The 144179-nt window shown below is 43.9% G+C and overlaps 1 protein-coding gene and 1 long non-coding RNA gene across 2 annotated transcripts; one reads left to right on the top strand and one right to left on the bottom strand.

The window, feature by feature from the left end:
* Positions 1-70500: 70500 nt before the first annotated feature.
* On the bottom strand, positions 70501-110696 carry ARRDC4 (arrestin domain containing 4). Its single transcript, XM_032123175.1, has 9 exons — positions 110609-110696; positions 79166-79537; positions 78022-78088; positions 77601-77748; positions 75718-75820; positions 74767-75023; positions 73941-74103; positions 73311-73465; positions 70501-73197 (listed from the first exon to the last, which is right to left on the bottom strand). Exons 1-9 carry the CDS (start codon positions 110694-110696, stop codon positions 73141-73143), a joined length of 1410 nt encoding a protein of 469 aa, XP_031979066.1. The 3' UTR covers positions 70501-73140.
* Positions 110697-121184: 10488 nt separating this feature from the next.
* LOC116450653 lies at positions 121185-142474 on the top strand. Its single transcript, XR_004242881.1, has 3 exons — positions 121185-123973; positions 124646-124814; positions 139308-142474. It is a non-coding gene; the product is annotated as an uncharacterized LOC116450653 (long non-coding RNA).
* Positions 142475-144179: the final 1705 nt, after the last annotated feature.

Here is a 144179-nt window from a genome sequence, read left to right as displayed (position 1 = left end):
AAATATGTCCCTGGAGCTGCATTGGACTTGTGCTGTTACAAATTAAAAGTAACGAAAGGGATTGTACATAACATGCTATCAAAGATCATATTCACCTGTGCTCTCCTTCCTCTGGCACCAAAATGAGGTTCATTCACTGCTAAAATCCCACTTAACCTTTGAAAATATAGCCTATACAGTGCAATCATCTCACTCGGTGGCTTGAAGACTCTGATGACTCCTGAGTCATTTAGACAAGACAGAAGTGATCTCTTATGGACACAAGAACCTGAAAAGGCCATAATCCAACAGAAATTTCCTTCTGCAAGGACATGACCCATAAAGCTAAAACTGTTCTTTCTTGAGTTCTCAGTGAATTTTTGTCTGCATCCAACACGGAATGCAAACTCTGCAGTAGTTTGGGTCATCACATGAGCATCTATCTCTGAGGAATGATTACAGATGATGAGTTATTACCTTTAAATAAGGGGTAATTAATGCTTCCCACTCTGACTTTAATGAAAGGATTTCCTGATGGAGGCAAGGGGGAAACACAAGGAATATATTGTATCAGTAATGCCCCTTTGGGAGTTGTTGGCACAGTCTATGGTTAATAATTTGGAGTAACAAATAAATGTGGGTAACTTGTGATATATGTATGGAAAAAGAGGTGTCAAATTATTCATTATGAATTATTCTGCCACTTCTAATAATAACCCAGCTGTTGAGAAGGAAACGAAAGCTCGATCTGTCAGTGTAGACAGACCCTTTTGCAGTAATTCTATCTCTTTCAAATGGAAAAATACAAACTTCCTCTGAGATCAGAAAATTAGATAAGACAAAAAGAATGGGATCCCTGCTCCAAATTAATTTTTTTTAGCCTAATGCACACTAATGGATAATAAAAATGGTTGATTAACGAACAACCGGCACACCAACCAGCTGAAAAAACACATTTTGGCAGTCAGCACTTGCAAAATCCATAGGTTAAAGACAAATTCAACCTCTGTCACTGCTCTCGATATGGGCAGGTACTCTTACCCAGGCAGCACTGTTTTCATGAAGAAAGGCCAGACTCTGTGTGAGCATGTAGTACATGTGTGTATGCGTGTAGATATTGCCAGCTATACCTTTGGGCAGATTTTGGGACACTGTTTACATGTAATACCTGAAGAAACCTGATTGTGTAGCAAACCAGTATCTGGCAACAAGGGAGAAAATCTGGGACTCGAGAGAGATCAGTTCCAAGGCACATCCACAAGTTGCTATATGACTTCAGATGGGTTCTTGTTCCCTCCTTGAGCTTTTTCTCTTCCCCTTCTCAAAGCAGGGGGTGAAACATCTCCCCTTAGTAGTTACAAGCTGCTTTCCTCCTTTCAGATAATGATAGGTATAGATTGTGCCTTTTAAAAGAGGATGGTGCAATTAATTCCTTTGTATCAACCCCAATGCCATTTGTGAGGAATGATGTGTTGGGCCACCAAAGGTGAAAGTGAGTGGAGTCTCTGGATTTGGCAAGTGAGTCTCTCTCCGAATTTGGTAATTTGGTCTCAAGGCACTAAAGGAGATTTTGCTCAGCTTTTCTAACTCTGAAGACACAGTTAGCACAGTCTGAGCCAAAGCCATCAATCTGAAACCATGTGAGTTGAAAGAAAATAATTAGAAGATTTTTGTGGGGCTTTGTTATATTTGAATATATTGCCTTTAAACATGTGGAGGAAAAAAAATCTCTGATATGTGATGCTTGGTCAGGTTTAACACTCTCATGCCAGAGGGTCAGAAAACGTTAATACTGCTTTACTGATGAACCCTTTTCTAAAATATTAATAAACTCACCTGGCAGCCTGTATGTCATCCCTGCTTTGCATCTTGCACACTGTGCTCACGTCTGATTAAAACATGAGCTGTCCAGGGCAGGACCCGTGTGTTCAGTGCTGGCTTGCTTACTGGTGCTATTATAAATAATTAAGATAATTATAGATTATGCTAGTGTTTATGGCAACTGACTGCTTTGGGTCGGCTTCTCTGAGGACTCCTGTCATCAATGAAAATTTTGCAAATGGAAGGGTTTGCAGACTCTGGCGCCAAAGATGGATTACCTGGAAGCTTTCAGAGCTATAAACAATGCACATTCCATTTGCCTCTCCATCCTATATGGAAATGATCAGAAACTGTAATTTTGTAGTGCAAGTAAATGGGTGAGAGGCATCAACAGTGAGTAAGACACAGGCATTGTCTTTTCTGATGCCAAATCCCCGAATATTAAGCGTTTGCCAAAGGCGTTTCAGAGATAGGTTTCCTATCCTCATCAATAATTTAAAACATTCCCAAGTCTCCTCTGCGTAGCTCAGAATAAGAGCTGAAGGCACGGATGTCAGAAGGCAGAGTGACTCCCAATTAGTCAGGTAGAGTGCTTTCTTGTTGACTCAGCCAGGCCAAGGGTAGCTATAAAATCCAGGCTTAAGTCCTCATAGATTCCTTAATAGTTTTTCTCCTTTAAATCTGGGGTAATTTGTGGGAGAGGAGTGGGCAGTCCACTGGGGTGCTCATTAGTGCCACGGAAAAAGCACTGGGGCGGGCGGGTAAGTTGGTGGATGAAACTGCTGACAGAAGATGGGTTGGGGAATCAGCACCATATTGTACCTGAGCAAGACCTAGAGAGTGGGGGCAGCTTTTAGAACCTGCTGGGAACCATGGCATGACTTGTGGGCATTACCAGCCAAGGAGAGTGTGCAGTGATGCCTTCTAAACTGGGACTTGGTGTTTGAAAGCATTGCCATTAGAATTGTTGTATCTATGGGGAGTTTTGAGGAAGTGATGGTGTTTTGTCCTTGCATACAAGGGTGGGTCCTGTTAGAATGTTTTGGTGTCATGCAGAAAATTGCTTGTGGGCCCCTAAAACTGGGCCGTGTGAAGGGGTTGCCCTGAATCAGCCAATTTGCAGCAGCTCTCCAGCTGTGTCTATCTGGATGTGTCTTAAAACTCTGGAGTGTCCTATCTGACCATGTTAAACGTGTTTATTTACTACACAGCTTATTGTGCACTAAACTCATCCACATGGCAGGCAATTTTCTAGTGCTTAGGCCACTATTTGACCCAGCTGCCATGGAGAAGGCTGTATTAAGTCCAGCTGATCAGGGCTGTCTCCACAGTGGAACAGGAAATTAGTCTCTATAGCTATGTGACTCTGTCAGCTTTTTTACGCATTTCACACAACTCATTTCCTACAATGTGCAGCTTTTTCTTACCATTTTTTTCCCCTGCTGTGAGTAACATTATTTTGATATTGCATTCCCCAATGTGGCATTCAAATCCTAAGCTGACACTAATTATGTATTATTGTTTTTTATTTTTTAAAAATTTTCTCCTCACATTACTGACTGCACCTGTTTATGCCTTAGAGTCTCTAACTGCATGTGATTCCATCCAAAACATGCTGGTTCCTTGCACTTGGTTTGGAATTGTGTTTTGCAGCACACTTCTACACTTAATTGCAGCTTTGCAGTGCTTGTCTGGCCCAGTGGCAGTGCTTGACTGAATCTTTCCTCCACTGAAAAAATGTGGATTTCTCAAAGCTGTACCTTTTACTGTTGAGATCAGATTTTTAAATAGCTGGCTACTAAGAAAAAAGTTACAGATGCCTTGAAGATAGACATTTTAGAGATTAGAGGAGCTCTGGAAAGCTGCAGGTAAAGAGAGAATGAAGAGTATGGGGTTGCAGGGAAGTGGGGATTTGTTTCTCTCTGTAGGCTCATGTTGCAGCACTGACTTCAGCCATCATGCAGGTATTATCGCCCAGGCCTTGAGTTCTTATTAAATCTTTATTATATCTTTATAAAACTGGGGTTCTCATTCCAGGAGGAAAAGATCTTCAGCTCTGCAACTTGGATTTTCAAGGAGTGGGGTGTTCTGAGTGATGCAAGAAGTGAAACAGTGTCCAACATGTGGATTGAGTTGTCTGTGTAGGCAAAGCCTACAAGCTCCAAGCTCATGGCAAAGGCAAGGTAGTTCAGTCATCTAAGATTAAAACTCCAAGTATTAGATGCTCCAGGTCTTGTCCCCTGTTTCTGTTAAGATGACAGAATTTCATCAGTGGCAAAATATGGTTTGATGTTCAATCCCTTTGTCCTGCATTTTAAACTCCTGTGAAGCTGTATGATCCTTGGCAGGGCCAAATTCTCACATAAATTGCACTGCTTTGGGTCTAAGACAACCCATCTACATTGCAAGGATTTTATCCCTGCTGTTCCCTGCTGTAGAATGCACACGTGCCTGTGCTTTATGCTTTGGATTTTACTGATCAGGTGGCTGGAGAGCTGGTAATATGCTACTGGGCCGGTGGCTTAATGCAGGAATTACTGGAAGCAGCAATCTTGGAGTGCTTTTTATGAGGATAACAAGGCTTTTGCAGACATAAAAAGCAGGAGAAATGCTTATTAGTTATGGGGAAGGTGAAAGGCTTAGAAAACTGATTAGTGTAGCAGTGTGGTCAGATTGAAATGAAAGCTCAGTGGCATAATCGTTAATTGGGTGCTTACTTACCTACTAATTTGAGCTTGGATGTCAGCAGTACTGCACTTCATCTCAAACCAGAGGTCAGGCTTTAATGCTACATCATAAATTACGTAAAGGCACAACACTAACAATTAGATAATTATGGAGACCCATGCTGTTGCAATTTAACTGGGCAAGTTCAGGGCAATCATGACAGGAATAGTGCTTAACCCTGAATCTGCTGCCTTTCTTTCAACCTGACAGCCAAATATATGTGGCTGAGGAGGTACCCAGCTGTCTGGCAGCCCACAGGTTAAAAGCATCTTCCCCTATTAGTCAGATTCATCAGATGGCCCGGGCGAACTCTGAGGCAATATTGCAAAAACATTAATTATGGTTCAGAAAAAAAAGCCTGTGTTTCAGTCTGCAGGAGATTCTGGGCTGGGCACAGCAGTCAGAACAGTTTTTGTGTTCAAGGCACTGTTGTGGTTTTTCATTTGTTTCTAAGCCAAGCCTGTGTATATGTTTGGTTTGTTTGCTTTGCTTAAATAAACCACCAAGCCAAAAATAAGTTTACCTGCAGGGACCTCTTTCCATACATCCATACTGCACAGGACAGACCCGCCAAACCGCCCATTTCCCGCACTGGAGCCATTCCACTGCCCACAGCTTGTGTCTGCCCAGTGCTGCTTTGTGGGGCAGAAGTAGCACTGTAGAGCAGAGATAAGGCCACTGCAGAAGGGTGGCTTTTTCCCAGCTGTTTTCCTGCTCCAACCCTGCTGGAAGGCACTTTTCCTACCTGCAGCCTCCGGTGACTCTTGCCTGTCATTCCCCAGAGCTTTTAGCATGGATCCTCTTGCTGCCCATGATGGCTTTAATGGGGAGAGAGTTCAATCAATGCTGGACATTTGAACATTCAATCCACAGGAAAGATATTGGAGATCAGGGGGGCAAACACCAGTAAGGTGGATTGAAAAGTGATTGACAACAGGATGAAATTAATAACGTGGGGATCTTGGGTTGCTTGGCCATTTGGCCATGTGGTTTTAGACATAAGCAATGTACCCTCATTGAGAAATATGTAATGAACAGTGGGGTCTTAGAAGACTACAGGCTTTAGTGGATTTAGGCCTGGGGCATTTTTTAGTGCTGTCCTTTTACTTTTGCTCCCGATCCTTCTAGTAATCAGGTAAATTTCTGACATCATGATATTTTATTACACCTGTAAACATTAGGTTTTTTTCTGTGCTTGGCCATGTCTGAGTAAAATCTGTGAATAAAAAAAATTAGAACTGCCCACTGCTGCTATTTTGGCACTGTTTTCCTTATTCAGGATATTTTTTATAATCAACAGAAAAAACGTCCTTTGAGGAAATATCTCCTATTAATAGGAATGGTGTCTTATGGTGTACTGTGCAATGTTGTATGCTGACATTTTCATTTTTGGGTTGAGGGACTGTGTGCTTTAGCTTTAGCCATGTTTTGCTTTAGCCTTGGTAGGTAAAATTCCTTCAGGTGCTAAGTGTGTTATAAAAGTGCTAGAAAACCCTTAGCAGTGGCACATTGCTTTGAAAAATAATGTTATAACCTTTATATATGTGCTGCAATATAGCATGGTCAAGTAATGACACATCTGGTTACCTATTATTAAGGGTTGAGTTATGGTATGCTTTTTGTTTTAATTAGTTTGCGATAAACAAAAACTCAGGGGCTGTTCTGCTCTGGTAATTCTCATTTTTCCTGCAGCCTTCCCTGCCCTTATGGGTTTATTAGTGTAGAAAAAAGTGGAATGTTGTACTTGCAATGTCTAGACTGCTATGGTAGACCAAGCAGGAGGCTTGGTCTGAACCAATTGTCCATCATGCAGTGCTGGGGGCTCTGGGTAGGTCAATGTTACATTTAATTTGGCAGCTAGAGGCTGTGTCCACACCCAAATTCCCTACCAGCCCTGCAGGATAGGCTTTGTGGGCCGGGTTATCCCCTTTTGGGGGGATATGGGAAGGGGAAATGGACTCATTTGCTCTTGCAAACTGCTCTTGAGAACTGGATTTTTAAAATTCTTTTTTCCCTATTGATACTTTTTAAAGGGGAAGACACAGCTGAATTCTATCATGGTTGGGCTACAGCTGGCTGTGTGAGTCTGAGAGCTGAATGTGGATGTTACTGGGCTCAGTCCTGCAGTGACCAGGAGGGATTTTCTGGCCTTTGGAAAGAGAAGTCTCTGTGTGGGGTTATCAGCCCTCCCTCCAAGCAGTAAAATCAATCCCATTCTTTGGCTGCCATCCTCCCAGCTCTGCCCAAGGGAGAGCCAGGCCAACGGGTGTTGGGAATGGCCATGTTACACAGGGTCACACTGGGTCTGAATCCAGGCTTTAAAAAGCCTTTAATGGGTTGGAAATGATCTTTAGTGCAGGGGACATGCAGGAGCAGCCTCGCAGGCATGTTGACAGTTTTTCCCTCCTAACAAACATGACACTGCTCTCCTGCAGTGTTAGAGGGTGTTTATTTCAGCCCATCTATTGCAGTGGCACGAGTCCTTCTCCAAAGGGGCCGATGCCTTGGGTCTGTAACAATCTGATCAGCCTTTCAGACCATGACATAAAAATACCAGCAGTTCCTCCTTGCAGGCTTTACTAGCAAAAACCTAGCAAAGAAAATATTTATTTTATAAATAAACCCTCTTTTGGGAGTTGCAAAGGAAAACTTTGTCCTTAAGATGGTGCAGATCCAGAGGAGCTGCTCTGTCTGCACGTGTATCTCCTGTGGGCAGCTCTTCACAGCTGGCTCCAGGACACAGCCTCCAGGTCAGAGCTTGCCCAGACAGCCAGGGACAAACCTCTGCCAACCCTAGAAACTTCACTGCAGTATTTGGTCTTTCTCTGGAAGCTGTAGCTGCTGGCTGGAAGAGAAGGAACTAGACTTGGAGCTCTCATTTTAAAAGCACAGGTTTCTGGAGCCAAGAAGGAAAGCTGAGCAGCATAAAGTGAGTGTGCCCTCAAGGTTCAGGAAGCAGAAGGTAAATGAAAGGCACCTGCAGTGATTTCTTTTAGAAGGATCACTTAATGTTTCACCTTTTCCTGTGGCTTCCTGACTCTAGTGTCAGGACTTTTGCATCCTTGGGACTGGTGCCAGCATTCACAGAGCAAAGAGCAGAGGCTGGTGCTGTGGTTCACTTATCTGGGCAAGATCCCAGGCAAATGTGACAGTGAAGTGCTGTGCCTGAAGCAAATCAAATGTTTGCACTGTGGATTAAAGGCACAGTGTTGATGAAGCACTTAATGCTCACTATCTTGGTGCACCACAGCAGTGCTGCCCATTCATGGGCTTGATTCTTTACCAGCCATTAAAAATCCTGGCCATGCTTTAGTTATATCCCTTCCCTCTCACAGAAAATATCCATAAAGATAACTTTCATCGGCCTGTTTGTCTTCAAAACCATGGGCCATTCCCACTGAACTGTCTTGATGCTGATTGCCATGGGATTTATTGCTAGTGGATTGGGAATTGGGTAGAGCTGAAGAACACCTGAACTGTACAGCTGGCCAGGCAAATTGTGTAATCTCTGCATACTGGGAATAAAACTACAGGTCCAGTTTACTCAGTATCTGCACAGACCTGAAAGCTGCACGTAAAAGAGCCTCCATAAGAGTGCAGTAACCCTGGCTAAACCCCTCCTGTGATACAGGGTCAGTTCCTGGGACTCTGCAAAGCCTCACCCAGTGTCTCAGAAGTACATTCAAGACCAGTGGACTGGTTTAACTTACACAAAATCTTGGTACTTTAGAGCAATTTCTTGCTTGATATAAAGCTCTGTTTTATGTGGACATCCTCTCTCTTATTGGATATTTGCTCACAATCAAATCTGAATCTCCAACTGCCTTTGCCTTCAAAAAGCTGAAAATAATGTTTTCTTGCAGAACGAAATTCTGTATCGTGCATAAAGCAGAGATGTACCACTGTACACCAGTGTGTGACTTAAATGTGCACTGGTTTTTCCAAGTGAGCTTCCAGTAAGTAAATCCCATCACTTACAGGTGCAATGCTGCATGCACTGAAATTGAAGTTACCTTTAAGGACCTTGGCACCATGAAGCTTTTCCATGGTTGCAATCAGTAACAGCAGTACTGTTGCTAACAGTGCTGCTGCTCCATCTGTGACAGAGGGAGCGGGGAATTTAAACTGGACTTTGGTGCCCAAATGCAGTAACTGCATGGCCTGGGAGAACAAATTCTGTGTTTTGGTGGTACACCTGCCTCTGAATCAAAAATCTCTTGACTGGTCTGGCCAGGCTGAGACTGGAAGTCAAGCAACATCATCATCTGGGGCTTGATTTCACTTCTTGGTGATAAAAAAATTAAGAATTCTAATTGCATTAATGCTTATTTTTGATACAAATGGCAAAACAGTTCAGCAAAGCAGAATCTTTACAGCTGAGAGATTGAGTAACAAGGGGAAGAAAATGTCAATGCAAGTTAAAGCAAATTTAATAAAGCAAATAAAAACAATATACTGACACTGAAATATAATCTTAACGCTCTGACTGCATCTAACTGAAGCCAGGAAATTCTCAGCTAAGTGTTCCCTCAGCCCTCTTAAATCAGCCCAGTTTGCTTAGGCATTGTTGCACATAAGCGCCTTTATGAGCCGGCCCCAAAACACTGGATGATAATAGGAGCACTAAGAAGATATTTATTTTGTCAGCTGTGTGTTTGGATATATCTCTGATGGATGTATCAGCCCTGATTCTGCAAACCATTGGAAAACCAGCTGCACTGTCAGTTTGTGCTCACAGGGTTTGCAGAATCAAGGTCACTGTGCTCCAGGAAAAGTGCAATCCATAAGGTGGGACTGAAGGCACCACAGTGTTACTGAGGTGCCTTTGTAGATCCTCTAATGCTGCTTTTCACAGATACTGGAGAATTGATCTTCACAAAATCTATACATTGAGGAACCTCCCTTTGCCAGATGAGAGGCTGAGCTCCTGAGAGGTTGTGATTTACCAGCAGAAAAAATAGTGTGGCAGTGCCAAGACTTGATTGTACACTCCCAGTGCTTCCACTGGGTGTTTTCTCTCTGAGATGCCCTACTCATGGACTGGAAAAGATTAAAAGGCTCAAAACTTGAGGCATCTGCACTGCCCTGCAGGTGTGGTGTAATTTGGTGGATTTTAGATAGAGCTGAAAGGGGGCTCACCATTTGGCTTTGGGAACTGAGGGCCTCCAGAGCCAGAATTGCCCGGAGTCCTACTTGAATTGGAGACTTAGGATGAGGGCTGGGTCAGGATGGAGCTGCTGCACACATGTGCTTTGGAGCTAGGAAAGGACACTGAGATGGGTGATGAGCATTTTAAGAAGCATGGCTTACTCCATAGCAATCTTTTTTTCCCTAAAAAAATTATCGAAGAAAATGCTGGCCTGGAAAAGGGCAATAAAGATTGCCACCTGCGTCTTTTCTCCATCTTTTACCAGAAATCTGGTAAAATCTGGCCCTTAAAATATATTTAGAGTTCTGGATCTTTGTTTTTTGTGCAAAATAAAAAGGTCCTTCTCCCACAAGTAATCCTGTGAAAGTCTTTAGAGTCTGCTTGAGTTGTTAGGTCTGCAGGTCTTCTGGGTGAGATAATATAAGCAATGGTTCATGCCAAGTGCTTGGGTTTTTGTTCCCCCACCTCTTAGGAGTCAGACCAGCCAAATTTGAACTTCCTGATACTGTTTGCAGTTGATTAAGAAAACACAGATATCAGCCAAATCTATGCCTTGTTTGTTCTTCTCACTTATGTTCAGAAAATGCATCTAATATTTCTCTTTTAGAAGCAGAAACAGATTTCTTGCCCAGATTTGCCTTGTTGCTGGATTTCGTGTCCAAGAAGCTTTGACCTGCCTCTGCCTCTCAAGTCCTCATTGCTAGTCCTGACCATCTCTTTATTGAAGGACCTTCACAGTCCGTATCCATCCTGCTTATCACTCTTACTCAGTACTGACAAATCTATGCCCACTTCTGACAGGCCACAACTAATTGATTTCCTACCAGCCAAGTTTTCTAGCAAACACTTCTGCAGTATCTGGCCTTACGAGTTCCCCCTGGGCTCAGGGAAAGGTGGGAAATATCTTCAAAAGTAGGTATTTTTGTAATATTTAAACACTGTCTCCTCTCTTGTTTTACCCCTAAAAGCCTGTGAAAGACAGAGTGGCAGTGACATGGTACCGATCTAAATTTCTTAATTGCTTTTCTTTTTTTCTATTTCTCACGCTCAGCCTGTGAGATCTGTGGGACTGGGGCTGACATGTTGTGCAGGCCCCAGAATACTGAGATCTTAATCTGTGCTTAGGGATCCCAGAATGTGTGGCAGTACATGTATTAAACAGTCTCCTCTGCTTGCGTGCAGGAAAATCCAGTAAACCCATCTGGACAGAGCTCAGCCCTGCTTTTTAATTCCTTGCTGGTGGCCCACACTGTCCATGATGGGCTGCTTTGGGAAGGTTCTGAGTGTTCCTCCTGCTTCCCAGTGATGTGGGGAGGGTACGGCTGCCGTGCTGAAAGGGTCAGATGCAAAAATAAATATCAGCACCTTTCTCACTCCTGTAGTCTCAGAATCAGAAGCTATTTTCTTTCCTAAAACCCCATTTATTCACTGTAGTAATCCAGGGCCTGACTATTCTTAGCTTTTACCTTTCTGTGTCTACAGGACCACAGGGCTGGGCCAAATCACAGCATAGCCCCAGCTGTCAGTCATTTTAATAATTATTATTAACCCCCTGCTGATGCTTTTCCACATGAAAGCATAAGGTTCTTTGGCACTTTTCTTACTTTTCTTTAAAAGATGGAAGGTGGAATAACAAAGTTCTTAATTAGCTGAGCTGATGTTGAAAAGCTCAGTGTCAGATTTCCAGGTCAGTGTTTGATGGAGGAATGATAGTGGGAAGTGATGCATCGACATTGATTAAAGAGCAGTGATGAAGCAAGATAAAATTGACATTTAATTCTTCCCAGCTAAAGAAATGTGACTGACAATACTTAAAGGTGAACAGTCTTATTTCTTGAATCAACAATGCAACCTGTAAAAACATCCGTCACAGCAGTCTTTTCTTAATTACTAACATCTAATTAGCCCCAAATCACTGTAGTGTGCTGATTACACTAAAAGGTGCCTGCCACTCTTTCTATTTTGGGTATAGCTGAGAAGGGCAAAGGATGCAAAATTAACTGGCACTTCCAATTGTTTCATCTGGAGACCTTGCAAAGAGTCCTCCCTCAGCTTTTCCCTCTGTTCTCCATTCTTTAGTCAAACAGAACAGTAATCCCAGATGAGTACTGGATGCTGACTGGGGACAGCTCACTGGAAGCACCAGGAACCCCCAAGAGGGGTGTGAGGACACTGCAAAAAGCCAAGTTGCTGCCTTCCCTGCTGTTAATAATGGGAAGGGATTAATATTTTATAGAACTAAACGTGTTATTGTTGGCTTTTCTTTTTTTTTTCATGTAGTGCACTTCGAAGCTTCTTTAAAGTAGCAATTTAATGTTTCCTCACTTTAGCATAAGACCAACCCAGCCTCCTTTCTTCAAGTTGACAAAGGGCTTTTGATGATCTTTTCCCATCCCTTAGCTTTTTTCCCTTGAAAGAAACAAGAGGAGTAACAAATACAAATCCCCCAATACCTTATTTTCTGCAAGGGCTCTGAAGTGCCGCTGATGCCTCCGTGAGCGTGTTCATGTTGCAGAAAACAGCGTTCAGGTGCTAAGGCTTGAGGCAGCAGTTAATGCTCATTTTCGAGCTCCGATTGAGTTGAAATACTGCTTGTTGCACCAAGGTGATGAGGACAGGAGGTAAAATCCCAGAGAAGTAGCATCCTTTTATCAGTAGATGGTAGTATAACAACGTGGAAGGAGTGTAGCTGCTCTAGGGTTGTCCCAAGATCCAAGCTGTTGTACTCGAATCTTAAGTGAAAAGCAAGACAAAGAGAGGCAGAGGATAAGTTCAGGCTCCTGTTATGTTCTACTTTTCACCAAATAGTAGTTTACAGCAGAAGGAATTAATGTGTGTTTTTATTCATGATTTATGCATGGTTTCTCTAGAGCAGTGTGAATAATTGATTATTTTTGTTCTCTGGCAGTGCAAAAAAATTAAAATAAATATTTTCTTTTTAAGCAAAATAAAAAAAAGTTAGGAAATCAAATAGTGAAAGGGAAGGAGCAGACTCTTTTGTGTCAAAATAAATATTTTATTTTTTCTCCAAAACAACTGTTTTGTTCTATAAATGCTGTGCTTTGAAGGATGGTTTGAATCATTTAACATAAAGGAAATTGCCAAGCGAAACAGTTGTAGTTCAGTTCTGGCTTGTACATATCAATATAACTGTTTCAAAACATTATTTGCTTTCCTGTCTCTAAGGCAAAGAATTTGGTGAAACTGGGACCAGCTTCCCAGAAGATGGTGCTGCCAAAACTGAAATTATCATGAGGATGTTTCAACCAAGGCCGTCACCATTCAGGCTCTTGGTTTGGCCATGAATTTTCTCCTATGAAAATACAAATAAACTAGAATAAACCTGCAGAGGGGCCTTCTCCCTCTGTAAGCTCACATTTGCAAAGCCTTTTAGTTTTTTTGGTTTTTAATTAAAAGCAGACTTTTCCTGTATGTGAGCTCAGGGATCCCAGGGGCCGGATTCACAATGCAAATGCACTTAGGCTAAAGAGATCCGTATTGATTTGTGCTAGCAGAGGATCTGGCCCAGTAGGAGCAAACTCTGCTTTTCAAGGTAGTATTGAATTTGTATGTGTTGAATTCTGTGCTTTGGAATTAAAATCAAGGATTTGATAGCAAAAAAAAAAAGAGAAAAGGAGGGATTTGTAGAGATATGGAATCCACTGTTTCCACTCTCCATGTCGTCTTATTAGCAAAAGAGCCGTGGTAGGGGTGATGTTGATGAAGATAAAGGGCTTTTTGGTTACAACTGGGTTCTAATCCAAACCCTAATCTATGTATGTGCTAATGGTTGACAAATGGCAGTTCTAAGGGGGAATAGAATCCATGAGAATTTTAGATTTCAAGCACATTCTGACTGGGTCTGTAGTTCATTGCGGAGCGATGCTGGTTTTTTTCATCAACATTTTTTTCTCCCTTTCTTTCTTAAATTCTTTACTGCTAAAAATACATTGGAAATATTATCTATTAACTATTTTAAGTCCACTCTAATAAACGGACCAGTGAATTAAAAGCAACAGTACAGTGCAAATGTATGAATACTCTGGCAGGCAGAATGTGACCTGTGGAGGGCTGAGAATTTGTCATTCTATTAAAGCTGCACTTTCTTAAAGTCTATGCAGTGGGGCCTGTAATTTCAGAGCAGGAGCCTCTTTCCATAGTGTCCAGGGCTGGGGATGCCGTGGCCAAAAAGAGAAAGGGGAGGTCTTGAGGGTTCTCTGGTGAGGAGGTGGCTTTTTGTGGTGAACCTGGACTTGCAGCCACAGGGCTGTTCCTGCGCTGCCACAGCAGCATTTTACTTTGTCTTGTATTACAGAGCAGTTTGTGTTGGAAGGACCTTAGAGATTTGGTGAACATAGCTGAAACGTGGCTAATTCTGCTGTGATAGGTTGGGATGTAACAACAAATGGTTCTTTCTCCTTGGTTACTTTGTGAGTTGAGGTTATTGTGTGTGTATGAGGTGTGTGTAAATATGTGTATGTAAATATGATCCCATATTTACATACTTAGTGTCACTGAAAGACACCCTGTGAGGAAAGCTCTGTACAAGCTCCCATTGCATTTATTTTGCCAAATCCTCCCTTGTGCTCTCCCCTCACTCACTCTGACTTCCCCCGGCCTGTGCCAAGGGTTTGCTGCCAGACCCATGATGGGACTGCAGGAGCTCTGGAGAGCTGGAGGGGGAGACAGGGCTGGTCTTTCCCCTGCATCTTTCTCCATGCCCAAGAGGAGCTGTTTAGTGTTTCACATAGAGCTGCTGGCCTTGGAAACAAATCCTGCAGAGCCATGGTGGAGCAGCGGCTCAGTGCTGGGAAGGGGCCTGGGAAACTGTGGCTGAGCAAGTTTAGCACTTTAGGCTGCATGTGACAGAATCTATTAAAGTGCAGCTCTACACAGAGCATGTGGGAAGGGAGAAGGACACAGGAAGTATTTCAGAATACTGGAGTGCATAAAAAATGTCATTGTCTGGTACATGCAGTACTTTGTGGGGACACACAGGCTGTGTACAGTAACTCATCTGCAAATGCATCCTGGCTGTGCCACACAAAAAGCTGTGACAGGAAACTTTCTCTTCATGTATTTCCATCTAAAGGCACAACACACAGGTGAAGGGTTTGCTGCAATATGTGAACAAGTGCTCTGGCAAGTATTATGTTAATAATTTGCTAAATCAATTGTTTTTATATCTTAAACAAAAAGTTAGTTAAAAACTATCCAGGTAAAACAAAAGCATACCAAACTTTCTGGTCACAGCCAAACTGTCCCAACTTACAGTAGACTGGATGTTAGCTTGTGTTATTGATACCCCAACCACAGCTTCATCTGGGTAGAGATGTGTGATGCACTTAAAAGGAGAACCCCAGGAGATGGATGAGGTTTATGTCTGGGTGGGACGGTTTATGTCTCTCTGAATGGAGAGATTAGCCTTGTGCAGGAAGAATGGTGCAACTGAAGAAAAAGACTCTGAGTAATTTTCAGTGGCTCTGATTAAGGTGACTGATGCTGCCACTCCTGAATACCTGTTGTTTGTATCTGGTGCTAGAAGGCCAACTGCAGGAACATGGAATGTCTTGTTCCAAGGATTAAATCAGCTCAGCAGGAACTTCCCTGTTCCTTTCCAAAGAGTGAACATGTGTGTGTGCACATCTGGGGTGTGTGTGTGCACATCTGGGACTGACAAACACAACCTGGCAAACCTGTGCTGGGAAACCACAGCCTGATGGCTGCTTGCAGGAGCTCAGGTGCAGGAGGTGCAATAAATCCTTCTTCTTGTTCAGGTAGGGAACCTTCAGATGACAGGATGCCTAAAACAATTCAGTTCTGATGTCTCCATCCTATTCCAGTAAAACCAACTGTCCAGTCCTATGTAAGATGAACTTTTCCCAGAGAAACTGGACAAAAGGTGTGTGTGCCTCTGGATATTCCAGACAGGAGAGCAACCAAACTTTGTGTCTGAGGCTGAGAAAGTGTTTTGTAATGGCATGTGAGAGCTTGGTCATCTCCAGGGAAGCTGGGTTTCGTGCACAAGGTGCCAGGGCATGAGCAGGGCAGCAGCACTGTGCTGGCAATATATAAAAATGCAGTTCCCAGCAGGGATGGATGGTTGTGGTGTGAATGGGACAGGTTGAGAGCAATGGGATCTCCTCAGCAGGGGGGCTCTGTGCTGAGCTATTTCAGCCTCAGCATGGGTTTGCCGGTTCATTTAACAGAAGTTGCTGTTGGAGTGCTTTGGAGCAGGTGAGAAGAAGTGCAGGCTTTTACAGCACAGAAGTCAGCAACGATAAAACTGATAAAACCGGACGCTGTGGAGGAGGGAGAGGAGATGAGAGACACGTGGACCTTCCACAGCCTGTGTGAGGGAGACAAGATTGCCCTGTTCTCAGCAGTCTCCCCTCAGCTCAGGTCTTGGGAAAATAACAGAAGGAAACACACCAGGAAGAAGTAAGTCTGAGGTGACCTGTAGTATTTGCTGAGCTGGATTCTTTTTGTCTTTGCTGGAGTAAAGAGAAGATGTCCACATCAGGAGACCCTGAATTCTCAGGCCTGATGGGCTCTGGCAGGATGTTTGCTGAGGGGAAGAAAGAAAGAGTGAGAGAGAGGGCTCCTGGTTTTTACTTGTGCAGGTGCAGAGCAGAGCTTTTCCAGAGATATGGATCTCCTTGCAAAGAGAAGGGGTACTGAAACTCAACAGGAGTTTGCATTTCCTTCACTCCTGAGCTCGTCCCACTCAAACTGCAGGAGTTTGTGCAGCTCTTTGCTGCACTCACTGGCTACAGTAATACAAAGAGATTGCTCAGGTGTATCCAAACCCAAGCTTCCATCTGCAACTGGCATCTTTGATACTGGGATCATTATGCACCTACACAGAGCGTAGGCAAAGCTGAGTGCCAGCTCAAATCCAGGGCAAAATTCCTGTCATGCAGGTGGGTGCTGAAAAACAGGACTGACTTGTGTGTAAGCTGCCTTCAGTAACAGAAAGTCTGGGATGAAAGTGTTTTACAGGCTTCCCTGTCTCACTGAAGTCTTGACTGAGAACATAAAACTGTGTAGACAGAAGTTGTTTAACATCACTTTTAAATACAGTCGAATTAGTAATTTTCTCTGTAATTTTTCCAGCTGTTTATGTGTAAGTCACGTCTGGAGAGCACTTTCTATGCTCTCCAAATCAGGAGTTAAGTTATACTGCTGAACTAGCTATATATAATGAAGTATTTTCATTTCCATCATAAGGACTACACATTTTCATTCTGATAATCACTAGAACATAAAAGTGTGGCATGTTTATGCAAAGTCTGATATTGGGTCTGATTTGCTATTGTTCTTGAGTATCTGATGGTGTGTGTGGTGTTTTAGCCCAGCAACCTGAGCAACTACTACTTGAGAGCTATTCATCAATAACCTGTAACTGATTGCATCAATAACAAGATCAGGTATCACAAGACTTACCTAAATTCTCCTCCTCCCTGCAGTCATCTCTTCCCCTTATGGAGGCAGTCCCTAACTCCAGGGGTAGGATTCTTTCCGTCTGGGGTGGGATTCCTCCTCTGGTGGAATTCCACAGCTTGAACAAGTCATGAGGAATCCTGTTCTAGTCTTCTGAGAGAAAAAGGCACTTCTAAGGTGTTATTAATCTCATCCAAAAATAGCCAAAGGACAGAGATGAATTGCAGTCTAGGAGCGCTTATTTTGGTCCTGCTGACTCCCTTAGATGTAGCATTCACAATATCTAAATACAGACGTGATGAATTTGATCCTTGGTGTCATTCTGTTAGATCTGATGTAAAGACTGTAGCAGTTGATGGAAATACTCTCATGGAGGTGTAGTTAGACATTGCATTGATCTTACTCCCGATCCCTTACTGTGCATTTTAATTTGAGCCAATGCTGCCTCCCCTTTCAAGAGATGGAGAGAAAACACAGTCAATTACACCATGAAAGCCACGGAACTCCTTCAGTGATCCAAACTGACTGGGAAGTTACGTTTGAAACCATTCACCCATTCCATTAAAAAAATACCAGGGAGCGTGCATCCCTCTGAAATAATGATGGTCAGAATAAACTGTCTGAAAGTATCTCGCCTACTCCACACCATTTAATCAGGAAGCAGTGAGTGGAACTGGCCTAACATTTACAAAGGGAGAACTGACACAATGCATATTTGAACACCATGAGAAATAGCATCACCGGGGACAGAGAGTAAGTTTAGTTAATAATGAATGGCACATCCTATAAAATACCATTACACAGTGTTCAAGGCCCAAGAATGATGACATAATTATTAGGAGACTGGGAGATTAAGATATAATTTAAAAAAACATGACAGGGGAGGGTGTAATTGGGGAGACAAAATACACAGGAAGTTTGTAATTTACATGTCAAAATACCTTTTTCATGTTTTGATTGGATTGGACGCCGCCTTTCCACTTCATTTATCTTGGCTTCAATTAGAGGCAGGAGGAATGACATCTCATGTTCATATTCTTGACACACACTGCTCATAGAGACTTTCTAATTCTAACAGACAGTGAGGGGAAAAGGGAAACTCGATTCTGCCTCCGTCATGGACTTCTTAGTTAACCTCTAATTTGTTTCTAAATGAGGCTGTCACTGTGGTTCAAATGAATATGTGCTTAGGAGTTGGGGTGTGTGTTTGGGTATTTGCTTCTAGGCTGGGCTTTGCACGTGGCATGGCTGGTTGGACCCAAAAGCTGCTTTTCTGGGGGAAAAAACCAGAAGCTAAGAACATTTTACCCCCCAAAGAAGAGCTTTCCTGTGTGAACGGTGCAGACTGTTTTTTATCGTAACAGCCATATTCACAGTGTGCTTGTAATCATACAGAGCCATCTCCAAAGCAGAGGATGTGAGTTGTGATTTTCCCCTTTGGCAGAATTTTTGCTCTTTTTATTTTCTGTCTGTCTCTTTTATCTGGTGTTGCCATGTGTTTCCCAATTGGCTCTGAAGTCTGCTTCCATTTTTTACAGGAACTGTGCTCTGTTTTACACCCATTCCCACCCAGACGCATACACTAGAAATGTCAAAGGTGTGTTTGAGATAAAGCCATATGTTTCATCAGTGCTGAAGTATCTGCTCACCTGAAGGCATGTACTGAAGTCTTTCCTCTCTTGGCAGCTGTAATTACCCTTTTAATTCTTCTTGTGCTTCATCTCAAAATCAGAGTTTTAGGTTTCTCCAAAGGCTGTTGATTTTGGTTTCTTTTCTTTGTAGAGACTTACACAATCTGAGGTGTGGAAAGAGGGCAAAAGTTTTCCCCTCTATAGGACTTCTGACCTCTAAAACTGCGGCCCTTTAAAGCATCTTGAAATGTCCAGCTGCAATCAGAGGTATTCAAAATTGTCAGTCACTTTTGAAATCATGGGAAGTAAGTTTCAGGTTTGTCAGTAAGTCTATTCATTGCATTTCCTTATAAAGCAAAATTGCTCCTGGAAATGCTAATCAGGAAATACCAGAGGAAGAGTAGTCCTTGAGAGATCTCCTCTGAGAGGGACTTTGACTCACCAGACAGAGACAGATATTAGAGCAGCTGTATATGAGGTCTCTGCATTTTCTATGTGTGTCCTGAGCTCTGTCAGAACCTCCAGGAGTGACATGAAACTGGCTGAAGTGGGCAGTGCTGCTGTTGCTAATGCTATTACGTTTTTGGTATTTAAGCCACCTGCAGCCATGCTGGGGTCATTCACCATAAGGCTCCCTCCAATTCTGGCAGGAGCTCACTACTGTCAAATACACTCAAGTCTGGCTTCAACTGCAAGGTTAAAAAAAAAAAAAAAAGAATTAAAATAGGCTATGAGATAAACAGCTGGCTTAGGAAACACAGGTTGGGTCAGAGCGATCACTCATCCAGCCTGAGTGTCTTAAACTGCCCCCAGAAGCTCTTGTCCAGAAGCAGTGTGTGACTCCAGCCTTTCTGCAGCCGTTTCCCTTCATACGCCTCCAGTATCTGTAATCATTGGATTAAGGATGTTAGAGGGTACATTCCTGCCTATGCCTTTGCTGGACCTGTTGTCCATGAGTTTCTCTAATCCCTTTAAACACTGCAGATACCCTCTGTGTTCACAACCTCCCGTGGCAGCAAGTTCCACAAGTTCACTGCCAGGATTGCTTCGCACAGTTTTGCAAACTGCTTTTGAGCAGAGTGGCCCAAGATGCATTACATGCTCTACTGACCACACCTAGAGAGGCTGCACTGAATGCCTTTGGAATAGAATACTTTGTGGCTTTTGAATCTGTAGTAATTTGAGTCAGAGAAATAGCTCATCCTCTGTAGTGTCAAGGATAACGCCGTCTGATTCCCTCAGTGTGCATTCTTCGTGATATTAAACATGCAGGTAGGCTGTAGGAAGTCAGTGGGACTGTGTGTAAAGTTACTAAGGTACACATTTGATACTTGAAGAATTGTCTAACTTTTTCTGTAAGAATTGTACCCCTAGCATTGACTCTGCTGTCCCAGTTCCCTAACAAGCAAAGTAAGCAAATAAGAAATATTATTACTAACCCCACCCTGAAATAGCTTTGGCTGTCAGGCCGAATGTTGGTATGGTACAGAAAGATGCTTCAGATGTTCCACAGTTCAACAGAAACTTTGGTAGGTTGTGGAATTTACATGAACAGGTTTCAGATCACTAATGAACACACGAGTGGGTAAACACCAGGTACAGCTGCAGAAATAACTCATGGAGTAGATAAAGCACCAAATCTGTTTTCAACTCACATTAGCTAAGTTGTCCGAACTCTGAACAACTTCACTCTGTCCTTTTAATAAAACTAAGGTTCTGGATTTATGGAATAGAATATTTTTAGCTGTGTCATGGGTTCAATCTCTATCCAGTGTACAGTGTGCCCATCTGAAGGTCTCTGGGCAGTAAACAGACTTTCAGTCTCTCTGCAGCTGCACAAATTTTACACATTGGCAACTCATGTTCTAATATGCAATATCTGGAATCACCAAAGCTAAAAATTACTGCTTCATGAGTTATTCACATGCACCCATCCCATTTCTGCTTAACACTGACATACACAGCAACGCTATTCAATGTGAGTACTTCTGTGGTTGATTTTGATTTTTCCTGTGTCTCTGATGGTGTTTGAGAGACCAGTATAGCCTTATGTTGACTGTTCTAATAAGAATTACACTAAAGAGGAGAAAGCTGGCAATAGACTATCCTTGGGGGATGCAGAGTTTACTATGAAGAGGCTTTTGGCAACAAAAATGTATTTGCCACAGTGTTGTGTGACCCACTTTGAGCAGAGATAGATTGATCATCCAGAAAAAGCCCTGGAATAGCTGAAAGAGGGAACGTGCAATAGAAATCGGTATGTCTTTATTTCAGTATTCATCATGACAAGGACAAAATGGAAAATACAGGCCAAGGGCCTGAACTGAACTCTGTGGTACCCCAAAGACTCAGGCTAGCACACACTGCATACATCATTAAGCCACTGGCAACAACACACTGAAGCCCTGCCCAAGTTTCAATTCTTACACTTGAAATAGTCTCAGCTCTCACCAGACAAATTAATATTTAATGCGTAAGTGCACGCTGTAATATTCCCAACTGTGCAGTCTAATATTAACAGCTATTTCATAAACCAACAAGGCCCATTCAATTGGTGACCATTTAAACTATAACACGCCATTAAACTGTAAAAGCAGCCATGAAAACATGATTGAGATACGTGTTTGTTGGTCCATTGCTAAAAATGGGATTGTAACCAGTACAAAAAGTCAGTGAATAGTTCTATCCAGAATAAAGGGAGCCATGAAGTATACTCCTTCTTGGAGCTGCAGTTTGGTTATTAGGGCAAAGTAGATCCTGTCCATAAGAATATATAGATTTTAATAACCTTAAATGAATCCATGAGAATGTGTGGCACTCTGTAGAGTCCCTTTGCTTCCCTATGGATGTGTCTGCAGAGTCCCTCTGCTGCTGTGCTAATTCCGCAAGGGCTACAGGAGTCATGGATATTTAATTCATGAGTGAAGTGGGAAGACAACTTCACCCCTGTCTTTAGAAAGCCAGTGGAGCTCTGCTTTATCTTGGTTCTTCTCATGCTTCCATTCTGAAAAATATACTGGTAAATTGGAGAGGAGGCAGGAAAGAGATGCCGGGGAAAATGCTTTGCCATGAGATACTCTCAATCTTTTTACTCATCAAAAATAAGATTGAGAGATGACTTGTCTTCAGTGTTAAGTGCCTCCACAGCAGGAAAAAACTATTTTGTAAGAGGTTCTTTAATCTATCTGTGAAGTTATAACAAGAATCAGTGTTTGGATGCTGAAGTGAAATGACTCAGGCATGTGTTTATCTCAACAAGGGTAAATAAGCAGTGACAAGTTAATGGTAATAGTGATGTTTTTCCCCTTGTCTCCATATCAAGACAAGAAGCTTTTCTGAAAAACATGCTTATTCTTTGGTGTTTTCCTGTTAGGGATGGAAGAGAGGAGCCCTGTGCATTGTACAAGCCTAAGTAGTCATTCTCCTTTCTCTTTTGTAGTCCAGGGTTTCAAGTGAGTTAAACCTGAGTTCACAAAAGAATGTGGAATTTGGTGTTGAAGGTATTGAAACACATTTGAAGACTTTAGCCTAAGCAATAAAAGTCTTTCAAAAATATCATTAAGCAAATGATGCCATATGAAGTGCCTTCAGATGGCTGATTTTTAATTTTAATAATGAGGGGAAAGTGGACTGAAATTGGGTAGAATGGCAGGGTGAGACCAAGAACCACAAGAAGTGTGATGTTAAAGGTGAAGTGTGACGTTAAAAGTGCAGAAGTGGAGAGATCTGGTGGTCACAGCCATGAAAAAAAAGGCAGGTCTGTTCCAGCATCATCACACTAACATTTTTGGGGCCTTATTAACATGGGAATGAATGAGTGCTGGGAAACCTGGACATTGCAGGCATCCTACTTCTGTATTGTCAATGTTTTCTGACTTCATCAGCTTCTAAACATTCTTTAACTGCATAAACCCACTATTGTGGTACTCTCAAATCTGTGACAGCTCATTGTGCATTTCATTCTGTGGACAGTCATTACATCTTTGCAAATCCCTACCTTTGCTGCTCTGGTGTTCTTGATTTCCCCATTTTGCACGGACTGAATGAGCTGAAGGCAAGACCTCGGGGTCTGTGTGTGCTAGCATTTGTAATGGAGAGCCATGTACCCTCCATCTCATAGGCAAGGGGACAAAAGGTCATCTGAGCTGCACTTCAGCATTTCATTACCATGTGGTTTTTTGCCTGACACTGAATTTTAGCATTTTCATATAGTTGCCTTTTGTTTATATTCTTTTTTTCCAAATCCACCCCTCTTCACAAATAAAACAAGTTTCTTGTGAAGTAGTAGACTAATTAAAAGGGCCCTAAAATCTTTCCTCAAATATTCTCCTTCATTTAAATATGTATTTTAAAGCCTACAGGAGCTCAGACTGTGGTTTACTACATGAATGATTGAACCTGCTGTTTTTGGAGGTAGGAACAACCTGTTGATAGATAACTTGCAAGTGACAGGTTGTAGTCAAATGTGACCCAGGCCAGAAGTGACCAAAACCTGGTGAAGTTTGATGTCTAATCTGAAATGACCTGTTTGTCTCATTGGAAGAGGGAGAAGTTATCCAAACCAGAAAAACCAGCACTGCAGATGGTACCAGCTGTCAGTCTGTGTTGGCAATCACATTAGAGAGAGCAAGAACCTGAGCAAAGCTTCTCAGGGAGAGAATTGCAGCTGTTTGTCTGGTTGCCTGCTTGTCTGGTGGAAAAAACAAAAATCAGTTTTGTGGGGAAAAAACAAAGTTCAAGAATGTTCAAAACTTATGCATTGCATACTTCAAAAAAAAGTTAATTTTTGTCTGGCCTGATTTTCAGTTCCTGTTTTTTCTCCCCTGTACACTGGGCCCCCTTTTTATTTTTTTAATTTTCTGCTCTATTTTAATTCTGAACTAAGGAAGGAGAGAGTAAAAGGAGGAAAATGACTTCTGTGGAACAAGGCTCTGTGTATTGTAACTACTTAGTGCAGCTACAGTAGGAAGAAAGTAAACTTTCTTCATGCTGTGAATTAATCTGTTCCCTTCTGGAAACTCCTCCTTAGAGGAATCCCATTGGCAGCTTTGTCACCCTTTGTGGAGAACACTGAACTGCCTTAGTGTACCTTGACACCAGCCACAGGGACAACTGAGAGTCAGCTCATAGAAATCAACTCATTTGACCTGAGATCTGAAACAGTCGAGGAGCCTCTGGGTGGACTGGAGTGTTGAAAATACAGTGATCACATTCCTCTTCATTCAGCCTCAGTCAAAGCAAATTACAATGATTCAGTAGAGGAAAAAGACCTATGGACCAGTCCTTGCTAGGATGAAGGAATGTTATTTCACTCCATGATGGAGCTGAAATGGTGGTGATATCACCAGCTGGAAACAGCCCAGATTTTCATATCACTATGACAAGTAGGAAGAGAGATGCCTCAGGTAAAGCAAACAGTGAGTCAGATGTCTCTTCAAATCGGAGACGGCAGCTCAGGGGATCTTTTGTTGGAGGATCATGTAGAGGAGCAGCTGAGAGGCATCATCCAGTCTGTGGAGAGATGGGAGCACCTCTGGGCTGCCAGACTTGTCTGTGCTCCCAGACTGGATGCAGAGGCCAAGAGGAGCCATGCATCACTCCCTTGGCCTTCCAGCCCTATCTGCACTTTGCTTTCCACTGAACTGAAGAAATGTGGGTACGTGAATATCAGAAGCTGTAACACATCCTGGCTAGGAGCCCTCAGCGGCTGAGTGGGGCCTGGAGCCCTACAACAAGCTGCAGAGTGCTCACTGCTCGCCTTGGAGATCACCAGAACACTTTGATCTGTCCCTGTTTTGCAGGTGGATGATCACAGGCAGTTCACTTCATCTCCCCTTGCTTTGACTTCCATACCTGTGAAGAGCAGGCAAGGATTTTCCCTCCTTGTAGAAAATACTGGATAATCTCCTTCCAAAAAGTGCAAAGTAATAAGTAGAATATTAGTAATATCCTGGTTATCCTACAAAATATTACAAAAAAGTATTTTCTGTTTCTTTTTGGCATTGCCTGGGTTAATTCCAAGCTGTCAGTCTGTTCCCTGGGAGATGCTCTTTTGTAGACTTCATAATATTGCTGCAATAAAAGTATTGTGTTTTCGTATGGGATTATTATTGGCTTGGAAAAAACCAACACGAAATGATTTCTCTGGGTTTTCTAGCAGGAATCTCAGTTATTCTCTTCTGCTGCATTACACAAATATGCAACATGTGATGCTACCCAGCGATGGGAGACAGTAGCCTTATAAATAAATGCAAATGATGAAGATGGGGGATGTTCTGCAGCACTAAAAGCTGTGCCTGTAGAGGCATTGGTATTAGTAGGAATGGCTGGCTTTATTTTCACCTGTATATGAGAGCGACACTGGAATTTTTAAAGTATCTAAGACAAAAGCAGGATGATTTTCAGGGAGTTTGTTATCTTTAGTAGTCACATGTGAAAATCTGGCTTTGAGTTTTAAACTTGCAGTTTTGGGGGACTGTGTTTTTTATGGGCTAAGGAGAATATTCCCTTTCCTTGGCAGTTGAAGCTTTTCCCTGTTCCTTGGTTACGTCACTGTGCTGAGCCAGACCCCGGTGTGCAGTCAATTATACACTCATGCTGCTTTCAGATTCACTTACCCAGCGATGATGACTGTGAGCAAAATCCATCAGAGAGTTATTATCTCCAAAGAAAAAGCTTCAAATGTTCAGGCATCTAATCTGCCCCTGAAAATCAGTACCTGTTCTCGAAAACACAAGACCTCAAATGACTTATTATTTTGGATGCCTGAAGGCTGGAAACACTTTTGAAACCTTTTCTGTGGCTTAACAATTCAAGGTTGTCTCGGGTCTGTTGGCCAGAATTAGGCAGTGCAAGAGGCACGATGTATTACCTGTGGTACAGAAGGTCACCTAGATCATGTTATAATTACATGAACCTCTTCATTGTGCGCCGTGAAACCCACAGTAACACTAGATAATGGTCTAGGCATCATGGTAATTGGCTGGATAAAATGAGTGTTTTAAGCAGTGAGTCTCCAGCTATCCCAGTATTTATGACATGCACACAATTAGCAAATGTGCTTCTTCATTCTTCTGGCGATTGCAGCCACAGTTTTAAATCTGGTCTTGTAATTTTTCTTATGCTTTCACAACTTGGGGTATCCAGGCTTAGGCTGCTTTTCTGTGCCTATTTTTCCTTCTTGCCTGAAGCATTTATTTGTTCATGTCACAGTTTAAAAGCAGTTAAATCTAGTCATGGTGTTCCATATTGCAGCACTAAATACACAGTGTGGCTGCTTTTGTAGCACCATGGCCAAACATTTGGTGTTTATTCCAAGGGTAACTTCTATCTTGGATTAGTCTGAGAAACTGTAACAAATGTAAAGCTCTTGATGAACTAATCAGTTTATCTTTGGTCCTGGTGCAGTATTTTTTAATCATAGGTGATAAGCTTAGAGGTGTTTCCTTGCCATAGTTCCCAAGGGTCTTGGAAGTTGCTGGGTCATTGAGTTCAGCTGCCATGCAAGAAAAATGTCTGAAAGCTTGCATCAGGTTGGAGCTACTCACCCAGGCTTCACTTATTGACAGAGGAGTGAGAGGGATGGGGCTGTCTGGAGGCGTGTTAAATTATTTGGGATGAATTGCCATGGACAGGCTGTTCAGCTGAGCTAAAATGAGAGGAATCCCATCTATTGTGGAGAAAGTTCAGGAGAGTATCTTCACTTGCCTCCCCACTCTGCAGGCCAGAATACATCTCCCAGCACCTTCTAACAAAATACTGAGCAGCAGGGAGTGTCTCTCCTGTGTGGCAGGAAAGATTGCTGGAGGAGCCAAGCTTTGTGGGTCCTGTATTCCTGCAAAGTTGGGGAGTTTTGAAAAGTACATTTTCAGATTGCTCAAGGAGTGGATTGTGTCCATATTTTATAAGAATCCAAACCCTCTCAACAGTACTTGCCAGATTAACCTGAGAAAAGAGCCTCTCTTGACCACCCCCCAAATAATCCAATTTCTCTTGATGCAATTTCCAAAGAGAAGACTCAGGAGCTTGACTAGCCTCAGATGGCCACCTTTCAGAACAACTGCTGCTTTGTTATGGTTTATGAAATGATTGGGAAAAAGCTTGCCCAGAAATATGGCTTCCCTTCTGTGATCCTGTTATGGTGTAACCTTTTAAGGCCAGAACATCTTAACCTGAGAATATTAGAGAAAGTCCTACAAATTAGAAAGATTTACTGCACAGGTAAGTTCTTTTTTTTTTTTTTTTTTTTTTTTTTTAAGTGACAGAGCAATTAATATCCTAATGAAATAAAGGCTCAGTCATTTATCATCCCCCTTAAAAAGGGTTGGCCTTTTGGGACACCTTCCTGTGGCCATTGTAGTGAAGGAGGATTCTGTACCTCCTGCATCATCTTTGTACCAGTGCAAATGACTGTGCAAGTCCAGCCTTACAGCAAAGCTAAAACAAGCCAAGCTGAATCTGTGCCACTTCCCATCAGCTCAGGATTTCTTGCTGCTGGGCTGCCCATGCTGACGTGCCTGTCCTCCTCCACACACTAATGCCCTCTGGAGCACTCCTTGGAAAGTGGCAGTCAATACAGTGAGCAGGGCTCTGACCATCCTTCCTTGCAGGACTCCACAGCACCTACTGGGACTCGATGACAATCCTTTTAGAAATCAGGACGAGATGGCACAAAACAGGGACATCTGGCAGGTTCAGCAGAATGGATCAACTGCAGATTCCCCTGTTGGTGAACTTGGCCAGCAAGCCATTTCAGCAGATGTTTGTCCTTAGGCATTGAATGCTTTCTGGATGCTTCTTCTCTCTGCCTCTCAGGAGCGAATGCCAGCACAATGGAAATTCACATAAGCTCACTGACCAACATTAGGAACTGTTGACCTGATGATGAGCTTCAGTATGTAAACTGGATTCCTTGAAAGAACAGAAGCTAATGCCTCCTCTGGGGAGTTATAATGAAGAAATGCAGAGTATAAGGAGCATTTGGGTGGTGTTTGTCAGGAGTGGTTAGGTACACTTCATCTTCCCTGATGCCTGTGATTTGAATGCTATATTGACTCTGCTCCATATACTTTCAAGCAGGTATATTAAAAATGCAAGAGGAACTGCATTTTGAGGGGGGGGGGGGGGGAAGAAAGAAAATAATTATTGTTACACATTGGAGCATATTAATGAATACATTAATAATTGATCCACTGTTATGTTTTCCCCTAATAGTCATCAAAATCTGTATAAACCTGCACTACAATACATAACATCTCATTACAACGTTTGCTCAAAAAATCAATGCATATCTAAGTTATTTGTGTCAAAACTCATTTATTTCCACAATAACATGGACTGTCAAACCTTGACATCCTGTTAATAACATCCAGTGCATTTGCATATTATTCAGATATTTCCTTTTATGAAATGGGGGACTTTTACTTACACCGTCCTACTTGCAGTGCTTTGTATATTTGCACATTAGCTCAATTCACACAGTTATAGAAGGGTTACCTGTGGCAACTAATTATACTGCACTTTATGCATATTAATGAGCCTGGTGAGCAGCCATCCTCTGTTCTATGTTGAGATGAGGGGGGGAAAAAAATAACCATGTAAGTGGGAGACCTATTACAGGCAAAATGCAGGCGAGTGGAAGACAGATATTTTATAATGTTTTCTCTTTGATGCCCACAGCCTTTTAGAGCAGACTAACCTGAGTGGGGAAAAATACCTCACAGCAGTCCCAGCAGCTTTGAGGTCAGATGTGAAAAATATTACTCTTTTTTGTTTCTTGATTTCTTTCCTGGTTTTTATTTCTTTCACTTTTCTTCTCTCCCTCTCTTCCCCCTCTGCTGCTGCCTTCAGTTTCTGGATTGTGTCTTTGAAAGGTGCTGAGCGCTGCTGTTACCCAGGACTGAGAGCAGCATCTCACTCGATCAGCCTTTTAAGGTGTAGCCTAAAGCCACCATCTGCCCTCTGATGAAGTCATCCTGGAAAAGGCCTTTTCCCCTGCACAGATGAGAGGGATACGTTTTATTTTGAAGGAGCGTTTCAGCAGCAGGAGCGGAGACCCAGCTGGAGGCTGCTCGAGCGATTCCTGTGACCAGGTGTCACAAGGACAATGGGAAGAGTTGGCAGCCCCACTGCAGTACGGGGAAGGGCCACATCCTGCGCATGCAAATGCAGACAGAGAGAGATAAAGCTTTGCCCCCGCTGTGAAAGTGGGCAGTCTGGCAGCCCGGGGGTCTGGCAGAGGGCAAAAACCATCACAGGGGTGTGTCCAAGCGTTCCTCAGCCAAAGTCTGGGCTGTGCTGCCTTCCTGGGGTGTTCCTTGGGATCATCTCCACCTCCTTGAAAAAAAGAGAAAAGCTCTGGCATTGTCACAATGGAAGACAGAAAGGGAAGATTTGATTTTATGCAGCAGCAGATGTCTCCTAAGCAGTAATCACAGTGTCAGATAGAAGAACTAATCATATTTCAGTAGCTTGTTCAGATCTCTGATTAAAATTCAGTGATACCATTCCTGGATCCTAAAATGCAACAGTCATCAGAAACAAAAAAGAATGTCTCATAATTAATGCAATTAAAAGAGCCCTTTCCTTTCTCTTTTTTCCCTCAGTAAGCTGTGCTGACCTTACCAGAGATTAAAACCACTCTCCGCAGGACTGAAACCTGACTCAGTGTGGCAGAAAGAAACCCCAGCTCCTTATACCCATCGCCAGGCTGGGAGTCCATGGGGTCTTGTGCACTTGGAAAATAAATAGTCTTGGTTGCTTGTGCCTTTCAGAAGGGGGGAGAAGGCAGATGGAGCTGTGCATCCAGCCTCCCTGATTTTCTGCTGCAGACAGTGCTGTCAGGGATATGGTTATTTACAGGACTGGCACTTAGCACCCCAATCTGCCCTTCCTAGGACGAGCCAAATCTCTGGATACTGAATTTTTTCACAGTCAGGCCCTGTGCCTCCTGCCATGCAAATCAGCCAGAATTTGCTGAGTAATCCTGTCGTGAGCCAGAGCAGGACCCGTAGTTTGGGTGTCAATGGAATGCTGGGGAGACCCATGGATGGTGCTGGGTATCCCTGGGGCAATTCCCTGGCCATCAGCTGGCCTGGGCAGGATTTGAATCAAGACACAAAGGGTGAGGAATGAAATCAGACAGTGCTATTTTATACTGATTGTGATTTCATGTCTGATAATGAGAGAGTTTTCACAGGGAAAATATTTTCAGTGAGGATTTATTTGGCTTTGGATATGAACTATCTTTGATGAAAATCAGAAGGAAAATTATTTAAATGATACACATTAAAAATAAATATAAAAGAGACAAACACTTTATCCCAGCTGAATGTAGGATAATATTTTTTGTAGAAAAACAGCTTTATCAATTTTGAGATTGAGGACTTGGGGAGAGGGCCCAGCAACAAAGAGGATGTTTGATCCTCCTTTCCCTATTTTTACCAGCTGTAATGACAATGCCCACTTCATTTAAATCAGGACTATAAAAATTCCTTTTTACTTCACAATGGCACTTGAGGACTTCTGTGGACTCTATATGGTTTAATTTAGCGTCTTGGGTAGGTGGAAAGCTCCATTTGGTTGTTGTTATGAGAGCTTTGCTCTAGTGGTTCTCAGAGTAATTATTTTGTGCCGTATCCCACACCAGCTCTGAGAAAAGGAGTATGAGTGAAAGGCTATTTAAGAGGTACAAGCATTTATTTTATTCCAGAGCTTCTGAACTCCGAATTGCTACTATTAGGTGTTAAAAAAAAATACTCTGGTACTTCACTAGAAAAGCTGACAACCTGCTGTCTTATTAACATAACTCTAACATGTCTGAGAGATCCAGTGCAGCAGATTGATTGTGTTCATGTCTCAGCCTCAGCACTGATGATGATACGCTGGTAAATATATCAATGCATCACCAGCTTCGGGCACAGAGTCTTTCTGTGACATTTTCTGAATGAGGCATGAGAATGGGAATGGTTCGTGCCTCTACTCTCCTCAAGCAGTGAAGTCGAGCAGGTTGCACTGTTTGGCAGAAGAGCACCTGGCAGTGATGATTAACTGTGGGGTCTCAGTAGTGTCTGTGTTGTAGAGGTGTCACTCAGACAAGCAACACAATGGGCTGATCTGCAGATCTCCAGAATCAGAAAATGTCAATTTGTGATGACTGTGTTCTTCCTGAAGGAACAGTAAGTGAATCATGCCGAAGCCTGGCTTCACTGGTTCTGTTCCTGGTGGAGTGGAGCGTGACAGGCCAGAAGAGGAAAGTGGGTAATTATTGCCTTGGTGAGGAGCATGGCTACAATCAAAAATACCTGTTTGATTCCTTTACTTTATAGATTTTCTACATGACTAGACAAGTCATGTAGGTTTTTTATGTGAACCTAGGTATAAAATGATAATAACAGTGCTTGCTTTCTTCTGTTCTTTATCTACTGAATCACATCTAGCACGAGGGAGCTCTGAGCACAACTGACCTCTCTATGTGCTAAAACAATGAACTGGATAGATACAGAAATGGCAGCACTATGGGCTATTCTGCATAGGCTATTACCAAAAAAGATAACTCAAGAATGAACATTTTGGTTGGCCAAGACTTTATAGAATCACAGAATGGTTTGGGTAAGAAGGGACTGTAGAGATCATCTAGTTCACCTCCCAACCATGGGCAGAGATGCCACCCACTAGATCAGGGTGCTCAGAGCCCCACCCCACCTGGCCTTGAACACTTCCAGGGATTGGGCATCAGTTCCATGGAAGTGACACAGGACTTGACTCTGAACTGTCAGGTTTGAAGTCCCAAGGGACTTCATAACCACGTACAAGGCAGGAAGTGGCAGGCAGTGGCCTGGAGAGCCCTAGAGCAGGGATCCCATTTCATTTTTTGTTTGAGACAGTTGAAATATTCCACTAAGGTCATCAATTCTTTGGATAGCCATGCTCAGGAAATGAATCATGGCTGTTCATACAGGTTAATCTAAGGCAGCTAAATAAATGCCAAATTTGTAAGGCCAGTGTCTTTAGCATCATGATATAACTGAAGTAGAAAGCTCCCCCATGGCACCAGGTTTTTCTTGTTTGTCTTCAAGAACAGCATTTTCCTCCACTGGCTCTCAGAGCACTGTGGGAGACCAGGCTTTTTCACCTTTGCATCAGTGCTAGCAGATGTGAACTCCTCAGAGATTTTGGGATGATGGGTAGCTGTGGTTGATGTCGTAGCAAATTCTTGGGGCAGGTTCACCCCAAGAGGCAGGCAGTGAAGTAGCAGGCATCCTCACCACTGTAGGAAGGCAGAGCTCAAATGAAATTTAAATATTATTTTAGCTTTGAATTTCTTTTTAAACAGCAGCTAATACCTCTCTGTGTCAATGACAGTGGGAGAGGAAGTAAACTCCCTGAGAAATGTGGTAATCCAGACAGGAAATTAAAGACAGACTAGACAGAGGGATCATTCGAGGAGTCCACGTGTGGTCTGGTCTGGCAACAGCTCATGTGTCCTTGAAGGAGCTCCCTCTCTGCTTAGGCCTGTGCTGCCAAGGACACATTGGTGCTGCAGACTTGATGAAATCCTTGGCTTCTTGGGGAGCCAAGGGCTTCTGCAAACAGCACCACTGCAAGCCTGACACTTACGGGATTTTATTGCCCTCCATAGCAATTCTTTCCTAATGTCAAACTGACCTGCTGTATCTTACAGGAAAGGACCTAAACAATGATGTATTCAGGCTGATGGGACTGGATTAACCCATTAATAAATAGGAGGTGAAGAGAGCAATCTTGTTGAACGTAATGTATGCTAATGATGTGACCTGGCTAATGGAGCCCTTTTCTATATTCTGTCATTGCACACATCAATTATGCAGCCTCAATTATCATCCTGTTTTTGTATCATGTGGCTGAGAAATGAGACTTAATAGAGATGTTTTACTCAGTAAAATGCCTGATTAGGTTATGAAAGCAGAAACTCAAGGAAGAGAAGGAAAAGAAAAAACCTTTGTTACATTATATCCTGATTTAATTAGCCAAAAGATATTATTCTTTGTAAGGGCTTTGAAGTTGTAGAAATATTGCTGCAGGCTCAGCAGCAGAGATGACTAACTGCCTTAATACCTACAGCAAATACCCTGACATAGCACTTGCAGACAGACAGATCTTAGCTAAACACTGCAAATCAGGCCAAGATCTCCATGTGGTTGAGATTCCCAATGAATGGGAAGAGAAGAGAGGGACTTCTGAGAGTCACAGCTCCAGTTACATCTGGGAGGGGAATGACAGCAAGCCCATGCTACTGGTGGCATCTCGATGCATGTGGTACATTTCAGGGTGTGTGGTAGCTTTTGGTAGCAGTTCTCAGATAAATGTTCCTGTCTCTTTGCTGGGTGGTCCTGTCCCTTGCTCTTTTTCTTTGTTTTTTAGATGTGGATTACACTGAGTTTCTGTAAGTTTTACTGTTTTGGGGATTTTGTGTTCCTACTGCAAGCCTGGTAATGGGGATTCATGGGGTTCATTGAATCTGTCAGGTTCTTCCTTGTTGCCTTAGGATGGTTTCAGGTATTTCTTGTGCTTCTGACACGGCTCAATGGATAGTCAGCCCTGCAGGACAGGAGCGGGCCTCGGAGACAACCCAGTGTGTGATGAGGAGTTACCAGAGGGCAAAAAAAAGGAAACCCTCACACTTTTTTTGCAGTAGCTGAATCCATGCAGGAAGTTGTGATCCTTGGCTTGTGCTTGCAAGACAAAACCTGTAGTTTTTGACAAGGTGGGAAAAAATGTAGTGGAGAAAGACCTAAGCTTAGGTGACTGAGTTAAGTAATCTCTGCAGTACTTAAGGCAGATCCAGACTCCATTGCCTTCAGCAGTGTGGTGACTTTGCACCAGGGAGAGATCTGTCCCTTTCAGACCTGTCTGAAGACAACTCTTTGAGTTTTCATCCACGACAGCAGAAGCATGACTGTAAACTCCACGTTTTATTTAATTTGAGGCATAACCAGCCAGCTAGATCCCTGATAAAAATCACAGGTCTGATTCACACAGGTTTTGACTGAAGTGCAGTGGCACAGAAAGCTGGTGCAAAGCAAGGGTGAATCAGGTCCTTGGCGTGTGTGAGCTGTTACTTCTTACCATCCCTCAGGGTTTTGCCTGCCATGGCAAGGAATGATGTCACGCTCATTGCAAACATGATTGGAATGACAAAACACCCAGGGTGCAACATTTACTCATCTGTTCTTGGCCAGTCCATCTTCTAGTCTCAGTAAATAATTTGGGAGACTTGGGGGAAATGAACACCTGGGCCCCTTGTTCCAGCTGTAGCTGTGCCTCCACTTTTGGGTGTGTGGCTGGAGAAGCACCTTCATGGCCTTACTCCAAGAACTGAGTTTGCAGCTGAAGCTGCTCTTCTTCACTGTGATGTTGGTTCTAAAAATGGTTGATATTGACCTAAGCTTTGAAATGCTGCCTCTGCAGCAGCCAAATAAAATAGTGATAATACTGTCACAGGTGCCAGCAGCTACAGAACTCAGCATTAAATTTCCTTTTATCATATGCTTTGTGGATGGTTTAGCCATCTTCTGATGCCCTGTTCATCCCCAGTGCTGTGCATCTAATGTGGTCTAATGTGCACAAGAGGTGGCTCCGGCGAGCAGGAGTCGAGTACATTACGTGGTTGAAATTGGTCAGGTCACTTGCTGTCTGTTAAAGGAATGGTGTTTAAAGATTAGGGATTATAGAAAAATGAATTTCGTTGATTTTTTTTTTTTTTTAAATATACCTTTGAACATTTCCAGCACTGGTGAGTTAACTTTGTGCAGAAAAGAGATGTGTGAATCTAAATAGGCTGTAAGAATTTCACATTTGAAAGCAAAATAAAAAAATCAAGGTTTTTGCATTAAGAAAGCTCTTGCTAGGAGCAGTGAGGTGGATCGATTTTTTTCTCCTACAGATTTTTGAGTGATGACATTTAAATAGTAGAAATTGGGTTTTAATTCCTATACCCCCTTCTTGCCCCCGTACAGTCCTCACAAGCTTTATGCAAACTTCAATTTAAATCTGTGTGCCTCTGTGGACAGGAATGGGGTTGTGCTTTTGAAGTGTGTGCTTCATTATTGCTTTGTGTACTTTCCTGTTAACTTCCATGCAGAATCCAGCTTATCCTTGCTTGATCCTTCGTGCATCTCAAATGCAACACAAACTGCTTGGCTGCATGTGTTTCCTGACCTCCTTTTCATTTCTGTACAATGTCCATATGATCTATCATAGCTTTGAAAATTCAACTGCAGGGTAGAGATTTCTTTGCCAGAATTGATCCTTCCCTTTTCCTCAGAAACCATCAGATAAAGGAATACTCGTGACAAATAAGCATGAGAAAGATCACCGCATTAGAAATCTTTTGCTTTGTGCTGTGCTAGCTGTGTGTAATTTGAATGGGTCCACAGTTACTTGTCTTTCACCTTTGGGGTAATTATTTGCTTGTGAGTGACGAAGATTCTTGATCCCATTTTGACCTGCAGAACTTGTGATAAGGAAAGATTTGCCTTTAGGCTTCAGTCCACAAAAGCCTGATATTCCTTTTTTTCCCCATCACATTATATTCGTTGCAGAAGCTGTGTGAGATGAGAAGCTCGTTATAGCTTTAGGGTCATCACTGAATGACTTCATCCAGTGGCCTTCCAGCACTTCCACAAGGGGATTCATATCATCCCTATTATAATATTCTTGTATACATTGTTTTAATTTCTATATTCTTTTCATCTAGCTACAGAAGGAAGAATGTTTTACAGCTCTTAATGTAATCTTAGCATTGAAGCTTGTGAGTTAGAAAAAACTTCATTATGCCCAGGGCAGGGGTGGGAGAATTGAGGAGTAAAAAAAGGAAAGTGTTTGCTAATTCTCACTCTGTGAGTGACTTAGTGATGAATAAAATCAGGGGTAATACGGCTGCAAGCAGTTCTTTCGTGCAGTGTTTTGCTGTGTGATGATATCATTTTTGTTTCACTAAGAGTTGTTCTGTGCCTCTTGGCTGGAAGAGGTTGGGTTTTGCTAAACTTGGACAATTTGGAATTTTCTGATAAAAATGAAAATTTACCAAATATTTAGAAGGAAATAAAAATGTTGTGGTACTTAAATGAAGTTCAGAAGAACTGCAATTCAGGCACAGTATTCTCCCATTCCCTTCCCTGTGGGGATCTGCTGCAATAACACACTGCAGTGAGAAATGCCTCCTAATTCTGAGGTGATGGTTAAAGCTGTGTGTTCACCAGACGGCATTGCTTACAGGCAGAGCCCCGGCGTCCAAACAAAACTGCCCCAAGTGTCACCATCAGTGCTTTGCCACAGCGCTGCCTCTGTCAGGAGGGGACGTTTAAAATTCAGCCCATGCACTTTCCATTCCAGAGAGTTTTGTGGGCTGCACAAGAAGGGTTATTGATAGTTTATCCAAATGTTTTTTGACAGACCCTTTCACACATCCCTCCTAGGTGGCACAGCGTGCAGGGCTGCCTTTTATCACTGTTGGTTGGATGTTACCCAAGGCGGCTGTTCTGCCCTTGTTCATCACAAAATGATCCATAAAGCAAATTGGGATATCTAAATGCACCAGGCTGTTCACAGATCCCACAGCAATTATTTTGGAGTGTTGCATGAAATGTTTGCCAGAGGTGGAAAGCAAGTTGTACTTGCTCTCTGCAAGTAGTGGCTGTCTCAGTCAACTCTTACTTGCTCAAGGAGAAGGATGGTGTTGGCAAGCCATCCAGCACTAAGTAGAAGACATATTTGGAGCTGAAATATTAAGTGCAGCCCAGCACAAATGGTCCAAATTTGAAGTTGAACTAAAGGACAAAATAATCTGTTTCAGCCTTGCTGTTTGCACATTCGTCAGCCTTTGTCAGCCGACATAAGGGCTGCTGGGCTGGAGCCCCTTTGGCCGCTGGTTATCATTCAGTGATGGGGATATGCTGAACCCCCTGTCACTGACTGATGATTCAGGGCTTGGATATCAAGCTGACATCTTCTTTTTTCTTCTTACACTGTGGAATTATCCCAGTGACCAGCCAGCTTTCTGCAGACCATAGCCAAGAAATACTCGTCCCACAGGGGATCTATAGGCTGCAGTCTGGGAACTGGGGATTAGGACTCTGAATGCCAAACCAGATGGATATATGTGCATACAACGTGTGCTCAGATATGTTTATAGCGTGTGTTTCCGTGTTTTTGTGCATGTGTTGCATGTAGAGATGGTGATTTGGTACGTCACTCCTGAGCAATGGGGGTGATGATGATCTCTGTGTCAGGGCCTGACACACGTGCACATGTGGGCACAGTGAATGCGCTCTCTTTGTACCTGTCTGTGTGAAATTTGGACCTCTGCTTTCCAGTGTGATTATCAGATCATTCCTTTGCTGAACTGGTTGCTCTGATTAGAGGTGGCTTAAAAAAGGAAAGTGAACTGAGCAGGTGGCAGGCATAAATACACAGCTGTGCATTATTGCTGATTTTATTGCTACTTTATAACGCTGTCCACGGTTATTTTACAACAATTTTCCCTATTGGTGACATTGCTGTAAATCTCACTGTAAAATGGCCCTAAATGTGCAATGAATTCTGTTAAGCAAAATGGAGAAACTTAGAGAATCACTCTTTTGTAATGAAAAGAGAGACAGGGAGAGAGATGCATCTGGGGGAAGAGCCGAAAGCCGTGGGGAAAGAATTAGGGGACCAAAAGGCTTGTTACATAAGGAGGTTAAATCTCGTCGTGTGGTGCTTTAAGAGCATCGTGGATAAAGCAATGGCTCGTCAGACCCACTAGATGGAGATGGCAAGAAGCGTTTCCTCCATGATGATATTCCTGTAGCTGCCTGCTTGTACTTTGCTGGCATATTGCATGGCTTTTACTTACAGTATCTTAAGCCTGTCCTTAAAGCAATTAAAAGATTTCTCCAGAGTCATATTTGGCATGTGCGGGCTATATCCAGGCTTTTAGCACTGGCTAATTTGCCTGGCCTAGTTTTGTATATGTTGCCATTTATATTCATGGTCAGTATCTATTGTAGTTACAGGCTTTTTCATATAAAAGCCACCTCATTCTTTTCTTAATTTTATTGAGAATTAATACAGCTTCTTGTATGTCAGCAGGATGAGGCTAGAGAATTGGAAATATTTTTCCTTCTGAAAATCAATCTCTCATTGGCTTTATCAATCATTAACTTGCAAACTTTTTTTCTTCAGTGCCTACAAAGTCTTTTGGGGTTGAATCCTCTGCCTAGGACTGTCTGAAATAGAAAGTCCTTCTCCTTTTAGAAGTCCAGCACCAGTGCTTGCCCCTAAGTCCAAGGGAAATCTTAAAAATATCCCGTCATGAAAAATGTCAGAGTGTTTGGAATGTTTTTCTTGGTGATACATTCACCTGCTTCTTCTGAAAGTTGATTGTTACCAGAAGGTGAAGCCAAAAGTTGAGAAATGTATCAAACCTAGAAATGTTGGGATTGAGGGAAAAACAAAGAGTATTTCTGGAACATAATATCTCTCAAGGAAAAGGCCATGGGATGCCCAGGGATGCTCTGTGCCACATGGCTCCACTATGGTCACAGCTGGAGGCTCTCAGCTCCTGTGAGCTACTGCTGTTTCAGATGCTCAGCCTTCCCACAGAGGTCCTGGAAGCCCAGCTTTGCTAGCAAAGCCTGAAGAAAACAAGGATTCCCATCTCATAGTGCCATTGGAATCCATGCTCATGGACCCACTGCAATGTGTTGGAAGTTTACAAGAAATTTCTGACAAAATGTTGGGGCTCAGCCGAGGAGGATCTTCACTGACATGGTGTGTTGCCTGACAATTTCTGACCAATTGCTTTGGGCAACAATTTAATGAATACCAGAAAGTCAAGAAGCATCTTCTGTGTTGGGAGCTGACTGTCCTCATTGTGCTCAGGAGGTAGAACACCCTTTGCTGTTTTTTCTGAGAATCTCTTTATTGAGGTTTAGCTAACAGAGCTCCCTGTGTGACCAGGACAGGCTGAGAGCCCACAGCTCAGCAGCTGTGGCCAGCTGTGTGATGGATGGAGAAGCACAGAGCTGCTGCAGTTCATTCGCCCTTGAGTCCATGACCGTCTCTTGAGCACTGGGCTGGATCACAGTCCCCTTCAGCTGGGCAATAATGTGTATTCCTGTGCTGTACCTGCTCTGGTGCTTGTAAACACTTGATAGTTGAGCAGAGAAAGCATGTTTGGACATGGCCATGAGTATTGCACAGGTCATGCAATAGCACCCCACAGGGCTGTACTCGAGCCACTGAAGTTGTGAATCTCCATGCACTTTTTGCACCTGAAACATTTACTCCAGCCTCTTGCAACCCCCAAAGGTTGCTGCTCCAGAGCAGCACTTTTTCTTTCGTTCTTTGCTTTTCTTTCATCCCAGTTGTCTCTCACTGTGTGGGGCAGAGATATGCACGCAGGTTTCTGCACCCTCCATTTGGGAATGTGTCTCCCAAGGCTCGATGTGCTCCACACCTGCAGCTCCCAGGCTTTGCAGGGAAGAACCTAAGACACTTGTTAAGCTGTTTATTTAGTGTTGCTGTCACTGTTCATTCTTCAAAGGAGTGAGATCAGAACCCACTTCAGCAGACCCTTCTCTCTCCACAACCACCTGCATGAATCACTTCCGAGCCTGTCAAATGTCAGCAGTGTGAATGGGAGTTGTAACATTTGGTGGGGCTGCTCTTGTAGAGGAGCTTTTCCATGTACAGGCTTTGGCTCCCAAACAAGATTAATGAGATTTTTTAGGAGGTGATGATATACAGGATGCCAGAGCAAATGCTCTAATGGTCTGCTGTGGGCTTCAACACTTGAACTGCACAGGGGAGAGAAGCAGTGCAAGTGTCACTCTACTAGTAGGGACTATTGTCGCTGTTGGGTGGGAGATTTGTCCTGCCGATGAATAGGAAACATCCATTAGAAGAAAATGGGTCTTGATTAGGTGGAGTTGCCTGTGGGCTTGAATTGATTCTGTGCTGTGGTGAAGGCAGGTACCACTCCTGAGTGACCAGCACTTTGTCAGGCTGTCTCATTGGCTACGGCTCTGGGCAATTGCCCTGGTCACTTGTCCCTAAAACTGCCTCGGGAGGCTCTCTGCAGTTAGCAATCTGTTTTAATCCCCAGAGAGATTATTTACTCTCATACTTCTGCTCTTGCAGCTGAGGCTGTGCCTGGCCTTCATTCCAGAGCTGCCCAAGGGCTCTCTGTAACAGCTGCCTTGTTGGAGGTGAATTTTCAGCTGTGCCAGAGGAGACTTGCAAAGAAGTTTGTGTTGCACTTAGTTGTGCTGCTTGGTTCCAGCAGTGCTATTTGTCCCACAAGACCACAAATGCACAAATCACTTACAAATGTATAAAAGCCCCCAAACCACTGAGCACCAGGTAAAAACATTCTTTTACAAGCCACTGATTGCTCCAAGGGTCTCTCTGGTATTGAAAACCCACCATTTGTTGGCCTGTTGTAAGCAAATTCACAAACTACCTCTCTCAGGTGGCAAGGGGAGTTTGATTCCAAATCTAAGTGTTGTCGCCAAGTGCATGTTAGAGCAGTGGAAAATAAGAATTTGTTTAAAAGAGGATTACACTTTCCAACTCAAAAACATGTAGTGTTTTTCAAACTGATTGCGGGTCTGTTTCTTCCTCTGGAGAGGACAAATGTGTTTTCTGGCTATAAACTGAAGTGGAAGGAAATTGGATTAAGGGTTTTTTGATGGCATTTGAATAATATCTTTAGAAAGCCCCCAGATAGGTGGCAGATATGTCCTTGCAAGGGATGATCAGGGCTGACTGGCTCTGCAAAATCCTGCTTTCCCACTGGGAACCTCAGCCCACTGTCTGGCATGGAGAACAGGCCAGGGGCTCCACACAGCAGCTGATTTTTCTGTGATAAGTGTGGGTACTCATAATTACAGAAATTAAGTTTGTATAAGAGGTGCAGGGTAGCAAAAGGTGGATTGCTCAGCTTATTTTATCTGTGTGAAGTCATGTACCAAATATGAATCTAATCCTTCAGAATGCCATATTCTTGTTTACTAATATTTTATGCCTTTTATTTCTCTAGTAGAAATGATTTCTCACTGTGAGCATCCTTGCTCCCATGGTGAAGCTGTGGTCAGTTCCCAGCTCAGCAAAGCAGTGAGGGTGGAGAGGGAAAGGAATGATCAGACAGGATTAGGATGAGGAGTTGCCATGTGATGAGAGCAGACTAGAGAATTTCTCCTGTGTTTAAATAAGTGGAAGTACTCCAATGGAAAGAGTTTGGGATGGCTGGTGTTATGTACAGCAGAAAGTTGGAGGGTGGAAAATATCTTACTGAGGGCATGGAGAGCATCTCTCCTCTGTAAGGAAAGTGACAGGGAACTTGTGTTTGGTGGCCTCTGCCAGAGGAAAGGCTTTGAAATGGAAATCTGCAGATCAGCCTGACCTCCCAAAGTGGCACAAACAAACAGCATTTTGGTCCCTTTCATATGTGGTGGCAGCTTTCTGTGCTGGGGGAACACAACCCTGGCCATCTCCAGCATCCCCACGTGTGATAGACATGTGTAAGGTGTTCATTGAAGGATCTGTCTTTTGCATGTTGTACACCCATGTATCTATTTCAGGGTAGAGCAGCTTCATTTAAACTGCCTGGAAAGATTAAATTATATTATTCTCTTAACATGACAAGAGGGTGACAGACTCCTGTTTCACTGCAGAATGGTACACAGCGAAGCGGAACTGGGAACATGTTCCTCTCCCGGCCGGGGAGGAGCAAATCGATCGGAGAGCCCTGTAGTGCATTAGAAGGATGAGAAAGCAGGGATTAATTTCAACAGCCTGATGTAAAACACGAGCATCCCCTCCTTGAGCTAAATCACAAAGAGGGGTTCTGGGCCTGTCAGGTGTCACAGTGCAGGCAGTGCAGGGGACTCTGCGGTGCTGAGGGGGATGGAAGAGCGGCAGAGGAACAGCTTTAGGTGTTTTAATCTTCGTTTTGTTGTCAGCTTCTGACCTCTCAGCAAATAAGCGCAACTTTGCGTAGACAGAACTAAATAATCCATCTTATTTTCTGGATGGGAGCAATAACAGTCCCTTGTTTCAGGACTAGCTGAGGGAACTAACAGAATTTTGCTTCTTGCTGTCTTTTGGCAGACCTGCATTGGTAAATTTTGATTTTGATGAAAGTCTTGCAATGATCATTTCTGTGCCTCCTTTTCTTGTTAGCAAACCATCATTTCCCTACCTTACAAGAATGTTTGACAGTTCATGCATTAAAGGCGGTGGGATGCTCAAATTTTGAGGTAATTCGTACAGGTGACTTAGACACATCTTTAAAATCACTCCAGGAATTGTCATTCCAACACTGCCCTGGACAGTGTTCCAGTGCTTGACAACCCTTTTTGTGGAGAAATTTTTCCTAATATCCAATCTAAACCTCCCCTGGCACAACTTGAGGCCACTTCCTTTTCTTCCATCCTTCTTTATCTGGAAGAAGAGGCCAATCCCCACCAGGCTACAATTTTCTTTCAGGGAGTTGCAAAGGGTGATAAGGTCTGCCCTGAGCCTCTTTTTCTCAAGGCTAAACAAACCCTTCCCCGTCTCTGTTGCTCTTCTCTGGACAACCTCCAGCACCCCCATGTCTTTCTTGCAGTGAGGGCCCCAAAACTGAGCACAGGATTCCTGGGCTCTTTCCTCTCTGCTGTGCTGTATTTTCAACAGGTACCTGCTAAGTTAGTGAGAAGTCTCCAGCTCCTCCTGTTTGCTGCCCACACTGCCTGCACTGGTATAGATGCACTTCAACTGGGCTATTGATCTCATCACCTTTTTTGTGGGGGGAGAAAGGCTTAACTCCTATGGGACCATTCTCAGGCAGGTCTGTGGTTTCTAACATATCAATAACCCTTGTGTCCTTGCTGCCACTGTTACCAAAGCTCTGGGAGAAATTAATATTTGGCTTGAAAATCTGTTCTCCTCAGTTTTAGCAGGACCTTTAAGCCTTTCAAGCTTTGCTCTAACAACATAACAAAGTCCTTCCAGTGCAAGTTTTCACATGTGCTGAGGAAATATTTATTCTACTGTGAAGAAACTGTGGAGCTGTGCTGATGGCTTAAGCTCCTGAAGGCATCCATACAGTGGGAAAATCAGGCCCTAAGTTATCTCTGACAGTAAATCCTGCAGATTCTCACAGCTTATATCAGAGGTTCTGTAGATCTTCTTATATCCCCTGTTGCTCACTGCTTACAGTTCTTTAAGGAACAGGAACACCAGTGGCTGGCTCAAACACAGTGACTTTGATGTTGGAATAAGCTCTTGCTCAACACTGAAGGGAGCCAGTTGCTCCGGGATGCTCTCTCAATTAGATGTTTGATTTGCTCTCAGGAGGAGGAGGAAGAGGGATTTTTCCTTGCTGCTTCTTTCATACCCAGCTTTAAACAGTTTCCTGGGAACACCAGCCCTCTGTATGCTTCCTCCCAGGTGAACGCATCGGGGTCTGACTGTTTGGGACAACAACTGCAAGCTTGCAGAGCTTGGAGCATGAAGTATTTAGGAATAATGAGACCTCTTTCTGTATTTCCTTACTCAAGGTCCCTTCATGACATCAGGGGAATTCTCCTTTAAAACCTGACATCCCAACATTGCTTAGCCACTGCTGGCTTGACTAAGCAGCTACCATGGGTACATGTGAAAGCCAGTTTGTTTCGGGAGGTTGAATTCCTAAATACTCGAATCACACACCCAAGTGCTTACACAAAGCATTAGTTATGCTTAGTTCACTAACAAGATTTACGTGTGCACTGTGCTAAAGGCAGGGAGACCAAACTCTGCCACCAGTGCCACTCTGACAGCAGTGGTGTGCGCTCAAGGTCAGGTACCGGGGATTTGTCACAAAGACTTGACAAATTTAACAATACATCAGGTAGATTTACTCTCACTCTGAGCTTAATGTTCCTCATTCTCTTATGTTCTAGAAATGCTCCTCTGGCGAGGTCTGGAGGCTGGGAAGCTGCCTTAGAGGTGTAATGGGACTCACTTGTGGCCATCATCAAATTGAAAATTGTTCCTTTGAATATTGTCTGCAGCCTTTAGGATTCAGACTGCAAGACTAATGCTGCCAAGGTGTTCTTCTTGGTAGAGAAAAATGTCCCTCTTGATATTCAGCAGTTTCTTTATGGGGTTGTTTGGTCTCTAGACATGAGAGAATCCCGGCAATTTTGATCATTTGAAGAGAATGAGTAATGCGTGGTGCTTAGTACAGTGTGTCGCTCTTCACATCACTGATTATGCTTTATTTTCTATTGTGTTGAATGGAGTGATTCTATTATGGACTATCATTTTCTCTTTTTACTGTGGTTTATTTCAAGGATTCCTGCTGGAGCCCTATCTACAGAACATTTCTAGATTACAATTGACTATCTAAGACTGTTTCAGGAATACTTAATGGGCCAGCTCAAATTAGCCAATCTGAAGAAGTGAATGTTGGCCTTGAGAGCTCTCCGAACACGTGCCATTATGCAAGCAAAGGGAAAAGGGAAAAGGCTGTCTGTCAAAGTTTCAGTAGGTGTCAGTGTGGATTTTAAGCTGAATGCTCAGCCTGACTATTTAAGTTCTTTTCTTTGTGAATTTACCATGGTCCTGTTCCCGGTTACCAGCCCTTGGTTCAATTTAACCTCCTCTTTCCACACCCCTTTCTTGATCAAAGATTACTGGTGATAGGTGATCACTAACTTAGATAACAGAGCCAGGACTCAGACGGTGACTGGTCATAAGTCTCCACAAACCCATGACCCAAATATCCTGCTGGTGTAGCTGGGGGCTGTAAGAGACACACATCTGGGTGAGGCACAGGCTTCACATCCATCCTGGTTCGACCTTCAAAGTCCTTATCTGGCAGGAATTGCTAACCCTGCATGAGAAGATCAAAAGAGCTCATCTCATTCAGCCCATCAGCATTTGGGCCTGACTCTGGCTGCTGTCAGGAGCACATCAAAGATAAACATGAGAACAAAAAGGCAAATAATGGCCAAGAAGAAGGGTGGGCTGCCAGTAAGAAGCCATCTAATCCTTCAGGAATGATATTTTGTAACAACCTTCAGAGAGAACATTGGGATGGGTTAGAGCAAACACTGACCAAGGTAAAAGGCAGCAAGTGGTCAGTTTATGGCAGATTATTCCACATGCTGGGCAGTGTTTCAGCATGTTTTTCCTCTGATCATTATAAAAATATTGAGGAATAATTTTGTTTTTCCTCCACATGGTTTTATTTTTTCATCTGAGACATAATTGTTTGTAAGTCACAGCTGAAAGTGCACTGAGCATTCAGGGTCTGGGAGAGAAAATGTCAAAGCCTTTCTCAGCTACTTTTTAGGTGGTCTTATTTGAGTGGCATTTATCAAGTACAGAGCACTAGAAAACCAATATCCCTTCCGGTGCAATGCAGAAGTGCTCAAGAAAATAGGACAGCAAGTTCAGAAAGTGAAGTGCATCCTGGCCAAGGCTCTTGATATTAAAGTTTCTGAGCCCTGCAGAAGAGTGTGGGTGGGGCTGGGGGACCAACAAAGTCCAACAAGGTCCTGCCCACCATGAGAGTGAATCCAACCCACAGCCTGGGGATGTGTTTCCCTCTCCTCTCTGCTGCCCAGAGCTGTTGTGCCTTTCACTGGTGCCTCTTGCTCCATAGATGGTGGATTTCAGCATTGGTTTTGGCACTGGATCCCCTCTTTGGGGAAGAGCATAACTAGCTATTTCAGTAATGGTGTGAAGCAAAGCTTTTTTGTTTATTTGTTTGCTTGCTTAAATGAAGAAGGAGTTAAGTGCATGCTTAAGTGATTTCCTGGTGGAGGATCCAAGTTGCAGTTTTGTGATAGTAATTAAGAGGCCATTAGCAACAGAAAATTAAAAAGGGAAAGGGTAGGCCATATTTTACAGCAGCCTAGAGAAGAATGTGAGTGCCCCTCTTACTGTTAAAATACTCCAGTGCTTTCCCTGGTCATGCTTTCTTTAGGAAACAGCACTTCACAGCGAGGCCTCAGTGTGTGTACCTGTAAAATCTCTGGTGAGTTTGATGTTGGCACTTCTCTGAAGATGTGTTCCTCCAACACAAGCCTGAGTCACTAACAGACAGCTCAGAGGAAAAGCTGGGCTCCAGGAACAAACAGAGCTTTCGTCTCCTCTCTTTCAGGGCTTTGGATGGCAAAAAGGAGTGTAACCTGGCTGTTCAGTGTGTTTCTGTGCCGTGTTCAAAAGTCTGATGTGGAGAAGGCCAGGAGCTGTAATCGGTATTGAGTTAATTCCTGCCTTCATCCTCGCTGCCTTGCAAACTTCAAAGCAGCAAAGCTCCTCTCTTTACACCTACGAGCATAATTTCCAGAGCTGAGCAGGGTAATTTTCACATGCAAATTCAAGAGGCGAGCCGGCCTTATCTGAGAAGGTGGACACGCTGCTTAATGGGACAACAGCACCTCCTTGTCTTCCCTGAAGGAGAGCAAGGCAGCAGAAATAAGACTTCCTTTTGCTGTTGTTTTAGGGGAAAATACCACCTTGTGCTTTGTTTTTATGCTTTGAATTGTGTTGAATGCTGGAAAAATAGAATGCAGTTTGCCATCTAGAGCTTTAATATTACATATTTCATAAGCTATCGGAAGCATAAAGCAGGAATTGGAAAAGATACAGGTCAGCTTTACAATTCCCCTCATTCTCAGGCATTTGAAATACACAGATTTGTGGATATTAATCTTAACATTATTGATGTACTGGGAAAACAGGGAGCAAATTTATGGTATGTACAGTCCTCACTGTTGGTTTTTGTCATATTCTCTTTGGGACAGTAATTTCTGTCATTTGTTATTTCAAAAGCTGCCTCCTTGGTCTTGAATTTTGGAGGGTTTTTTTTCATTGACTCTAACAGCAGAATTATTGGGAAGTTATTCAAACTAGAGAGGAGTGAGTGTCAGGGGACCAGGCAGGACAATAACTGATGTGATGATTTAGGCAGGTCACTTTCCTATTGCTGCCAACACATCTAAGAAATTGATCTCAGGGTTTGTGTCGCTCAGCTTCTGAAAACACCTGTAGCTTGTGGGTTTTTGGTTTGGTTTTTTTTTTTTTTGGAGCAGTTCCACAAAGCCTGCTGTGGTTTTTCAGTGCAGAAATGTGACTCTCATACTTCCTTTTCTTGATTCTGTCTCTAGCTGAGCTGTCTGTTGGTGGCACATTGAACAGGTGTCCATTGACTCTGCAGAATAAGCCTGGGTGCAGGATGCTGTGCATAAACATACAAACAGCTAAAGCTCACAAGGACTTGGGCAGTTTGATTTTCGCTGCAGAGATTCTCCACATCAGTTTCCTGTGTGGGTTGTCAGGTGTGTGTGCTCAGGAAAACACCCCAGTGCAGGATGTTTTTGGGTGAGTGCAGCACTTTTCACTGAATTGACCATTTCTGAGGCTCACTGTCCTCAAACAGGATGCAGGGAGGGGTGTTCCCTGATTCAGGCACACAGGCCAGTGTGGGTTGCCTGCCACCTCTCTGCACCCCACCATGTCTCACCCAGCTGTCTGTGAGAGACACCCCTGATTGACCTCTGCAGAAACCGAGGACTTAATTGTTAATTGCTATGAACTCTATGTCTGATTGAAATCAGCCTTTATTAAATTAAATAAGCTCCATCTGTCAATAGAGTGTGTGCCCTTCCACTGGAGACAGAGAAAGCAATTCAAAGGAGCATCTTTCAGATGATATTCCTGTTTCAATTAAGGTGCAGAATAGAGAAATGGCTCAGTCCTTAAAGTCTAAGCCAGGTCTCCTCTCTCTAATGAATCAAACCCAGCTCTACCAGCTGTGTGAAATGGGAATAAAAATCCATTCAGTGGAGTGAACCTCGATGGTCTGGGTCTCACTCTTCAGTGTTGATAATAAATGAGAGCCAGGAACTGGCCTGGAATCATACTATGGGTGCAATAGACTTGCAGTTTCATTCTCATTCTTCTTTTTAAGATTTAAGTTGGGATGACATTTTTCCTGGTGTTTTCAGGTTTTCTTGTGGGAATCTTAGTTTGAAGACAGACATGATCTGGCTGGATGCTTTACTCCCATGGTTTTGTTCAGCTTTTTCATGCCCCTCAGATCCCAAAGTCAATGAGGTACAGAGGATTTGACATTTGTTTTTGCACGTATGCACCTCCCTTCCCACTTGATGAAGCTTTTGACTCACCCTTTGATATGCAACAACCAAAATGATGCAGAATTGAGGTCTAAGTATGGAGAAACCTTGGTAAAATAAAACCTAAGAAAGGAAGCTTAGCAGAATTACAACAGAGCTGATAAGATAATGATGCCTGTGCTCCAAATCTCTTTTCCCTTCCTCAAAGAGCCTCTTGGGGTATTTGGACTCTGGGTCTGAAAGGGTTGTTTGTCATCATTTATAAATCAGCCCAGATGACTTGCTGATATGAGTGACCCCTGGGCAGCTTTCTGATAGACCTGATATGCTAAAAACCTTTGGACAGTAAAAAGAGAGCTCTGGAGAAGAAGAGGCATCTCTGGGTAGTGATCTGTCACCTACATTCAATCACCTGCCTTTCTGTGGCAGTGGGAAAGCAACGTGGAAACTTTGTAATGCAATATCCACAAAAGTGCGATGTGGTACCTGGGGCAGTCCATGGTCATGAGAGACCCTGTGGCCTTTGGTGGACCTCTGTGGAGGAAGAAGACAAAAATCCCAACCATGCACAAATACCTCTTTTAATTGTTTGTCTTGGTTGTCAGGTCTATATTCCAACTTAGTGGATTCAAAGCTTCAATTATGTGTGTAAAATATCCTGCCTAAGATGTCCATCTCTGTTTTAAATTTTTCTCAGCCTCACCGAAATTTTGCTGATCGGGATAATTCAGCAGTTTCCCAGGGCTCTGAGGGAAGGCTTGGGTGTAGGGAGAGTGATCGCCCAGAGAAGCTGTGGCTGCCCCATCCCTGAAGTGTCCAAGACCAGGTTGGACGGGGCTTGGAGCAACCTGGGATAGTGGAAGGGGTCACTGCCCATGGGAGGGGGTGGAACAAGATGGTCTGTAAGCTCCCTTCCAACCCAACCCAATCTATGATTCTATAAGGAACCAAAAGCAGTGAGGTTTAGGGAGAAAATGGGGAACGAAGCTTAGTTTTCTTTGAGCCAGGCTTGACCAGCAGCTGGATAGATGGGAAAACCATATTTCTGAAGAGTTTGGAAAGGTACTTTATCCCAAGGAGGCTTTTGGATGTTTGCTTGCGATTACAGTTGTTTTAGCAAAGTGAACAGAATTTATTCTTTGGATTTTCATTTCCATGCTCAGAGTTTAGAGTTGCAGGTACCACCTGTTAACACTATGCAAACAAAATATAATTGACTCCCGCAGGAATCCCTCTGAAAGGCAGCACCTTGGGATTAAAGTTGCAGAGCCATCTATCTAAAATGATGTGGCAGATTTAATTAACGTGTCTAAAAATACACAGGCTGCAATCAAGCCTTTGCTTCTGCCTGTGTCTGTTCCCTGAAGGGGAATGCACATAATTTTCAAAATCTTGGGTTCTGTCAGCCACCTGTGAGTTGAATTTATTGATGCATGAGATTATCATAAAATTAATTTGGACACTGCTGAATTATGAGGTTGAAAACAGGTTGAGAAGTAGCTGCTCACCCAGTTTAAGCAATATGCTGTCAATAATGTTCTTTCAAGCCCATATGTAGAGCATTACCAGACAGCTCTAGTTACACACTGTAAATGTGTAGAGATTGGATGCATACAGCCCCTCGTGGCAGGGAAAGAGCTCTGTAGTGTGGTTCTGGGAATCATTTGGAATGACTTGAATCTGAGTGGCAGATAGCTACAGACATCAAATGCATTTTGCTTCTTGCTGCTCAGGAGACAGATCTTTGCTACAGAGTCAGAGAGTGGCACAGCACCGAAGCTGAGGAGCCTTCAGTCAGATTGTCTGTCTGTCTGACTGACTGTCCATCACTTGGGGTTTCAGGCTTTGTAGCCACTTTTTAACTAAAATAATTTGTTTTTGTTGAAGCTGTAGTGGGCAGTGAGGAAATGCAGTCTGCTAAGACTGCAGTGAAGATGTTAAGGGAAAGAACAAACAATATTTGTTACAGTGCTAATGCGGTCTGCTTAGGAGTTGTTCCCCTCTCGTGCTGTCAGGTTTTGGCATAGCTTTTTGTCAGCCCTTTACAGAGGTCCCTTTAGCTTTTAGGGTGCAACAGAGGGCCTGGAGTTAGATGCCCATGGTTTGGCTGAATTAATGGCTTCGCTCACAAGCCAAGATGGGTGATTTCAGGTGAGATTTCTCTCTGGTAGATCTCAAGTGAGTTCAGTGACACTCTGTCTAACCTAACCAGTGGTAATACTCCTGGGAACTGAAATAATACTCTTAATCCAGAAACTGTTGAAACATGTGCATGGAAATGGAGTGGGGAAAAAGAGTGCAAACAGTGGGCGCTGACATCCTTGGTCAAATTTTAAAGATCCTCTGTGGTGCTGCCTACACAGTCCCATGGGACAGGATGTAGTGCTGCTGAGAAGGAGCTTACAGGAGTTCAGGGTGTGGAGCTTCTAACTCAGGCTCTTTGCAGAGCCAAGGAGGTATTTCCTGACATGTTTAATTCATATTTCAAGGTTATGTGACAGTCGAGAGATTGAAAAAAACATTTTAGAGTAGCTGAAAATTGGGGATCTGCTGGAGCCCAGTGGCTGTGACTCTTGGAAGCAGGGCTGTAGTGCACAGACCTTACATTTCAGCCTGGTTGTGATGGCTGCCTCACTGCCTGCTGATTATCTGCCCTCGTTAGCACAGCAATGTCACAGGCTGTCAAGTGTCCTGGTAGCTCGAGTGGCCTCCCCAGCCATTTTTATAACTACACTTCAGGTAACAGAGGTGGGTGCCAAGGTGACTGTTCAGCTTTAAAGCCCAGTAAGATAAGGTGCTTGAGAAAGCTTTAAATAAAAGCTAGCCTGTGACAATCCCTTGACAAATCACCCATTTGTGAACTTTTACTTCCTTAATCTCCTCATCAGACAGGCTAAAGAAAGTCCAAGGGTAAAAGAGAACTAGTCTAATTTAGACCATCAATGTCATCCCCATTAACTGCTGGGGCTGTTTGGAAAGGCCTTCTGCATGTGGGATAGCATGTGTCAGAGGGCTGGAACTCCTTCAAAATGGAGTTAAAATCAAAATTAAAAACTTTAAAATATTTCCTTCTGATAAAGGGGTGATCAGAGAACTGTTGTGTGATGAAAATGTAAATTCATGTCTCTGCCACTGGATTCTTTGCCATCAGCAGAGGCCTGTGCTAAATTTTGAAAGTACATTTACACCTCTGTCATTGCCAACAATTGTTTTGTTCTGTGTTTGGGATCTCAGTGGGATTTCACAAGTATTTTAGGGTGCCTGCAATTATGTGAATTAATCTAATGAAGTCTGGTGAGGAGCTGCCATCCCCATTACAAGAGCAGGGCTGTGCAGTCGGTGTTGTGAGGCTTAATGACTTTGCACAATGTTAAATTGTGCATCCTCTTGGAGAGAGGGTTTTGGCTCTTTTTCAAGATCTATAAATACTCTGGAAGTTGGCCTGGTTTCTTGGGGAGGACTGTGGCCACGGTGCAGGCTGGGCGTGTGCACACGTGTGCTCTGCAGGGAGCTCCTCCCCGGTACAGAGCCTGCAGTCAGCCAGGCACTGCGAACCGCCACGGCGAGAAACATCCCCGGGCAGGATGGTTTTATTTACTTTTTCACCTTTCAGATTGCCTTACAAAAATGTCAGGTGGCCATTACATAGCTCATCTGTCCCCTAGCAGGTGTCCTTCCCTCAGGTGGGGAGGAAAATGTTCAGACCGGGGTTGGATGTAAGCAAGCTGTGTCTTTCAGAGAAGGACTGGGGATGTAAAGATGAGGAAAACAGCCAGGATTGTGACTAACAGGGTGAGCTGTGAGATGTAACAGCCCTGTGTCACTGAATCTGCCTGGGGGCATGCACAAAGGACACATGGAAGGGGACTGTGACTCTCTGCAGGGTGATGTGATAAGACAGAAAAAACCCTTGTGTGCAGGATTTACCTACTGCAGTTCTGAGGGAAAGAAAATATTACTGCAGCTTCCAGGAAATGCACTTTATTAATTTATTTTGCTGCTTTTTCCCCAAGAGCAGGGGACTGAGAGCAAGCACACAGCTGATGGCTGGGTACCACCAGCCGGGCACCCATCCATGGCTGTGGGTCAGTCTGCAGCAGCAGGAGGCACTGGGAAGCACACGAGGGCAATCACCAGCTCCCATAAATAAGTTCTGAAAATTATTTTTACAGCAGACTCTGAACAAGTCTTTTGGACTCCAAAGTAAATGCTGCTTCTGGAACTTCCCAGTGGATTTTTATTAGAGCTGGCTGAGGCTGGAGGAAACAGCCCCTCTGACGTCAGAGGTTTTATATCAGGCTGTTTCCATTTTTATACTGTGCTCCTCTGGGCATTTAAGGCATTTCCGCTACAAAGCAGATCCGCCTGGAACTGCTTCATTCCTTTTTGCTCCGATTTACAGCAGATAAAAGTTCTTGCCTGTTGCAAATTACTAGAATGCATTTCAGTCTAATTTCAGGTATTGTTGGGGGTTTATGTCAGTGGATATTTAGCTCTTTGGAGCACAAACCTTGGGCAGAGCAGGTTGCTGAGTTGCTGAGCCTGGTCTGTTGCTGGGGATGCATGACCACGCTCCCTGTCCCTGTGTGTCGTAAAACGTGTGGTGCTGCATCTGCTGGCTCCCAGCCAGGGGGTTGAGGCTGTTTAGCTGTGGCCAGACTTGTTGCATGTGTTCTCCGTTCATCACAAGCCATGCCTGGGCTTGGCAAGGGCTGCCTTGGCCACGGGCAGCAGCTCTGCCAGGTGAGCCATTAGCGGCTGGGCTCGGCTGGAGTTTCCTTCCCGCAGGCCTGGAGCATGGTTCAGCCACGCTGAGCGGCAAAGGCGCAGCAGTGGGGACGGTCTGACACGCAAATCAGAAGTGTCACCTCATTTAGCCAACGACTCTTGGCTGAGAAAGAGCCTGGACTTGTGCTCGAACCTGCAGGAGACCAGATGGCTAATGTGGTCATCAGCCATTGTGCTGTAATCCCACATCCAAACTTGGCTTTCCACGGGAGCAGGAGTGAAATGTAGAGTGTTAAATACAAAGCAAAGCAGAACCACTCCAGTATAACCTGCAGTGATGGGAATTCAGGGCTGCTTTTAAGCAGCAGGGTTCTTAATTCCAGGCATTTTCTATCTGGTTTTATTTCCCAAACCCTGCATTATCTTGTGTTGTGGTTTAATCCAGAACATCTTGTTAGGAGAAACATTATTTCCCTTCGGCAATTTCTCTTCTCTTCCTCAACTCTCCCACATTTTTTAAGCTCGCAGTGCAGAGGTTAAAATTTATACTTGTTGGACCTCTGTCTGCCTTTATTTCCCCCCCTTTCCTAATGCTTTAACTCATCATGTTCAAATAGCACTAATTAAATTTGTTCTCGCTTAAAATGCAGTCCTGCCTTCAGCAGGCAAAATTACACCTGGACTTTTCTGAACTGGTCTGACCTTGGCAGTATTTCAGCAGAAATCAGGGCACTGCTGAGTGGCTGGGATAGGGTTGGTGTCCATAGCTCAGAGTCAGGCCCCTGATTATTTGAGTTACAGTCAGTGCTCCTGTCTGTCAGGGTTTGCTGGCTCACATGGGTGAGGTTATGTGAGCACAACTACATCTCTGGTCTGGCTCAGCTCAGGCTCAACATCAGCTCAGTCAGCCAGGACAGTGAATTGCTGGGAGCATTTGAATCCTCTGCACTGCTCTGCTGGTTTGGAAAAGGTGCATTAGCCCAGGAGTAGTGTCCAGCCCACATGAGAAAGTCTATGGAAGTGACTGAGGGAGGACATGGTCACAGCTGGCAGCCAGGGTCCCTGTACCATGCTTTTTGGTGTCAGGCTTGTCCCACCCTTTCAGTACCCACACCATGCGAAATTGCAGGCAGGTTCCTGTGCAAGCCTTTGCCTGATGTGTACAGGACAGTGGGGGTCACTTCTTGGATCAGTGTCTCGTGTGGATGTCTGCTTGGGAGGAGGTGCTTTCCCAGCCACCTGAATTCAACATGTGATTCCAGCTGGCTGGGGCACTTTTTCTCATGAGCTGTCCTGGACTCCTGAGCTTCTGTGCACAGCTGTCTTTCAGAAGTGGCTGGATTTAATGATATGGGATTTCTTTTTTCCTCCTGCCAGAGGTTTTGGTATCAACCATTGCATTCCTTTCCAGAGAAGAACCAGAGACTCTGCAAACTCCCCATGAGACTTTGCTGTTGCAATCGCCCCATGATGGAGAAGCAATCTCAAATGCTGAGATAGATATGGAGATAATAAATAGTTTTGAAAATTCCTTGGAATAAAAGATACATATCCTATATAAAAGTAATAGAACTAATTATTTTTATTGCTAGGACTGTGCTATTCTACTTCTCTTGGGATAGGAGACTTGCTAAGACCCAGGAAAAACTGCTACTGCCTCTGTGCCTGCCTCAGATTCCTGCTGCACAGATAAATACCATGGGAAAGCACTTGTAATACAAACACTTGTTTATAGGCAGACATTTAATTATCATATTACAGAATTCTGGAGACCAGCTGCCACATGAGATTTCTGGCTGGGACACTGAACATAAAATTAAAACAGTGTCACATGCCCATGGAGCTGAAAACCTCGGCATAGTATTTGCACATTCCCGTTCTCTGTAAAGAGCTTCCTGGATGATATTTCTGTGCAGATTGTTCACGAGGAGTTGGAGTGCTGTAAGCTTGATGACGTCTTTGTGACTAGATCAGAGAGCAAATATTGTGATCTTTTCAGCATCGGCTCCCCGTGAGTGATTAAATTTCTTCTCTGAGGAATCTAGGTCATTTGCCAGGACCAGGGCACTGGGCATCTATGGAAAGGAAAGCTAAAGTGGATTGTTTTTGTGCTTTTGAATCCAAAGTTTTATTGATAGTACTGAATCCTTTGGGAAAAAGCATGATAGTCTCAGTGCAATATGGAAAATAGTGCTACATGTAAATCCTCTGTGTAAAGGAAAGCGTGGAAGCTCCTTCTAATCCTCATACAGTTTGCAAGATTGAATCATTTTCTCAGGCGGCAAGTAAGGATTGTATTTGTGAGTAAAAGTGTTCAGGGCTGTGTTTTCTCTCCTCATCCCTCTCTACTTTTTCCTGCACCCACCATGACTGCCTGCTGAGTCGCGTTGCTGTCTCCAGTACTCCGTGTGCTCCAAGCACTTGTTCCCTTCTTTTCCTGCCAGTTCAGTTTAGTCCCAGTGTGCAGGTTGAGATGTGCTTCCAGCAAGGGCTCACTAATCGTGGGGAAACTCACCAAGAGTGACTTGGGAACTTCCAAATGTGCCAGATTTCTGAAGCAGTCAGTCATTATTTGTCCTCTTTTGGTGTTCACATGTGACAGTGGCTACAGCAGCAAGATGCTCGGGTTTCTAAAATAGTGGCACTGGAAAACACAGTGATGGCAGCAAAGAAATTCTTTCCCTACAGGTAGAACCAGAAGGAGAAATCTGCTGGTTTCCTGGTCTGTTTCAGTGTGAGTTGTCAGGAAATCAGCCTACGACAACTTCCTACTCCAATAACAGGAGATGAATTGGCAGAAGTGTTTCACTAATGTATTTTTGGAACACAAAATCCCATTTATCCTGTAGCGAAAGTGTTTTAAATGCCATCTGAAAATTTCAAAGTGGCACTGCCTTGCCACCGTGTTGTGCTATAGGATGGGTAAGAGTCAGTAGCTCCAAGTCAGCACATGTGCCTCCCTCAGGATCTGCCATCCTTTTTTACTCCTCACCTCTGTCCTGTCACTGGGTCTGGTCTTTGCCTACGAAGCCATAAACAAACTGGAATGCTGTTCTGTTCCACGTGATAAACCCATAGCTGTGGGGCTCCCAGGAGCAGATATGGAGGTTTATAACATGGCAGGTTTTTGGGGCTGCGGCTTACGAGCCAGTGCTGCTGAGTGAAACCTGGAGCTATCTGGGCTTGTGCACTGCTGCTCAAAAGTCATGCAAGACATAAAATGTGCTGTAACCTTCCAGCACTGGCTCAGGGCTTCTCAGCAGTGTTGGTGAAATGTGGTCACAGCCACGCAGCCTGGATGAGAGCCCCAGAGAGCTGCTCGGCTGAGAAGCTTCTGCTTCTGCTAAGCAGTGTCTCCTCTCTGAAAACAAGTCCTGTTTTAGTATGCCTCTGTTTTGTCTGGTGCCAGGAAGCAGGAAGAGGAATGTTGCTTTTGACTTTGTTGATACCTTGTGGTAGTAGAACTGGTCTCCTTTTTAAATTCAGCATGTGTAAAGCAGTCCATTACCAGGGTCAGTGGCCATCCTGGGCAGTGGTCTTCATGTCCACTGAGGGCTGGATCAGTATTTAGGCTGAAAATGAGGCTTTAGCAAGCTGCTTGCCTCGTACTGCAATGCCTGAGCTTACCAGAGACCTGAGCACATCCAAGTGCAAATACTGAAAGTGGAAAAAGAACGGGGGAAGGAGGGTCCCAAAGCATAGGGGAGGGGCTGTGTTGTTTGTTGATTGTAGTTTTTGTAACATTCTCCCCCTTTTATCCTGAGGTCATGAAATGTTTTTATTCCAGCAGTGTCATAGTGTGAAGAAACACAAAACCACAGAGTCCTGTTGCAATATAATCTGTTGGTGGAAATCATGTGAATGTTTTGAAAGACCGTAAGTTTCTTCACAGATCCTACTGATTAGTGTGTCTGAACTGTAACTCAGAGCTCTGGGCATCTGCCCTGTGTTGCCACACTGGATATGATGAAAAATGACCCATCATCCACCAGAACACAGTTCATTCTGTGACGCACTGGGAAAGTGTCTTGGGATTTTCAGGAAAATACTTTAGAGATGGGGGAGAGGGAAGAAGATAAATAAAAGTAGAAAATACCCTGTTTATCAGTTGCAGGACTGGTGACAGGCTTCCAGCTTGGAAAAAGTAGTCCAGGGACAGTTTTCACAGCTGCTCTTTGGTGACCTTAGAGTTGCAGTAACCCTGACACACACCTTGGCACAGCAGAAAACTCTGCATTAGAAGCAGAAACCTCATTTCCACTGTGCTGCCCAGGGAAGCTTGAAGGCTCTGTGAGTGTCTTACACAGATGGGGTGAAGAGAAGGGACAAGAGATGTGGCTTCACAGACTGTATCAGGAGGATGATGTGCAGTCTGTGGAGGAGTGTTGCCATTGCCATTCCTGCTGGAAGCAGGAGCTCCAGAAAGAGCTGAGTGTCCCTGGGGCAGCTGGTGAGATTGGACCTGCAGGTTTCCCAGGGACAGTCCCTCCTGTGTCTTTGATCTGCTTTATTTGAGAAGAGAAAGAGCCAGTGTTGGTGTTTCTGGGATGCTGTCTGAGCTCAGGTGGCTGTGTCTCAGTGGGCTTGGAAAGGAGGGGATTCACACTGTGCTGCTGTGGATGTCTTACATGTCCTAGCTCTTTCCAGGAGTGAAAACTTCAGATTTTCCAGAAGTCAGGCTTTTACTTGCACTGACTTAGATATTTGTCTTGCTGGGGCTGGCCAAGATACTGCCCAGAAAATAATTTCTGGGAAGTGACATCATAGATGGGCCTTGTGAGAAGGAAATGCCTTTTTTCCAAGAATCATACCTGGTTCCCGTTTTGCTTTGTCACTGCTGTGGGCACTGTATGAGCTTGTGTGAAATCCCTGAAGTCCCCGGGCTTGCAGGAACCACGAGGGCTGGTGGCCACCGGAGCTACCGGCCACGTGTCCAAGAGCACGGCCGGGACCAGCCACACACAGGCACTGTGAATGAATGGGCATCCTCAACATGTGAGGTTGACGTAAGCACTTGTGGCTTTCTACATCTGTGAGTCTCACTGTGGGGTATGGTGCAATTCTTCTTCCATTTTTTAATGTTTTTATTTTTTAAAAATTTTTTTTTCATGAAGTCTTGAGTTGCTGCAGCCTCACAAATGGGATCATTAAGGAGAACTATTTGATACCACTACCAAGTGGCATAGGACTGGGGCTTCAAATTTTTCTTCCAGGAGAATTTCATAAAATTGCTCAAAGTCAAAGGCTCATTTTTAATTTAACACTTTATTTAACAGAGAAGTTGTTATGTTTTCTCTCTTTTAACAGATATACAGAATAATTAAAACTGCTAAGGAGAATTTAAGACATAATTAAGGATTTCTTTAGGGTTATATTTGATAAATTTATACTATTCAGAAATATTCTACAAAAGATTATATTGTTAAATTATATCTAAATTCCTAACAACTTTTGCACTAAGCAAAAGTATTATTTCAACATTTCACGTATTTTCAAAAAATATCATCTCAGTATTTTCAGCCAGTCGGAAAAGGCTCTGCACTGAACCCCATCAAAGCTGGGAGTCTTGCAGTTCCTTATGCTGCTCTGTCAGGTCCTTATGATTTCATCTGACTGCATTTAATAATGATAATATTCAGTGTTAATGACTTGGGAAGTGTTTCTTGTTTTCCAAAGGTGTATTTGGCACTTGGGGGGATTAATCCTGCCGGGATCACTCTCTAAACTCTGTGAGACCAAACCAGACTCCTGGACCTCTTTGCTTTGCGCAGAGCTGTGAAATTTCAGCCTGTGGAATATTCGTGTCTTCTCAGCTGGCCTGTGTGACTCTGAAACCATTAACACGGCAGTTAAGGGATATTTAAACTACCTGAGGGTTCAGGTGGCTGCAGAAGTGAAACCCCTGTGGGTCACCCCTCCCTGCGCTCCCCCACGCTGGCAGCACACAGCCCATCGCGATGGAAATGCAAACAAGGGCTGTCAGGATATTTCTGCTCAAAGGTCACTGGTAAATGACAGACACTTAAATGTTGTTTTGTCTCTGTTCCACAGGCTGGAAAATAATAGGATTGAATTTTGATCAAGAGCTCTGTTTTATTCCCTCCAGTTATCAGCTTCGTGGTGTTCCAGGCACTAAGATGAAGCGTAACTGATGGTACAGGGAGGAGAGCTTTGATGGTCCATTCGTTTTTTGGATTATTTTGGAGTTCAGCTGTTTATATACAGTGAGCACTGCTGTCTTTGGGACTTGGTCTGTTTTTTTTCTGATGCTTTCCAACCTGAGGCTGCTGCCCCCAGGCTGGCTGGTTGCTGTGTCGCCCCAGTGACACCCCAGCTCCCTGGGGGCCCCAGTGCTGGCAGCTGGGGCAGAACAACACGCAGCCAGTGAACATCTGGGTTCTCTGATCATTTGATACAAGGGCCCAGCAAAGCCCTTCTGCAGGGAGGCAGTGTCCGTTCCAACAGAGAGCCATGGGAGATCATCGCCCCTCTGGGATGGGGAGAGGAGTCTCCTGGCCAGCAGGATTGGGAGCAGAATCATGTTAGCTGTGGGTTGAACATGTGGGAATGTGATCTTGACATGCAGAATTGCAAGGTCCTTACTATTATGTTTTAAATATTTAAAATTAGTATTTTCTGAACACTTATGCAGCACAGTGTCCAGCTCCAGAAGCTGAAGAGAGCAATGGAGTGCCATGTCTGGGGGTAATTAAAGGCTGCTGCTCTCAATCCTCGTTCAGCCGTGTGCCCTTTGCTCAATGTGCCTCAGTGGATGGAGACTTCACCCTGTGTTTGAGCATTGTTTGGTCATTTCATTTCATTTCTAATAGTCTTTCCGCTTCCATTATATCCCCATAATAATTCCTGTTTGGAGGACAGTGCAGTAAGTGACTTCTCCCTAATCTGATTTCTGATTCTTAGTGGCCTGGATAGACCAGCATTAGTTTGCTATTTCAATCTGATCCATCAGAGTCCTCTGCTGCACAGGGTTGCTCTTCTATATCACGTAGGTGGCAAAACCACAGTTTGATGCAGCTGGTCTCCAATGCAGAGCCAAGCAGGTCATGTGTGTGAGGAGCAGAGAGGATTATCAGCCTCCTGCTGTGCCAAACCCAGAGCAGGGGCTGAGCACAGAGGTCTGGTGTTGGCCAGAGCTGCTGGGGAGAGAAGGGGCCTCTGTAGGCTGAGAACAGGGTGTGTGATGCAATGCAATGGTAACTTTATATATCACATTAATACTTTGTTTTTGGGATGCTGGAGAGGTTCATTTGACCCCTTTGTCACCCCAGTTCTGCAAATAATGGATTGTTTCGGAGTGTAACTGGAAATAAGAAATCCCCCTGAAATTATTGGTTTAATGTGTCTGATGGAAGCTGCAGTTCAGTCAGTCACCAATCATAGCTGAACAAGGTGATCAGTGTCAAGGTGGGGATTGGCATGGGCTTTGGGATGGAAGGTCATTCCACACTCCTTTATGAAGTGCCAGACTACTCCTTGCTGCCCAAACCCTTACTGATGGATTCTACACTGCAAAGAGAAAAAGCAGAAAGGAGGGAGGTACAGTGGTCTTTTCCTGAATTAAGGGACCTGAGTGTGGTGGAAAGAAGCCGCATCTGCCATTGCACTGGAAAATCCTTTCTGGGAATTGGGCGAGGTTGGTAATGCCTTGGGGATATGCCAGACTTGTGGGCTCCCTGGAAAGATGCAGTCAGACATAGTCATGACCACCCACCCACCTTTGCTCCAGAGCACCTGGCTCAGGAAAAGCACAACAGGGAAAATCACTGGCAGGGTAATGAGGAGAGGGTCAGGGTGGGAAGAGCTCCGGGACCAGTGATTGCTGAATTCTGGAAAAGGACTGCATAAGTCTTATGGAGTTTGAATGTGTTCCTGACTATTTTGGGGTTTCTCTTTCTCACGGCACCCTGTCAGACATGTTCATAGCTCAAACCCAATGAGATTTCTTTACTTGGCATTGTGAGGCTGCATGTCCAAACCCAATCTGAAATTCCACCATCCTCCCTCGCTCTGTCCACCAGCCCCAACCTGCAGGAGAGCACAGGATCCTCCTCCCACCTCTCAGACTGTGGTTAGCAGGGCAGGAAGATGAAGAAAACAGCCTGATTTTTCCCACAGGTCAGCATGTGACCAAGGTGATGTTTTGGTTTTTTGCCAGCAAGTAACAGGGACATGGTTGAGCTGATTTTTCAAGGGCTGCAATTCTCAAAGGCCTCTTGCTGCTTTGCAAACTCTTTTGCAAAATCCCAAAGCTTTGGAAACTGCTGGATATGATTGCACAAATCTCGGAGCAGCATGTGCCAAAGTCAGTCATTCTGCTGCCTGTTTAGATAAACTGAACAGCAACTGTGCCTGCCCCCCAGGCAGAGGTGTCAGTGCGAAAAGGTGCACACTGGGCAGGGTGGATTTTCCCATGAACTGTTGACTGTCTCTGTCATGCACCACCATCTCTGGTGCATGTCTGCTGTGACTTTTTGTCATGGCTTAGCCCCAGCTGACAATGCAACTGCTTGCTCATGCTCTTCCCAGTGGGGAGGAGCATCAGAAAGAAAAGTGAAACTTGTGGGTTGAGATAAGAACTGTTTATTAATTGAAATAAAATGTAATATGTATTAATACTAATTAGAATAATAGTAAGGAAAAGGAGAGAGAGAGGAGTAAAACCCAAGAGAAACAAGTGATGCCCAATACAACTGATCACCATGTGCTGAGCGATGCCCAGCCTGCCCTCATGTAACCCCCAGCCCACTCCCCCCAGCTTATATGGTGAACATGACATTCTCTGGTAGGGAATATCCCTTTGGCCAGTTCAGGTCAGTCCTCCTGTGTGCTTCCTCCCTGGTTTTTGTGTACCTGCTTGCTGGCAGAGCATGGGAAACTGAATGTCCTTGATTTGGAGTAAGCATGTGTAAGTAACAACTAAAACATCAGGGTGTTAAAAACATTATTCTCATGCTAAATCCAAAACACAGCACTGTACAGCTAATAATAGGAAAATAACTCTATCCCAGCTGAAACTAGGACACCTTTGAGGTTGACTGAGCTTAGCATGGGGCTAAAACTACCAATGTGAAAAATATTCCTATGAACTGCATCCTGTTGCTCTGGTGGGAGCCTGACTTAGGTCTGATTGTGCTGAGGGGTCTTTCCAGCAGAGTCAGGACTAAGTTGGTTTAAGTCACAAGCTTTCTGAGTACCTCCTTTACTGAGGTTTTCTCCAGCTTGGCAGCTCCCAGTGTTCCTGAAATGTGCCTGATGTAGGCACAGGGTGAAATGGTTCCTTGACTACACAGAAACTATTGCAGCTCCTGGTCTGTCCCCTGTCACCTCTGGTGTTAGAGAGCAAGGCAGGGATTTAGGAGTCCACTGACTCCTGAATCCCCCAGGAAAACTGCTCTGATATGTACAGATTGTAGGCTGACTGTAGGACTGATGGATATGTATTATGGGGATTACCGAGGTGCTTATCGAGTGTTTGGAGATTTTGGTATAAAGGCTTAAATTTTTTATTCTTATAAAGGGATTGAGTGTTTGAAGCTAAAAGCGGAAGTATCTGCTATCTGAAATAAACAACTGTGAGGTTGGTAAAAGTGGTAGCAGGTTTGTGTGCTCAGTGAATTCAGCACAAAAAGCAGGATGTAGCAAAGACTGATTGGTCAGTAGTGTTTAGAGAGTTTTCCAGGACAGGCTTATTGGAAGTACAGAGTGATTGGTAACTACAACTTTGACTCTGCCTGGTGGGAAATGTTTTCACATGCTGATTGTGGAAACAGAGGTGGGTTACCCTCTGTTCTTTCCAGATCACATTGAATCCAGCCCCAGTGACACCAGGCCTGGTTCTGGACCCATGAGGCTGAATTCCAGACAGATGTTAAAATCTTTGTCCCCTTTTTGTGCCTGTCCTTGACACCAAAAGTTTTGGAGTAGAGTGAAAATGTGCATGAATCTTGTGGTGCTCACTAGGTCTAGAGCCAAGGTCTAAGCAGGAGGCATTCCCCCATCCTATCCTGCTTTTCTTCCCCAAAACTCCTGTATCTGTTGCCTCCAGTCAGAGGTAATAAGAAGAGTATCCAGTATCCTACAAAGCAGCTTGGTCTTACATCTGTTCTCCATTTCCAAACCTTTGCCTCTGTTGTTCTACTTATGGGTGGAGCACAAAAATAATTACCTAAATGAACCAGGCACCAAAACACCGTAAGTGATCATGTACTCCAACGGATAACAATGATTAGGTCACCCTCCTTGCTTATCTCAGGTTCCCACCCTTAAAATAAGGGCAGCAATATTTTTGCTTTTAAAAGAGCAGGATTAACTTGTTCATGTCTGAAGTATTAATTGCTGTTATTATTATTACTCACATGGATGGGAGGGAAGCACCTAATGAATTCTCGTAATGCTACAATAGGCCGTGGCTGCTATTGGCATGACTAACCTGGGATAAATTTACTGGGCTGCCTGTTTACCCTAAAGCAAACTGCACCACGTACTTGTGGTCCCTCACCAACAGATCACCGTGGCCACACGGTCCTTATGGTGCTGATGGTTTTGTGCTGCACCTCCATCCTTTCCAAAGACAGCAGCCTGGCTCAATCAGTACAGTATCCCAGATATGCCTCTTCAAACAGGAGCTGCCCAGGGTGTTTCCTTGCTGCTCAGTGGTGGCAGGGTCTCTCCAGAGCCATTCCTTCCCTTCTGCTTTAAAAGACAGAGAGAAGCAGCTCAGACTTTCAGCTGTGGATTTTGGATGCTTTCCATAGAGCGAGTCCTTTGGCTATCTGAGAATAGATGTGGAAAAGTAAATTCCTTCCAAGTGTGTCCTTGATTGAGACTAAATGTTTTTCACCCTTTTTTCTTCATAGTGTTTCTAATTACATTCCTTAATAATCTGCCAGAAATGACCTGGGCTGTGTGGGGTGATAGAATGGGATGCCACATGTGTGTATTTGGGTTGGTAGGAGTGGGAGTTGTCTCTGCTGTTGGCTCTTGGGCAGGTGTGACACCATTTACCCCCTTCACAGCGATCACTTGGGGAAGGAGCAGAATTCCAAGTGAGCTGTCCTGCCCAGGAGCTCTGCCCAATACTCCACAGGGCTGTGCAAGCCACACACCCCTTTCTGGTTAGGGCTACCTCTTCCCGGCTGCTGCTGGCCCAGGGCCCACAACATCACCACAGATGTTTCTGGTGCTCACCTCTCCCTTCTCCCAGTGAATTTTCAGCCAAAGGCCAACTCTGGAAGTTGACTGTGGGGTGTGTTGTGTCACTCCCTGCACAGCTCATGACTCAGCAGTTGTACAAGTTTCGTACCTGTCAAGGACATGCCAGAAACCACAAATGTTCCTAAGCCAGCAACACCAAAAGCATCTGGGAGTTTCCACTCAGCTGAAGACAACAATGTCTGCAGTAGATTTTCTTGCAAATTGGTTTCATTTCATTGCCAAGAGATGAGAGCAGGAAAAGGAAGGCAAGGGATGAGGGCAGGAAAGCCAGCATCTGGATTTCCAGAGCCTGGAAAGCCCGAGATCATCAAAAAAACAAGTGACACATTACTGTGCACTGCAGTCTGTTGGAAGGGAACAAAAACACTCCTGGAAGCAAGGCCATGAAACCATTAAGTATTTTAGGAAAATCTCAGGCTGTGAGATCAATTAAAAGAAAACACTGCTGAGGTGCAAGAGAGCAAAATGCAAACATCTCTGCAGGTGTCAGCCTGAAAATATCATTATTCAAACAAGCACTGGCACTGGAGCAGCCCTGTAGCATGCAAGCCATGTCCTGGTGTCAGACACTGGGCAGGAGGGCTGCCCTGCTGCCCATGCAATGGTGGGTCGCCCAAGAAGGGGAACCTCCTGGCATCCCACAATGCCTCCCACAGCCCTGCCAGAGAGTCAGGAACAGGTGCCAGCCATGCCAGGATTTCTTCCCACTCAGCACAGCAGAGGCTGGGGCACAGCCTTGATGGTTTCATTCTGTTGGCTCACAGGAGCCGAGCTGGCAAGGAGAGCTGTGACAGCAAGAGCACAGCAAGCCCTGTTCCCTGCCTTCCTCTGCCACCCCCTACCCTGTGCAGGGATTTTAAGGTCCATGTGGTTTAGGTGTGAGGGGGAAGGGAAGGGTTGAACAGTTGAGGTCTGGCAGTAGAATAGCCTGTCTTTGCTCAGGGATTGGAGTTGTGATGCAGCCAAGATAACAGTGATTGGCATGCCCTTGTCTGGGAAGAAGGGAGTAGTTAGGGTGCAGTTGAAGGAGTGGGAGGAATCGCTACCTGCTTAGGCCTGTGGGTGATGGCTTATGTCTGGGAAAAGTGGCACCACTGTAAATGGATGGAGAGCGTGGGTGGGGGGGAGAAAGAGGGGATGGTAAACAACCGAGCCTGGTCCATCCTGGATTTCCATCTTGCATTAAATTAAAGCATGCCAAGGCTGATGTTGTTGAACTTCATGTCAGGCTGTTCTCTCTTCTGGTTTTCCCTTCCCAAAGGAAAATTTCCCAGCAGCATGTGTTTAACAGTGAGTGTTGCAGGCAGAGATGGGGATCCCCTTGAACTGTGCAGTGTTGTAGGCATGGGAATCCTCTCTCAACAGCCTTGAAGTCGTTTTCTCAACGTACCTGCATCCCAAGTGTGTGCCAGATCTCCATAACGGCAGTCTGGCTGGGATCAAACAGGCGGCTTAAAGACAGGAGATGCAAGTGATTGTCATGATTGCTGGGTGAAGCCTCTCTGAGCAGAAGTGGGAGGCTGGATTCTCATGGAAATTCTCTGCTTTGGACAGGCATGAGGTGGGGGTTGGAGTGGGGCTGAAGGAGGATTCAGCCTGTGATGTGCCAAATGTATCGGGGGTGACAGAACAGCTCAGCTGAGCATGGGGGCAAAATATCTGGGCATGGCTTGAGCAGGACTGAGCTCTGCCAGTGCTTGGTGTGGATTGCAGAAAGCTGCATTTGATAAATGACTTTAAACATAAATTGAGTGCAAGAGGGAAGGATGGTGCTCTTAGCACTGCTGGGGCTTTCCAACCACAAGATGTACAACCAGCAGATCCCCTCCCTCTGCCCGTGTCCCCATCCCGGTGTGCTGTGTTTGATAGTCAAGTGTTTCACTGCTTGGTTTGAGCTTCTGCCTGGAAAAAATACATCCGTGGCACCTAAGAGCTATTTATAGCAGGAGTTCTCAGAAGACAGTGTGACAACTTCAGGAAACAAGGAATTGCCAAATCATCCTGCAGAGGGAAGCAAATTAACCCCTCGCCACACACACACCTGTGGGAGGCACGCATGCCCAGAGCCCCAAATCATGGTAAGAATTGGTACCAAGTGACATCATGAAGGAAATGCTGCTAAGAATCAACAAAGACAGCTTAAGATTCCTGTAAAAATGCTGTATGGGCAAGAGTCCATGAGCTTTTTGTCCTTCTGTCAAGTCCCATGGAAACAAACCCTGAGGACATGATGAGTTGGTTCTCCAGTGCCATGGCAGACACGGTGTCTGGGAAGATGCCTCCACTACAGAAATAGTGATCCCTGCTAGTCCTCAAACTGCTCTTGGCTTTGCTGCACACCTTAAAAAAAAGATGTACTGAAGAAGGCAACATCTCTCTAGTGTGAGCAGTGACAGATACCTGCACAGCTTGTTCCAATCAGGTAGATGCAATTTTGCATCAAATGTTGTTTCCCCTTTCGTAACTCCCCGACAGCAGATGATTCACCCCTGTCAGGTGCAGGTGGGCAGAGGTCTGCAGGAAAACCCAGGCTTTTCCTCCCTCTGCCTGGTTGGCCATTGCAACAGGGTGACCTTGACCCTTTCTGGGTGAAGGGAGTTCAGTGTATAATTGAGCACTGAACACAAATCCATGGAAAACAACAACAATAACAACAAAACCCCAAGGCAGACATTACCTAACTTCAGTGTGGAGCAGTGTCCTGTCCAGTGTGTCATCCTGCCTCCTTCCTTGTACTTCTCTGTAAACACCATTTACGTGTGTGTTTATACAATCCATATGTTCCCTGCAGTTCTGGGATCCCTTCACTTGTTCCACCCACTGGACTAGTTGTAACAGGCACTAAATTATGGAGGTTTTGTTGCTTGCTTAGTTTATACACCTGCAATTTCCTGGTTTATATGTCCAGAGGTTTCAGTCTTTAATTTAATATTATTCATAGATTTTATTGAGTGTTAGTTCACTTTGTAAAGCACCTTAATGGGCAGTGTCTGTTTAATTATATATGGCAAAGCCTACAGGAACAAAGGAAAATTGACACAATTTGTTACAGCTGGTTTACAAAGATTCCCTGAGGTGACTGAGCATCACTTTTCCTTTTTACTGTACTTCACACATTTCCCAACTCATGTCAGTTCAGTTCTCATCTAACCTCTCCCTCTGCAGCAGCCTCAGTGTGGCTGCCCCTTCTCCTTGCAGCCCTGAGCCCAAACCCAGCATCTTGTCAGCTGTTTGAGGCAGGAGGAAGGACACTGACATAGTCCTGTGGGTTGTTTTCTTCCAGTTGCTACTGGAAATGTGCAAAATGCTGATCACATCTATTGTGGAAATGACCAAGAAGCATTTTTCTACAAGTAAATGATGGTTGAATGAATTGGTTGAAGTATCTCCTTTATGCAGCAAAAGCTGCCACAGGCACTGAGATGGTCTCTGCCCCTGTGGAGGTCCCTATCACAGGCTGTCTGGATGGCGTGTGAGGCGCAGCTCTGGTTTGTATTGCTGGAATATGTTTGAGCATCAGCTCCACCGTCTCCTGGATGCAGCATTAATTAAACAGAATGGCCCTGCTCCAGGCCCCAGTGGACAAGCATCCACATGGCAGCTGCGAGCCTTGTCAGCAGCAAGAGATTAAGGAATTAATTGGCAGGGTTAATCTTCATGTCAGGGTTGGAAATGAATTGTTAATTTGTTTGGATGAGTGTAAAGTCCTCTCGCAGCGATGGCAGGTGGGATCACATGAGGGAAAGCCTGTGAAGCTGCCCTTCCTGGGGACCTTTCTATTTAACACCTCTGCAAACAGACATCTCCAGTTCTTTGCCCCGAAGTGTGAGACTCCCGGGTGGGGTCGGAGGAGCTGGTTGTGTCACTCATGTCCTCGCAGGTGACAGCACAGCTGCTCCAGGCTGTGACATGGGAGAAGGTCTGGCTGCAGCTTGGGAGGGTCCCTTTGAATTCCAGCCTTTCTGATCTTGCTCCCTTGTGTGAAGCAGGTCTGACTGTTGCATGGCAGGTACTGGGTGAGGCCAACCTGCTCTGAGGGAGGGAGAGATGTGCTCACACCGAAATGCCACTTTTGGGGCACACCATACAAAACTTGATTGGTCTGTGTGGACACTAAATTCTCTCAGACACTTCCTTGCTCCTCCAGGACACTATAGTAGGAGAATCTGTCAGGTCAGTTAATGCTTTTCCCTTTCTGCTCTCATTTTGCACTAAGGACAGAAGAATATTTTTTCTTAGTATCTTTCTAATTTATTAAGGCTAATGCATTGGTCACATCACATTAAAACATAGGAGAAAAGCACTTCAGGCCTTAAATTATTTAAACGAAATTGTAACTTTTGCCACTTGTGCTCCCTTTTGTGCATTGATTAGTCTAATTAGTTCAGCAATAAGAATCACTTTCTCCTCATGCTGGGGTCTGATATGTTGTGACCAACGCAACCTGATTATACACATGACATCAAATAGGACTGGCCTATGCAGAGACCTGGAATCTTTCTGAGTGTGCAACAATCCTGTTGAAGATCTTGCAGTCAAAATCCTACCCTTTTGCCCATGCTTCTGTTCTCACCTCTGTCACTGCCTCATTTATGGGGAGGCTGATGCTGTTCCAAGGTGCTGTGAAACAATGAGAGTTTTCATTGCCAAAAATTGGCTGGGTTTAGCCTACTTGTTCCAACTTTCACCTTGTCTTTCATTTTCTCCTCACCCTATGGGGCAGCCAGGTGGCTGAATGTAAGCCAGACTAAGGATTTCCTCTTTCCTTTTGAAGGGATGGGTGTTTGGAGATTAATCAGTAGTACAGCTGAATCTCCTCTGTGTAACTAAGAAGGCCCACAGCACATTGCTGGCATGAGCAGCTGCTCCCGTGAAGTCCCATTTGAGTTGCCATTTTCCATTCCACATAAAGCCACTCTTCACAGTTTTTTGACTTAGAATTGTTATTAGTCACTTGTCCTAAAATGTCAATAATGCAGTGATATTCTAGCAGAGCTTTTCTGTACTGTCATTTCCTATTAATTGCTTAGAAATAATGACAATGTAATTTGGAACAAGACTGTCACCTTGTCTATGCCATATATAAAATTTTAATACTAAAAGTGGACTGGGTTCATCCTAGACCTAATTAGTTCTTTGGAGAATTTACTTTGTGCAGCAGCCTGTACTGTCCATATTGATGTTAACATATTATGTAATCAGCTTTAGAAAAGGCAGCAGTCTGAAGGCTGGGTTCTGTGTCCCTATGCTAAGTCACTACCCTGAGGAGAGCACTGAAAATCAGCAGAATTTAACTAGAAAATGAAGCACAAATGGCTGGGTTTTGTAAAGGGTTGTAGAACAACTGATTATCTTCAAATCACCATTGTTTGCAAACTGTGCTTTCCAAACATGTTTTTACTGCTATATATATAGCAGAGATTTTACAAAATGAGTTAAGATGTTCCCTTTTGCTGTCCAAATTGGGTGGTGAAGTCATGGAACATGCTATTTTGATAATTTGGACCATGCCCCAGGAGTTGATTAAATGATCTCTCTTGCTCTGTACATAAACTGTGCGTTTCCATGCAAGCATCAGAAGGGTCAGAGCTGCAAACACGAGCCTGCAGGATCTGCTCTATCTCTGCCTGGCTTTTTACTACCTGTTTAAACACTAAACATATTTTAATAGACAATTACAGCATGTTCACAGAAATACTCCCCTATAAAACCAAACAGTGGATGAAGTAGAATTGCTACTGTGAACTTTGTGGTAAGATATTTAAGTATCATTTAGTGAGAGAGATTTTTTAAAATCTAAGACCAGTATGAGGTTTTACATTTTCCTTTTAATCAATCATGACCACTCTGCATGTTCTGGTGCTTGAATAGGCTATCAAGGTACAAGGAAGAAATTCCTTCCTGGCACAGGTTGCCCGGAGCAGCTGTGGCTGCCTCATCCCTGGAAGTGTCCAAGGCCAGGTTGGACAGGGCGTGGAGCAACCTGGAATAGTGGAAGGTGTCCCTGCCCATGGCAGGGGGTGGAATGAGCTGAGCTTTAAGGTCCCTCCCCACCCAAACCACTCTGTGATTCCACGATCCTGAACAGCATCTTCACCTCGACTTTCCAAGGAGAAATTTCCCATCTTCCCTCAAAAGTGGAAACAGGAAGAAGAAATCAACCATTTGTTTTTCCTCAAATCCTTGGGAGGCAGGACCTTGATGGAGATTTATCATCTCACGCCTGGCACAGGTGAGCAGGGTCGGTACAGTTTGTCACCTCTTTCCCCATGCTAGCAGGGTCTCTGCTTAAGTCATTCTGCACTCTGGTTATAAGGTTGTTCTGATGTATTTATCTTTAGTTTGTTGCTCTGATCTTGTCTAAAGGAAACAATGAAATATCCTCTAAGATTAATATATGAGATGAGAAATCCAATTAGAACTCACATCCTTCCATCTTTATGGGTAAGAGCCCCTATTACATAATAACTACAGGTGGGAGTAGGCCCTTTTTGATCAATTTGTTCCAGCTCTTGGTTATGAACAGTTCAGGGAACTAAAACAGTGACAGATGAAGGCCTAATTCCCAGATCAGAGAGGAATTAGAGATCTGTAGGGTAGAATTCAGGTATTTCCTGACATAGCACCAAACCAGAGATGATCAGCACACTGTAGATTTGACATTTTTATTAACAAAGAGCCCATGGGGCTCATTCATTAGTACAAAATACAATCATGTTCCTGTATGTTAAACAGCTTTTTTTATTTTGTCTCTTTTAAACTGTTTCACAGTTATCAAAACAAAGCCCCTGCATATTGAACTTATTATTGTGCAAACAGTAATTATTTTTAAGGATCAATTTCTGCACTAAGCCAAGTGCCAGAGAGCAGAACTTAATCTTGTTTTCACCCCTCCTTTGAAGGGCCATGTGTGCTTCCTAAGAAACACGTAATAGTTGACTTTTTTTTGCAGCAAACAATCTAAGGCCACAGTTTATCTGCGAAGAATAAAAAACAACTGAAAGATTTTTGGGGAGGGGAGGGGGGAAAGCACATCTTTACCCTTCATACTGTTGTTTGCTTGACCATGATTACACCAGGTAGCACACATCACCTATCAGGTATTACAGTCCAGAAAAGCACCTAACATTCTTTAAGCTAAGATTTTAAATTATTAACATGCAAGTTAATACACAACCACATTACTTTTCAAGTAACTGTAATGGTATCTGTTTAAGGAAAAGATGCTTGTTCCCTTTCCAGATGATGTGAATGAAAATCCTGCATCGATTGTATGGGCAGGCCCTCACTCAAATAAAAAGGCATGAGAGCTACATCTTGAGACTTAAATACTCATTTTTAGAATGTCCTTTCTAAATCATGCACTCAAATTTTGGTTTAAGCTGCATTTGCTATAGAAAACTAAATACTAAATGTTGCAAATGAAAGGAGTAACTGCAGTTTGGAAACGTGAATCTCCACTAGTCTGTCTTTCACACTGATGCCAAAGTGATTTGAGGTGAAGTGCTAGAAATTAGACAATGTAAGGGAGTCATACTAAAAGAAGACTAAAAATATATATCTGTGTATGCCTGTAGAAAAATCCCTGCTTCTTAAGTGAAGACAGATTTGGTAAAAAACCATTTAGACTTTCTTTAAACTGCAGTTATTGATGAAATGAAGGAAACTCAAATCACTATTTTTGTAGGTATCAGAAAGTACACTGTTTTACCACATAAAGCACCGGGTTTTAACCCCAAACCCTTCTGTAAGACATAGGGAGTATTTCTAGTAGTCCGAAATCCCCTGTAGTTCAAAGACAGGACTGTAAACGTGCATGTTGAAATGCTGTTTTCTGCTCCTGTAAGTGATCTGTTGGTGATTGTTTACTTATCCCATTGATGGCTGGCAGGAAGCAAACATTCTACTTTAAATGAAGGCAGCACAAGGGCAAGTAAATGCTGTGCCTTCAGTCTTAGCAGCAACGAACTCTCACTATTCTAAATGACCTGAGGAAGAAAACATTAAAATATTGCACCAAAACAAAATTAAACAACAAAAACAAACAAGGAAACACACCAACAAATATAGTATGGATAGCAAATGACTAGTGCAGCCCCTGACAATAGATCTTTAGACAAAAATGCAGGAGTAATGAAAAGCTTTGTGCCATTACCAGAGGACTTTGTTCCCCTGGTATCTGCTTTCACTTCAGTTATAAGCTATGTCTATTCTGGGTATATATACACCTCTCCCTACACCTCTTATCTCATTCACTAACCACAGAAACCATTTAGGGTCCCTTTTAGAACCTTGAAGTATACTGGAGCTTTAACAAGACTTTTTTTGGTCTCAAATCTGACCGTAAGTAAATATCCAAAACAGAGGTAGGCTTATAAAGGCTTTTGAATAAATAAATATTGTCCATTTTGCTAAGTATACCTGCTGCTGGCAAAAGGTTTTTCCCTTGCCATGCTTCCCCTTATCATGCTATCCATAGGCTTAAGATGCAGAAGAAGAACTCACAGTAGAAGAGGTTAGAATAATTCCCTTAAGAAATCCCTTGAAAGAAAGCATAGTGCATAAGCTTGTCTCAAAGTTCACTGTTCTGTTTCATACTTGCGTCTTGCATTCATGAAATGGTTGCCTTCATAATATTGTGTAATGGCCATCCTGTCATCCAGGGTGTCTTCAGGATCATGATGAATGAGGAAATAGTACCACTTGGCAGTCGTGAGAAGGGCAGGTTCCCATCAAATATGAAGTTAAGACTTCACTCCATGTTTCAGTAGTGTTCCTTTTTTGAATGCAGACAGTGCAAAGCTGAAGCCCCTTGAACACTGGAATCTTTTGGAAATGTTTTCTTACCCCACATTCTGTTCTACTACGCAAGTTCTACTACAGAAGTTCTGAACAACACTATGTACATTCTTCCAGAGTGTTGCAAACAAAATAGAAATTCTTTTCTCTTCAGAAGATCCACACATCTCCTCCTCGTACTTCGTGTAGTGTATCCACTTTTTGGAAAACATTCAGTATTTCATGGATTTATTTTCATTTCAGTATATTCAGGTACTTCTCAAGTATCCCAAGCTTGGCTGCTCCCGTTATCCTCTGTGCAGACTAATCCAGCAGGTTCTCTTTTATCACCAAACGTGCTCATACCTCCTTCTCCATTTTCCTTTGCCTTTCTTGTACACAGAATGAGGTTTTGATAAAGAAAACTGTTTCCTTTTTAGCTGCACTACCAGCTTAAGCAGCAGAAAGATTAAGACATTCATCACAATGATGCTCTTGTTACAAATCCTCTTCAGAGCATGAATGTAACGGGCTGCATTTCTTCTACATCAGTTGGATGTGGATCAATCTAAGGAGAGAAGACAACAATTACTGCCTGCAATTCCTGCATTTAGGTTTGTGTTTGGGGTTTTTTTTTTGCCATCTGACAATAAAAACACCACCTGCTATTTGTTTTCTTACCTCTGAATAAAGAGGTGGAGGCTGAAACCGGAACTCTTGTATGTAAGCAAAGACAGGACAACACAACTGTTCCTCACAATCAATGGGTGGTGGGTAAGCAGGAACATGTCTGGAAAACTCTTCCTCAGACACTACATCAGCATAATTTGGTGGTGCTGAAACACAAGAGATGGTACTGTCAAATTTCAAACTATTCACAGCAAGACAACAGCTGTATTACAGTACATCCAGGACCATGAAAACTGTATTGGAAGTGCACTGTAGTCATAAATATTGTAACTGAAATTATGTTTTCAGTAAGCTTAGGTGATTCAGCAGGAATACAGAAAGTGCTGTGCTTTTAGGACAACCCCAGCAGCAAACCAGTGTTGTATCAAGATGTATTCAGTAATGAGAAGAATATTCCCACTATCAGAAGTTAGCTATTTCACTCAGGTGGGGTAAAGAGAGACTTCAGGAAGGCTGGAGTTAGGGTAACCTCACCAATCCTTTTGGATCTCGATTTAAGACTTCTCACGAATCATACTTCCGTGGCCTACATCCCTGGCAGTGCCCTTAAACTGGCACTGCACCCATCTGCTGCAGACAGTACTGTGCTGGATTAGAGAGAGTTCAATATATATTTGTTACCTTCAGGGTGTTCAGGCATGGTCAATGCCAGCCAACTCATATCCATACTAAACTGGCTGGTAATGCTGGAGTTTCTGCTTGAAAATCCAATACATGGAATAGTGCCAATCACCAGAGGCATTTCAATCATCAATTTCTTAGCACCAGGAATATGGATATACACCTATGTGACAACCCCCAAACAAAAGAAAAAAACATCATGAGACCCCATTGAATGCTGCTCTTAAAAGCCGCCCTACTCCCTACACTGCAAATTATTTAAAAATTAAGAGCCTTGTCATCCCAGATATGCTTAGCTAATACCGTGGCAGCTTTCCTTAATTTTCAGCAGCTTCCTTCTGGCTGTAACTTGTCTCTAGGTGACATTAAACAATAAAGCCATCTTGACAAACTGATTATGCACTTGACTTTCAGCCTTATCTTCCCATTTCTGGAAAGAATCACTTGAGGAACCCATTCAGCTTGAAATGCTTTCCCAAAATAATCTCTGCATGTCTGAAACTAAGCTGCATCTTCCTCAGTACCATTTTTCCCTTTTCCACATTATTCCTGTCTTTCCATCTCAGAATCTCTTTGTGACCTTCATTCTCTCATGTATATAGTTTATGATATTTATTTTTCATACAGTCACAGAATGGGTTTGGGTTAGAAGGGACCCCAAAGATCATCTAGTTCCAATCCCCTTGCCAATGGCTGGGACACCTTTCCCTAGATTTGTATTTATTGTTGTTCCCAAGTCAAAAACCTAAAAGCTACTCAGTAAATTCTTCTGTTCCCAACTGAATGCAGTATCCAAAGCTTGCATATTTGAAAACCCAATACTTACAGCTAATGAATATTCTACTCTAATAATGCAGCAGTCAAGTATAGATGGGGATACAGGTGGGATTTTCAGAGTTTTCCCATTCCAGGTATCTGTACTCCCAGAGGCAATGTGGTTTCCTCGGACATTGGCAACCATCTGACGGAAGGTTTTTGTCTTCCCACTGGCCAGGTACGTTTGTGTTTGGAAAATGGCAGCTTTTGGAACAATCAAACGAGAAGAGCAGTTCTCAATTTCTGCATAGATTGGGATGGCTTCCCCTTAGAGACAGAAAAAGTCCAATGAATAATTTGTATTTACCAACTTTCCTCTGGGAGTATCAAAGCATGTTACACAGCACGTACATCATCTGCAGTGTTATGAGAACAATACTTGGTAAGTTTCCTCAAGCCAGTTTATTTTTTTCAGAGTGGTATCCAGGCAGAATTATAGCCACCTACTATGTTTTACACATAAACAGTGATTCATTTTGAAACATTAAGAATAGTATGAACAAGCTATAAAAGCTTTATTTGCAAATTATGCCCCAATCTTTCTCTTATATATTACTAAATTAATTTCAAGATGTTTTATTTCTTCAATGTATCTAATGTTATCAAGATGAAAGAGAAGCTGCTAAAGCGTATGAAAGTGTGAACCTACACAAGTATGATGTAAAAACCTAATTACATCCCCAATTAGGTATTTTATCCCAAATAAAAACATTTTGTTGTTCTTTACACTCACATGTACATGGACTTTCCATAAGATTATTAACAGGACTTCCTTTCACTCTATATTCCCAAGGGGAAAGACATGATGATTTTTTAAAAATTAAATTCATATAGATTTTAATTTACTTCTATTAAACAGAACTATTCTTTGAACTGCAAAGTGTTGGCTTCACTGAGATTAAAAGAAAAAACAAACCTATTAGATGCTTAATATATACATTTTTAAGGTAACTACTCTTACCATTACAGTATCCCTTCCTCTCAATTTTGGCACTGAGAGACACTGGCCCAGAGGTGAAAAACCAACAGCCAACCATCTTCTCCTGACTTCTTAGAACAGGTGTCTATAAAATACAGAGTATTTTTCATTTTATGGGATGAAGCTCTTAATCACTTGCAGTTTAGTGTTATGTATATCAGTCATTGCAATCCAGCTCTAAAACCCACTTCATCTGAATCCCTGAACTGCTCAGTGCAACTGTAGTTTTGCCACCATGTGAAATGGAACCAAGGTTTGACAATCTGGACATTTCTGCTTTGAAATCCCAGTCTGCATTTAGACTGTACTGACTAAGTAACACAGACCAGTGTGTCTTTGCATGTGCTTTGTCTTCAACGTTAGCTTTTTAAAGATCTCATGGAGTACTGTGGTGTTTATCCCCATGTTCCTCAGTGCAGAAGAATGCAGAATTATTTCATCTGCGAACAACTAACAGTTAAGGTAGGTAAATTGTTTTTATCTTTGTATCCTTAACAAAGGATAAATGTATGTATACACTGGGCTAAGGGGATGCACCTTCATTATTTACAAGCCACACAACCCCCCAGAAGTTTAGGGGCAAGAAAAAAACCATCTTATTTATTCAAGGACTGTCACATTAGATGACACTTACACTGCCTGAACATTTTCATTAGAAGAAACTCACAAGCACACATCAAGGGTCCAAGCCCAGGATCAAAGTTACTCAAAATGATTTACTGGGCAGTAGCACCCAGTCAATACCATAATGAAAACTGGTTTTGTATTTTATTATAATGAAAAAACTTTGCTGTTTTGCACTTTTGGTGGTAGCCTTGGAATCCATTAGGACTAGCACTGCCTTCCTGATGTGCCCCACAGGCCTCTCCTGCGCAGTACCCTATGGTCTGCTCTGTCCTTACACAATGTGGGTATGATGCCTTCAGACTCCTAACTGCTGAATATAAAGGCTATTCTGCTTACAGATGTCACTGCCAAAATACCCTAAGTTCTCTCTAGAATGGATTAAAATGTAAGCATGTAATGAAGGAGAAAAAAAAAAGCCTGCTCAAAACATCTCTTAGTTACGTTCACGTCATGATGTTAAAATTATCCCACCATTTTAAATAAAACAGAAATTACTCATTCATATTTAAATGAATAACCATTTAGATCCAGTTGCTATCATGAAAGTGCAAGGTATAATTTTATATTATTTTCGTAATATGGGTTGAGATAAAAGAATCCAGCTCATTAGCTTCCATCTTGCCTATTTTCTCATTACTTAATGCCTGATCTTTCTTATTACTCTACAGTATTTCCAGTGATTATTAAAAACTCAATGCTTTAATGTGGCCAAATCTGTCATAGGGAAATAACTGAAAGGATCTCTGGAGCAGCTGCGTGCACACACTTCATGTTAGAAAACGACATGCAAAATGCAGGGATACGTAACATAATGGCCAGAGCCTAAATGACAGGCTGAGCATGATTAATACTCTTCTCTAATTACTGTTCCTCAACCTACTATTATTGTAGAGTTTAGGACACTGCAGCCCTGTGAATGTAGTTGCTCTGGTAAGAGTAGCTACTCTGCGCTCATGCATTACTATTATTAAGCCTTATTATGAAGCCTGCCTAACTTTTTGGCAGGAACATCTCTGCCAGCAGGGATATAATCAATGGTATTAAAAAAACCACTCTGCTTGCTATTCACACAACCTAAGATCATCTATTTATAGAGAAAAGCTTAGGGAGCTTATATGCTTCCAGAAGTCAGGAAATGACACTCTGGAATTACATGGGAAGGGTTATGGCTGCTTGGAAATGGTTTATTTGCAGCTGGTTTTACAGGGGAGGAGAGGAAGAGTGGGGGACCCTCTTACCAAGAGAGCTGGTGAGCTGACATCAATATGGCTGATGACCTGGAGCTCTGTCTGCACACTCTGGTCAGGTACTGCAGGCCTCTCCAGAACCGCTTTCACAAAGTACTGAATGCTGCCATACTTCCCAGTAAAAGAGGTCACCAGAGGTCTGAAACAAGCAGTCATAAAATCATTACCCTCAATTAATAATTCAGCTCTAAACATTAACACTTCCTGCATACACAAACATTTCCCAATTTACAGTTTGTACTTTTAGGGCCTTGGGGAAGTTAAAGGAAACAAGGCCTCTCTGTGCAGCACTTGATTAAGACAAGTATATAAAGCTGATACTAAAAAAACCACAAGTCAAATTACATTAAGGTAATGTTCCACTACAAGCAGCATCCAGCACAATCCCTTCAGGTTGGATTATTTAACTTACTCTTGAGGGAGCTGAAAGCTGAATGGAAATTCGTGTCTTCCATCCAGAAGAACTAAGTTTTCCTCACCTGTAGGATAAGAATGAATAGTATGTTTTAGTTATTCCAGAAATAGAACAAAGGAGACACTTTTACAAGTTATTTATGTGTTAAAACACCCAGATGCACAAAGTTTTTATTGATCCCAGTGGGTTCTGGACTGCAGCCCATGCTTTATTTATGCTGTGATTTCAATGAAAAACAAGAATCAAGGAAACATGGGAGACCTTGAGATTCAGTTCAGGACTCAGGCCAATTTCTAATCCAAAATGGCTTCTCCAAAGCATAAAGTGAGTTTCTTTTCAGCAGGACAGCAAGTAATCTACTTTTCCAATTAACAATTAACCTAACTTCTGTGCTGAAAAAACTGCAATTTAAGGTCAGTATGAAGAAATACTATAAATATACGAGCTCCCCATTTATTCATATGTAGGGCCTACTGTTACACAATTCTCAAGGCCTGAATCTACTTTCCCTACAGATCAGGCTGAGCTGCATGTCACCCTTACAGAACAAAATGTCGTTGTTCTGTCTTTAATTTTTCAATGGTGCCATAGTGCTGCACTGTCTGGGTGACAAAGCTCGGCAACAGCGAGCTTCCTCTGCTTCCTTAATCCATCGGATGAGCCTGACTGCTTCCAGGGTCTTCCACGGCAGCTTCCCAGCAGCTGCTTGTACAGCACAACCAGCGCGGAAGGGACCCACGGAATCCACAGAAGGGCCGAACCTCTGCAGGAAACCCAGACAACGCAGGGAATCGTGCTGCGGATTTTATTCCGGCTCCGTTCCGCGTTTTTCAGCCACCGTACCAGGAATCGCGCGGCCACTGATGAGGCAGTGGCAGCTTCCCCGGGCACACGGCTGAGCGCGGTGCCAGCGCTGTCCTGTCGGTGCCCCGGCACCCACGGTCGCCGCGCATTTCTTTGGGCCCCGATGCCCATTTCCACCCGGAGCGTTCCCCCTCCGCCTCCCCCCCGCTGCCGACCGTGGGCGCCTTTCCGCAGCCCCGCCACCCTTCCCCGCTCCCGCAGCGCCGCTCCTCCGGTCCCACCTCCGCCGCGGCTGCGGGAGCGACCGGGCCCGCGCCCGCCTCCCGTCCCTCCTCACCTTCGGGCGGGTCTCGCAGGAGGCTCTGCCGGATGTCCAGGTACCGCACCTCGGCCTCCCGCCGCGGCCCCGGCCCCGGCGCCCGCACCGCCACCCCCCACGTGCCCGCCCCGGACACCGCGCCGGGGCTCTCGCTCCAAGCGACGCGCGCCCGTCCCGCGGCCTCCAGGCGTAGCCCACGGAGCGGCAGCGGCCCCGCCAGCTCCAGCAGCACCTGCCCCGACACCGTGTCCCCGCTGCAGTAGCCACCGCCTCCGCCGCGCCGGGCCTCGTCCTCCAGCACCAGGGCCAGCGTCTTCACCGCGCCGCCGGCCCCCAGGCCCGGCCCGGCCGCCGCCATCGCTCCCCGGCCGCGGGGGAACCGCGCCCGCCCTCGCCGAGCGCTTTAAACCCGCCCGTCTCCGCCAGCGCCCGCGGCGCCGCGTCCCGCCCCCGCGCGCTGCTCATTGGCCGCCCCGCAGCCCCGCGCGCCGCCATTCGCCGCGGGCTGCCCCTGCGCCCCCGCCTCATTGGTCGTCCGGCGGGCGCACGCCCTGAGTGCGTCACGCTGCGTGATCGCCGCGGTGCAGCCAATCGCGCGCGGGCAGGCGCGCGTGGACAGCGCGCCGATTGGCGGGGCGGCGGCAGGGCCCCGGTGCGCGGGCCAATGGTGCGGCGCGGCCACCACGTGCACAGCCGGTGGGTAAACAGGGGCGGGGCGGGGCCAGGGGCGGGGCCAGAGCGGAGGGGCGGGGCCGGGGCCGTCACCCCTCACCGCCCGCACACCCCTCAGCCCTGGCCCGCTGTGAGGTGTCCAAGGGAGGCAGCTGGGCGGTCGTGTCGCTCGCTGTGCCACTTCCTCTGGTCACTGCCTGCCAGCGCTGTGCGCAAGCCATGTGCCCTTGGTGACCCCGCGCTGAGGGGAAACCTTGTCTCTCGGTGTCCCTCGGGGAGGGAGAGGCAGTGCTGTGCTGGGTCGGTCTCAGCCTCTCCCGCTGACAGCTGGGCTGGCTGGGGCTTTTAAATACGGAAAAACGACGTGGTACTGCTGTTCCCCCCATGCTTTGCCTGGAGGTTACCTCGGGTTGCCTGCCTATGTGAAGCCCTTTCTCTCCCCACGGAGGAGCGGGAGGTGAAGGGGTTCTGCTGTAAATGAGCAGTCCTGGACAGCGTGGAAACCTCGTGTCCCCACAAATACTGTGCGTTTCTGCGCCGTGTAAAGCACGAAACGGCCTCGTTCAAGAACTTGCTCCTAAAACCCTGCTTTGTCCCCGGGCAGGGAAGTGGGTGCACCCCCGCTGCGTGTTGTCACACCTAGGCACACCATCCATAGGTAACACTTCGAAGATTGATCCACAAGAATAAATGCAAAGTGTTGCTGTTATGTTTAGAAATAGAAGCTTAGGAAACCCCAGCAAACAGTGAAAGAGTGGTGAATATACCTGAGTTGAATGGGCGGGCGCGGCCAGAATCATCATTCCGATAGTGGTGAGGCTGCGACAGCTCCGCGCCCACCTCCAGCCAGTCCAAGACGTGCTGCAAACCGAAATGTTTTGATTCTACTAGATACACACTGCAAATAATGCTGCTCTTGGCCTTGTTGTGTTTTATGATGGCCCGAGCTGGCAGCAATGCATCTTCCTGGAGGTGTGTGCGGTGGATGATGTGCCGGGAGTTCCACGGGTGACGAAGGAGTCATTTCCCGGTCTGAGTCACCTGCCTGCCTTGAAGCTTCTGACAGCTGCATCTTCCTGCATTCCCCCATCCCTCTGGGGCGCTGCAAAACACCGGCCTGGTGCTTCCCAGCTGACTCAGTTAATTACTGAAATTAGCAAAACTTGTCTTCCACACTGAGAGCCTTGGCTTTTAAATAACCCATGAGATAACTCTAGGCTTTCTCAGAACCCCTGTGTGTCCTGTGAAATGTAGCCTCGTATTTAGAGTTCCTTCAGTAAGGAAGCAGCTGTCCTTGCCAAGAGCCAGGTAGGCCTTTGGAACACCTTTTGTTGGCTACAGGTTCACGCACACATCCGTGTTAATCGATAGTGACCCGGGGAAAAGGAACGTGGTTACAGATAGGGTGAATTCATGGGCTTTATTTCAACCTTTGGCCATGCGTTCCCCAAATCGTGATGAAAATTATGTAGAGAAAATAATTGTGTTTTGATAATGGCTGATTGAATATTTAAAGAATTGTTGGCTATTCACACCCCTTTGTGCTTTTGAAATAATTCTTTGTAGAAACTGCAAATGTTGCATTGTAGCTGGGAATTGTGGTGTATAAAATTGTGCTATTTTGGTACTTTTTTTAGTTTAATTAAACTCAGACTTGACTAGTTTTGCATAAATCTTTTCCTTATATGACGTTTTTCATACTGACAAGTATCAGGCTAGTTTTGTAGTCAGCCAAGAGACCGTGCTTGGATGTGCAGCCTGAATATTTGCTTATTTGATGAATTTCATTAGGTACAATGTGTGTGTGTGCAGACTGATTTTGAGAGTATGATGCAAAGGGAAAAAAAATCCAAATCCCACAACTCCCTTTTTTCCTACATGAATTAGATCCAGTATAAAAGTAATTAATTCTCTTATGGGTTTATGAGACCATTCAAATGTTGCCTCCCTTTTATTCTTTGCAAGTGGAAATGAGTGAGATAGGGAAATGAATAAACATGGCAAATTGCTTATGAAACAAAACATTACCCAGAATCAGAGAGAGCTGGGAGGCTTCAGTAACTCGAGCAATTAGCCTGTAGAGGACACAGTTAATAGGCACATTCTGTCACAGTCAGGTGACACTTGTTCCAGATGTTTGTTTGCCGTTTAATATATCTTTTTTTTCAAGCAAGATTTAAAAGCCAGAACTTGTTGTAATTATTACGGAGCAATTAGTTTTGTCATCTACCCATCTTTTTGGTGTTTGAGGCATTTTAACTGACCCACACAATGACGTTCTAGCATGAATGGTGGAAACCACCACATGACTATTTTAGTCTCTGACAAGCCAGAAGGAAGAAAGAGGAGATGAACACTCACAGTGTGGGTGTTTATGTGTGACTGGTTATCTGACTGTGGGCGTTGCTGTGGAAGAGCAAGAGATACATTAACGTGCTTGATTATATATTCATTCCACTTATTTTGCCACTTTATTCAGGATTCTGTAAGAAAGAGCTGCCTGAACAAGTTAAAATAATGCAAAAATTAGCCTGTAAGAGTAAGGAATACACAAAGAAAGGTCTTTTTGGAGAGTATCCACAAAGCTGTGAACAGCTCTAGCAATAATCACAGGCTCATCATGAAGGGAAAGGAACTAGGAGAACATCTTCCTACAGTAGCTGGTAATATCCTGGCTCTGCTGGTTAATTTAGAAATGACTGCTGTGGTCAGGTCACTGAATTTAGATGGATAGTTTCTACATGCAGTAATTATATTTTAACTCATTTCAGTGCACATGTTGAAAATAAGGCTATGAGGGCTTGAACCTGCCAGAAGAGTTTTGGAAAGTACGGAATCGATTCCAACTTTCCACAACGGGAAGGACATGTGATATGTAAATAAACTCTTTTTTTAGGTGGAAGATATAAGATAAGAAATGGTCTCAGTAACAGCTTCTTCTGCCAAGAAGGTTTCTGTTTTTCAAGAATCCAAGCTGTAATTGGGAAGGAAGTGAGAAACTTGATGAGTATTTGCTGTGCTCTTCCTGCTCGAAGGGAGCTGAGACACAGCTCTTCATCATGAGTCAGGCACCAGGAGTTTGCCAACTAAGCCTTTCTGTTCTTAATCAATAGCCTGGCAGTTTAGAGAGTGAAGAGCTATTTCTGCTACTGGAGGAGGACTTGGGAAAGTGTTTATGAGAGCTGCTAACAGCTAATTTACAAATTGGAGTTCTTATTCGAGATTGTTGTGCTGTAACACCCATCCAAGCATCTTTCTTAGCCAGTACCAAACACAACGGGCAAAAACCCAGTGTCTGAGCTGCAGCTGAGTTCAGTGGAAGAGCCATGAGACAGGATGTGTGTGAGTGAACAGTATGCAAACCCCATCCTGACTTTTCTGCATGGAAGGGGGGATTTGTCCATTTACCTCGTCCTTTATCTGCAAAGAATTTCAGCTATCTCAGTGGCTTTAACAGATGTTAGGAAGCAGTTGGCTGAGAGCAATGTTTACCCCTGAAAGCAGATATTACAGGCTCTGGAGTTCCACAAAACCCCTCAGATTATAAGGCCTTTTTGCCCCAGATACCCAGAAATCCTTTCTGGAGTTGTTTATGGAGTCAGGACAGGGAGGGATGAGAGACAATTCCTTTATTTCCTTAGTCCCTGGACTTTTACCAGCAAGTTCCTTTATCAGCACTGTGCCAGAAATGCAGCCCTGAGTGGAGCATGAATTCTCTCTGGCCTCCCAATCAGCACAAGAAGGCAACGAATGGGTGCTGGTGACACTTGCTGTTGTGGAGAGTCTTTTATTGCTTTTATTTTATTACCAGTAATTGAAAGGTCAGCCAAATTTTTCTTAGACAATTAAGTGGCATTTACAGAGAAGAGATTGAGAGCAGCCAGAGATGCTTTTCCAAGTGCTGCTGCCCAGCTAGTCTGATATGTCACTACAGCCAGTGTGTAAAACACCAGGAAGGATATTTTTAAGGATTGTTCTGTATGTGGTGCATTGAGAAAAGCAAATACTGAGATACTGACCCAGGAACCTGAGAGCTTAATCTGGGCAGGTGTTAGTTCACACAGCCCAGTCTGACAAAGCAAAATTGCCTTGAAGGCCAAAAGACCAATCTTCATTCAAGGTTATGTCTGGAAAATGGAAAATCTTAAATGAGAATAGGGCAGCCCATGTAGAAGTCTGAGGCAGAGAAAGGACAGAGTAGGTTGCATGGGGTTGCTGTCAGAGACCCAAACCATCAGGACTCATGCACTGAGTCACTGGCTCACACAAGTGCCACATGTCCCATCCTTACCTTCCGAGGGCTCAGAGAGGTCGGTCTCATCCCTGCCTCCAGAGGCTGGGGCCAAGGGAAGGGTGGTGGTGCAAACTGCAGGGGATCCTTTCTACTTCAGTGGCAGTGCAGAGCCAGGACCTTCTCTGTCACCTCATGAGGTGGCAGCACCAAGCAGGCCCACAGGACAGAGGTCCCCAGTGCACCAGTTCCGTGCACTAGGATTGCATCCCAGCACGTGATGGACCATCGTGTTGCTTCATGCACTGGTAAAGAAAACACTTGAGCGACTTGTTGTTTACTTAAATATTTATATAGTGATTCAGAGTGCAGAATCTGTTACAGCTGGTTCCTGCACCTAAAAGTGATCTAAATCCAGCACTCAGCTGGGCAGCAGAGGACTGCTCCAGGGTGGTTTTCGATGTTTACAGATGCTACAGGCTTTGCAAGGAGTGTGAATAGAGAAGAATAATGGATGTGGTTAGAACTTCTCTTCATCCTGCTGTCCCCTGAGGACAGAAAGATTTATTGGGGTTGTGGCTCCTGCACAATTAGAGTGGCCTTCTGGAAGTGCTCCTCTGGAGGAAGAGCTTCCTACAATTGTATCATGTACCCCTCTGCATTTCAGTGACATCAAAGCAAGGTGGTCAGGAACATTCCTATAAATATCTGACACGGAGAGAGGTTACAAATTTCTGTTGTTGAATCAACTCTTAAACAGCAGCTGCATTATTCATGTGTGGATCGTGGCTTGGTGTTCTAGCTCAAGGGAATGAAGCCAGAAAGGGAAAGGGGAATTAACAAACTCATTCGTGTTCTTAGTTATGTGCTGCTTTAGCTGGTTCCTACTATGGGCTGTAATTTGAGGGTTTGAGGTCTTTGTGAAGTGCTTTTTTGAAAAAATTTAAACTGAAAAAATTTGAACCCAGGATGAACCTGAATCTCATACCAGAAAACCTCACACTGAAGGGAAATGCATGCCTGGATCTGAACTCACCTTTTGGCAGAGCATTCCTGTAAACAGGAATGTGAGCCTTGTGGTGCCACTTCAGCCTTACGAGTTCACACCAAGCAATGACATGGATCATAACTCTGAGAAAACACAGGTGGCATATTCAGAATCTTTGTAAAGATTGTTCCAAGTCAGAGATTTACTGGAAGCATCTGGGTGAAGCCATCAGCTTTGTGATATGGTTCAGCAACACAGTAATTGCAGATGCAGAGGTGCTCCATGTGAAGCCTTTTTTTCACAACCTGGGCTGTTGTTGTTGCCCAGGATTAGGAAAGGTATTACCTCAGCAGGAAATGGAGATAATGGAATGCTTTATGTCAAAAGGGAATGTAGAGTAAGAGCTACAATGGATGGAAAGTGGAGTCAGCAGCCTGAGGTAACACGAGTGATGGGCAGGACAGGGCCTGGGATCACAGTGGAGCTTTGCTAATGGGAATGTGTGCTTTTACTTGGAACAGGGTTATTTGGCCTTTGCTGCTATTTCAGCATGGTTTGAGGTGTATACACAGTGTGATTCTGTCCTTAAGATGTGTGCGTTGTCAGATGCTTCTGCCTGATGTCAGATTGTGGGATATTAAGAGAGAAAGGGTGATGTTAGGAAAGTTGTACAAATGCATTTAGATACTGGACCTCCTATGCCTGGAGTAGCCAAGGTTTCTCCAGGATGTGGAACCTTTTTCCTCATAGGACTGTGGGAGGGTTTGGAGTTTCATAATAACTGCTCAGAGTTAAGTCCATCTAGTCAAGATAACCCAGGATAACAAGCTGCTACAGCTGCTACAGGATTTCCTCGCATGCTTTTTCTCAAACTTAAAGCCCAAGACAGTATTTTAGCCATTATAAGCAGTGCTTAGCACAGGAGACGAACAAGTGAAAGCAGGGCACTGTCACTGATGAGGGGTGTGGAGAGGGAAATTAACCCTGGATGGCAGCAGAAGGCAGAAAAGAGTGGCTACCCCAAAACAATCCAACTTTTTAGCAACCTTTCCCTAAAATTTAGTGACCAGAATAACCTTGGACCCATAAGCAAGGCATGTCCTTGGATGAACCAAGGATATTCTCAGTGTCCAAGAGAGGACATGGAGCTCCTGGCTCCAGTGCTTTGGAGGGAGGTAGAACACCCCCAGTGATGGAAGCTGACTGACATATCGGTGGGAGAAAAGTCCTCTTACAGTTATGGCCAAGGCATGAAATCTGATTCGAAGGATTGTCTTAGGGTAGAGCTGTACCTTCCGTGAGCGTGTCCTGTGGTGGAAGTGAAACTGAATCTCTCTCAAATCGTTTCATTGGCTCTGTGGAGACCAGGACCTTTTCAGTCACATCTTGCTCCCCCTTCATGTACTTACAAGCAAAGACTCTTACAAACACTGGAGTAGAGCATTCTAGAAAGATGTGGAATCTTGCCATAAAGGTGCCAAGACGTGAAAACAGGTTCTCTCTAGTCCCTACTGTTGTTTTTCATCTTACTTCAAGGCAATTCTTAATTCAAGGTAGAAATTACTGTTTTCTAAATAGTAAATTTTTTTTTTTTTTTGGCTACTTTGCATGAGGTTGAATCATTCCCATTACAGAATTTTTCTAGATGCTTGTCAAGAGTTATCACTCTCTCAACCTTTCCTTGAATTCCAGCTGAAGAACTGGAATCTTTTATGCCTTATATCATGAGGCCCATTTCCCAAAACCCAGGAGTCTGTGCTTAAACTGGTGGCTTTTTAAAACAGCTAGTGGTTTAACCACATTTAAAAATATTTCAACATTTCTTGGAGAAGTTTGTCAGTAACCAGTTCAAGCTGTGATTAAAACAGACATGAAAAAGCTGAACTTGTCATGGCTCATTAGGCGAGTATTTCCCTTTAAAGTAAAGTACACAACATATCCTTTGATGTAAGAAAAGGTTAGGACTTTATAATTTCAGTTACAGCCATGCATCTGTGTGTTACAGCCATGCAGCTATACATATATATATAAATATAAAAGAAAAAGAGAACACATCAAACTCACTTGCCATGGTAACTGTTGTTGTGGAAGCCACCAATGGTCAGCTGGCTGTGAAAAGCCTGAGAGATGAGAAGACACCATTAATACTGTTCATTTTAGACATGCACACAATGAAGAAACTATTTTTACAGTTTCTTCTGAAATATGAAATATTAGGCATTGTCAGAGCCAGGATACAGGGCTAGGTGGACTTTTAACTGCCTGCTGTTGTGATTCTTATCTTCCTCCACAGGGTGAATTAGAATTCTTTGGATCAATGAATGTACACAGGCTTTTCTTGTATCAGAATAACATTACACATCCTCTTGTCATTATAGCACACCAGAAGATTATTTTCAATGATAATGACAAGATCATGTCAATCACAGGACTTTTGTAGTAAGAATTTACTTCTTATTACATCTTTCATGTGGCAGATTTTCCCCTTTCTTCATCATGAATTACTACTCAGAAGTTGGTAGCAAAAATGTTCCAAATTTTAAAAAGAAAAGAAAATGTCTAACTTGTGCTGCCACCAGTGCTCTAAGTTATACAGGCATTAACTTCTGCTGTGCATCCATGATTATAAAAATGGCATAGGCAGAGCCTACATTTTGTTCTGCTTAAGTATCTGCAGAGATCACAGCTTTTCTCTGATAGACACTATTGTTGGAAAACATTAGTATGCTTTACCTGTATTTTTCCGTGTTCAAAGGATGCAATCACAGAGCACTTCATTTATTTTACTAAGAGCTCAGTAAATGCTGCTCTGCTGCCATTCTGTAAAGAATGTATTTTTATGTAGAGGCATTAACAGATTCTTTTCAAATTCCAGAAAGAGTGTGATCGTTTTATTTGGCATAATGAAGTCTGGGCACTTATAAAATTTGATTGTTTTAAGGCCTTTAATTTCCCTCCACACTTCATTTTTTTAAACTTAAATAGGTTCACTGGAAATTTCTTCTGTTTATACAAGTTCTTTCAGGCCCAATGGAACTTGGGCTGGATGTGTAATTCATGGAGACACTGACTGTTGGTGTCCACAGGATCTGAAAAATGGATGACAGGAGATGCCAACTGTAAAACAACTGCACCAGGAAGTTAATTACAAAGAGCAAAGATTTAGTTCAAATGCTGATGGAGAAACTGACTTGAAGAGACTGAAGTTAGGCAATCTGGATCCTCTTAGTGTCTCTGGAAAAAAAAGGAGCATTTTTAGATACCTTTGAGACACTGCCATGGATTTAGAAATCAATCTTGCCCTAAAATTTTTAGGAAGTTAATTCACATTTTTGACTTTGAGGGATAAATGTCTGCCTGAAAGTCAGTAGGACTTTGGTGCTGGGTTGCTAAGATGCTTTAGAAATGGGGCTGGTTATCACCTCCATCACGTTTTCATTCTTTGTTTTAGTCATTCTGTATATTTTGCTAGACGCTATTTGTCCTTCAAATGGAGAACCTATTTGAAATTAATGATAATTGATTAGTTGCTTCTAAGCCTTCAGTTGTCATACTTTGCTGATGTGTAAAACTTCCCAAGAAAAATGGTGTCATAATGGCAACACTGTGCACCTTGACATTAAGCATGTATTTCACTCATGGCCAATTTAAAAATCAAAATAGAAAATTTGTAATAATCTCCCTTTACAGTTTGGGTTATGAGAAGCTGAGAATTCCCTTAGGCTTGATTGATAAAACATGGCATTTATCCTATTCCTAGGATGATGTTCAGCAAACTTTATGACGGAAGGAAACAGCTGGTAAAGTGGGTTCATGGAAAGGTGAAGGTAATAGAGACATAAAAAACAAGAGGATAATGATTTTAAAAGGGATAATAGTTGTAATAACACCATTAACCTTTTGCTTCAAATTATTGAATGTGTGGTCTCTTCAGCAGGCTAATCAAAGGTTTGCATTAACCACGATGCAAGAGGAAGTGGCAATATACAACCCGAGGTGATTTTTTTCCCTCTTCCAATTATTCACTATCAAACCCTTCCTGAAAAAAAAGGAGAGAAAAAGAACCCTTTGGCCGTTGAAGACCCCTTCTGATTTTGAGCTGAAGCTGACTTGCTTTCAGAAGGAACAAACTTCAGCTACCCTCCTGCTTTGTAAGAGATGGATTTTGCCCGGGGAAAAAAAAAAGAAAAATAAATATAAGTTGTTAAAGATATGTAGAAATTATAGCCAGAGTTGTGAACAGGTAGCCAAGTGTTACAGGGCAGATTGTTGGCAAGAGTGAGACCTGACCTGTTGGGGGAATCACAGGCAAGGGATCAGCAGCAGGAGCCCCCCCTTGAAGCAGACACATCTCTTCCTCAGCAGCATAGGCAGGTCACTGCAGAAGTCTGATGTCATCTTGTCTGGGCCAATTCTGCTGTCTAAAGAGCAAATTCAGCCTGGAACAGAGCAAAATTGCCCTTTTTATTTCCCTGTTTGTGCACATGGCATTGACTACCAGGGGCACACTGTGCTTTGACAGTTTACCCACATGTAAAAAGCCAAATGCGTGGATGGTGGAAAACTGCTACAGATGATGGAAAAGCTCATGGTGACTTGATGGAATTGTTCAGGAATTTGTCCAGGTGGACAAATCTGCTCCATCTTACAGTTTCACAGGTGGTGATCCTCATTGTTCGCTTAAGGCATCTGAACAGCTTGCACAGAGAATCTGTGGCTGCCTCATCCCTGGAAGTGTCCAAGGCCAGGCATGGATGGGGCTTGGAGCAACCTGGTCTAGTGCAAGGAGTCCCTGCCCCTGTCAGGGAGGTTGGAGCAAGATGCTCTCTAAGGTCCCTGGAGCCCAAACCATTCTATGGTTCTATGATTCTATGGGCAGTCAGTGGAGGGAGAACCCCCTGACAGAGACACCCAACACAAGATTGTCTGGCTGGCCCATGATGTGTCGTGTCTATCTAATATGAAAGGAAGAAGTGTAAAAGGAAGTTTGCACCATTCCTGGCTGACAAAACCCTGTAGCATTAACAGTGCTGTTCTGTGCAATCAGAAACGGTGAAAGACTTCAGGAGCAACGTGCCCTGAATTTGAATTAACCAGATTGAATTTAAAATCAACAAGCTGAAAGGGTTTGAGATAAGAAGTCAGAACATTCAGAGGAAATGAGAACTGTTCTGGGAACTAAAGGTGAGAGAAACACTAAGTCACATAAAAATTATTCAGCAAGAACAGAGACACCTTTTGTTTTTCTGGACACCTCTTCTTAGAAGCTGTCTATAACCAGTAACCTTTCCCGGGCATTTTCCCAGGCTGTTTTGAGTAGCTGAATCCTTTGTTTCAAAACCACCCATTGATTCAGTGCCCTAAGTGAGAAGTAATTAAGGTGGACAGAAATCTTGTCTGCTGTATGGATGTATGATGTGTAGGAGATAGAGACAGAGAAGGAGTGAATGAATTTTTCAAGGTATCTCTGACAACACGTGAATCTGTGTAGAGTATCGTGAAATACACGTGTGTGATGTGCAGCTCTTGATCAAATTTCTGTCTATTGAACTCTTTTTTTTTCCATACACACATGCTGATGTACATATGTGTGAGTTCCTGAAACATAATGAACTCTTTAGGCAGTACTTTGTCAGAATATCATTTAAAGAGTTACATCCTTTTAATGCACAGTAGTTTAAGCAAACTCCAAGGTTCTTACTCAGCAATAAACCCATTAAATCATCTTAAATACCATGTCATAATGACAATTTGATGCCACCAGATGTGGCACTAGGGATTTTTTTTTCCTTTAAATGCTTTCCTGGAGATACAGCTTCCTGAATTTTAAATTCTCTAGCCTGTTTGCACAGCTGTTAGATCCCAGAGCTCTGCCATCTTTTTGCCTTGCATCAGTTATTCACTAAATCATGTGTGGCATGACTACAAACTCACTGCATCTAAAACGTTTAGGCTCATAACCACTTCACCCTCGTAAAGGCTGAATGGGAGAGGGTTTGGGCATTAAATTCTGAGAGCAGTAGCCACTCCAGCTGTGGAGCTCCCTTATGGGGAGATTTCAGAGGCAGGCACAAGAATACCCTTCACACACTGCTTTTCACTGGCAACTTATCCTCTTGGATCTGTGGAAAATAGAGATGTCTGGCCTCTTTCCTGTCTTTTCTCACCTTGTTAGCCAAAAGGTGACCAGATTGATAGTCCAACACCACTTCTACCTGAGGGAGACTTGGGAAAGGGACACGTTAGCAGGGTACAGAGGAGTCCAAAAAACCCTCTTACAAATAAATGTTATTTCATACCATGTGTGTTTAAACAGTGGAGCAAGTCATGGGAGGCTGTGGAAAAACTGAGGCAAACAAAAGAAATATGTTAAATGAGGAGCAGAGGGAGGGGAGGGAAAATGATCTCCTGACCATAAAACGTGGTTGTCCAGAAGCAGCTCGTAGTCCAAGAAGTCCGTGATTTCTGATTGGCAGAAAGCAGGAGACCATCTCATGAGCTGGCTTTTGATTTAGCTGTCAGTGGCACTGGAGCCATCAAAGACGGGTCACGGGGTGTTTGCTCCAACCTGTGTGGGGGGACCATGTTGGTTTTTTGTTGTGCTGTGAGTTTGTGTGGATGAGTGCTGCATGATCTGAGGTGGCCTCGCCCCTCTGAGACCTTGTGTTAGACATGAATTTTCCTCTAAAAAAGGCAGTGGGAGAGATCCACCGAGGCACCCTGAGAGTGTTGGCAAAGATTTAAAGTGAGGCTGTGAATTTTGCACAGTTAAATCATACTAATAAGTGTGACCACATCTGAGGTGCAAGTGTTCATGGTGAGATTTGGAGCTTCTCTCATGTGGGTCAAAATCATGACCTGTGACCCCAGGGGATCGCTGGGGCATTTCCTGAGGGTCAGGAAGATGACACAAGACAAGAAAGTCTGGAGGTCACAAACACCTACTCAGCCAGAGTGTGATTAGGTGTCATTGCAATCCCAATCTTTTACCAGTGCTGAAGGATTATTAGTGTGAACTAGAAATACTTTTGAAAAGGCTTCAGAAGGATTACCCTTGCCTTGCATGGAATCTTGGTTTGATTTGCTGTTTGGCTTCATGGCTGGCACATGAGTGTTTGAGCAGCTCAGTATTGAAGAGGGCATACAATCTTCTCTAGCTTACCCTCCAGTGAAGTGTAATATTTGATGATATCAGTACATACAAAACAGAACAAAATGACAACAGCATTCAAGCATCTTGTGATAGCAAATGAGGTAGAGAAGTTAAATGGATATAGAAGAGGATCCTCAGAGATTGGATCTCAGTATGATGCTGGTAGGAGCCCAGTTGTTACTGTGCTGATATCAACATGTGGAGCTCTAAATCTTTTTGGATCGTGGCTGAACAGAAAGATTTACTCCTAGCTGCCTTTTCTCTTGCTCAGATTGTATAGGCTTCTCTCCTACCAGCAAACAAATAAAATCTGTGCCAGCTATAGTGGCAGTTTACATGGAAAAGCAACGAAGCAATTTCAGGAAAGTATTAGATGTAATTTTGGCTTTTTTTTTGCTGTCACTTAGCTGCTAGAAAGAGGAGATGCACTGATGTGCAGAGCTGGGCATGTATTATGCAAACTTCTATCACAATGCCATTGACTGCTCGTGGACTCCCGTATCTCTCTGTTTCCATCTGTTGTTTCAAGACTAAGTTGTTTGGAGGATGTCCAAATTCCTTTCCCTTTTCCAACTTTGGTGAAGTACCTGCCTGCCTTAGGCTCCCTACATAGATAACAGAGAGAGAGGGAGGCTTCTCCAAGGAATGTGATGTGCCAGGGGATGCTCCTTTCTCTCCTTCTCCCCCTTCCCTTCTTCCATCCTTTTCCTGACTGCAGAGGGATTTTAGAGAGTGCTTGAATACATCACCCCAGCCATGCACAAGAAAGGAATGGGGTGAATTTGGGCTATGCTGCTGTCTGCAGCTGGCCCTGGATCAGGATTAAGATATCACAGGCTGTAAGGAGTAGGAATGTGGTTGTCTGTGGCCCGTGAGTGGGCAACGGCAGGAGCTGCTCTGTCTCAGTCTAGGCAGTAGCTCATGGCTGATGCAGTATTTCAAGAGATAACAAGGGAATGTCGAGCTTATCCAAGAAAACAGAAATGACACAGAAGATAAATAAGGAAGGCATATAAAGCATAAACGCAATCCTATTAAAATTAAGTATGTTTTAATTTCTGAAAAGATTGATATTTTGGTGTTAGATTTACTGAACAGGAAAAGATTACAGGCATCATTAAAATAAAATGTTTTCAAGGGCCCTTTTGAAAAATTGTATCCATGTTTGCAATTGCCATGTGCAAAATATAAAAATCAGAGAAGGGAAAAAACCCCCAGCAAGCAGTGGAAATAGCCCATTTTGTGAATTATAGGAAGAAATATACCATCTGTGATTTAGTGAAGATCCCAAGATCCCATCTGTGATCGAAGCACAGTCCTCGGTGAAGGCTGAATCCCTGAGCCGTTCCGTATGATAAAATATTTCTTTTAGAAGGCTCTTGGGCTAATGGGTTTGTTTTTCTGGAATATGGCTCTTCTAGATGAGACATAAAACCCTAGAGGCCTAATTTTGCCTCCAGTGGCCGACTACAGCTGATGTCAGGAGAAGCAGGAGTGAAAGGAGGTCAAAGATCTGACAGCTTTTCCTTCAGAATTTCTGTACTACTTTTTATCAGGTCAGGTTGTTGGGTCTAAGAGGTCCAGACTGAGATTTCATAATCTCTAGAGTCAAACATTGTGGTCTCCTTGCACCAGGAAGGCTCACCCTGTAGCTGCACCACAGAAGCTCCAACTATTTCCTGTTACTGCTGTTCATTTCTCAGCAGAAGAGAGAGAAAGAGAGATCCCTCAAACTGGGACAGGCTTCTCATGCAGCTGCACCTCTGCTGTCTTATGATGCCTTTCCATGTGTTGTCACTGATCTCTTAGTCCAAAGGTGGCCTCAGGTGTATCAGGTATTTATGCAAACACAACATATTTAATTCCAATCCTCTATTAATTACACACACAGGTACAGGCTGGCTCAGTTTCAGTTACCACTGAAATTTATATTTGAATAATAAATGCATTCACCTGTTTAATAAATGTTTATATTTTCTCCTCTATGTAATTACATGCTGATTATACAATTACAGAAAATGCTTACATGTTTTGCACAATTATGCTATTGCTGAAATAATGCCTCCAATAGAGCTCTGTGTGTGTGTAAGCACGTTTGGGAAAATACCACCGAGGCTGGTTGTTTCGGAGTCATCCAGAGCTCGTGCAGCTCCATGTGCTGCTGGAGCAGACACTGACACACCGCAGGAGTGTGTGTGGGATTATTGTTATCACCTCTGGGTGAATCTAGCTCCATTAAAAAAATATTTGCAGCTTTATTATAAAACACCTGTGTTAAGGATGCTCATCCAACCTGATTTTGTGGTCCTGGTGCCCCATGGTTCTGACACACGGGGTGCACACGGGCTGGGGATGCAGCACCCCAGAGCCACTGCCCCCTTTCTCTGTGGGGGTTGGACCCCAACTGCAGTTTATGCTTGCCCCTGCTAGGTTTAGAACAGACCTTTCACTGCGCCCGTATTTCCTTGGAGCACTACAGGCATCTTGTGTGTGAGGGATAGGGCAGATTTGAGTCGCGACATGTGATGCTGTATCGTGAATACAACTGCAGTTGGCCCTGGTGCAGCTCTCTGCTCTGGGTGTTCTCATGCTTGGGGGTTCCCAGTCACAGGCTTAATACAGACAAATAAACAAACAAGTGGCAGCCTTTGATAGCATCGGCATCTGTGTTTGTACTGATGGCAGGTGAAACAATTCACCCAAGCTAACACAACTGGCAGCATCAGAGCTGGGAGCAGGATGCCCGCCTCCTGCCTGCCTTTCCCGGGATCAGCCAGCTGCCTGCACAGCACCATCGGGAGAAAAAAAGTCCTGTTCAAAGGATAAATACACCCTGGCTTTGCCTCCCCCATGCTGTACAGGTCTTGCAGCCAAAGGGTTAAAAAGATATGAGTGCTTTTGGCATGCTCTGCGGAGTGCCCGAAATCTGAACATGAATGACCAAATTGCTTTTTACTTTTTAAATTAAGGCCTCTGTCTGTACGCACGCAGCTCGCACTGCTGTTCCATTAAATAAGAGAATTTGTTCCCACTCTTATTTTTAATAGGGTATGACCCTGCCGTTCCATCTCACAACTTTAGTGACATGAGATCTTATTAAAAGCAATCCTCCCCCTCTCCTCCTTGAAGTCTGAGCTTCTGATAGTTTCATACACATTGTGTTTATTTTACATACACAGCTCTGCAGCTGCTGCTTCCTTCTCTGATAAATGACAGCATAACTGTTGCATCCACTAAAAAAGTAAATAAAATTAAATGGGGAAGAACAATACATCTCTGGCAGAGAATAATAACTCTTTTAGGGCATGTATCTAAATTGTACAGCCTGATCTTAATTGTAAGGATAATTCTTTGTTATTTCAAGCAACTTGGAACGCGACAGCAAACACACACTCTTGGCAGTACATCCCAAGAGATTTCTGTGGGAACAATGGGGGGAATTCTCCTGAACTGAAAGGAGGTTGAATCGTCTTTATTAGGTTAATAGGGTTTATAGTCTGATGAGAAAGAGTGGAGGAAATTGCTACGATCTGTTGTTGGTTGGCTGGTTGATTGGTTGGCTTGGAGGGCTTTTTTAAGCTGAGACTGTGCAGGATGAGGCCCTGTGTGGGCGTTGGATGGGAGGTGCTGAGCATTAGGTGTCAGCCAGACCAAGGAGGCCCTGAACCAGCCAACCTCCTGCTCCTGTGTCATACTCCCAAGGGGGAACCAAGAGTGGGAATTTTCCCTGCCCCAGCAGATTATCCAGACTGGTTCTGTGCTGGACTGGTGCTGCTGACCTGTGGCCCCATCAGACTCCAGGCCAGCACCCTTCTGTTGTCCTCTTCTCTGTTTCATTGTCTCTGCCATTGCTGGTGAAGCCAGCGCCAATGGTGGAGGCCAGCAGCAGTGTGCTTGTAGTTACTGGTGCTGTTTAACCATGGTTGTGGGGCTGAGATACAACTTCAAGATGTCTGTTCAGTCCTTAGACAGAAATCCTATGGAATGTGCCTGGAATTTGATTGAGGAGATGTGAAATTATGTCAAAGCAGGCCAAAGTGAGAGAGAGAATAATGTAAATTCAACTGAGTTAGAGAAGGACAACATTTGTGGTAGCATGGGAAACTGGAACTGGTTTTGAGAACGATCCAGTTCTTTCTGAAATAAGAGAAACTATGCAGATGTGTCAACTCCTCCAGCAGCTTGGTTAATTCAGGAACCACGTAGCTGAGACTTTGGGTAAAAGCAAGCTGCTTTTCTGACTTGTTGCTGGGAAAAAAAGAGGAGAGTGGTAGAGTGACCTGAAGAAGGAAGAAATACTTCCAAGCAATGAAACATTGCCCTTGGTGAGGAGATAGTAAAGGATGAGAGGACAAAAAGAAATAATCCAGGTGATTACTTCAAAAGTGTAGAAATCTTTTATTTAAAAGAGAGGGATAAAGCTACAAAAGGTGGGAAGTGCATTGTCTGTTTTGAAAGTAGCTAAAAAAGACCTTGGGAAAGATCAGGCTGGGCAGGAGCACTGCTGCTCTAAGGGAGTAGCAACAGTTGACAGTCAAAAGGATGAAGGAATAATAGCTATAAAAGGAATGAAAAAGATTTCAAGAACAGGTGAAGTAGCACTAGTGGGAGATTCACCCTGGATGTTATCCAGGAGATGTCTGGAGGAGGTGAAGAAGGGCACTGGCTCCAGCCCATGGTGCAAAGTTTGTACCCTGCACTGAGGACACAGAGAGCCTTTCTGCCCTCTGGGTGTAGGGCCAGCGCTGCCAGCTCTGCCTTTTCTGTCCTGCCACCACTGTGACACTGCAGCCTGCACAGGTGTCCCTGCAAAGATGCTGTGGGGACTGAGCTCCCTGCAGAGGGACCCAGTGCTGGGAGAGGGGGCACTTACAGCTCCTCATGTGTCTTGAGGGCAGCCTTAAGCCTTCTACACATCATGTTTGCCACGTAATGGGTGCCTGTTTACCCTTGCATCTAAATAGAGCAGCAAGTTGTTTACCATGGCCACTTTCCTGCCCTGCTGGCCTAGCATGGCCTGGGCTGGGCGCTGCCTGGAGGCTAAGATTGGGAGAGGGTGGGGTGAAACCTCAGCTTCCAGAAGAGGAGGAGGATGCCCCAGACCATGTTCACGTACCTGCTCTGCAAGGCAGGCTGAGGCTGGTTGTGGGTTACTATTCCAGTGTTGCCACAGGGATAAATAAAAGGAGCCACATTCACATGAATGCTGGCCCAGGTGTCAGCAGGGAAGGGCAGCTCCTTGTCCTCAGCCAGCCCAGAGGAGAGGCTGAGTTACCTGCATGTCTCTCTGTCATTCTTCCAAGGAGGAGCCCATTCTGTCAGGCTGGACCATTTTCTCTCTGCTTTATTGCAGCGTGGCTGTAACACAACATTGCTCAGCTCCCCTTGGGCCAGCAAATTCCAGGCACAATCCAAGAGCAACATCTGGCCCTTTGAAATGATCCAAGAAGTGCCAGACAGAGCCTGGTGTGAGAGGCAGGAGGCATCCCTAAACCTGAAGCAGCACCTTCATTTCCTAATGCTGCATTTGGTAAACGGCAACAAGGTCGTTGCTGGGTCTGGTTTTGTCTTTTAATCAGAAGGAAGATTTGGAACTTTTGGAGTATCTGGCCAGGCCATTATCATACAGATGCTCTTTGCATATGCTCCAACTTGAGACAAAATACAAAGTTTGACTTAATACAAGCTAGAGCTCATCATGAAATAATCACATCACCAGAAAGGAGTTATTCTTTGATGAAGGTGAGAATTTCTCTGGGAACTGATCAGGTTTTTCTCAGTGGACTAAACACTGAATTAGAACCAAGGAGGTGGTGAGGACACAGTGAGCAAAATATCTTGCCCTGTGAATGAGGGCAGTAAATGAGGTCTGCATTTACTTGCATAAACTTTTAACCTTCCTTGCTGCAAAGTGCCATCTAGTGTTTGCAGCCCTGGCTGGCGGCCCTCGCCCAGCGAGGCAGCGCCGTGTCAGGCAGTGAACAGCTTAGAGAGACTAAAGGGAAGGCAGACAAGCCAGCAAACTGTAATTGTTCCTAACCAGATGCTACTGGTCTTTACGGTATTATTATAATAACTTAGGTAGTGAAGTTTCTTTATTGCGAGGTAGAATAGATGTTTCACTGGGTTTAAAAATGAATCTTAATCTCAAAAAACAAAGTGAGGGCGGTGCTGTTGGGAAAGCGATTGTGGAATTTCGTGCCCAAAATGTATGCCCAGTGATGTGCCAGGTTTGCAGGTGCAAGGACCATCGTGGCTTTATTAATGTTGTTTTTGAGGGGAGTGGAATTGGGCGCTGCCCACAGTGGGGCAAGCCAATCCCGTCCCCGCCAGTTTGCAAGTCACCTGAAAGAAAAGGGTGAATCCAGGGGCAGGAGAGCACCTGAATGACCATCATGCACTGTGTAGGTGCATGCAAATGAGCTAATTGTTTACGCAAATTAGTCATGCAAGAGCAAAGGTACTTTGCAAGCCTAAAGTCAGACCCAGCAATAGCACAGTTTAGCATCTAAAATGCAAGGTTTGGGGAGGGCTGGTCCTCAGGAATGTTTAGAAATTGAAAGGGTAGGCGAGGTAAGAAAGTGCACAAAAATAACTCTGAGTCCAGATTTGTATCTGGGGCATCTTTCTGTCCTGATTGGCATGGAAATCTCTCTGCCACATCTGATCACCCCTGAAACCACCCCGAACACAGACCTCAAACACAAAGGTGGTTATTATCATTTGTTGTTATCTGTAAAGTGCTGACAGCAGTTTGAAGTGCCAGAGGATTCATGTCTCAGGTTTTGCTCTTGCAGTGGCCAGGAGCAGAGTGTAATTAGCCCAAACGCCATCCATGGAGCTCACTGATAGAGAACAGCTCTACTGACAGGGAGCAAATTAGGTCTCTGACCTAGCAAAGCATTTAACCATGTGCCACAGTTTTAGTTCGTATATCTCTGGATTAAGACCTGGATGATGTAACCTTTTGCTGCCTCTAATTTTTTTGATTGCAGTATGAAGCACAGCTCAGCTTGCTGGCTCAGAAATCCCTGGGTATGGTATTAATCTGCTTTCTAAACTGACTCCTTGTGTGTGGACAAAACCCCAAGGTTTTCTCCTAAGCCAAAGGATCTTTCCCATCTACCTTCCTAGATTTGCTGTAGAAACCCCCATCCCTATGTTTAGCCACCCACAGCAGGTGGCTTTACACTGGTGCAGAATTTGAGTCTGAGCTTGAGGGAGTCACCTCACTGTCGGAGCTGACACGACCCTTATGAATTTCTCAGAAGACTTCTGGGTGATGAGGATTTTCTGAGGAGTTATACATCCCTCAGAGGGAGTTGTGAGTTGAAGGTTTTGCCCTGGATCTTCTGGTGCCGCAGCAGACAGATGTTCTTCTCTGAAGGACCATCTGGGAACATGCCTGCTTTGCTTCCCAAGCCATATTATAAGCTTGGTGGTTTCGAGGTGGGGAGGAGGCTTAAGGAGGAGATTTGAGCTGGAAATTGGTAGGTGTTGCACTTGATGATCTCCTTGCATCCCTGTTCTGGAAGCCTCTGGGATAGTGTGCCAAAAAATACTGTCCTATGATACCTGCTGCTTCCTATACTTGCTGTCAGACATCTGAAATCACTGGGATAGATGGACCTTTGGTCTGCTCCACATCACTTCTCTTGTCTCCTGTGTCCTTCATTAATTTCCACCTCTTCTGATCCACTGCATTGTTTCCATTGCTGTAATAGGGCAGGAACCATGGAGGGCAACCCCACCTCTCTGTCCCTTCCCTGAAGTTGAAGCTGTGCATTATCTGATACTCAGTTTAACTCCTCTCAACTGCACTTCCAACAGGTCTTTTTGGACTCACAGACTATGGTCAGAAGGATGTTTTCTTGACATGGGTATTACGTCAGACACTCTTCCTTGAAGTTTTAACTTTGGGTTAAGCAAAAGGATGGCTCTTTAGACCATGGTCCACAAATCCCAGAGTTCAAGATTTATTTATGCAGAGTCAGAAAAAGGTAACAAATACAAACCGGACAAGTGTAAGTTTTGCTACCCAAGAGCTGAAACATCCATAGGGTACTTTTTTTTGAGAAACTTGTGAATTGAGAAAAGTTGCACACCGCTGTGGTAGAGAATGTTCTTTGGTAGATGTTCACCCTCGAGGTGAGGTTTTCCAGTGACAGATCATCCATTACATCCCCAGGTAATCTGTGAAAATTGTTAATTTCCTCCCCATGACATAAACTCTGTGAATCTGGTTTGCAGTCAGGGTTCATGTAGCTTCCATTTCTAGCTGGTTGTTTTAGCCATGTCTCAATGGTGATCTCTTCTAACCAGGACTATCTGATATTTTTTTGGAAAGCATGAATGCTATCCTAATTACCAACTACTGATTAATAACATTAACTCAATAATATATTAGAGAAATACCTTCTAATACGAATTACTCATGGCCCAGTGTTCCTGTCTCAGTCACTGATTAGAACAGTTTATCCAAATGATTACCTTTAAGACTCAAAATAATCCCACTAAACTGAGCAGTAGAAGGCAGTCCTGAGTATAAAAAAAATAAAATCTAGCATTTTATAATTTTAAAATGTGGTAAGAAAACCTCCAGCATTTTAGATTTTAGATGCAGCCACCCAAGTGTTTGCCAACTGCGGTCGTTCTTTTCATTTTGGCTTTTCTTGGGCATATTATGTGGCTCTAGTTTTACTCATTAAAGTTTCAGATTGTGCTTGTTTTGTTAACAACCGTTAGGGCAGGGGTTCTTACTCTTAATTGGCACCATCTGGAAGTGAGGAGGAAATTTCTCAGGATTAATGCAAAGATGGGGGAAGACCTTGCACTTTTCCACAGTTGCAAAACTTGTCCTATTTGGAATAGCCACAAATGACCTGGGAACTGGCTCGCCCTTTATTTCTCTTGGGGGCTGGAGGGAGAAGGAAATTTTCTTCCAGGGAGAAGACAATCTCCACATTGCCAGCAGAATGCCAGAAAATAATCGTTTAAAGGCAGAAAGTTGCACAATTTGGGCTGCTAGCAAGCTAGGCCTTTTAATGCAAATTGAATATCTTCATTCCCAGTTTTTTTCCAATCTTGCACGTCTTGCTCAGCATTTCCTCATTTTTTGGCACTGGTTTCCATAGCTGCCTGCAATCACAGTCTCACACAGATGCCATTCCATGTTCAAAGCACTGAATGCTACAGGGCATATTAGTGTTTTTATGCTTTAGATCTATCTTTATGTAACTTCAGAACTCATTAATATATACCATTTTGTGTGATTAAAAAACAACAACCTGGCACGTGAGGAGCTTTGAAAAGGAGAATGGATTGCAAGGCAAATGGCTTTCTTCTCATTATGCAGATTTTAAGCTAGACGGGAGATGGGCCCAGCGAGTCAATGGGCAAGGTACAACTTCTGCAAGATAATCATTCCCTGCCTGCAGCTGAGCAGACTGCAGCTTTAAAAAGAACCAGAAAGAGACAAATGCTATTTGAAACATAAAGATTTTCACATCATTATTTTACAATAGTGGTCAGAAATTAGTGAAAAATCCCATGATGGTCTTCTAAGGCTGTTTAAAATCCCAGGAAAAGCCTTGCTCTTTTGCTGAGTTAGAAGCTGGAGGCAGGACTGAGGTGTGGAGGTGCCTGAGTGATGGCTCAGGGTGAACATCCAAGAGCACAGACCACAAGAGGTGTAAAAACTCAGGCTGCTGGTGAACCACAATTCCCCAAGTTACAGCCTGAAATGTTGCTTCTAACAGTGTTGTGCCAAAAAAGGATTCTGTGTGCCAGAATGTAGTTCTTCCCTAGCTGTGGTTGCTGGCTTTGGAGGGTTGAGCTGATGAGTATCTCCTCTAATAAAGTGATGGGGAAATTTTTCTGACCATCAACTCTGACTTTTCAAGCTGCTTTCTGTATAGTGCTACCAGCCTGTCCCCTCCTGGTAAAACACAGGCTGTTTTTGTGACACACAAGAAAAGTGATTCCCTTTTGGGTTGGTGCCTGCCCCTGCTGTGGCTGTCTCCTGCCAGGGTGTCCCGATAAGCTCCCAAGGAGATCCCACAGCCTGGGCTCACATCCTCACTCCTGCTGTGACTACGATGGTGAGGAGCAACGGGAGAGATCAGGAACCAAAACCAGCTCAGGATACGACACCCAAAAGCTCAGAGGTCTGAGGACAGGGGAACTGCTGGGTGCATTTGGCATCGCTCAGAATGCAAACATGATCCTGAGTAGCAGGAGGATGTTTTGGCGGGAGAAGGAAGGGAACCAGGAACAAAAATGACTGTTCCTGAGGTACCTGTGATGCTGAGGTGCATGCGCTCAGGCTTTGCTGAACAAAGCAGGGAGATGCTCCCCCCATCCCTTTGAGGAGTCATTATTTCTTTGAAACAGCTTCCCAGAAAAAAATATTTCAGGATGTGTTTTAGGATGGTTGGGAATCTGCTGTTGTTGCAGCTTGGGCAATGGCAATAATGGAAAATCTGATGTATAATCCACCCGATGCTCACTAAAACCTTCCAGAAATGGACAAGCAAACACATTTTCCCTGCCTTAATCCAGAGGTTGTGTTTAAGGGGTGTGTGACTTGAGTAGCAATGCAGCCCCCGGCAGGCTGGGAGTGACAGGGAGATCCATAAAACCCACTGCGACTCCATGCATTTCTTCAGTGCTGGGCAGCTTTCACCCCTTTTTCCTTCACATTCAAAGGGATGTACTGATTATATGCAACTGTGACTATGATTATATGCAAATTGTGACTAATGTATGAAATGAAAATCCCTGCCTGATGGCACGGAGATCTGAGACAGCTACTCCGCAATTACTGCCTCGCTACGATTTCTGCCGGGTGTTACTTACTCCAACACAATACCGAGCACAGGCAATTTACTGCAGAGGTCATAAAAAAATCTCATTAAACCCACACCGTTTAAGGCAGGTAGTTTCCCAGCTCCCGTTTCTGCTTAGTGCAAAGCCTTGGAGGCTGTCTGGGTGGCTGCCCAAGGAAAAAATCCCTCTCCGGTGTGAGAAGCAGCGGTGGCGGCGGGGAGGGCGAGCTGTGTGCTCTGCAGGAGGAGGCAGAGGCTGCCGAGCTCCATCTGCTTCGCTCCTGCCCTGCCGAACTGGGGATGTAACCGGCTGCTGAGAGTGCAGATGAGATGCAGGGAGCTGAGCAAGGCTATCGAGTAGCCAACTGCCTGAATTTAATAGCCATTTCTTTTCCGGGAACAGCAAAAGCCCCGGGGACTTGGCACTCTCTCCCGGCAGGAGGATCTGTTGAACACTCTGCAAGATGCTGGCCCGAGTCCTCTGGGCAGCAGCATCAGGTGCTTGCGGCTGCTGCCGGGAGCAGGCAGGGCCAGTTGGCAGCGGTGCAGTGTGGTGCAAATGTGCTGATGCAGCACTGCCACTGAGCTCCTGCCAGGGCCCTGTCTGCGGAAGGCCAGGCAGGCACCGGAGCTATCTTTGTGCAGTGTAATTTACTGACAGCCCCAGCTGTCCTGTCTCCTGTTTGCAAGTGGCAAAGACTCCCCGCAGAGGTGCCACAACTGTGCCAGTCAGGGGGAATCAGACTCTCCCAAGAGCCACCACCCGGGCGTTCCGCCTTTTCCAGCTGATGGCCGGAGACAGGAGGTGGCATCTGGGCTGCCCAGTTTGTGCTGCGGATGACCGGAACAGAGAGGGAGGAGTGGTGTGGGGAGCAGGTTCTCCACTGGAAGTCCTGAGCTGGTCAAGTGCTTTTAGGAAGAAACAAACCAGAGATGGTATAGGGAAGGTGGTTCACATCCCTGTGACTGGAGGCTCAGTTCAGTTCAAGGGAACATGGGTTTAACAATTAGCATTGAAAGAGCCCAATAAAAACACATCAGTTAACTGACTTTTCTTCCAAGATAATTACAATTTATATTTAAAATGAGTTAATAATCTCTTCCCACAACACCCTAGTTCATCCTTCCTTTTTTTTTTTTTTTTTTTTTTTTTTTTGGGTTTTCACCTATAAAACTTTGTTTTCCATTGGGATATTATGATTTACAGAAAATATTTGATGTTGATGGGGAGACAACACCAGAGCATCAGTTACCCAAGGTGAAATTTTTGTATATACAGAGAGAATTTAACCTCAAACACTCAGTTCACATACCCATGTGTGATTTATATTGCCTCAGGCTCTGAGGCAGAGTGAACATTGACACCCTTTGATGTTGAAAGAAGCCTAGTGACTGGCCTTTGGAGAGATTTGTGATGTCTCTATCAACCTGTCAATGGAAAACCAGGCAGCAAAGTCAGGCCCCCTAAAGATTTCAAGGCCTTGTAGGCAGAGGGATCGTGTAAGCGTTTTACTTCCAGTGAGTGCTCGAGAGGCTGAGCAGCCATGGCCAGGCTAATTGAGTGCTTACAGGGCACTGGTCTACAGTTGGCATCTGCACAGCTCTCTGTGACCCCTTCAGCCCAGGAAAGGTGCCAGTGTCACCAATAGGGACATTTAGCAACTACACACCCCTGGAGTGCTGAGGTTTCTGTTGCTGCCTAGTAGGGATGTGATAACTCATGGCCAAAATAGAAATAAACCTGGGTTATTAGAAATGGAAAATATTTTCCTGCACTTGTTGAGAGGCAAATAAGCTTTGCCCAGAATTTCTGCTCATTTCTGTGGTATCAAACGCCCAGAGTTTGCCCAGAGAAGCTATGGCTGCCCATTCCTGGAACTGTTGGAGGCCAGGTTGGATGGGGCTTGGAGCAACCTGGTCTAATGGAAGGTGTCGCTGCCCATGGCAGGGGGCTTAGAACAAGATCATCTTTAAGGTCCCTTCCAACCCAAACCATTCTGTGATCCTATGATTCCATGAATCCATGGAGAAAAACAGTCTTGAGCAGGTTTGACAGCTCACACAGGAAAGGAAAATGCTGCAACACACAGCAAAAAGGCACCTTCAGCATATTCTGCACTGCACCTCCCTTGGACAGGAACAGTTTGTACACCAAAGTTTGCAATGGGAAGCAGGTGGCAAGAGGCAACAGGATCTGATCCTTCTTGTGAGTCAGATTCCCAGGAAATGTGTTGGGTAACACTTTAGAAGATAGAACTCAGTGCAATGCTGATAGATTGGGGAAACGGCTTGAAAACAGTAGCATGTGGTATAATAAAGACAGCTGTAGGATGGTTTACACAGAATTAGGGACTGCTGGCTAGGCACACCAGGAACTGAGGATTACTGGGGATTATATACTGAAGATGCATCTGAAATATGATGCTGTTGCAAAAACAAAGGACCAGTGTTCCATGCTCACATTGAGGCTGAGAGCTCCTTTGAATCAGGTGTGTGCAAGGTTGCAGCTCGACAGGACCATCCAAGCCCTTGGAAACTAAGCAAGGGGGAGCTGGTGTGTAGCACTTGGCAAAGAAGGACTAAGGAATTGCTTGTGAGGAAGAGACTGTGGTACACAAAGACTGAATCTGCTTCCTGGTGGTTGAGGAACAAAAAGTGAAGCTGCAGGTAACTCAGACGCAGAGAGGAGAATGACCAAGGGTCTCAGTGAGAAGTGTCACTAAAAGCCTTGCTCTGATGATGGCTGCTGTGACACCAGGAGAGGAATCACAGCCAGGCTGCTGCTTTGTGTCTGGTTCATCTTATATGTAATTGAGGTAAAAAGTTATAACTTTTATTTTTTTGAAGTCAGATTCTGTTGGACAGCAAGGGAAGTTCAGCAATACGGCAATAAATTTCTCTGCTGCTCTGGCTGCAGCACTGAGAAGCACCTACACCTACAGCATTAGCAATGCCATGTATTATCCTTAACATGTTTTCTCCCTTTGGAAAATCCAGCACAGCACCGTCCTTTCCTTTCTCTTCCCTTGTGCCCTTCAAGTGAAAGGACAGTGAAGTTCCAGGCTTAAAGGTTGTGCACAGAAAATCTGAGGCAGGAGAGCAGATATCCGCAAATTTGGCTCAGTGGGAAAGCGGAGAACAATTGTGGGTTCTGATTTTCCGGGGAACCTCTATGGGGAACTAATAGTCTAGACTTGTCCTTTTTGAGGCCTAATTATGTCTCTCTGTCAAACTATAAAAACAACAGTCTGTGGCATCACAAGGGAAAATGAAAGCTATTGGCCTGTGTTCTGCATTTAATAGGATGTCAAATCTAAAGCGCAGTCTGACTGGTTTTTGACTGGGGTTAGAAAAGAAAATGCAACTAATTAGGCTGTTTCTGAATCTCCCTCTCTGTCTAATGGCTGTGGACTTGCAAATTGTAACATACTGGGAGTCCCAAACTCTCTGATCAGTGCTGCTGTCTGAAGGGGAGGGGTCTTTCCCACTGATGAGACTCAGGCTTCACTTGAGCAGTGTCACTGTTAGGGGGGACAGTTCCCTGGGAAAGGCCTTGTGCCATCACGCCTCTCTGTGTTCCTTGGGAAATGACGCATGCTGTTGATGAACTAGGTTTTTACAACTTGCATTGGTGATTAATTTCCAAAGTCTTTGAGGATGAAGGAGCATTTAGGTGTGAAATGCAGCATTTATTCTTTGGGTATCACGGTCCCTGAATTGAAGTAACACACAGTGGTCACTCACATGTATAAAGAGGTATGGAACCTAAAATCCACCCAAAAATACCCCAGACATCTAATGTGTGTGCTAAAGCAGTTGGTCTCAACCTTTTTCTGGCCTTTCACGTCCTGTTTTCCACCCTTACGCAAGTTCTGACCATTAACTCAGCTCCCAGACTCTTAGAGCTGCCTCCTCCCTGTTGGCAGCCCATCCTAAGCAAGCACCAGAGGACAATGAGCTCTAGAAAACCTGAGACAACAGGAGGTGATGGCCTATATTTAAACAACTAATGCATTAATAATTATACCTTGGAGTCTTCCATGTCAGGGAGTGTTAGATGGTGTCCTAATGCCTTCCTTTATCTTTCGGAAGTTCGTTTGAGGGGTTCTTTTTCATGTTGCAATAATTTCTTGGAGAGAACTGCAGCAATTACAAGTTCCTTTTACCTTCCCCTTGTCAGCTGCCCTCATTCTGAACCAACGCTACGCCCAGCTGGTTCCTCATGTTTTACAGATGAACTGAAATAGTAATGGAATTTGTCCCACTGTGAGAGAAAGGAAACGAAGAGATAAAAAAAAACCTGCCTACAAGATTTTTCATGCAAGTCCCACATCCTTAGTTTTGCCATCTTTTTGACACAGAAATCTGATTGTATTCTGCTCAGAAATTCTGGGGTGCCTTTCTGGTTTTCATTCTTCTTTTCTGACCTGACTTTGGGTTAGTCAGGAAACCGCCAACTTTGCCCCACAGTCAAAACTGAGCACTGCAATTCAAACTCAAAGGACATCAGTGGGCAGGAAAAGCATGTGGCCTCAAAATGGTGATATTTTGATGTCATTTCTGCAAGGTCCTGCAGAGGGATTTGAGTCAGGAAAACTCAGTCAATGAGTCCACAAGAAAATGAAAGGTCTTTCAAGGAGTCAGCCTGAAAAGAAGCAAAAAGGGTGGAAAAGAGTGTAAAAGGAGAAAGACTTTGCATAACCCAAAGGTGCATAGGAAGCAGAGAGAAATGAGAGCACCTGGATCTCCTTGGTGACTGCCAAAATACAGTGTGACATCTCCTCCATACTCTTATGGTGATTTAAAGCTGTATTTTTCCAATAACTGTACACTAATTTCACCCACAAATAATAGTTTCTGCAGACACAGCTAACCCATGCTGTAAAGTGGGTCCTTCCCAGGCTGTAGCTGGAAAAGAGACTCAAAGCAGCTTGGGACCAGTACTGGAAGCAGGAAAACCTTGTCTAGGCAGATTGTTCTTCTCCAGCTTTGTATAAAAAAGCCTAACTTTGATGGGCCAAGAGATGACATAGACCAACATCCACTGGGGCAGTGGCAAGGAAAGGAAAAGGACTTTGCAATGACTTGGAAGTGTCTTTATCCTTGTGTCCATCCTCTGTTCCCAGTTGTAGAACTGCTCCCACTAAAAAGGAGGGTGCCAAAACTGTGGCATTTCTATGGATTATTCCCAATGGCCACCAGCTTTATTAGGAAGAGGTCTGGGCAGGAAGCAGTAGCTTCATTTTGGAGTAACCCCAAGGTATGGCCATGAAGATGTCAAGTCCTCCTGCCGGTCATGAGCTCCTTTCTGGGGCCCTTGAGCAGCAGCTTCCCAAAACTTACTGAGAAGCTACCCAGATAAGGCTTCCAGCTGTATTTTCATGAAAGCCTTTGAGAAAGATCTTAACCTAAATACCCATTTCAGTCTTACTGGATCTTGGTTGAGGTGGATCTATATATTGTGCTTAAATAATTTCCCACTCATGAGCTGTAGCCTCCAGTTGGGTATTGCTGCCAGTTGAGCAAGGATCAGCCTCTCTCAGCGTGAGTAATGGGCGAGTTGGCAGCTCAGGGAGAACACAATGAGAAATTACTACTTCTGAGAGGATGATCAGTTTGTTTGTTGGCCCCCACCAGCTCTGTCCTTCTGCAGAAGATCACCAGGGTTTCTCCAATCAGCACAAAAAGCTTCCTGGCTGCCCCATGTTCAGCGCAGCTTGTCAGGAGTTGCTGAAATGGCACATCCAAGCACCAAGGCAAAGGTTGTGTAGAAATTTTGACCTTGACCAAGGCAGTCAGAAATTGCAGCTCGAATAGAGGCTGCTTGCAAAGAGAAGGGGGAATTAATAACCACACAGCTCCTCAAATTTAGCATAAAAAGTCATAAAACTGGAATTCTGGAGGTGGGAGGGTTTGGGGTTTTCCTTCTCTGCTTTCATCATGTGGCTTTCATGAGGCTTGAAGGGTTGGAAGGGACATGCTGCTCAAATAAAGGATCACTTTTGCCTTTTAATCCATGACATAAAGATGACATAAAATTCAGCCCTGTGAGTTGCCATGTAAATGAATCCAAATTAAATAATGCACAGGGAGCCACAAAGCAGCCCAGCCCACTCTTCTCTGCAATGTGGGCATTTAGTTTGTGCATAGAAATCCTAGGAACTGCAGAAAGCCAGGGCTGTTTCACATGTACATCCCCACACAAACCTCCCTACTGCAACAAATGATTTATTATTTTTTGGGGTGGTGTGCAGGGAAGGAAAAAAGGTCGTCAAATCCGTGTTCGATGATGGCACAGATTCCTTGGCTACCAAATGCAAAGGCCGAGCAGAACAAAGAGATTTGCATTCTAAGTGATGCAAAGCAGCCGGCAGTGTTTTAATGTTGTGTTTGCTCTGTGATGTCTTCATCAGGCGCTCAAAGACAGCGGCTCTGGCAGCCGTGGGTCCCTGTGAGCCTGTCAAACTCCGTTTCCATGGTTTTCCTTCAGGCAGCACCATCGGCAGACAGCACGGAAACGGACCCCTGCAACCTGTTCTGAGCAGTGTCTCTGATGTAGAGCCCCAGAGCGGGCATCAAACTAGCAACAAGCAGCAAGAAAATAACAATTTTGCTTTTCGCAGGTGTCAGAGCAGCAAACAAAAGGCTGTTTATAAAAGATGCAACATCCCCTTTTTGTCAGCGTTGGCAGTTTAACGTCAGCCGGGCAGCGGTCGAGTTGCGGAGGAGGTTTTGGAGGGGGTGTGCTGTGAGAGACAGAATTCAAATTGTTTCCTCTTAAATCCTTTAGCCTCACTAAATAGGTCCTTCTCATCACCAAACTAATAGCTATTAATGGCATCCCAATTATTCCATTTGAATCAATGAGGGCTATTTTCTTCAGACAATTATAGTCTTTTCCAGACAAAGAATCAGTCTCCCTCTTCCTTCACCTTGAAGCACCCTTTCACTTCAATAAAAACTTCAGAATATTTCAATATGAAGCCATATTGGAGCAGTGACGCTGCAAATTCAAGAGGTGAGAAAGATGAATCTGTGGTCTTTTGCCACCATGACTGCCTGTGTGCAGTGATGACATGGAAGCCTCTGCTAAAAGAGCAGAGGTCAGCAAAGTTGACAACCAGGCCCAGCTGGAGCAGTGAATTTGTAACTACTGGTCAGGGAAGTGCACCTTCTGGTGCCTCAGTTTCACCACGTGTGAAATTTGAATAATGATTTATTTCTTCTCTTGTGAAAGACATGGACTACTTGCCCAAACATGATATAAAGCTCGTGGTTACCCCTGTGGTTTTCATGACACTGGGGACTGGAGGCAATGCAATTCCCTCAAGGAGCAGTTTTCTGTTAAAGAAAAGGATCAGATGCTGACCAAGTTACAAGAGAATCTGCTTTTTCCCTACCAATTAGCTGATTTTATTACAGCTGCCTGGGGAGGTTCTGGAAGCTGCTGGACTCCTTGGCTCCTGCTTCCTTTGCTGTTCATCTGCCAAGCCAGGAAGAAGTCAGGAGTTGGGAGGATTGGATCCCAAACAGTCTCTTTATTTCCTGCAGAGGAAAGGCTGAAGTGGACGTTTGGTGTTACAAGACTTACGGCTTTGGTGCAGGTCAGCTGGGGTCTTACAACATAGGGCACACTCATCAGGGATTGCCACATCAGGGCTTTTTCCTTCCACATCCATGTCAGCAAGCTTTAAGGATGGTGGTCCAGAATTCATGGCTCTTCTGGGGCTTTGAGGTTTGCAGCTGCTCTTTGGCTTTCTCAAAAGAGGCCACAATGTTGTATTCCAGCTCCTGATTTCATGGTTCCCACTGCCTTGGAGACGCATTTTTGTTTTTTTAATGGAAAAGGTCAGCGTTTGTGGTTTTGCTCCAAATTAGCGTGGAAGCCAATGGAAAAAACAGCCAAGTCTCATGCAGAACAGAGATGCATTTTTCTGTAGATCTTTCAACCCAAAGTGCTCTTGTTCATGGTTTGACTGAAATTATCCCAAGTACGTTCAGCAAATGCTGTTCCTGTCCTCACAAAACTCACCTACTACACTTCTGTCTTTCAGAGACTGATTCAATATTCAAACTATAATTACATGGCTCATTATTTATTGCACAGTATCTGCATGTGGAGCAGACTGAAGTCACTTGGTGTATTTGGAGGTGCTGATAGTGCCAGGGAGCAGATAGAGGGGACCCAGCTCTGCATCTGAAATCTGACCGTGACCCTGTGATTAAATGAACAGTCACAAGATCTGTAGAGAAAATGAACTTAAGATTGAGAAGGTTTCCAAACAGCTTATGGCATACTGGTTATTGTAATTATTACAATTTTTTAAGACTTTAATTGACCTGTTAAATAAAAGCAAGGCATTTTATAAATTAATAACGTTTTTATTTATACCACTGATCAGCACCGGAGCAAGGCCAGGTACATCCATACTGATGGTATAGGCAAAGTATTAACAGATCCTGGCATTGCATACAAGCTTTCTGTGGCCCAGGAACAGTTAAATTCCTTTTCCACTGATAGAAACAACACAGTTGTTCTCAATGTATTACTATACAGTGCTGAATCTGCTCTGACTTTCTCAAGGGCCGAGTGCAGAGCAGAGCGAGTGTTCAGTGAAATGAGCAGTGGCTGGCATGAAGGGATGGGGTGAAGCTGCCACAGACTCTTGCAGAGATTTCTTTGATCAGATGAACTGCTCGTGACTTTTGTTCGGTGTCTCATGGCAAAAAAAATCCTCTGGTGGAAAAAAAATGTGTCTGTGTCACAGCAGAATCAGGAGCTGGCAGTCATAGTGCCTAGTCTATTTTTTTTAATGAATAGTTGTGTTTGCAGGGTATTGCATGATCACACAAAGTGTGGCTTTGCATTGTTTCCCAGTTTTGAAAATATCTATAAGTGGTGTGGATTAGAGCAAACCATAGGCAAAGCAGAGCTGACTTCATTCAAGAGTGGTTTGGAGCCATACTCCTGTGTAGCAGTGGAAAGGGGATGTGTCTGGGGGATTAATGGAGGGAGTTGGGAACAGTTGCTTTAAACCTGAGGGCTTTGGAAAAAAAACCGGCATCTTCTGTGTATAGTTCAGTTTCATTGTTATTTATGATGGGGACTGAGCTGGAAGGGAGGGAGGCTGCTCAGGGGGTGCTCACCTTGTATTCTCTTCATCACTTTGTGAACAATATTCTGAAATCAGGAGATTTACGGATGTATTTATTTTGGAATAAGAATAATTTTTTCTGATTTGGAGTAAACCTTTCCAGAATTGGACTTGTCACCTTGTGCAGACAAGATTTGAGGGCTCCACTGATCTGTATGGAGAAACAGGCTGCAAGTGTGGGAGGGGAGGGCCTTACCTGGGAAGGCACTGCTTGCCCCAGCAGAGTAAAACTACAGGGGGAAAAAACCATTACTGTTCTGGAACAAGATTATGCACAGAAGCTGGGCAGGGAGAAGCACATTAACTTCTTGTGTGCTGGGAGCCAGGTAGCACCCATCACCAAATTATTCATTATTCTGTAGGATCACCCTCCTATGGATGTTTTCCCAGTCTCATCATTGATTTAGCAACATTATCTCACCATCACCATCACTGTTATTTTATTTGCTATGCTTGCTTTTCAGGCTATTAGAGAAAAGGTGTTTTTACGGGAGAGAGACACAGTCTGCAGTCTTACTCCGCCAGTAAATAGGAATTTATGATGTAAGAAGTCTTTCTAGTCTGTCAGATTAGTATTATTCTTTGGAGTCACAGTTAGGAAAGGTGAAAAATAGAATCAGAAAGGACAAAGAAGTTAGCACAGCACAGTGTGCGTGAGGTACCCTTAGCAGAGAAAACACAGTGGATGACATGCTCAGGGTGAAACAGAAGTGGGAAAAAGTAATTTTATCTCAGCACTTGCTTTGGCTGACTTCTCAGTCACCAGCATATTAATGGCTCTTCCCCTAGCAACTACAGAGCTTCCAACATGCAACTATTCTCTGGTCATAAAGACAAAAAATGGAGTTTGCCAGAACAGAGCTGCCCCATTCTGGGCTGCTGACAACAGTCCCAGACTGGCCATATGCTCTGCTGCTCTCACAAGTGGTAAAGCAACATTTTTGCTCCCGGTGGTGCTGGTGGTGTCCCCGCAGTTGTTATTGTTTCCATCCAGACCCTCTTCTCTTCCTTGGAGCTCCTGCCGGTTCCGTTTCAGGCTGTACTGACAGCAATGTCACAGCTCCTGAGCACCGAGGAGAGCTAACAGATGTAGCTCTTGTCACATCCCTGTGAGCCGGTGGCACGGCCTGTCTCACTTTATTCCTTGAAATAGCTTGTGTGGGATGGCTGTGGGGCAGTTTGGAGTGAAAAGGGACATGGATGCTTCCCACGGGGCAGGTCTGACCAAAGGTTGGTGACTTGCCTGTGTCCAGCAGGGAGGAACAGGACCTTCCATCTTTGGGGCTGGGGGGCTGAGAGCAGTCACTTTTCAGGTGGATTGTGTGCAGTCGATAAGATGGGGAGGGAACACTGAGGTGTGGGAAAGGACCAGTGGGTCCCTGGCTCCTGTAGGGAATAGATAGGCAGTTCTTACTTCCTACCCAGCAGGAATTCAGGGCTTTGAAGGATGTGGTAGAGGTCAACTAAAATGTTCCCTCTCTCAGTGAGAGCCATGGGATTTAGATTTTCTTTGCATATGGGTGTTCGCTGAGACCCCCCAGCACTGCCTCTGAAGGCTGTGCTTTCTTCACAGTATGGTTCATGATCAGCCTAAACCCCTGCTGTATTTTAAAGGGGTGATCCCTTTTTCTTTTCCATCTCTCAGCTAGACCTCCCCCCTCCTTCCTCAAGCCAAAATCTAATCGTGGAACAGGCCACATGGCTAAAGAAATGCTGTTCCTGCGCAGGGGGAGCAGAAACGTTATGATGGTGGCCTCACATCTGCTGGAACTGCACCCTTGACTGGCATTATCACCACTAACTCTGCATTAAGCATCCTGATGTTTTATAGTCCCCTGTGGAAATCTACTGACCTGGGGGTTCCTGATGCAGTGGACAAGCTCAGTCAGGTCAGCAGCAAAGCTGAAGGTGTATCAAAACACCAATTTCTACCTTTAGCCATTAGCAGTTGAGGGACAAATTCTTTGTTCTGGTTCCTTTCCAAGGAAGGCAAGAGTGGACAAAATACTAGGTTCTTTCCACCATTAAATCTATTGTCTTCCCAACCTTACTCTTACCACAATTTGCTGTGCTTTCAGAGGAAAAGATTCAGTGCTACATGCTGTCTTTAGGGTAAGGATTTTTGTGTTTATCTGCACACTCACTGCCAAGGCAGATAAGAGACTTTATTCTCTACATTATCACTATTTTTCTTCTTCCTAGGAGCCAGACTGACTTCAGAAAGAGGGGTAAATAATTGAGCTGCTTGTGCAGACCTAAAGTGAGGCTCTGGGTCTTTTTATACTTATTTGTACCCACTAAAATAATCGGTTTTAAGAGGCTTTTTCAGCTTTTTGGGCTAAAACCTTCCCTTTTGCTGATCTTTGCTTGCCCTGTTCATTATTCCTTGCTAGACTCTTCCCTCCCCTGATTGCATGTTATCACCTTCAATGGAACAGCTGTGTCATTGCTAAAGGGTGTTAATCTTCCCCTACCTAACACCTTATTGACAGCCAGAGTCACAGAGGCCTCCAGTCTTTTCTGACTTGGGTGACTTCTCAAAACAATCTTTCTTTTAGCTTCTTTTCATTTCATACCAATCCCACCACAGTCTAACCTGGAGACATAGCCACAGCCTGGCACAGCCCCTCCTGGCTTGGAACGTTCTGCCTGTGTTAGTCCTGGTGATTATAACCAGGAGAATATTCCCTAACATTGGCAAGGGACAATAAGCCCCAGCTAATCAATAAGCACGATACCTATGGCACATGGGAGCCCAGAATAGAAGCTGCTCTGACAGGTGGGACAGCTGGCTTGAATTTTTATTTTGTGGTCGTGAAAGGCACCACAGCTTTCAGCAAGACAAGAGCAGCACTGACAGTGACAGATCCCCTGTTACATTGTGCCACCAAACAGAACAAGACACTTCAGCAGATACAGTTCAATTTTTCTGATAGTTTTGTAATGGGTTGGAATTAGTCTAGAATTTTATTTTTTCTGAATTCCCTTTGCCCGCCAGTGTTCTGGGCTGCCCTGCATTTTCCAGGGTCACCTTTGTGTGCTGAGGTCATTGCCTTAAAACAGATCTCCCTTAAAAGAGCCAGCACAGCAGTGAGTACCCTAGTTGGGATTTCTGCCATCCCATGAATGCTGGGTCCGAGGGGATCTTTTCCAAACACAGCCTGCCATGCAGTGTACCAGCAATAGGAAACACCTTTCTTTTAGTCTTTACGCTCCTGACTATGAAATAAATGAAGATAATCAGATTTATCTTGCTTGTGTTCAAACACAACTCTGAGGTGCTGAAGTTGGGAAGAAATTGCCATTTCCTCTAAAGTCAATAGAAAGAGATCAAAACCACTGAGCTCGCTGGTGTCACCTCATAGAGATCTTCCCTTGGGTGGCACAAGAGACCTCAAGCAGTGGTTCCTAATAGGAGATGTGAAACAGGCAATCACCACCAGTTGTTCTGGTCTCCTCTAACAGCCACTGTAGCAGAGCTGTGGCCATCAGAAGAAGGACCTGAGCGGCCCCTTGCTGATATAACCTCAATTTCCCACCACACCTGAGCATTTCTGACAGCAGAGGGCATTTATCAGTGGACTGCTGAGCACATCAAGATGGATACAGTTCTCTTGTTGTTTGGATTGGGAGGTAAATCCAGAAAAAGGGGACAAATGGGTTCATAAAACAAATGTAGCATTTATTTTATTCAGCAATTTTTTCATCCTACCTCTCCAGTACTTAAAAAGGCAGCTGGGCACAGGGGTTTGAGTAAAGAACTGAGAACTGGGAGTGAAGGAGCTTTTGCAGGACTTTAATCCCAGTGTAACTGCCGTTATCTAATTGACTATGATCATTAAATTTATTAGACTGGTCAAAACGGGGCAATACTAATAGGAAGTCTGTGCCCAGAACAGCTGTACCTACCAGCCCGTGTACAAGCATTCACCTGATGATGTGTCCTAACTGAAGGTACATCTGCTGGCTATGACTGTCAACTGACCCTCACAAACAGTGTATCCCCCTTCAGATACACCTTCTGTGGGGCTACAGTTCCAAATATCCTGCTGCACCTCCAAAGCCATCAGCAGATTTCTTTTGGGCACGAACTGGGCCAGTGATACTCTCATGTGGCTTGGCCACATGTAGTCGCTGAAAGAACGAGGCCAACAGAGTGTCAGTAATGAAAGAAACACAGAACTCCAGGGAAAATATGAACATCAGGTTATTTGGCCACCAGCTGATTCCTTATCAATAAGTGATGTAGCAGAAAGCAAAGTTGTATTAACATATCCTGAGAGGCTGCTGTTGCATGGAGCGGCACTGCACGTGGGAAATAACCAGGGCTTGATGCTCTGGAGCACACCGCAAAGCAGAACATGCCAGACACCCAGTTATTTTCCATTTTTCTTTGGTTTGTCTTTTCACTACACACGAATAACCTGCTCAGCTCAACAGCCTTAGCTGTCTGCCACCCCGTGAGCCCTGGGGAGCTGAGCTGGCTGGCCAGCACGTCCGCAGCGTCGGGGCTTCAGTCAAGCCATCGCTTCCTGGCTGGCTGCGCCTGCCCTGTGATGGTTTGATACGGCCAGAAATTACAAACGATTCTTTTTCCCATCTCATGAGAAGGAAACCTATCAAAAACTGGGTGAATATTTGATCTCATGTAAAGTGAAAGACAAATGCGCTCAGCCTAGAAATAGGTTTGCTTCAGGATATCGGCTTTGTTCACTCTGACCAAACTCTGTGCCCAGAGCTCTCACCCAGGCAGCCAAGAGAACTCTGAATGTTATTTAAAGAATTGGTAAGGTCACGGTGGCCTGAGCCTCTCGGGGCTGAATTAATCTCCTTGGCACAGCAGCCCGTGTTGAGTGCTTGTGCTCGCAGGTCCATTCGTGTAGAGCAATGCCATCCAGTGGCTGCTCCGATCCATCACAAAGCCGATGGCTCCTTCCCGAGGCACATTCCATGAGCAGAAATGTTTCTGCTCCTGTTCCCAGCTTGGGCATTTCACATTAAAAGGCTGCGACAGTGGCCAGCGTGATTGTTTCCAGCTTCTCTGGCTTTTTGAATGTAAAACCTATGTTTTAAGTAGCAGCCACTTGAAAATGTTTAATAGACATACAGGGGGAAATAATATTTTACATGTGTAGTCCCAAGTACACAAATTTGTCATCAGGCTCAGGTTTTGGTGTGAGGTGTGGTTATATGGAGTCACGTGGAAAATTATGCTGATTTTTGAGACAAAAATGTCATCTATGAATGAAACTTTCTCTGTTTAAAGGCCAAGAGGTACTTGGGTCACTTGAGTCACTCAGTGGGACATCTTCCCTTGAGGAGAATGCCAGAGGGGAAGGATGAGCAAGGGCTGGGCTGGGCAGACCCTTTTTCCATCAATGTCACACTTTAAAGAGCCCCACTATTGCCAGCTGCCCAAGGGCTGGACATTTTGGGGGTAGAGAGGCTTAAACCTGCTTGGCTGCATTCCCCCCTCTTGCCATCTCCCAAAGACCCACCATCACACAGCAGCACAAGCCAACATCCCTTCGTGACTAGATAAAGATGTCAATGTTTTTGCCTGTTGCACTGCCCAAGTCAGCTGTAATTGCATGGCTTAGATGATGGATCACCCCAAGCACCATGACCTGTGGGACATGGAGCATCCCTGGACCTTTCCAGTGCAGTCTCTGGGTGTGCTGAAGGGTGTAAACCTGGTCCCAGCATGAGGCAGCCCCTGTAGCTGGATGGATGTTCCTTGTGGGTCTGACCCTCCGTTTCTCTTGGATCCTTTGCTGTTGCCAGCAATCCTCCAGCTGGGGCTGTGCCTGCTGCTGCTGCTGCTGTTGCTGCTGCTGCTGTTTTGGTGCTGCTGCTGCTGCTGTTGCTGCTGCTGTGTTTCGGTGCTGCTGCTCCTGCTCTGTGGTACAAATTCCAATCAGGCGCAACAAAGCCCACCGGGTGCTGCTGACAACAGGTGTCTCATTAAACATCTCTCAACCTTACAGGCATTCGCATTGACAAGGACCAAACCCACACTCAATCACAGCTTAATCACAGCCAAACTCTATTAACAAGTCATACTAATTACCAACTTCTAACAATTTCTCAGGTTCAGAGGCAAAATATCCTTTCTTTATAGATGAAAACAGACTTGTGATACTCCAGCTCTGGCCATAATTAGGTCCTTTTAAACAAAACAAAACTAAAATAAGAATCCAGACGGATCCCTTTGTGATAACGGTCCTGGAAGTACAGTTGTACAATGAGATGTTTTGTTTGTTTTAATTTTGTATCTGCTGTGTTGCCCACAAGGGTCCAATTAGCTTGTTACAGATGCTTGTATCAGTTTTATCCACTTGTCTTTTTTTTTGGTTCTTTTTTTTTTTTTTTTTTTTTTAAGAGGGGTAACTTGTAGCACAGATTGCTGGCCTGCAGGCATCCAGAGATCAACAACCAGCTTTCTGTGATACCAAGCCCCCTGTGAAACAGGCAGCCCTTACCCACAGCATTCATAATGCAGAGGGTAGAACGAACAGAGGGGAGGGAGGAGCTTGTGCTGGATTTTGGATTATCATGGAATAATCTGGTGTGTTCAGAAATGGCCTGAAGGTGGCAATTCTGCCATGGCTAAGAATAACTCTGACAAACTTTGGTTGCTCCACCTTGGAATTTGAAATGCAGGTTTTATTTTTAATTGCCATACAGCAAAACAGAAAGCTCTGAAGAGGTGGCTTTGAACTGTACATGTCCCTATTTACTCCTGTCCCCTGGCATGCTCAGCACATGTGCAATTCTGTGCTAACCTGGATGCTTTCCTCCATTGTGTGGCTGTATTGAGTGCCCAAGCACTTGAGAGCTCACTTGTATAATCGATACACTTACAAAAGAGAACATATAAATAACGGGAAGAATCTGACTTGAACTGACAGTGGGGGGATCGCAGTGAGGGCTAATGCCTTGTCCTTAACTCATGCTACTGCTGGAAAGGAAAAAACACACACATCAGACTGAGTTAAGGACTAACATCAGATTTCTCAGCACTTTCCAAGCAGTGTGGTTCAAGGCAGAAAGCCTCCTAAGAATACCTGCTATGCAAAATCCAGGAGCTTCTTGTGTACCTGTTGTTGGGTTTAGCTGCTGTTTGCTTTGCCTCTCCTTAATTTTAAAAGGGAATTAACATCTCCCCTAGAAGAATCTAATGAGGCAGCTCAGCAGAGACTTACCAACTCGAGGTTTAGCATCAGCAATTATTGGTACCTCTGGCACAGGCAGCTTTGTCCCTTCAGTGCAGTGTGGCAGGATGAACACCGGATACCTGAAACTCCTCGGAGAAGCCTGTGTTTCCTGGGCTAGGCTGCTGTGATGTGGAATGTCACTTTGTCTTGCTGTGAGGCTCTGTGGAGCTGCAGGCACCAAAAAGCAGCTGCAGGGAGGAGCAGGGTGGCACCCAGCTATGGAGGAGATGGGGCAAACCCACCCACCTTCCCTCCCCACAGGCTTCATCCTTGGCTTGCCCATGCTGTCAGAAATCAGCTGTGACTGGTGTGATGAAGTGTCACAATGGCTTAATGGCCATGCAGGACAGGGCAAACTGGTCCAAAAAATATTGCTACCTGGCAAAACCAGGAAGTTTAAGGTTTGATGCTGAAAGCTTTGTCTTGCAAGAGTACAATCTTCTCCTCCTGACACTGCCATCCTCTTCTATCCTGATGCTGACCAGGTGCACTGAAGTGATTCCCTGCCAGAGGATGGAGCACAGGAGACCATGGATCTGCACATTGTACAAAGCATAACACACAGCAAAGCCTTTTCTGCATCTCTTGTGCCACTGAAAGTGAGTTTCTGAGGATCTGGAACAAGAAGTAGAGGGTTTTTTGGGAAAATGCTTGTTTTCCATGTAACGTCCACTCCTGCTTGAGTAGAAGGGAGGATAAAAAGAAAGATCTTTGTTGAGAGCCATAGTAAGGCAAATGAGAGATGAAATATCCATCTGCAGTGGAACAACCATGAGAGCATTCATGCAGTGTTTCTTTGGGGAGAATGAGAGATTTTGTCTAGCCATAGTCTTGTTTCTCTTAATAAGAGGCTGTTTCAGACCAGAGCAGAGCACTTTCCCTGGCTTTTGTCAGATGAAATTTGGAAGAAAAGGTTAGCAGGTGCTGGCACAGACTCCAGGAGTTCATCCTGGATCCCAGTTCCTCCACTATACAAGCCCAGGGCCAAAGCTCTCTGGCTCCTTTTGGGGAGCACAGCATGTGTGATGTTCTTCCTTGTCCTTCCTAGTTTTTATCTGGCATAGGAATTCCTTTCTTCTTCATGGATTTTTACTATTCCTGGAATTAAATAAAAAACCAAACCAAAAAGAAATAAATTAAAACAATTGAAGCTTTGCTATTTTGCAGAGCCATCAGTTCTGATCAGAAACTGAAATCCTGCTTTGTGCTTCTCCAGTGTGGAAATCTGTCAGGTAAATAGAAATCACCTCGTAAAAGCCCTTAAACAGCTCTGGTTTATATTTTAATTGAGGAACAGAACATTTTAAGCACTTTTATTGGGTGGCGCCTGCTGAATGACAGATGTCTGTGGCGGAGTAATGCTGAGCACACTTTCATAAAACAGAGAATTCCTTGCTTAAAACATTTACAATTAAAGGCTTGATTGAATAACAATGAGTTCTGTGCATGGAGCTCATTTCTGCACTTGTTTGTGCACCTGAAGCAGGCTGTGATCATTCTGTAGGTTGGATACGAGGTGCCAGTTGCTTTGTTCAGTGACCAAACAGTGCTCACGGGCACAGCTGGAAATGTGCCTTTGATTTTCCACCAGGATAGAGATAAGGTGCACTGTGCTGCTGTGCTGCCAGACTTGCTAACAGCCTTGTTTCAGCTGCTTTGGTTTTTTTTTTTTTTTTAAGCTACAGGTTAGTAACTCTCCCAATTTGCCAAGAGCCAGAGATTTTAAAATGAACACTAATCCTTTGCAGCTGAGAAAGTCTTAACTAGCTTCTGCTTTACTTTTCCATCTAGCTCCTGTGACCCCTATTACTGCAATACCCGAGAACATCACCTCTGGTTGTGCACTGAGCCTCACAGTATCTGAAGAAAGTTAACTTGCATTAATATTATTTTCCTCTGTTATAAATGGAGAACTGAGGCACAGCCAGGTCAAGTGACTCACCCCAAGGTGCTCTTTGAAAAGGGGCCTTAATTCTGAACACACGTGCCCAGTCTTTGGATGGTATTTAGAATTTAGTCTTTTGATTGTAGAAATGGCTTCAAGCAAGCCCCAAACACCCAACAGCAAACCAGATGACACAGCACAAACCACAACCTTTTGCTCAAGCCAGCTGTGAGAGACTGCAGTGAGAAAGGATTTTGAGTTTCATCCCTGCTGACCTGAGAAAGATTGTGTGTGAACTGACATCACTGCAGATCTGGGAAGGCACAGAAAATCCTATCGGCGAGAACCTGAACTTCAGAAAAACAGCCTCACTTTTCTCCAAAGAAAAGATGAATCCACAGAGTAGATCTTGCTGCAGCAGAAGGAACATGTGTCATGGGAACAGCAGAGGCAAAATGTGTCATGGGAAAATCTTGACAGATTCAGCCCAGGACGAGAGTATGCAAATTGAGACCAAATTAAATGCAGTTGAGCGAGATAACACATATCCCAGCAATGAAGAAAACTCACAGCACGCTCACAAAAAAGATGGAGTTTAAATCCAAGGGGGGGCCTGAGGATGTCTAAGCAGTCCCCAGTGACTAAATTTTAGCAGGAATATGAAAGTTTCCCCAAAAAGGAGTCAGGAAAGTATCACAGGAATCAAACAAGGAGTAACTGAAGTGCAAGGGCCCATTACAGAACTCAGTGGAAGAGGTGTAACCTGCCCTCCAACATAGCAACAAAGCACAGGCACTAAATAATAATGTAGTTTTTCTGCTATTAAAAAGTCATCCTCACTTCTGGGGTATTGTATATTTTTTCCTTTTCCTGGCCTGTTCTGCTGAAACAGGGGTTTTCAAGCGTTGCTGGTTTCCATCTCCAAAGTAGCTCACCTTCAGTTCCAGGGGAAACAAAACTCTCAACCAGCCTCATTTGTAAAATCTTTGAAGATGTGGGAATGTCCTCTGGATGTAAGGAAAGAGAGCATGATTCACAGCCTAGTACAGATATATAAAGGGGTTCAATATTTAATTAAACATAATCTTCCTTGTGGCATGAGTGACTGAGCTCTTTCAGGAATAAAAATCCTTGGTTTTTATTACACTATTCTCCAATATGTGACAACACAAAACCTTTTGCAGGGCCGTGCTGGCCCAGCACCTGCCTTCCCCAGGGCAGTACTTGCTGCCCAGCTGCTGCCAAGAGAACATTTTGGGAGCTAATAACTTTCTACTTTTACATGAAAAATCCGTCTCTCTGGGATGTCAGATTGCTCTGACATGTCTCCCTGGTGCCTGGAAACTATGGATGCAATCCCCACACCACTGGAGTGAGGAACCCATGGTGCTGCTCAACACCACAGCATGCCCTGCTCTGCCCTTAGAACCAAACACATTTTTCAGCTACTTGAAACAAAAGTCATGTTTTTTGGTAGTTATTCTCTACAGGGAACAGGTGCCCTGGTCCTGCACCCATGGCTGAGCTCAGCATGAGCAAAGGAGTTGTGCTGGAAGTGTGTGCTGACAGAGGCTCTGAGGATCTGGCTTGCCGACCTGCCTCTGCAAAGGGTCAAGACAATCTCACTTAGGGCACAACTCTGTTAGTTTTGTTCTGGTTTTCTTTATATATATATATAAAGGAAAAGGACAGCATTAGCTCTTTTCTGGAAGTGATATTCTGCTCTGTGTGAGAAATGAGGGAAAAGATGCATCGCATCCTTCCCTTTAAAGGATGCAATGCATCAGGCACAAGCCTAAATAATACCAAGGTCTGCAGCTGCCCGGCCCAATTTTGTTTTTACATATGTAAAATGACTTCTAAAAGCACAGAGTTTTATTTCACCAACTTCTGCTTTGCAGTGTTAACCATTCATAGCTGCCACCTACTCAACAATAATAATGAAAAGAAATAATCCTTTTAGTAGAGAAAAGGTAATTACTAAGCAGAATGCATACTGCTCCGAAAAACTACTGGGGTTTTCTAATGATAAATCCAGTCCCCACATGCCCCTGATTCAGTGGGATGTGCTCTTTCAGCCTTGACAGTGGGCTAGGAGGTATCCTTTGCATCCTGACACAATGGCCTTGGCTGGAGCATTAGCATTCCTGGGAAGTGCCCTGCTGAGTACGATGAGGGTTTTCAAGAAGAGGCAGCCAGGGCTGGAGACAAAGCACAGCAGTGTCGAAGTGAATCTTCCCAGGGATGCTGGGATGTGAAGCACTCCTGGGTTTCTTTGACAACGACAACACGAGTCCTTGTGCTGTATTCCCCAGGCTTTCTCCGAGACGTCTACCAGCTACACCCTTCCTCCCCGCCTGCAATTAGCACTTACAGTGTTGCAAAGGGAGATGAGATTCACTCTCGCTGTCCTCCTTCAGAACTCGCTCACACCTTCCCCACTGGGTGGGAACATGTGCTGTGGGTTAGGAAATATTCTCGTAGTGAAATTACATTTGCAGCAATCCTACCCCCCGCCTACTGTTTGCTTCTATCAGACTCTGCTTCTCATCGTGGTGAACAAGCATGTGAACACAAGAGCTCAGACACAGCACTTGGTTCAGCAAAGCCTCAAATCTCCGTGACTCTCTTCATTCCCCCCGGAATTGTGTATGCACAAATTGGGCCCAGTTTGTTTCATCCAGGGTAACTGGATCTGGGTAAGTGCCCACAATTTTGGAAGAGTGGGGTGAGGAGAGAAGTGGGAGTGTATGACCATTGACCTTAATTAGAGGAGATAAAAATGTTGAAACGTGATTCCTAAGAAAACCAAGGAAGGCCTCTATTGTCGAGTGTTTCCACATGGATGCCACTGAGAAGAGGTCAAGTGCTTTCTATATACTTTAAGTAAACAGCAGATTGTGAGTTCACAGTCTGGACTGGATTTGAGCAGCCTCTGTGTTCTGCAAGATCATAATTGAGTCCTATGTACTTAAAATTTGATATCCACTGACATTATTACTTGACAGTGCCAGGAAATACAGCAGCGATTAAGAGTTATAAAGTTTGCAAGTAAAACTGCCCCATGTCACAGATGGCTCACCCCATGCTAGAATTATCTTGGGCTCCTGCTCTGAAGGAGCAGCAAGAAGGGACTTCTGTAAAAAAGAGTCTGTGCTGTTGGCTTTCTGTGATAATGACATGCCTCCTCACATCATCATTGTCACATAAAAAATGCACAAAGCCTGCAAAATTAAATCTGCTAAATGAGCAATGGGTTATATGTCAGGAACAGAGTGCTCTGAATCAGGCAGTTTATTTACATGCTACTGGGAAGCACATCAAGCCAAGTTAAAATGTTATGCATAAAATTCTTCTGTTCATCTTTGCAGCTATCCAGACTGAAGGTTAAGAAGACTGAATGTGGTGGGTTTGTCCCAAAGCGAGCTCTATTTCCTTACCTGGAGGTGGGATGACACCGAAATCAGAAATGACAGCTGTATTTCATATCTGCAGGTTCAGCTCTACCGACGCTGCCAGCAGTTTTACCAGGATTACCAGGTAGCAGCAGCTTTCATCTCAGGTGCTCAGCTTCTCTTCCATACCCTGGAGACTCCTTGCCCTTACTAAAGGTCTTGTTTACAGACAGGGAAACTGAGTCAAGGAGCATTGATCCAAGTCCCCAGAAATCAGTGGCAGACCATCTAGAGCCCCAGCACATCTAATAACTTCTCCAGCTATTACAAGCAGGAAGTAAGGGCAGGAGTGCTCTTACGGGCATAATTGAAAACAGATGAATCACTGGAAATCTTCCTGTCCATTCAGTGGGCTTCACATGATGATTTCTAATAGTTGGGACCCAAATTATTTAGGCTGCATTGCTGGGAGGAGGAAATGAGGTAGGTAACTTGGGAAGCTCAGTTCTGAAGAGTCCTTTTGGAAGTGAAGCTGTAAAGCTTTATATACACCTTAAGCAAAAAGTCTTTTTTCTCCCTGTCTGCATTTGCCTGTGAAAAGGAAGAAGAAAGGGCAGCCTATTTGTGGGTGTTTTCTTGCTGCAACTCTGAATTGGAAATACCTCTCCTTGATTAAAGTGGGAAATGCAATTGCACAAGTCATTAATTATTACTGATAAACCTAAGTAGTGACGGAGCCAAATAAAAATCTCCTGCCACTACGATGGGATTCTGGAAAAAAAGACAGACCTGGGTGCCTGCAGCCTATTGGCATTTACTTTTTTTGGTGAAAGACGTGCCTGAATTGCTGGGTCTCCAAGCCCTGCGTGTCCTCGGAGCACACGATGTCTATAGGTACAGATCCAGAGACCTGAACTTTAGCGACACAGACTGCAAAAAGCAGCAGCTCGCAGTGCCTGCGACATGTGACCAGTCCCAATTATGGCTCCTTCCACATGACATCAGTATGCAGTGGACGAGCTCACTTTTTTTCGCCAGAGGCAAATGAATACATTATCCAGCAGCGAGGCGTGGGGCAGGCGGATGCGTAACTCTGGGGTGATTTGGATTCCACGCTTGCGTGGGGGTGTGAGCCAACCTCAGAAGTCATTTTCACTGATGCTGACACATAAGGCTTCCCTCAGAGACCTGTCTATCAAACTGCAACATGCTATGCAGAAAAATTAGATTACTCATGCTACAATAAAGAGAAGATGACAATGATGAAAAAAAATAAAAAAGGACTTCAAAATAGAGCAGCTGTTTATTAAATGAATAAAAATCCTCACAACGGGAAAAGACTTTTTAAAAATTTATTTTACCTCTTGCAACCCATTTCAAGGAGAGCTAGTTGGAAAGACCCTATTAATTCAGATGGTGCCTCTGGAAAAACCACGACTTTATCATGATTGTCACATTACTGTACTTGTGAAATATCATCTTAAATAGTCATTATGATTTTGCTTCTGATTTTGCTGCAGTCAGCAGTAGGATTTCCTTTGGCTTTGGTAAAAGCAGGATCAGCCCCCTCTGCTCTCTCGCTCTCTCTCTTGCTCTCTCTCTCTCTCTCTGAATTGCAAATGGGTTGTTCACGTGTCAGCTCAGTAACCAGGCAAAGTTCACTGTGCTCAGTTCAAAGCAGCAAGATGAAGCTCAGGGCATTTCCTTCACAGTATTTGCAGAGTTCCTCAGGTCTACAAATGTGTTAAAGTGGTTTAATACAAAATCCGTAAAACAAACATTATGCAGCTACGTTTGAACCCTTGTCCAATAAAATCCATTTTTTTTTGGAAAAAAATACAAAGTAGTAAAACATACTTAGTAAAGAAAAGAAAAGGCTATGTGAAGCTTAGTAAAATCTTATAAATCAGGATGCTGGAAAGCTTCAAGAAGGGTGATTTAAAACAAATCTGCAGAAGAACACACAAACAGAGACAGGCACACAATCCATAGCTGGAAATGGATCTGGACCAGTGCCGAGGTTAGAACAACCCAGACAGCAGTGCAGGACTGGTTTAACAATATCAGATAATGGAAAAATTTGGCCAAATGTGGATTTTTCTTCTCTAGTAATAACAAACCTGTTCTGGGGCTTCTGCAGTATTTGCTCCTTGAGTTATTCCTCAAGAATTCTCTTTGGAAAAGCTAATTGAGAGTTTTAACTCCACTTGCCCTGAATCATGTTATGACTGCACTTCCTGCAGCTGTAAATTCTGTTTTACCTATTGTTACCCTTTTTTAAGGAGCCAGTTGTATGTTGGCTTGACTTTTGGAGTAGCTCCAGCCATGGGGTTTACTTTCTTGTCTTCAGTGTCTCTTCCGAATATTTCTTCCCAGAGATGAGTTTTGGTTCCCATCCAAGCCCAAAGAGGAGAACCATAGGCTCTCCTGTGGCTCTGCCTCTTGCATGGCCTCACTGGAGCTTGTGACCTGTGGACCAGAGCAAAGAAGAGATGCAGGGTTGCCTTTTCCTGCTCCTTTTCCAACAGTGCGAACTGATGAGCAGATCAACCCCGCTCCACCCTTCACCCTGCTGAGGAGTTTTTTGGGGCTTTGGCTTCTTGATATAGACAGGCGATTTCAACATGACCACACAGAGGGAAGCACGTGGAATTATAGGCCTCTTTAAAATTGTCAGGAGCAAATATGATCAGATCTGGTTCTTGATCTCATTACTGTCTAAAAGATTTGGCTGGCATTTTTAAATGCCATGATTTATGTTCTTCACCTTAACACAGCCCTCGGTGGTGTAAACTGAGTAACTCTATTATTCTCCAGGGCAACTCTACAGAATCTGATTGGAGAATTTTCACAACACTGTGTCTATAAGAAAATATTAACATGGATTAAGACAAGTTGATAGATTTTAAACCAGGCAATTCAATGAGAACCAGCGAGAATAAATCAAATAACTTTGCCTAACTACAGAAAGTATTTGCAAAGCCCTGTAAGGTTTCCATTTCCAAAAGCCACCTGCCATCTCAAATGCCCCTAATCAGTCACAGATGCTGGATACCAACCTGCTAACCCTATCGCTCTGAGAGAAAATATTGCACTTTGTAAACTCATTCTTGGGTGTTTCCTTAATTTTTCTTAAACTAAACTTTCATCCCTTATTTTCCACTTAAATGTAATGAGTTAAATCAACTCTGACATTTTGCCCTGCTTACCCTTACAGTTCTGTTTAGCTGCTTTCCTACCTACTTCTTGAAAAACCTGAAGACCTCAGGTTTGGTGTTTTTTAGATTTTTTTTCTTAATCATTATAGTATTTTTTTCTCACTCAGCATCTCATGGTCACCCTCCTGGTGTTGAGCAATCCTATTAAACACAGAATTATGACTGTTTCTCTAATCCACTGCCAATGAAAAAATTGATGTTTTTCTGTTCTTCTGGTTATCCCCATGATGAAGATGTACCAAACACTGAGCTTTCGTGAAGTACTGTGGAAACATTTTTTAACCTGAAAAATAATTATAAAAAAACCCCAAAACACATGACCAAAAAAGTCTACTCCTGAAGAAATAAGAAACATTTTAGAGGCTTCATCTAGCACCCAATGGAATCAAAGTAAAGAATTTCATAGATCAGGGAATGTACCAAAACAGGCCCTGGTGCCAAATACCATTAGAGGCCATTCAGCTGTACTGGGGATGGATGGCTTGGCTCTGGAAGGAGCCATTATTCCGTTTGAGCTTGTGAGGACAGGCTGGGAGTAGGAGTTGTAATGGAGGTAGGAAGCAGACTGGATTTTATTAGTCTTCCATCATCTTTAAGAGACCCCTAAGCAGATCAGGTTTCAGCCTCTCCCTCCACTCCTGTGTCAGCCGTTGGTTCTGTTTTTGCTGGAGGATAAGTTTCATTATATTAATAAGCAGCACAAGTGGTTCCAATTGTGAAAGAACCACTCTGAGCTGTCAGAAATGATCAGAGGAGAAGTTTCAGCCTTTCCATGATCACAGCCTCTTCTTCTGGTGCCTCAACTCAGCACTTTCCTAGTGCACTTCACATTTTTTGCAGCCACGACAACAATAAAAGGTACCTCTACATTTCAGCTAAGGGAGCTTATTTTAGGGAATTTTATTCCCTGATCATGGTAGTACATCAGTGCTCAGCAACCAGATGCTAATGGGAATAATTGGGCTAACATCCAATCTACTGGCTGGGAGACTAGATCTAGACATGCACTTAAATGAAACTATACATCTTCAGTCTCTTACTGCAGTTGGATTCCAAGCACAAACATCTTTAATCATGCCACTAAGCCAGTAAGTTTGCATTTCTTATTACTCATGAAGAGATAGTGAGAAAAACTCACAGCAAAACACTCCAAAGGCTGGGACAGTTGGATCCCTATTTGAGAGTGATCCATTAATGCTCACTGGCAGTAACACTCAGAATTTGTCTCACTCACATCATCCACTTGAAGGAAAGGGTTTTAGGTAGACAGTGTAATTAAGAATCCTTACAAGGGTGGAAATATTGCTAGATTAATTGTGCAGATAGAAAAATGAGGCACAGAAAGTTTTAAATACATCTGAGTTCAACAAGCAAGCCAGTCAAGAGGAGAAGGGTCTGACGCACAACGCTGTACTACAACTACCAGCAGAAAGCAGGAAGACAGGAGCACATCAGTCCTGATGCTGTGCCCACTGAAGCTGCTGGGATTTGTGCAGGAGCATGTCTCCACCAGCACCCACCCCCCAGGATGCAGAACTGAGGTTTGGGTTCATGGATTTACCACCCAAGGACTGAGAACCACACTTCCTCCTGACAGGTTCCCACATCACCCTGAGAGGAACTGAGAGAAGTTTAGTTTTCAAATTAGACTCACCCAGGACTAGTCACTGAAATCTCATCTGTATTATGGAACTAAAAAAAAGAGAGGAGAAATGTAAAAGGAAATCTTTGTAGCCAGGACTACCTGACTCTCCCACAGTAGGAGACGCAGGAATACTGTTTCATGTCATGGAGATGTAGTTAAAATGCAGACGGCATATCCTTGTTCTCAGAATCTGAGAGGTGTGGTTTGTGCATGTGGACAAGCCATCGTGCCTCCCTTTGATCTATCACTTGATGTAGAGGAAGGCTTTTATGTGTTAGTCCCATATAATGGATAATTTAGTCTGAAACCATTATGAAAAGTATTACATTTTGGGTACATATGCTTCAATTATTCTTGAAAGTACACAGGAATATTTTACGACATGCACACAGATTTCAAGCAAAAAAAAAAAAAAGAAAATAAACCCAGAATTTTTGTTTACCATCTAAACAAATTTGTTCTTCTGAGGCAAGTCTGCATGCATTTTAAAAAATTCTGCCATTTTATGATTTTTTTAAGGTAGGTTGTAAACAGTATGTTTGGATATAATACGGAAAGTAAATTACCAGTGGTCAAAGAATCATAGAATGTTTTGGATTGGAAGGAACCCAAAGATCATGTATTTCCAACCCCCTGCCCTGGGCAGGAACACCTTCCAGGTTGCTATCCCAGGGTGCTCCAAGTCCCATCCAACCTGCCATGAACATTTCCAGGGATGGAGCAGCCATGGCTTCTCTGGGCAACCTGTGCCAGGGCCTCACCACCCTCCCAGGGAATAATTTTGTCCTAATAGCCAATCTAACCCTGTCTCTGGCTAAAGTCTCTAATCTACCCCCCTTTTACAAATAGAATGAGCCAGAGGAAGGTCTGACAGAGTTACCCATAAATCCATGGACAGCTGATACGACATGAGACACTGTGACAGTGGTCAGGGCTGGAGTATCCCCTTTTACCACAGGAATAGTCTGTACTATCCAGGGCATTTTAAAAAGGATTTTTGAAAAAGGATGGTCTTCTTATTTGTTTTCTTCTCCAGACATGCTTACAATGACAGAGCCTGGAGATGGCAGGAGCTGGATACCAGCCAGAGGTGAATGCTGACAGCAGTGTCACTGATGGCCTTCTGCAGGTGCCCTTGTGCCTGTTTCCCTATTTCTGCATGAAGCATCCTCATATAAGGTATTTGTTTTGCAATCAGGAAAATTATCTTAGCTTGTAATTGGATTCCTTCTATTTTCTTCTAGTGAATAAATTGATGGCTGTGGTCCTCACAGATGAGCAGTACCCTGACCCAGCCTGTCCCCAGCCCCTCTGCCAAACTTACCTTGGATGAAAGGCGTGTAATGACAGGCACAGAGTGGAATGACAGGCACAGAGTGCCAGAGCTGGCACAGAGGCTTCTTCTGCAGGCATCTTGCTGGTTGTTTTAAGGTCTTCTGCCTCTAAGTGGCATCCCGCTGGGTGATTGAACACTTGCTAGAATCTGTTCTACCTTTTATTGTAATGATTTCTTGCAGAGCTCTGACTTTCCAAACTCTGAACTTTCAAGAGTACTGCCTGGATGTCAGAGCCCTTTTGTCAGAAAGACCAGAGCCTTCTGGAGTGATGGGCCCAGTACTACAAAATCCTTTTGGAAAGTCACAGCTCTTAACCCTTCACTGGGAAAGACTGAACTTGAGTTTTTAGAGAAGACTGTCACATCTCTGGGATTTGTAATGACAGGGATTCAAAACACAACTGGGCAGAGCATCCACTGGTGTGTACTGCCAAAGGGTTGCACTGAACTGTACCCATCCATGATCTGGCTTATGGCTTTGTATTTGCTTAAAATAATTAGGCCCAGACTGTCTCATAAGCAACTCCTGCTCAGAAAGCAGGAAACAATTTGGGAGGGGGAGAGAGGGTGTCCCAGAATGGAGGGGTCCAACCTACACACACACACACTTAGTCTGGGAGTCCTGAAACTGCTGAAGCAAACTGCACTCCTCAAAACAGCCATCCAGCACAAGAGCCATTGTGCTTTTTAAACCACAAGAAAGAAATCCCAGTGTCATAGTGGGCTCATAATGCTAAAATACTCAGATGTTCAGCCATCTACCATGAAATCTGCCTTTGCGTACTACGTTATGATCCACACGTTTTGCACAGTTCGAGGCTCTTTGCCCTCCTTTAAAATGCAGTGATGTTGTCCTGTCCCTACATTATAAAACAAAATCCACAGCCTAAATGCTACAGCTCACAGCAACAACAATGAAGCTACACAGCCCCAGAAAATCATTGACACTTTAAGAGGACTAGAAAAAAGTACACCAAGAGGAAAGTTTCTCTGTATTTGAGGGAAGGTTGTCAGGATAGTAATATAGTACAGTGAGTAGTGAAGACTGGGAGATTTATGTGCCAATTCTGTGTATGATTTATTTAGATGAATTGCTCTGTATCAATATGTAAAAATCCAATAAATATAACTCCCTATACAAAGGGTTGCGCCAATCCCAATGTTACAGTGGAGAGTTTTGGCAGAAAGTCAGGATGTGCATTAAAAACACACTTTTTGAGAAGTCTAATAAATAAAAGCTCTGAAATACAGTTTCCCACTGAGAAAGGCATTTTAAATCATTTTGATAAAGAACCTAAATTAGGCCTTAAAAGGAGGGGGAAGCTAGGTCCCCGTAACTAATTATTTATAGCTATTTTGAATATAAGAGTCCAAGAAAGCTGGTCTCCATCTCCCATTTTCTACCACAGTAAGTGGGAAAGAAAAAGCCATTCTCCTCTCCTCCCCAACCAAATTAAAAGTGTTAGAAGGGGGAGGAGTAAAACAGAATTAAAATAGGGAACAGGCACCTGAACAAGGAAGTTTCACATTTTGTGCCAAAATAAAAGATATGGGCAAGGGATGGGTCTTCAGTTCTCCTCTGCCTTATTTGGGGGAACTGGGCTGGAGTTAATTCACTCCAACATCCCAAAGAGGGAATATACTATACTTGTTAAACACCAGCAGGAATGTTTTAAGAAGGGAATAAACATCTGCATAGCCCCACTCTTTCTGAAAGTCAAAGCAATTTAGAGACTGCACAGCAGACAGAATTGCTGGGGACTTCAGCTTCTAAGTCACTTTGGTGTTTCTGAGTCTGTTACCCAAAAGCATAGCCGGCATTCTGCCTTGGAGGATTTACAGTCTGAGGACCTGCTACCACTTCCAGCAAAAGCTGTGAGGCTGGAGAACTGTTGGTGTAGGAATGTCCGTGGCTGGATCCAGTGCTGGATCTCATTCTGAGCACAGCAACTCCAGTTTGTAAGGCAGGAGGCTCGGCATGGGAAGGCTGAGGGATGAGAGACTAATGCTCAAAAGCACAGTGCCTGTGCTGGAGTTTCCTGCTGTTGTGGTTGTACCTGTCAGGCTTCCCACTGAGGTTACTGAGTTATTAATCTCTGACAGAAAGCAGAATTGCCCTCCCATTTTCAGCAGATTGATTCTCCCCAAACTCCCCTCTCTTGCCAAGCATGGGCGTCTCCCAAGACTCTGCAAAAGGAGTTGTTCATTCTCCCCTGCTCCATCAGGAGTGTTTCCTTCTGAGCCTGAGTTCATTCCTCTCTTTAAATCTGACATTCACACCTGTTTTGTTGAAGGGCCCAGTGAGGTTTTCTACAGAACTTGCAGACCCAGGAGGTCACTAACAGGTGGCATTTTGTTAAAGAAGGGAAATATGTGCCTTGGAAAAAGGGAGAGGCACTTTGGACCCAGAGTTTAACGGAGCCCACATTTAGCCTGGCTGTGTGGCCAGAACTTCATGGGAGACACAAATGCACCTTTCACTGACGAGGACCAAGTCACATTCCAAAGTCTTTTAGTGTCTTCCAAGATCCACTTCCATGCCAGATGAGACTTTCAGACCTCTCTGCCAGCTTACAGTCCTCAAGAACCACCACCATAACATCCAGACACGTCCTCTGAGGTCAGAAATAACAGCAGAGCTCAACCACAGAGCATCAGTGCCCAGTTTCTATATCCAAAGCCAACACAGAAATATGTGGCCAGGTTTTTAAAAGAACTCAACAGCTTGAGGGCTTTGTTGAACGTCTGTCTGTAAACACAACAGTGGGGACTGCAGGATGCAGCTCTGGAAATCTGGCCCAGGCTGGGAGTACTCGATAAACTGGCCATAAGCCCCACTGAAAATGTTGTCCTATATGATTCTAGGAGAAAAAGAGAGGCCAATAGCACAAAAAGCAAAGGTGTTATCTGCAACTACAGATAGCAGGAGTTTTCTCCCAGTTCAAACTGGATTTCAGACTTCTCCCAATCCACCAAAAATAAAAGTTCCTGGACACTGAAACCTGAAAAATAAGGCAATAAAAGAAGTGGAAATTTGAATTTAAATTGAAACTTAAGCATTAAAAAAATTAGAAAACATTTGTTGCTGTCACGAAAACTTAAACTCAGGCTTCTGACGTTTTAAACTTAATAACCAAAACCATCAGCCATAATGATTTCTCCATCTGATTCAGCATTAATATTCAGACAAATGCCAGGGGCTGTCACTTCCCATATTAAGGCAATCCACATTCGTTTGCATCCAGAGCACCTATGGATGTTGTTTGTCTAATGAAAAAACTGTAATTTTTAAGCTGAAATGAAGGAAAGGAAAGAGGTGGAATAAGGCAGCTGAGTGTCTTTTGAAAAACATCAAAATGCATTTTCTTTTGAATGCCTGAAAAGGATCTGATTATTGAGGGGTCCTTTCCTCTTCACTTCATTATCGTTACACCGTCAGTGCTGGTTTATCTAATTACTCATCTAGAACTGGAAACTTCATTTCCATGCATTAAGGTGTGAGAGGACTGGCTTGTCTGGCTCAGCAGTCAGTACTTAAAGCACAGCTGTAAAGAGCAGAGTCAGGACGACTGCAGCACAAGAGGAAATCCTCAGTAGAATTCAAGTGCTTTATGTCTGTCATAAACACACTTCCAGATCAAATTAAAGGAATTTCTTTTAAGTCTATTCACAATCTCCAAATATTCTGCTCAACGAGCTGCCTGAGATCTTAGTCATTCTCAGAAATGAATCATATTCCCCCTGTCATCTGGCTGTTCTCTGCTGACTGCTAATTCATGGTATATTGATTTTAAGACTCTGTTAACACATTATATTTTCATGCTAAGCCAGGAAAGCTTTTCTTGCTGAAAAATCATGCCCCATCCTCAGTCCTCACAATACTCAGTTCTGTTCCTTCTCAGTTATTTAGAATGATTGATCAACACAATTTTATCAGCTTTAAATGATTCAGGGAATAGTTCCATATCATTGTATCACCTACATTGTTTTCTACCTGCATTTAACACCACGACATGAATTCTGCTTATTGGACTTGTGTGTTTGCCTAGTGATGCAAGATTTTAAAAGACCAACTAATTCTTGGGCTAAGACACTGGAGTCCAGAAGAGCTGTGTTATAGAGATTTTGGAAATCAACTGCTCATAGAAATAGCTCATTATCTAGATGGAAGAATTTAAAACAAAAATCCTTCAAATGACAGGAATATTTTTCATCACTGATTTAAAACAAGTCAAGACTTAAAAATACCTGTGAATATCTATGCTATTACAGATGGTGATTAAAATTTATAATGAATTAGATAATAAATATTTTGTTTGCTTCATTTCAAATGTCATTAATGCTGAGTGAGGTCTCTCATTGGACTAGCAGCTGGCAAAAATCTAAGTACAAAACACAAAGGCTTCATGTTTCAGATGCTTGTAAAACTTAATTCTCCCAAATAACACCACTAATTTGGCTTAAAGATTATACATAAATATTTTTGGCGTGCAGTGAGACCACAACTTTGCTTTTATTTTAGTGTTTCTAACAGGCATGAGATCTTTGTAACTTCCAAATAAAGTAGTTACATTTAAACAGAAGTTATTGAAACATTCAATAAATTTGAAAATCTTTGAGAACTTTTCTATTCATGCCAAAATTTTCAAAACCCAAGAAAAATAATATTTAATTTCTAAAAAATGAGTATATAAATGTATTTTTCCATTTTATTCAAACTTCAATGAATTATTCTGCAACAGTATTTCAGTGTGTTTTCTTGACTTGCAGACAGTTGGTATATCAGGTGCTAGCTGCAAATATGGTGCAGGTGACTTATCAACTTTGTTTCTGTGTATTTCTCAGAGGAAATACGTTTATAAAACTTAAGTAAGATGAACATTTAAAATATGATGTTTCTTAGTACCAAAAAGTTAAGAGTAGGAGCTGCAACTCTCTGGATCAGCAAATTGCTGTACCAAGCACAAAACTATTTAATACTAAGACAACCACAAGAAAAGATGAAGTCATTAGCACACAAATAGAAGAGTAATTTAATAAATAATATTATATAATTAAACGGTATATAGACATACCCATATTTTTAAAAGCTGTATGTTGAATATATAAACTTTCCCCACTCTGATGTGGAAGAAACAACACATAAATGTAAAAGTGTGGCTTGTTCTGTGTGGTATGAGACACAGGAAAGGCAAGTTTGAATCAGGGAATGATGAAATATGCCTGGGATCTAAATGAAGCTGTGCCAGAGCCCCCTCAAAATTATAGGTTTGGGGGGATTCTCTTTCATATCATAGGAAGCTACAGACTGGATGCAAAATCTGTTTGCATAGATACATGAAGTATATAAAAGACAAGAATTGCACTCGTAATTTACCACTAATATGTACAATCAAGCAACATCCAACATGAAATTTGAGAAAGCTGAGAAAATAAACCTCCTTATATAGTGCATTATATATGTAACACATAATACATTAAAACTCCAAATTAGGTTTTACCCAGTAATGTAAATGGTAACATAAACCTGCTATTGAGAGTAGTTTACTCTACAATTTTGGCTGAGAAATGCTCTGATGGGTAACTCACCACTGAGCTGCAGTTATTTAAACATTTTGTATCTGAGACGTGAATAGAGCGGAGGATTAAAATTAGAGGATCACTTACTGCTAAGACTAACACTTCAGTCAATGCAAGATTTTGTCCATTTAACACACCTTACAAAGAACAGACCCAATTCTGCTTTCAATTACTGGGGTGCAACTTTGACTGAAGTCAACAGATGTTGCACCTCAGTAACTGTTAGCAGGACTGTACACTGAATAAAAGCCTGGGAGAAAAACTCTCTGATGGAAACATTTTTGATGGAAACTTGATTTTTCAAATAAAGGAAAGTTTAGTGAACAATGTGTTTCACAGAAAGAAACCCCCCCATATTTTCATCAAATATTTTTCTGCTGAAAACTTGAAATATGTAAGATTTTTTTTTAATGACAGGTCAGGATTGTTTTTTGAGGAAAGAAGGAAAGAAGTCCAATCATTTGATATGTCACTGCAGCAAAACCAGCTATGGATTGAAAAGACAAAGCCATACTGAGAGTGCCAAGAAATGGAGATAGGAAGTGAAGTGAGAGGATGGAAAGATGGCATCCCTTTGAAAGTTTCTTACAAATTCTCAGTTTAATATTTTAATTCCTTAGACAGAGGGGCCGGATCTAGAGAGGTGTATGTCTCTCAGCATGGTGATGTGCAAGGAATTCCTAAACAGGAATGAACCAAATCATGATCTGGGCTGGTGGGTTTGTTACCTGGCCACCAACAACACAGTGGCTGACAGAAACACACTACAGTAGTACTTCAGTTCTCATGCACTGGACAAAACACAGGGATAGGGCTCCAAAAGGGAGGGAAACTAAGCCTCCATAAATTCAGCAATATCCCAGGGTGTAAATCCAAGCAGGGGTTTCAGGAAGCAGAACGTGTGAAATAAGACAGGTGTCTGTCCCTGACTGAGGCAGTCTGGAAGTGTTTAGTGCATTCCATAAGCGTTGCCTCGTGTGCTTGAGAGAGCTGCTGGGAGAGAAGCAGGTATCCTGAGAGAAAAGCAGAGGGAAAACAGCTCTGCTCCCAACAGCACAGAATCTCCTGGAAGGTCAGCGTGGTGCTTTGGGCCGTAAAGGAGAAACATGAGTGAGACCATAAACTTCACTTTCATGGGGAGTCCAAAGAGTCCTGTGAAGTCAACAGGATTGTTTTGAGGATGAAGAATCACCAACATCAAATAAAAAATTCAGGATTGGACCATAAAGCATGCAAAATATATTGTATCATGAAATGCAAGTCAGCTCTGCGATGATACAGCCATTACTCATGTGTGTGCTGGACATCGCTGCTCTAGGAACAAACTAATCTTCCATGCTTGGGAGAGATTATTGAAAACAGAACCCCTGTGAAGGATAGCTGGGGCTGGACTTCAACAGCTTATCCTCTTTCCACCTAAGAGATCTGGGAAGTTATTTGGGATAGCTGCTGTTTCTCTGCAGCCAGGCTCCCGTGTGGCATCGCCGCTCAATCCACGTGTGATGGCACAATCTGCTCTGGCCTTTGCAGGGGCTGTGTGATCAGGGCATGGCAGACAGGAGGAAGATGTGACAGAGTCCTAGACCAAAAATGACTCTTTGGTGTGCCAGGAATGGGACATTAAGCTATTTATTACCTAAGGTTGGAGAGTGAATCAAAAGCATTACTCTGGAGGTTTTAGTTGTGTACTAAGATTTCTGGGAGAAAGGAATATTTTTGTTAATTTCTACTCCTCTCATATCCAAAAGCCTCTGAGAAGAGATCCCCTAATGTTTTAGGCATTGTGAAATATGTATAAAAAGTCGCCACTGCACAGACCTTGCCTGCTATTTTAAGGAAGGCTACTGAAGCGACGATGGGTGAGACAGACTGTGAAAGGGGGGAGGAATGGAAGGAGAAAGGTTAAATAGCAGTAGGAAACATGGCTAGAAAGGACTATTTGCACAACTGATGGTTCTGAGCTGTTAGATTATGCTGACAGTGTATTAATCATATGTTACAGCCATATGCACACACACTGGTAAATTTATATTTGTCTGCCTATAAATGAACATTAGATGTAAATATATGTAAATTATTGACTATTTTGCATCATGTTAATAGGATAAATATATTAAATATTTTAAATATAAAAATCTTTTCACGTTACACCATCAGAAGAAATTGCAAAAATGTGAATGTGGGAGATGAGCTTATGGCCTGCACCAACTCTAAAGATTAGACTTGAAATCCCAGATTGTCCACAGACTCCTTCTGCAACTTCGCAAAAGCTAAGATTCTTAAAATATTCCTGTCTTTTTTTCCCATTACTTTCCTTCTTTTTTTTCCCCCCTTTTGCCATATGCTGCCCTGATGACACTGCCTCTGGGAGGGAGCATGTGGCCAATTTCCTTGACAGCGCTGAAAAGTCCCTTTGCATCCACCTCTCCTGTCCTGTTGCTCCAACTCCTGCACTGCTCACTGTGGATGAATTCCTGTAGTGTTTTGTCTAACCACCTCTCATATCCCTCGTTGAAGGCTTGTGTGCTCAGCTTACATTCAGTCTCATCAGGATGTCTTTTTGATTTAAGCCCTTGTCTTCTCCCCGCTAGGCCTAATACCTCATCTGTTACCCACTGCTGGTTTCTGCATTGTTTCTTTATCCCAGGAATATGATGTGCTGTGTCTGGGCTGACATCATCTCCCTCACACCGTGACTCATTTGGTCCCTTTTTAGTCCTGGCATGCTGATAGTACCTCAAACTGCCTGTAAATTTCTGCTCTGGAGCTGTCACTGATATATCCTGGGATAAACCTATTGCACAGAAAGAGCTTTTGCTTTGTGATGGGTTTTGTATTTGTTTGTCTGTGTTTTCATAGGACATAACGTGACTATCAAAAGCCAGGTAAAGGAAGAGAAGAGATGTGTAGCAGGAATCTGTTGGCACTTGATGAGAAGCAGGTCAGCTTTGTCCAGAGAAGAGAGTGTTGGGGGAACTGTCCTGTCACTGACTCTAATGCAAATGGATTCAGTCTCTACCTCAAGACGAAAAGTGCTCTTCCAGCACCTCCATCTCCCATTTCTTCCTATATTCTTTATGGATAGAGTCTTACTGTGCTTCCCTAGTAGCCAATTAATAAAAATCACCACAACAGAAGCAGAATTGGCTGACATAAGAGAGATGCACGAGAGACAGCTGATGGATCTGCACGAATACCGGCCTTGATCCCACAGAGATGCCTGCATTAAAGTCAGGGAAAGATTCCAGTGCAGAAAGTTAAGTGTGTGTGTGTCAGTGTTTGGCAGGCTGAGACCTTGAAACCTGCTCAGGCATCGTGGCTGGGTACAGACATAAACTGAACACTTGCAATGTTTCACTTAGCTTTGACAACGTGATACTCAGGGGGTTGTTTTAAAAATAAATACAAACCATTTCCCTATTAGTTCTATTACCCTTTCAAATGGGCTTGGAATATAGATTTCTTGGGTTTGATACTTTCCTAGGAAAAAATGGCTTAAATTAAAGGAGAAATTTTGAAAGAAACTTGGTCTGTTGTAACTGTCATATTGAGCCTTTTGGACCAACAGATGGAATCATATGGATGGATACAGAATGAAAGAAAGAATGAAGTAAGAAAAAAATGTTCCAAGAGCCCTTCTTAAAGATTTTCAAGGGCATTTGAGTAGCACTTCCCTAATTTAAAAATGCATCAAAAAGGAAGAGTGGATCTTTACAAGAGTGGCACATCCCCACGTTTTCTAGGACAAGGTTACTGCTGGCTGGCTTGGGAAGAAAAAGCTTCACCAAAGCACAGATCACTCTTTTTTAATAAGTCATTATCAAAGCTCTTTGGAGCCAGGGCACTGGGCCACATCAGGCATGGCCAGGCTGTGGTCTTTCTCCATATATTCTCCTTTACCTTGCAGGCAAGGAGAAAGTGCATTTTTTTTTTACATCCATGCAAGTTGTGTTACTTGGAAAGAGCAAACACAGGCTCTAAATCTAGTACTTCAATTTATATATTTTTGGGATGCTGTGCTCCAAATTTATTTTGTAGCAATGATGCCATATCAAATCTACTCAAAATTTAGCAGCAATTTTCAGATCCTGAGTGCTGAGCTGAGCAGACACAGCCTAACAGTTTCCATGAGAGCACTCCCATTCTCTTTTTATTTGCTTTCGACGTCTACTATGGTGAACATAGTTAACAGTGGGAACATTCAGAAAACCAGATCTACAAAATCCTGAGCAAATGCAGGAGTAAATTCATGGTAAAGCAGATGTCATCTCATATGCATTCTCACTCAAAAATTTACTCCTGTTGTCCACCTAATAATGAAATATTCCATGAAAAATTATATACTGGGAAAAAAAACTGGGAAAACAGGCCAGTCTTCGTGTACTTCATGTCCAAAAGGTGCTGGTCATGCACACAGACGTGTACACATACATGTAAATATGTTTAAATTTTAGTCCAAGATGTAAACTTACCTATTTTAAGTACTATTGTACTCTAACCATGTATCCATGATTGGTTTTCTGTGCAACTCTTCAAGGTTGTTGCTGGTGGTACCAATCTTAATATAAAACCTCTGAGAACAGCACAGATTAATGTCATTTCTGACAGATAATGTCATAATGTCAGACTAATGTGAGAGAGGGAAACATCTTGCAACAGACGAGAAAACCTTTTGCAACCCGTGATCAGTGGATCTAACTGGAATGAAAACCAAAACAACCCACTTGGATTCCTGCCCATCACATACTTCCCTGAACAGTTTTGCTGTGAACATTTGTGACCATGAAAATGTTCCAGTGATTCATAGTGAGGAGCAAATGAATCCCAGAAAGCTGCAATCTATTCAGAGGCAATTAAATCCCATCGAGAGGATTCAGAGGCTCAGCTATTCTGCCAATCTAGAGCTGTGCTGAGAGGGTTCTCGTGACTTCACTGCAGCACAGTGCACTCTGCCTAAGCAGCACTCGCTCCACCTTGGTTGCGTTCAGCTTTTCCGCAGCTTTTGTGTTTCTTGACTTTCTTGTTACTATGGTGAATGACTGTCACAGGAGAGCACAGACAGGGTGTTTAGGACATGAGTGAAGCCAGCAGGCAAAGATGGTAATGGGACAGTGCGAGTTACAGCAGGTTCTGCTGCATTTATCTGTGTGTGGGAAGGGTAAGTGAGAGCTGGCAGCTGATCCATCCCTGTGTTCATGAGGGACAAGCCTGCACCTCTCGTCCCAGCACTTCAGCTCAGTCATGGCTCTTGTTTTATGGCTCAGGATGGAGAGACCAACTCCCACAACACAGGCAGCCTTGGATACTGCTACTGGAATCTGTGCCTATGGCACCAAGGAAGTCTTGGTACCACGTCTGCAACCGATGGTGAAGGATTCGGAGGAAGGAGGGGGTGGATTTGTGGATCACTGTGATCCAGGCTATCCAGACAGCCTAACTCAGCTCTGGATCTGTGCAAGTGCTGGCTACATGGAGTTAATAAAGTTGTGACCTATCCTTGTCCATCTTCATTCACCTGCACATTCTGATCAATAATGCATATTGCTTTTTGCCTTCTCCTCCCCTGTGAGAGGCAAAGCCAATAGAGCAGCATTCCTACAGGCACATCTATGTTTGCTGATGACGCAGAAGTCAGGAGGTTTGTCTGCCCTTGTGCAACCTTACCCTTGGATAAAGCCCCCCTGTTCCTGCTGCTGAGTTCCATTCCCAGATGAAGATTGTTTTAGTCTTAAAGTAGTGAGTATCTTCAAGATGGGAGCAAATTAGGAGACATGTCAAAAGAACAACTACAACAGGAACTCTTAAATGCCAGGTCTTAAATCATTCTGGCAAATTGTCAGTGTGGTTATATTTCTGCCTCACTCCCCCAAGTTTGGTGATGGATGACTACTGATAGGAATAAGTTGGAACTCATGATTTGGCACCCGAGCCCAGCATTAACTAAATCACCCCCCTGCTGCCACAAGAAAAAAGCATTGGTTCTGATCCAGTTTAGGAATTTAAAGCAACCACAACAGAAAACTGAATACAGCACTGATTCCTAGCTCAAAGGAAGATGTTAGGATGTAGCACAGAATGTCAAGAGACTGCTTTCCAACAGCAGACAGCCAAGTAGTGCTTCCTGCCCTGCTAAGGTGCATTAAAATTCCTTCTGGGGTTTTATTTCTGGCAAGTTGTGTGTATCAAGGTATCCAAAACATTTGAACACTCTGGCTTCTCAATGAGGTGTTTTGCAGGTTGAGAAACTGTATTATTCTTCTGTAAGGCTGCGTTTGCCCTGTGTTTTACAGACCAGCAGAGATGAGGTAAGTTGCTAAAGAGCACATGGCAGGCAGGTGGCAGAACAGGAACTATCGCTTGGAAATGCCTCTTGCTCTTCTGTCTGCTGAGGAGTCAGACTATGCTGACCCGAGTGAATGTAATGAGGGAGGGAGCGAGGGAGAGAGAGAGCACAAGAACTTCTCTCCTTTTATCACACCTTTGCATGCCCACGAGGGCCCTGACCTCTCCTACGCCGAGCCCTCTGCAAGGGGGCAGGTTCAGGAAGGATCAGGGTGAAATGTGAACTCACTATTTATCGTTCGGAGAGGTCAGACTGAGAGTCTGGACGTGAGGCAGAGGCATCTTGGATTTCTTCCAAGGCTGGAGTAGCTGCTTTGGTATGTGCTGCCCAGGATTTTGCAGGGCAAATTCTGATTCAGGCTCTGCCTGAAATTTCTTTCATTCTCATCCGTTCAGCTGAGGGCATTGAGGGCATCCTGACCGCTAGGCAATATCCCTTTGGATGCTGCAATCCTTACACTCAGGGCCTGCAGCAAGGCAGCTCTGCAGCCAGTGGAGACTGCGTGGCTCTGCTGACACAAGTTTATAGCTCTGAAGGATCTGGCCTCGTATTTTGACTGTCACACACACCGCACAAGCAGCACTGCTCTTCCCTATTTTCATCATCACCACCAAGATTTTGTTTAGGACTGTGGTTTACAAAGATCTTATTATAGAGAAATGAAAAGAAAACTCATCTAAAATCTGGTTACATTGAAAAATTCCAGCTGTCTTGCAATTCAATGCAGCTGTGCTATCTAGTATCTTTTTCTCTTCCTTTTGCATCTCTTTATGAAACATTAGCATCTATAGAAAAATGCATTTTTTTTTAAAAACATGGTGATTTTTTTTCCCCTTCCCTCTTCATTATTTGCTGGCTGTTATTTCCACCAATGAAACCTACAGACTCTGACAAGGAAAATGCAAAGATATTTTGAGACAGAGGAAGAGCAATGAGGAAAAAAATAGCATTCAAGAAGAGTTTCTACTGGCAATCTCTTGTCCGTGATTTTTTTTCCTTATACAAACTGTAATATGATGGTATTATGCAACTGCCTTCACGTATTAGAATCATTATGAGCCGTAGCTTTGTGATATCATACAGCAGGTGCTAAGAACAGTTTTTGCTTTTTCCCCAAAGCGACTGCAAAATTACTTACGATTCCATTATAGAACAATCAACACTTTGTGGGGAGAAGTTTGTATTATTTTGTGATTGTGTTAGCAAGGAAAAAAAATTAAATCTTTCCGGGGAGTTTGCAGCATTCTCTGGGTGAAAACTAAACTGAATTAATTTGTAGCCAAATGCCTGCGCCCTTAGCCAGGCAAAACTCTGATGGAACTGGGGGGATTTCAACCCTCACTCAGCTCTCTGCTTTCTCTTGTAGGGGTCTGTGCATCTCACCTGAG

The sequence above is a fragment of the Corvus moneduloides genome, chromosome 13, assembly GCF_009650955.1.
Source record: "Corvus moneduloides isolate bCorMon1 chromosome 13, bCorMon1.pri, whole genome shotgun sequence".
Taxonomy (NCBI): domain Eukaryota; kingdom Metazoa; phylum Chordata; class Aves; order Passeriformes; family Corvidae; genus Corvus; species Corvus moneduloides.
This window is presented reverse-complemented; position numbering and strand designations above follow the sequence as displayed.

Bases quoted from the DNA above. Each gene is read 5' to 3' on its own strand.
- ARRDC4 (XM_032123175.1), bottom strand. From the start codon at position 110,696: ATGGATGTGGAAGGAAAAAGCCCTGATGTGGCAATCCCTGATGAGTGT. The intron at 79,538-110,608 runs GTAAGTCTTGTA...GCGCTCGGCGAG, and splicing joins AGCTGACCTGCACCAAAGCC to GGCGGGCGCGGTTCCCCCGC. The intron at 75,024-75,717 runs GTAAGAGTAGTT...TCTGTCTCTAAG, and splicing joins GAGGAAGGGATACTGTAATG to GGGAAGCCATCCCAATCTAT.